Source organism: Neoarius graeffei, chromosome 8 (genome assembly GCF_027579695.1).
Source record: "Neoarius graeffei isolate fNeoGra1 chromosome 8, fNeoGra1.pri, whole genome shotgun sequence".
Lineage (NCBI taxonomy): Eukaryota > Metazoa > Chordata > Actinopteri > Siluriformes > Ariidae > Neoarius > Neoarius graeffei.
In genome coordinates this window covers 64,245,044-64,389,222 of record NC_083576.1, presented here as the reverse complement: position 1 = coordinate 64,389,222, position 144,179 = coordinate 64,245,044, and the positions used below count along the sequence as shown (strand labels likewise).

At 41.5% G+C, this 144,179-nt stretch overlaps 2 protein-coding genes across 2 annotated transcripts; both read left to right on the top strand.

Moving 5' to 3' along the window:
• The first annotated feature begins 25,512 nt into the window (after positions 1–25,512).
• Positions 25,513–35,165, top strand: gm2a (ganglioside GM2 activator). The gene is made up of 4 exons (XM_060928018.1): positions 25,513–25,796; positions 25,878–26,030; positions 28,033–28,215; positions 34,376–35,165. The coding sequence occupies exons 1-4, from the start codon at positions 25,695–25,697 to the stop codon at positions 34,529–34,531; spliced, it is 594 nt and encodes a 197-aa protein (XP_060784001.1). The 5' UTR covers positions 25,513–25,694; the 3' UTR covers positions 34,532–35,165.
• A 22,803-nt stretch (positions 35,166–57,968) lies between these two features.
• ccdc69 (coiled-coil domain containing 69) lies at positions 57,969–102,710 on the top strand. The gene is made up of 9 exons (XM_060928017.1): positions 57,969–58,269; positions 85,027–85,087; positions 86,872–87,050; positions 97,904–97,991; positions 98,075–98,148; positions 99,059–99,160; positions 99,292–99,411; positions 100,825–100,922; positions 101,337–102,710. The coding sequence occupies exons 1-9, from the start codon at positions 58,222–58,224 to the stop codon at positions 101,509–101,511; spliced, it is 945 nt and encodes a 314-aa protein (XP_060784000.1). The 5' UTR covers positions 57,969–58,221; the 3' UTR covers positions 101,512–102,710.
• Positions 102,711–144,179: the final 41,469 nt, after the last annotated feature.

Genomic DNA, 144,179 nt, shown 5'->3' with positions numbered 1-144,179 from the left:
CTTGTATCACCTTTCATTAAAGAGTATAAAAGTATGAAAATACTGCAAATACTGATGCAAATACTGCCCATTGTGTAGCTATGATTGTCTTTAGGCTTGCCATCCTTCCACTTGCAAGTGGTAAGTGATATGCACTGGGATCACACACACAGCGGCTCAGTCCCGAATCACTGCTTGTGCACTCCACTCGTGCGCTCTGTGAGCTGCGCAGGGCCGGAGTGCGCACCCTCCAGAGGGCACTCGCTGTTCAGGGTGGAGTGATTTGGAGCGCAGGATGCCTGCGGAGCCGAGCGTATCCCTGTATTGGTGTTGCTGTGTGCATGCGAATCGTGTATTGGTGTTGCTGTGTGCACACTAATCGTTTTAAAAACGTTAATCTGATGATCCGCTGATACGGTCTAATGTAAACCCCACCTATGTGCCAGCCCTGAGATGACCGGGTACCTTGTCCAGGGTGTACCCCAACTCACCTATAGTCAGCTGGGATAGGCTCCAGCTTGCCCACGACCCTGCACAGGATAAGCGGTTATGGATAATGGAAGGATGGATGGTTTAATGCTGTTATCGCCATGGAGTTGATTGCTTTCCAAAAACAGCATGTCCTGATGACTTTTATTCCTCTTATGCAGCAGCAAATTACCAAGAATTATTTTTGTTCAATTAATTTTATTAATAATTTTATAATTAGTGCAGTGCAGATTTTATTATTATTATTATTATTATTATTATTATTATTTAATGAACTGTATTAATTTTATTAAAGAATGATATGTCATACTTTTTCTTTGTTTAATAGATACATTTGATTTTGTAGAACAGCTGTAAGCCAGGGTAGCACAGTGGCGTAGTGGTTAGCACTGTTGCCTCACAACAAGAAGGTTCGGGTTCGAGCCCAGTGGCCAATGGGGGCCTTTCTGTGTGGAGTTTGCATGTTCTTCCTGTGTCTGTGTGGGTTTCCTCCGGGTGCTCCAGTTTCCCCCACAGTCTAAAGACATGCAGGTTAGGCTAACTGGTGGTTCTAACTTGACTGTAGGTGTGAGTGTGAATGGTTGTTTGTCTCTAATATGTGTCAGACCTGCGATGACTTGGCGACTTGTCCAGGGTGTACCCCGCCTCTCGCCCATAGTCAGCTGAGATAGGCTCCAGCTTGCCTGTGACCCTGCACAGGATAAGCCGTTATGGATAATGGATGGATGGCTATCAGACAAATACTTGTTGTCACTTATTTCATAACATGTATAAAACTGTTTTCTTCACCCTTTTCTCTTTTCCTCTCTTTAAGTTGTTAAGGTGTAAAATGTAGCTTGTCTTGTTAACGAGAAACTGCAAAGCCGTTCATTCATGAAGATTTCCATATCCCATGTTGGAATATTAAAGCCAAACAAAACCCTTGGTCCGTACTTCATTTGCTGATCACAGCAAGTGCCTTGATCTGCCCAGTGCACTTTTTAACTAAAAATTATATATATATATATATATATATATATATATATATATATATATATATATATATATATATATTTTATTTTTTATTTTTTATTTTTTTAATCAGCAGTTTATCCATTTTAAAAGTTGCAATATTGCTAAAAGTAGGCTTCCCTGGGCGGCCATGCCCAGGGAAGCCTACTTTTAGCAATATCACAACTGAAACCAGATATCCGCTTGTGACGTAGCTTACCCACAAGGACACTGTTTACCGTAACACAGAGCCATCAAATAAAGGCTTATGGGTGGTAAAAGAGAGTAAATGGACTTGCTTGAAGATTCTTGAAAACGTTTCACCTCTCATCCGAAAGGCATCTTCAGTTCTATCTGACTGAAAGGGAGTATCAGGTATTTATCCTCTCATGGATGAAAAGCTCATCTAAGGTGTCGTTGAGTCATCCTGTTGGTGTGGGTCACTGGGGGCTGAATGTGAATGGCCTCGAGAGTCGTTGGAGTGATCAATGGATTGCCCGTTAAGGTGATCAATGGAATGCTGATTCTCTCTGTCCTCCTGTGAGCCACTGAAAACAGCTGGGTTTTGGTGTGCATTCAGTTGTCTGGGAAGTGTGCCAAGGACTGCATTGTAGGTGGCTGATAAATTATGTCTTAGACCCCCACCTCTGTTCAGTGATGGCCGTTCCAGGTTGACAAAAATGGCTTCTTTAACTCCTCGCTCATACCAACGATCCTCTCTGGCTAAAATGCGTACGTTGGAATCCTGAAATGAGTGTCCTTTGTTGTTAAGATGAAGGTAGACAGCAGAGTCCTGGCCTGAGGAACTGGATCTCCTGTGTTGAGCCATACGCCTGTGAAGCGGTTGCTTGGTTTCACCAATATATGAGTCCGTGCATTGCTTACTGCACTGAATTGCATACACCACGTTGTCCTGTTTGTGTCTGGGTATTCTGTCCTTAGGGTGGACCAATTTCTGCTTCAGGGTGTTACTGGGTCTGAAACGTACCGGAATGTTGTGTGTCAACAACAAGGTGGTCTTTGTAAACCACCTGTGCCTGCCAAAACAAAATTTGTCCACAGTTTGACCAGTGCCAGTGAAATGCAGCCATTTTTCTGCTTGTAATATCCACTTATAAAAGTAGCCTAATAGCCTTTGTATTGTAGGATTGGGGATGGCAAAAAAAAAATTATCTTTGCAGTGATCGGCCTTGACACAAACACTTGACACACTGGCATCTTTAGGGTTGTTCACAATAATTTACAAGTGATGTATCCACTAGATCTCAGCCTCAGTAAGTCATGTGGTGAGTAAATTACATCACAATCTTGGATTATCTCGCATAATTTGTACTCAGAGTGCATTATTTGTACCTCAGAGAAGTAAGATGGCAGCGTCCAGGGAAGTTTTATTTTAAAAGAAAAACAATCTGTACACATTAGATTAGATTAGATTAGATTAGATTAGATTAGATTAGATTAGATTAGATTAGATTAGATTAGATTAGATTAGATTAGATTAGATTAGATTAGATTAGATTAGATTAGATTAGATTCAACTTTGTCATTGCACATGTCACAGGTACAAGGCAACGGAATGCAGATTGCATCTAACCAGAAGTGCATAGCAGTAAATAACATAAGTGTAATATACATAATAAATATAAAGATAAATGTACAGGAATTACAGGGTATGGAATGATATGATAGATATTTACAGTATGTTCAAAATGTGCAATATGAATGAAAATGTGCAATATGAATGAACTGTAGTGCAATGGTATGATACATAGATATTTGCAGTATATACAAAACAAGATATGAATAAACAGTAGTGCAAATAGTGACAGTGCAATGAAGTCAGTTCAAGTCAATTTAGTTTGTTGGGGGGGTTGTTGATGAGTGGGGGGGCGTGGAGGGGTGGAGTTCAGCAGTGAGACAGCTGAAGGAAAAAAAAACTGTTCTTGAACCTGGTGGTTTTGGTCTGAAGGCTCCTGTAGCACTTTCCAGAGGGCAGGAGAGTGAACAGTTTGTGTGCTGGATGGCAGGAGTCTTTGATGATGTTAATGGCTCTCCTGAGACATCACTTTCTGTAGACATCCTCAATAGGAGGAAGCGAGGCTCCCACGACATACTGGGCGATCTTCACCACCCTCTGTAGTGCCTTACGGTCCGAGACAGAGCAGTTCTCATACCACACTGTAATACAGTTGGTTAGGATGCTCTCGATGGTACAATGGTAGAAGTTCACCAGGATGTCTGAAGAGAGGTGTTTTTTCTTCAGAGTCCTCAAGAAAAAGAGACGCCGGTGAGCCTTCTTGACCAAGTTGGAGCAGTTGGTTGTCCAGGTGTGGTCCTGCGAGATATGGATCCCCAGGAATTTGAAGCTGGTCTCACGCTCCACTGCTGCACATTGATGTGGATGAGTGTGTGTGTGTCAGCATTCCTCCTGAAGTCCACGATGAGCTCCTTGGTTTTATTGGTATTGAGCAGCAGGTTGTTCTCTCTGCACCACACAGCTAGGCAGTCCACCTCCTCTCTGTAGGCTGACTCATCGTTGTCCTTGATGAGGCCTATCACTGTGGTGTCATCCGCAAACTTGATGATGGTGTTAGTGTAATGTACAGGTCTGCAGTCATGAGTAAAAAGGGAGTAGAGAAACGGGCTCATCACACAGCCTTGTGGTATGCCAGTGTTTAGTACAAGGGTGGAGGAGCAGTGATGGTCTAAACGAACATGTTGGGGCCTGTTGGTTAGAAAATCCAACAACCAGTTGCAGATGGGAGCATTGATGCCCAGATCTGTGAGTTTGGTGATGAGCTTAGAGGGGTTGACAGTGTTAAATGCTGAACTGAAGTCTATGAACAGCATTCTGGCGTATGTGTTTCCATTATCCAGGTGAGAGAGGACAGAGTGCAGTGCTAGGGAGACTGCATCCTCTGTGCTCCTGTTCTTGCGGTAGGCAAATTGGTGGGGGTCCAGGGTGGGGAGAAGACAGGATTTGAGATTTGTCAGGACCAGCTGCTCTAAACACTTTGTAATGATGGGGGTGAGTGCTACTGGACGGTAGTCATTCAGACATGTTGGAGTGGAGTGTTTTAGTACTCACGATGGAGGTGGTCTTGAAGCAGGTCAGAACGATAGCATGGGCCAAAGACATCTCATCTCATCTCATTATCTCTAGCCACTTTATCCTTCTACAGGGTCGCAGGCAAGCTGGAGCCTATCCCAGCTGACTACGGGCGAAAGGCGGGGTACACCCTGGACAAGTCGCCAGGTCATCACAGGGCTGACACATAGACACAGACAACCATTCACACTCATATTCACACCTACGGTCAATTTAGAGTCACCAGTTAACCTAGCCTGCATGTCTTTGGACTGTGGGGGAAACCGGAGCACCCGGAGAAAACCCACGCCGACACGGGGAGAACATGCAAACTCCGCACAGAAAGGCCTTCGTCGGCCACGGGGCTTGAACCTGGACCTTCTTGCTGTGAGGCGACAGCGCTAACCACTACACCACCGTGCCGCCCGGGCCAAAGACATGTTGAATTATACAACCCCGATTCCAAAAAAGTTGGGACAAAGTACAAATTGTAAATAAAAATGGAATGCAATGATGTGGAAGTTTCAAAATTTCATATTTTATTCAGAATAGAACATAGATGACATATCAAATGTTTAAACTAAGAAAATGTATCATTTAACGAGAAAAATTAGGTGATTTTAAATTTCATGACAACACCACATCTCAAAAAAGTTGGGACAAGGCCATGTTTCCCACTGTGAGACATCCCCTTTTCTCTTTACAACAGTCTGTAAATGTCTGGGGACTGAGGAGACAAGTTGCTCAAGTTTAGGGATAGGAATGTTAACCCATTCTTGTCTAATGTAGGATTCTAGTTGCTCAACTGTCTTAGGTCTTTTTTGTCGTATCTTCCGTTTTATGACGCGCCAAATGTTTTCTATGGGTGAAAGATCTGGACTGCAGGCTGGCCAGTTCAGTACCCGGACCCTTCTTCTACGCAGCCATGATGCTGTAATTGATGCAGTATGTGGTTTGGCATTGTCATGTTGGAAAATGCAAGGTCTTCCCTGAAAGAGACGTCGTCTGGATGGGAGCATATGTTGCTCTAGAACCTGGATATACCTTTCAGCATTGATGGTGTCTTTCCAGATGTGTAAGCTGCCCGTGCCACACACACTAATGCAACCCCATACCATCAGAGATGCAGGCTTCTGAACTGAGCGCTGATAACAACTTGGGTCGTCCTTCTCCTCTTTAGTCCGAATGACACGGCGTCCCTGATTTCCATAAAGAACTTCAAATGTTGATTCGTCTGACCACAGAACAGTTTTCCACTTTGCCACAGTCCATTTTAAATGAGCCTTGGCCCAGAGAAGACGTCTGCGCTTCTGGATCATGCTTAGATATGGCTTCTTCTTTGAACTATAGAGTTTTAGCTGGCGACGGCGGATGGCACGGTGAATTGTGTTCACAGATAATGTTCTCTGGAAATATTCCTGAGCCCATTTTGTGATTTCCAATACAGAAGCATGCCTGTATGTGATGCAGTGCCGTCTAAGGGCCCGAAGATCACAGGCACCCAGTATGGTTTTCCGGCCTTGACCCTTACGCACAGAGATTCTTCCAGATTCTCTGAATCTTTTGATGATATTATGCACTGTAGATGATGATATGTTCAAACTCTTTGCAATTTTACACTGTTGAACTCCTTTCTGATATTGCTCCACTATTTGTCGGCGCAGAATTAGGGGGATTGGTGATCCTCTTCCCATCTTTACTTCTGAGAGCCGCTGCCATTCCAAGATGCTCTTTTTATACCCAGTCATGTTAATGATCTATTGCCAATTGACCTAATGAGTTGCAATTTGGTCCTCCAGCTGTTCCTTTTTTGTACCTTTAACTTTTCCAGCCTCTTATTGCCCCGTCCCAACTTTTTTGAGATGTGTTGCTGTCATGAAATTTCAAATGAGCCAATAATTGGCATGAAATTTCTAAATGTCTCACTTTCAACATTTGATATGTTGTCTATGTTCTATTGTGACTACAATATCAGTTTTTGAGATTTGTAAATTATTGCATTCCGTTTTTATTTACAATTTGTACTTTGTCCCAACTTTTTTGGAATCGGGGTTGTATATATATATATATATATATATATATATATATATATATATATATATATATATATAGCAGATGCTCTTATCCAGAGTGACGTACAACCTACCCAGAGCAGCCTGGGGAGCAGTTGGGGGTAAGGTGGCCTTGCTCAAGGGCACTTCAGCCATTCCTGCTGGTCCAGGGAATTAAACCAGCAACCTTTTGGTCTCAAAGCTGCTTTTCTAACCATTAGACCATGGCTTCCCCCATGGTACAAATATGAACAAATTAATACTCAAACATGCCTTGTATGGATATTATCTGTCAGTATAAAGGAGTTTATTTTGGGGTCTTGTTTGACTTTAAGTGACAGTTGGACCTCTGACTGTTGCAAAACTCTGACACAGGAGACTTCTCCTCATAACAGCATGTTAATAATTAAACATTTTAAATCCATTTATGTGGAGACCTCCACCATACAAGTCCGAGTGTAAGTTGTTACTGTAGAAACAATAACGTTTTAGAATAACAGAGCTGCTGTAATAGAAAATGAATCATCACCTTCTGAACAATCTGAACCAGGAATGCAGCAGCACTGTGGTATATGTTAAGACATGGGGGGGAGAGCTCTCTAGAACATTTAGTTCCAAATAACTGGGAAAGTGTAGGGACTGTAAACTAACCTGGGGAAACAGAACACCTGAAGCCGTTCCCATTCAAGGAATGCTTCTAGACAACCTTTTCTGTCTAAGCTGAGAGCAATTTTCTGTGAACAGGACTGTTTTGTCTGTCACAGTGCCAGGAATTGCTTGAGCTCTTTATTGTTAAACACTGTGATGTGTGTTTTCTGACACACCAAATAGTAGACCAAAAATTTTATCAAAATAGAAATATATTTTTCAGCACTCCTCAAGGCATGTATTGTTGCCGTGATTGTGTTTGGCTGATTGAGCTGGACTGCAGAAGATGAAATATGAAACTTCACGGGGTTAAGCCTGTTGCTAAAACTTCAGAGAAATGGTGTCAGCCAAGCCTTCACAACACAATCACTTCTGCCCAATCACTTCTACAAGAACTGCTTTGTCATTTAACTTCACACAACTGATCATTTGAAAGTTCATGCTCCAAAAATCTTGCTGAATAATTGATATGACTGAAAATTAAACTAGTCCCATGAGAAAGATAAACCTGTGAATTAGAAGAATTTTGTTTTGAACACCATGCTGAATCAGTGAAACTGCTATTGCAAACTGAAATACACAATATTTACTCTAATATTTAATCAGATTAGTGTATGGGAAGGCAAAATCTCTTCCTCAACAAAATACAAAGACCTTTCCACACGCGTACTGTGCAGCAAACTGAATAGGATGTAATTATTGGATGTGAGTTTGAATCTCATTCACCAAAACCCCCATTAGGATAAAACCAAAGCGCATAGAGACTGAATTCCATAATCTGTATTTTATCCTCACTTGCTCTCCATGATCCTGTCTTACTATCCACCAACGAGCTCCTCGGGAGTGTTGTTCATTCTTGCAGGACTTAAGCCCGTAATTAAAGATGTGTTCCAACAAGGAGGAGGAGAAAGAGCATGTAAGCTTAAAGTTCAGGCTCAAGAAGGTGTACATTCTTTCTTTCTTTTTCTACAAATCATTTTGTGGGTGATTCCATTGTCAGGGTGCCATTTGGTCCCACTGATATTATATTTACAATGTTTTTTAAAGATAAGGTAAAAGACAGCTTATGTATGCGCATCCACCGATGTGCATGTTCAAAAATCTATTATGAAGTGTGAATTCTTTTAACATTTCACGCTTGAAACATTCATTTCCACAAGTCATCCATTATAAGTTATGCAAAATATGCATTTTAGTTTGTCTGACAACGTTCATTCAAACTTATTACCTGGGAACCCTAGGAACACATTCATCAATATAAATTATTCTATCCACATTCCTTGGATATGAGCAATCACACACTCTGATTGGCTACTCTACTACTAGGCTATCAGCTCATATACCATGAGTAGAGAAAAACAAAATGGCGGCGTGTGTTGCTGAACCAAACGAGGACAAAATAAAAACTCTACTCGAAAACAAAACCCCAAAAAATAAAAAAGCAACAAAATATGGAATAAAAGTATTTGATGGTAAGAATGTGTCTTTTTTTTTATTTTTCAAGGATTCTTATTATAGCATTTTTCACAAATTGTTGCTGTCATTTCGCTGGTTTGTTTACATTCTAAGCGATAATGATTTTGTTAGACGTTTTGTATAAAGTTTTTATTTATTGAATTTGCAAAAAATAAAAATAGAAATGCTCTGTTTCTTAAAATCCAGTGAATGTGGACAGAATAAAACAGTTGTTCCACTCAATCTCGTCATACATGGCTTATAGCCTACTTGGTGCTATGCACCTCATCGGCTATCAGCTCATGTACGGCTCAATTTCATGGAATAACTTTTAAATATCTGGAATATTCCACAAGTCACATTTGTTTGTTTTTTTGTATCATCTGAATTTTGTGGAAAACTATCCCTGTGTCCAAAATCACTCACTCGTTCACTACTCCCTATATAGGGAATTACTATAGGACTATATAGTGAGCTCATTGGTAAAATGAAAAATACGCTTTCGTACACTACTCCATCACGCTGGTATTTATGTCATTACTGTCGCAAAATTAAAATGTGCCAGATCAGTTGGCTGGTGGGTTTTCAAAATAATAAATACATGCATGTATTTTTGTGATAAATCCATATTATACTGAGCGTATTTCCCACATTAATCAGTACAAAGTACCTGCATCTTTCAGTTTTTTTAAAATCAAGGCTGAATACTTTCTTCTTTGACGCTGCCTTTTATTAAATCAAATTTGAGACCTTTAATTTGATTTCTTTCAGCACGACCGCAATGCTTGATGGGATATATTGCTTTGGTTAGTGACCATCGTTGTACACTACTTTTCATGATGCGTTGTGGGATACTTTGAGTGCACTATATAGGGTGTAAATAATCCTGACTAAGGTTTTGGACAGCACTACAAAATGGCGTCCCCACTATATAGTGCCCTAAATAGTGAGTAGGGAGCGATTTCAGACACAGGGCATGAGAAAAATAAATGTCAGTTCTCTCATTCTCTTTTTTCTTTATTTTCAGGAATATTGTGATATTGATTCATGAGGTTATTTTGAAAGTGCATCCCTGTTACTCACATTATAGATTGAATGTAAATGAATTTACAATAATTAAATTATTGGAATGCACTCAATGTCCTTATGCCATTATGCTATTTAACTACATTTCGTCCATTTGCTATCATTCGGTTCCTTTTAAACGCACCTGCCAGAACTCATATTGGCGCTCATGAATTGGAATCAGCTCGTATGTTGCTTGTCGAATTGCATGTTAACCGACTCAAATTAAATCCTGTTCATAATATTGTCGATGGTAAAGCTCCAAATTATTTCTCGGCTCACTTTCAACCTACACATACTCGCCATTCAATCGGAACAAGATCCAGTAGCACATCTCTCCAGATACCCTCAGTGAAGTGCCATGCTAAATCTTCTTTCTGTTACACCAGTATCTTGTTATGGAATAGCCTACCTGGTCATATACAGAGCCTCAGGTATAAACCCCAGTTTAAGTCTCATGTTAAAGAATTTTTATTTTATTGATCTCAGAAGTCTTCAGCTTTTATTCAGAATTAACCAGGCTTGTAGTACTCGAGTCCAGGACTCGGACTCAAGTCTGACTCCTGCCCTAATTTTAAGGACTCATGACTTGACTTGGACTTGAGCACTGATGACTCGGACTTGGACTCGGACCCGTGCATTAATTGCATTCGGACTCATAAATTGGAGATGAGGACTCAGATTTTTTCTTTATTTTTTGTAACATGCCATAATAATTTGGCATAAGATATTTATATCTACATTAATTTTTGTACTAATTTTGTGCAAGAGTGTCACACTTGTGCGCCTTGGCGTGCGCATCAGATAGACTCTCGGGCGCGCTCCGAGCAGCGCGTGCGCCAAGCAGACTCTCGCACATGAGCTGTAAATGACTCACACCTGCACAGGATTAAGGCACAATCAGCACACCTATATAAAAACTGTGAAAACGCACTTACTTTGTGAAGTATTGAGTTGTGTTGCTGACACGTTACTGAGCCTTATTTTCTTGTTTGGTTTCCTGATCCCTGATTTCCTGTTTCTCGTCTTTGATTCTGCCGAGTCTACGATAGCCTGTTTGTGCCTCGCTCGACCTATTGCCTGTTTCACTGTTTTATGATTTTGCTTGCCGTTCTGGATTGTTTACCATCTTCACTTCTATTAATAAACACACCTTCTGCACTTACATCTGTCTCCCAACCATCTCTGACAGAATACTTCGCACTCCCTGATAAAGAGAAGCACATTCACCTGTTCATACGTCATGTTCAGGAACAAACTAATGTTAATGGTGCTAAAACAGCTACTGTCAAATGGTGCGGTTGGAGTCTTGTTCTTGGATTCAACTCGACTCAATAGTGGACTCAACTTGGACTCGACTCGGATCAATAGTGGACTCGACTCGAAATTTTTGTTAATGACTTGGACTTGACTCGGACTTGAACACTGGGGACTTGAGACTGGACTCAAACTCAATGTTTAGTGACTTGACTACAACACTGGTATTAAACATTTATTTATTGTTACTGTATGCTCTAACTTTTATTCCCATGTTGATCATGTAATTCCTTTTGGACCACAATGGAAATAAGTGCTTGCACTTTATTGCGTTATCCATTTATTATTATGTTATTGTATCATTTTTATACAATGTCATATTAATAATGAATAAATCAATTCAATTCCAAATTGCTAATTAAAAAAAAAGACTTAACCTTGGGTGGCACGGTGGTGTAGTGGTTAGCGCTGTTGCCTCACAGCAAGAAGGTCCGGGTTCGAGCCCCGTGGCCGGCGAGGGCCTTTCTGTGTGGAGTTTGCATGTTGTCCACGTGGGTTTCCTCCGAGTGCTCCGGTTTCCCCCACAGTCCAAAGACATGCAGGTTAGGTTAACTGGTGACTCTAAATTGAGCGTAGGTGTGAATGTGAGTGTGAATGGTTGTCTGTGTCTATGTGTCAGCCCTGTGATGACCTGGCAACTTGTCCAGGGTGTACCCCGCCTTTCACCCGTAGTTAGCTGGGATAGGCTCCAGCTTGCCTGCGACCCTGTAGAACAGGATAAAGCGGCTAGAGATAATGAGATGAGATGAGACTCAACCCTGTTACTTTAAAACCCTTTTCGGAGAAAATGCAGCCACTGACAGAAAATAAACTTTTAATTAAATGTTTTAGATTCAGTGTTGAATAAACTTTCATTTCAAGACTTGCAAGGGCTCCATGGAACCTCAAACATGATCACTCTTGCCATCACAAACCTGGAAGCACTGTCTTTTTACTATATCCACGTCATTCAGTTGAGCAGTGTGCATGCTGTTTGTTTCATGTCCATCAGCTTGACATGTGAACCCCAACCATGTTTTCATTTTCCCGTAATTCAACACTCCATTAGTGAGAGAAACACACTGGGGAAGGGCAGGACAGAGCATTCAGCCTGACGTGACAACACTATCACCTGCTCCTGGCTTGGGCAAGCCAAAAGGAGTGGGAGGCTCCTCTGTACTGGGTGTAGGCCAGCATGAGGGCGAAAGAGGGAACAGGAGGAGGAGGGAGAGAAGGAAAGGCAGATGGAGGAAGGTAGGGGGAGAGGGGACGGGATTCGGCCCAACACAGCATGCACAGGAAACACAATCAAACTCCCAGCAGACCTGCTGGGCATAACACACACTACAGCCTGCTCTCTTACACACACACACACACACACACACACACACACACACACACACACACACACACACACACACACATTTTCTTCTCTTTCTTCCCTATATGTTTTGCTTACAGATCATCAGGATTGCATTTTTAGCTTATGGAAATATTGCCATCTGCTTCTCAATGAACATGTTGCTGATCCCCAGAGAAACTCTCAGGACTCCAAAGTCATGTAATCAATGAGTGGACCAACTGGATAAACAGTAAAATGATTTACTGAAAGACTTAATAGCTTTGCTACATTTGGAAGGAAGCTGACAAATTAAAGGAAAAAATAACACAAAGTGACTTAGTAAGGTGTCTGGCCACTATGAGCTGCCAGAAAAGCTTCGATTTGCATTGGCATTGATTTTACTCTGGAACAGTCTCTGGATCTATACTGAAGACATGAACACATTTCAGCACCTCAGCTGGTGTTCTGATGGAGTGTTGTCTCACACATCACTCCAAAATCTTCCATAGGTGTTCATTAGATTGAGCTCCGGTGACTGTGAAAGCCGTAACATATGATTTACAACATCTTCTTCCTTGTCAAACAACTCCATTATGTTATGTAGTACTGACTAATACTATATTACCATGAATTATATAAAGACAAAGCACATATACCAGAGCACAATGAGTACCTTTATCCAAAACAATTCCTCTTTAAAGCTGTGGATTAAAATAAAACTGTGAGCTGGTGCAAAGGTGTGTTTTATGGGTTCATGCTTCCTTTTTGTATAGCCCCCAATGTTTGTTGGCATTGTTGAAAACTGGTTTAGGCAGGAATTTCTACTTTCTAGATTTGCATAACATGTTGATAAGTCAACGTATTTCACTGTTGATAATTATTGATTCAAATTCTCAAGAAAGTTTTCCTGTCTCACCAAAGATTAAAATCTGTTTTTGCCTCTGTGTTGATGCCCTGTGCTAACAATGGGCTTCATTTTATCAGTCTTCTTCATCTACCAGAGTTGTGTGTAAATGTTTGCATCAGATAACCAAACTTGAATCTTCCGGATTGGCATAAGCCAAACTGAATTTGAACTTGATTTACGAATGTTTCAGAAAGATTGATTTTCTTCATATTCACTTGCATATGATGATCGCACGTGATGTGCAAAGGCAATTCCCAACATAACTCATTTGCATGAAGTGATGCCCATAAAAACTCCATAAAGTTTCAGGTGCACAGACAGCACGGAGTATGAAGTGAAAGATCAGAAAGATCATTCTGTCTAAAAGACAGAAGTGGAAATAATTCTGACTTACTACTCATCTCATCTCATTATCTCTAGCCGCTTTATCCTTCTGCGGGGTCGCAGGCAAGCTGGAGCCTATCCCAGCTGACTACGGGCGAAAGGCGGGGTACACCCTGGACAAGTCGCCAGGTCATCACAGGGCTGACACATAGACACAGACAACCATTCACACTCACATTCACACCTACGGTCAATTTAGAGTCACCAGTTAACCTAACCTGCATGTCTTTGGACTGTGGGGGAAACCGGAGCACCCGGAGGAAACCCACGCGGACACGGGGAGAACATGCAAACTCCACACAGAAAGGCCCTCGCCGGCCACGGGGCTCGAACCCGGACCTTCTTGCTGTGAGGCGACAGCGCTAACCACTACACCACCGTGCCGCCCCTGATTTACTATTATGCCAATAAAATATTTAATAAAATATAATAATAATCCCTCCTGTGCCAAGAAGATCTTCCGAGGCAGTCTCCTGTCCCAGTATGAACCAGGCACTAACCAGGGACGGGGGCCTTTCTATGTGGAGTTTGCATGTTCTCCCCATGTCTGCGTGGGTTTCCTCTGGGTACTCCAATTTCCCCCACAGTCCAAAGACATGTACATTAGGCTAATTGGTGACTCTAAATTGTCCATAGGTGTGAATGTGTGTGTGAATGGTTGAGAGGAGAAAACCTCTATAATAATCCAGTAGAAGGCAATGGGAAGCCACTACTGTAATGTTTCCTAGACTTTGATGGCTGAAGCCATCAGAGCAGCCACATTACTGTAGTCATATGCCAAAATGGATGGATATAGTGAGGTGGGGTTTACATTAGACCGTATCAGCGGATCATCAGATTAACATTTTAAAAAATGATTAGCGTGCACACAGCAACGCCAATACACGATTTGCGTGCACACAGCAACGCCAATACACGATTTGCGTGCACACAGCAACGCCAATACATGGATACGCTAATCACATGACTAATTCGGCACGTAAGTTGAAATGTGTCAGTGCGGCTCATCGCTTCCTCCTCAGCGGCTGCGCTCCAAATCACTCCGCCCTGAACAGCGAGTGCCCTCTGGAGGGTGCGCACTCCGGCCCTGCGCAGCTCACAGACCGCATGAGTGAAGTGCACGAGCAGTGATTCGGGACTGAGCCGCTGTGCGCAAGTCACTTACCACTTGCAAGTGGAAGGATGGCAAGCCTAAAGACAATCATAACTACACAATGGGCAGTATTTGCATCAGTATTTGCAGTATTTTCATACTTTTATACTCTTCAATGAAAGGTGATACAAGGCGGAAGTCCACGCCGTTTTTCAGCAGTCGCGTCACATGACCTACGCCAGCGAATCAGGAAGGTGGATGTCACAGTGACGTTGTCCAATGACGACGCCAGCTAGAGCTCAGCACAGCGTATCCGCGTATCTCAATGTTTACACAGCACCGGACCAGACACGATCTGGATTGAATATGTGGACCCTGGCGGATTCCCGTTTCCGGGCGTTTCCAGGTGTTTTAATGTAAACAGACAGTGCATCCGCGAAGAAAACAAGAGAGATATGGTCTAATGTAAACTTGGCCTGAGTTCGCCATTTTGTAGTGCTGTCCGAATGTATAGTGAGAATTATTACACCCTATATAGTGGACTCAAAGTATACCACAGTGCACCGTGAAAAGTAGTGTACAACCGGTAGTCACTAACCAAGCAATATATACCATCATGCATTGCAGTCGCACTGAAAGAAAAAAACAGTGTGTTGGAGTGAATGGACAGAGGAAGAAACAGATTATAAATGGACATTCAAGTACAATTAAAAATAGTAAGAGAATAGAAAAAAGCTAAAATAGAATACGACAGATAAAATACAAGAATAAAAGTTACAGTGCAAAGCGAGCAATTAATCAAAAACCTCAAATTTTATTTAATAAAAGGCAGCAGCAAAGAAGAAAGGATTCAGTCTTGATTTAAAAGAACTGAAAGATGCAGCAGACACAAAGTACTTTGTATTGATTAATGAGGGAAATACACTCAGTATAATACGTATTTAGCACAGAAATACATGCATGTATTTATTATTTTGAAAACCCACCAGAAGATTGATCTGGCACGTTTTAATTGTGCAACAGTAATGACGTAAATAACAGCGTGGCGGAGTAGTGTCCGAAAGTGTTTTTTCATTTTACTAATGAGTTCAATATATTGTCCTCTAGTCATTCCCTAGATAGTGAGTAAGGAGTAGTGAATGAGTGAGTGATTTTGGACACAGCCTGAATGATTAGTGTTATCTTTCCTAATTTATGGGTTTATGTTGGCTCACTTTTATATATATATATATATATATATATATATATATAAACTAATGCCATCCATCCATTATCTGTAGCCGCTTATCCTGTTCTACAGGGTCAGAACAGGATGACTATCTCAGCTGACTACGGGCGAAAGGCGGGGTACACCCTGAACAAGTCGCCAGGTTATCGCAGGACTGACACAGAGACAAACAACCATTCACACACACATTCACACCTACGGTCAATTTAGAGTCACCAGTTAACCTAACCTGCATGTCTTTGGACTGTGGGGGAAACCGGAGCACCCGGAGGAAACCCACGCAGACACAGGGAGAACATGCAAACTCCACACGGAAAGGCCCTCGCCGGCCACGGGGCTCGAACCCAGGACCTTCTTGCTGTGAGGCGACAGTGCTAACCACTACACCACCATGCCGACCCTAAACTAATGCCAAAACATATATAAAACTACTAGTTTTCACAAAATTTTCTTCATGGTATTCTTTGCCCCATCCCAGTGAACTAGCATTAGGATGTGTTTTTGATAGACTCAAAAGCACTTCTCTAAGTCTTTCTGTATAAGGGTGTTTGCTAAATACTGTAAATATAATAAAATAAGCAATTTAAACTGAACAGACTACTCCATATATAATTTATATATGGAATATACTGTTGAGTTTAACTTGCTTACTTTATATAATATAAAGTGCAATAATCCATGCAAACTATATGATTTGAAGTTGATCAAGTCAGGGTTTCCATTATTTGTGTGTGTGTGTGTGTGTGTGTGTGTGTGTGCACTCAGGAGTATGAGTACAACAAATTTTTCTGAATACCAGATTTCTTGTGTGAATGCTCATATGCACTTTTTTATAAATCTGTTGTATCCATTTTAAATGTTATATTTAACTGTTCATTCACATCATCACATTACTCAGTAAAATGAATCACATAACAAGACGGATGTCCGCTCTTAACTTTTGTTCATTTGCAGAATGATGCACGCACGTATCAATCATAGTGTTAGGAACAAGGAAAGGCTCAATTTGTGTTCAAAACAGTTGCTGTGGTTTTGTGCTAAAAACGTCTCATGGACAACCATAATCTTATCCAAACCTTACACAAGTCGCACTCTGACCACCTGTCCCTCTGCTACATAGTCATTGCCAGGCAAAACTGATATCTAGGACCAAGTGCTACTGTTAACATTTAAAATAATGAGGCTGTGTGTTGAAGCTATGTCTGTTTCCTGATAATGACAAAAAGAGACTGCTTGGTGCTCAACCAGCCAGATAAGGAGGAACGCACACAGCAGTGCAGATGTCTTTGGAGAAGTCTGTGGCCATGAAATACCTCAGCATAACCATTCATACATAATCTGCCTACACACACACATGCATCCAGGGTAAAAGGTCTGGCCGTAAATACTCAGTGCCCTCTAGGGAGGGAACAGAAGTATCCTCTGTGGAAAAGATAAAGCAGTGGCATGCTGACTGATATCAACACATTTCTACAGTTGGACAAAGTTATCCACAAAAACATGTAATCTCTTGCTCATACAAACTACAGTTTGCAATTTTATTCTTAAATAGCATTAGCTTTCGTATGAGAATAGAATTTTATCTAGCTGTCCTCTCTTCACGTATCGGTTTCCAAAGAAGCAGTTCCCTTTTATTGAACATACACATCAAAATGCAGAGATGTCAGTGGCACCACAGTTCAATACATTCATTCATTTTCTACATCCTAGTGTGCTAGTTACCAATACTAATACCATCATAATAGTGCAGATTCCTGTGAGGGAAAGTATACACAAGAGTTTGACATGAGCGGTGATATATGAGCACCCTGATTTATGGGACTAAGGAATGTAAGCATAGATCAGTGTCTTAAAATGAGGTCTTCCTTCACCCCCTACATTTCTCACATGAAGAGCATGAGCTATCAGATCAGATCGTCTGCTCCCTCTGAAGGCCCCAGTCATTTGCAGGATCCTTGTGTGCCATGGTTGCTAAAGAAGGCAACTGGACTTGCTTGAAATTCTTGAAGACGTTTCACCTTTCATCCAAAAGGCTTCTTCAGTTCTGTTTGACTAGTGGAGAGTTCCAGGTATTTATCCTCTAGCAACCCTTAGGAGAGTTGTTGAGGTCACATGGGTCATTGAGTCATCCTGTAGGTGTAGGTCACTGGGGGCTGGGTGTGAATGGTGTTAGCAGCCTAGAGGGTCGTTAGGGTTATCTGTGGGTTGTTGGCTCTCTCTGCCATCATGTGAGTCATTGAAGTCAGCTGAGTTTTGGTGTGGATGTGTAGTCAGTTTTCTGGGAAGTGTGCCAAGGACTGCATTGTAGGTGACTGATATGTGGTGTCTCAGACCACCTCCTCTGTTCAGTGATGGTTGTTCCAGGTTGACCAAGATGGCTCCTTTTACTCCTCTTTCAAACCACCAGTCTTCTCTGGCTAGAATGCATACATTGCAGTCCTGAAATGAGCCTCCTTTGCTATTGAGATTAAGATAGACTGCAGAGTCCTGGCCTGAGGAACTGGCTCTCCTGTGTTGAGCCATGCGCCTGTGAAGCAGTTGTTTCTTTTCCCCAATGTACAGGTCTGTGCATTCCTCACTGCCTTGAATTGCATACACTAAGTTGTCCTGTAGGGCGGCACGGTGGTGTAGTGGTTAGCGCTGTTGCCTCACAGTAAGAAGGTTCTTGGTTCGAGCCCTGTGGCCAGCGAGGGCCTTTCTGTGCGGAGTTTGCATGTTGTCCGCGTGGGTTTCCTCCGGGTTCTGGTTTCCCCCACAGTCCAAAGACATGCAGGTTAGGTTAACTGGTGACTCTAAATTGACCGTAGGTGTGAATGGTTGTCTGTGTCTATTGGCCCTTTTCCACTACCCTTTTTCAGCTCACTTCAGCCCGACACGGCTCGCGTTTCGACTACCTCAGAGCAGCACGACTCAGCTCGCTTCAGCCCTGCTTAGCACCCAAAACTCGCACGGTTTTGGAGTGGGGCTGAAGTGAGCCAAACCGAGCCGAGTGGGGCTAGGGGCGTGAGGAGACACTCCCCTGTGCACCGATTGGTGAGGAGGAGTGTCCTCACATGCCCACACACACCCCGCAAGCACGCTGGGATCTGTAAACCCGGAAGAAGAAGAATTACGAATTACTAGAATTTCTGAAGCCTTATGCGCCTCGTCTCATCTGTACGCTCTGGCCAGTATCTGTTGCCGTTGTCGGTGACAACAAGCCACAGCACCAAGACCAGCAACACTAACGACTCCATGTCCTCCATGTTTATTGTTTACTATCCGGGTCATGAGACTACTGCTTAAAAGGCCACTGATGTCACTGTTTGCGCCGCCTAACGACATCACGTGACGTCCACCCACTTTCGCTAACTCCACCCAATGTATCCACCCACTTCCAGCCAGCACGGTTCAGCACGGTTGTAGTCGAAATGCAACTCCAACAGCCCCACTCAGCTCGACTCAGCCCGACTCAGCACGGCACGGCTCAGCCCAACTCAGCCGCATTGGTAGTGGAAAAGCGGCATATGTGTCAGCCCTGTGATCACCTGGCGACTTGTCCAGGGTGTACCCCACCTTTCGCCCGTAGTCAGCTGGGATAGGCTCCAGCTTGCCTGCGACCCTGTAGAACAGGATAAAGCGGCTAGAGATAATGAGATGAGATGAGAAGTTGTCCTGTTTGTGTCTGGGTATTCTGTCCTTAGGGTGGACCAATTTCTGCCTCAGAGTGTTACTGGGTCTGAAATGTACAGGAATGTTGTGTTTGTAGAAGATCCTCCTGAGCTTCTCAGATAGTCCAGAAATGTAAGTAATGGCAACATTCTTGTGTTTGTTGCTGTTTTCTTCCCTGTCCATTATGTTTCTTTTTCTGGTCTTGATGAAAGCCCCGTTGGGGTACCTGCATTTCTGAAGTGCTTCCTTGATGTGTTTTTGCTCCTTCTCTTTTCCCTCTACTGTTGTAGGAATGTTCTGAACCCTGTGATGTAAGGTCCTAATGACCCCCAATTTGTGTTGCAATGGGTGGTGAGAGACAAACCATAGGTACTGGTCTGTGTGTCTGGGTTTTGTGTGGGCACCTTTTGTGGATCCTTCTGTGGGCACATACATTTTTTGCTATTGCTCAGTCACAATAGTGGATGGATTTATCATGGACAATTGTGAGCCTAGTCCATAGTATACTTTTCACTTTTTAACCCATAACCACGTGCACAACAATAGAATTAGACTGCAGGGAACTTATAATGGCAGGAGCCAAATTTGTGCTTATTTGTATGTATGGGGAAATCCATTGAGTAATCAACTGTAAGTGAAAATGACTTTATAAGAAAAGGTCTGTATTTGGTTGAATATGTAATGAATGAGTTCACATTATATATTCAGACATTTTGTAAATGAATTGCGCTTTGCAATTCAATGTCTGTGAAAAAAATGTCTTCCTTGTTGTTCCTGCTCTACCTGAAATTAGATGAATATTGAGCAATAAGGTTGGAAATGACATTCTTTGGTCGGATACATTAGAGAACAGCACTACAGGCTACGATGTGGGTTTTATTTCCATTCTAATTTCTTCCTCAGGTTCAACCCTGGACACTTGAATGTGACCTATCAAATGTAGATATTCAAATAAAGAACCCCTGTTATATTTTCCACTCTTACTTTCTTATAGTCCACATAAAGGAAGCTGCATTCTTCACTTATCCTAACCTGATGCCCCAGTTTTGTTAACGTTGCTCTAATTAAAATCTGTATACTGAAATTATCTGTCAATACCCTTTTGTAGTTTGTAAGCTGCTTCTCTTTAAAATAGACATGAGGAGATTATTGTGCCCATATGGGCTGGCATTTACCTGTGCGCTCTCACACGGTGAGATTAAAGGTGACTCATGCACACGTGCAGTGCCATCATATGGCCGTTATACCGCCTTAAGACAAAGCGAAACTTGCAGCACAGGATATGTAAATGAACGAGATCTTTTTCTGTGCTGTTAGCGTCATTTGGCGTCACTCATTTTTAAGACTTGGGAGCTTTAATAGAGATTTGAACTTAGAATATGGGTAAGCTTCAAAGGAAAAGTAAAATACTACAAGTAGAAATGACAATTTTAGTCATGCCAGTCATTTTTCAGATTTTTTCAAATGAATTAGGCTACATCCTCAACACTCCTTATAAAAGGCGGTGATAAAAATGAAATTGTCAAAACTGAACTGAAATATGTCTATGTCATGTCTTTGGTCCGCCGCATTATGTGAAAGTTTGCCATTTCTAAGAATGCCATATATCTCTCATATAACTTGTTTCTTGATATGTACAGTGCTGTGCAAAAGTCTTAGGCAGCCTTTTTTGTGGTTCTTTTTTTTATAGATTTTTAAATTTTTTTTATTTCTACATTATCCAGTCAATACAAAAACATTTTAGATTTCCAAACATTAGTTTTCCAGCACAAAATTATTATTATTTTCTTTTTTTTTTTTGGTGTTATAATAATAATAATAATTAGTAGTAGGTGGCATGGTGGTGTAGTGGTTAGCACTGTTGCCTCACAGTAAGAAGGTCCTGGGTTCGAGCCCAGCGGCTGGTAAAGGCCTTTCTGTGTGGAATTTGCATGTTCTCCCCGTGTCCGCGTGGGTTTCCTCTGGGTGCTCTGGTTTCCCCCACAGTCCAAAGGCATGTAGGTTAGGCTAATTGGTGGCTCTAAATTGACCGTAGGTGTGAATGTGAGTATGAATGGTTGTCTGTGTCTATGTGACAGCCCTGCGATGACCTGGCAACTTGTCCAGTGTGTACCCCGCCTTTCGCCCGTAGTCAGCTGGGATAGGCTCCAGCTTGCCTGTGACCCTGTAGGACAGGATAAGCAGCTACAGATAATGGATGGATTATTATGTCTGGAAAGTTGTCTTTTACATTAATAGGCTGCTTTATTTACTGACATGCAAACATTTTTCTGTAATATTTAATTTTTTGCTGAAAAACTAATGTTTGGAAATCTAGACTATTTTGTATTGATTTGATAATGTGGAAATCATAAAATAAAAAATAAAAAAACCCTCTATGACAAAGTTTGTCCTAAAAAAAATAGAGCACCTCAGACTTTTGCACAATACTGTGTGTCAATGAACGTGTCATTATGATCCACAAGACTGAGACCACATTGAAAACATGTTTTGTTTTGTTCTGAAATAAAAAAAAAAGTTTTACATTTTTGAAATGTTTAAAACAAAGAAAGTAAATGCTTACTAAACTGAATATTTAATATTCAAGATTCTGCACTATTTCTAATACCCTATTTAAATACAAGCATATGTGTGATACTGACCATGTTTAATACTTTGTACAAAAGGTTAGATTTGCTCAGGAATACTCTCTGCTACTGAAGCATGTACTCAGATGATACTCTGGTGGATCTGATCTAAAATGGAGCAGAAGCTTTTGCACAAACTTGTGGAGTCCATGCTAGCTTGAGTGCACACTATTGTTAAAGCAAAGCGCGACATACCAAATACAGTACTCAGAAACTCTGAAATTCATGTAAATAATTCAAAAATTCTACTTTTCACTTAAGTTGTTGTAAATAATAGCCAACAACTATAGGTACAACTTGTGAAAAATTGTTGTACTAAATTAGAAATGAATGCAAAATAGAAAATTTCCACGAATGCTCTCAGACTTTTGGACCTCACTGTACATGTTCATTTCTTTTATAAATCTTGTAAACATACTGGATGGGAAAACACACAAAATCACATGTTTTAACACTCATTTTCCTCACAATCTTTTTTTTTTTTAAATATTCAGCAACAAAGTTTCCATTAAACTTCTAATATGAAGGGAATTAAAGAAAGATGTCTTAAAATGGGGTGGCACGGTGATGTAGTGGTTAGCTCTGTCGCCTCACAGCAAGAAGGTCCGGGTTCGAGCCCCGTGGCCGACGAGGGCCTTTCTGTGTGGAGTTTGCATGTTCTCCCCGTGTCCACATGGGTTTCCTCTGGGTGCGCCGGTTTCCCCCACAGTCCAAAGACATGCAGGTTAGGTTAACTGGTGACTCTAAATTGACCGCAGGTGTGAATGTGAGTGTGAATGGTTGTCTGTGTCTATGTGTCAGCCCTGTGATGACCTGGCGACTTGTCCAGGGTGTACCCCGCCTTTCGCCCGTAGTCAGCTGGGATAGGCTCCAGCTTGCCTGCGACCCTGTAGAACAGGATAAAGCGGCTACAGATAATGAGATGAGATGAGATGTCTTAAAATGTTAATCGTTGGATTTATGGTAGATTTTACTGGGGGGCAATTTAAAGCATACCGTAATTTCAAAAAATACACAGTGTTCAGTGAAATACACTCACCGGCCACTTTATTAAGTACACCCATACACCTGCTGTTTTATGCAGTTCTCTAATCAGCCAATCCCACATTGCATAAAATCATACAGATACAAATCAAGAGCTTCAGTTAATGTTCACTACAAACATCAGAATGGGAAAAATTGTGAACTCAAAGTGTGACTTTCACTGTGGCATGGGTGTTGGTTTGAGCCAGATGGACTGGTTTGAGTATTTCAGAAACTGCTGATCTCCTGGGGTTTTCCACACACAACAGTCTCTAGAGTTTACACAGAATGGTGCAAAAAAACAAAAAGCATTGAGTGAGCGACAGTTCTGTGGGTGGAAATGTCTTGTTGATAAGACAGGTCAGAGGAAAATGGCCAGATTGGTTTGAGCTGCCAGGAAGGCTATAACAACTTATAGTAACCGTGTTGAGCAGAAAAGCATCTCAGCATGCAACAGCAGAACACCACTTTGGGTTCCACTCCTGCCAGCCAAGAACAGGAATCTTAGAATCAAGAACAAGTTCCTATAAAGTGGCTGATGAGTGTAAACAGTTTAATTCTAGCATCTGTTTCAATTTTAACAGAAGCCTACACTTTATTTCCACTTTGGAATCATTAGCTACATTAATATGTTTTGATTAACTCTGTATTGTTTTCATTTTGCTTGGTACACAAATATTGTGTGTGTGTGTGTGTGTGTGTGTGTGTGTGTGTTGTCTAGTTTGATTAATGTTGTTCTGTCACTGAGAGGAAGTTTTAATATTGACCTGACAGAGGACTGTAGATGAAAATTAGCCTTAGGCTAACACTGGTACACTGCATCAAACGGTAGCATTTATATATTGTACATGATCCTTTACAAATTAAACAGACAGACAGACAGACAGACAGATAGATAGATAGATAGATAGATAGATAGATAGATAGATAGATAGATAGATAGATAGATAGATGAGTTTAATTTCTTGAAATGGCTTCTTTTTCTGGCGGCACGGTGGTGTAGTGGTTACCACTGTCGCCTCGCAGCAAGAAGGTCCTGGGTTTGCGGCCAGCAAGGGCCTTTCTATGTGGAGTCTGCGCAGACTTCCTCCAGGTGCCCCGGTTTCCCCCGGAGTCCAAAGACACGCAGGTTAGGTTAAAGTGCATATCCTGGACCAATTTTGGGTTTTTTTATATGAAAGTATGTCCCTTTACACACTCATCCAGAAGGGTAATTTTGCACAAGGCCATCTGTCTGCAGCAAAAAAAATAAATAACAAAACGCATCTGGAAAAATCCCAAAGGAGTCTGGAGCCAGATTTGTGACATCACCTGCGGAAGCGCCAGCAGGCTGCAAGAGCTTGCACGGTTTCAGTGCACAGCCTGTGTAGACCAAGTTTAGCAGCTAGCGATTTTGCATTGAAATATGGAATTGTCACCTGAGCGCAATGTTACTTCACCTTTGGATGAAGAATATAATGAGATGTCAGAATTGGGGCTTCATCTGTTTGGATTTGATGACGATTCAAGTAGTGAAAACGACAGAGACAACACCGGGGATGTAAATAATACGGTCGTTTTCTCAAACAAACCAGCGCTGACGTAGGATTCAGAAGGAGGTGTCCCGCACGTGACGTCACGAAAATCAATGTTTGCCGGTAAATCCAAATGCCAAGTTTTTTCAGAGGCGGACGAATTTGCCTCAAATAGCTTGATTTCAACTGAATTTTTCTGGTATTGCGCAAGGTAAAAAAAATTGCGCAAAATGTGACAGCTATTTCACCAATATAAAGCAGGAGAATTACATTGATCTTGCTCCTGAATTTACCCGTGATATGCACTTTAATTGGTGGCTCTAAATTGACCGTGAGTGTGAATGGTTGTTTGTCTATGTGTCAGCCCTGCGATAACCTGGCGACTTGTCCAGGGTGTACCCCGCCTTTTGCCCATAGTCAGCTGGGATAGGCTCCAGCTCACCTGTGACCCTGTAGAACAGGATAAGTGGGCTACAGATAATGGATGGATGGATGGATGGCTTCTTTTTCCACATGGAGTGAAGAAAGCTAGTGTCAGTGCAACGCTGCCATCTTGTGGCGAAGCAGGGTAAACGCAACGGTTCACTTCAGCTATGTTGATTTGTGTGCTGTACAGCAATGGAATTTGTTGAGGTTTCCACCAGCCTACAGAGGGCTCTGCATTACACCAGACAGTATAATGCGGAAGAAGCTAAAGAAGGCTAACTGAGGGAGATATTTAGGCACTGTAGGATTTCCCTCAGTGTGAGTGCAGTGTGCTGGGTGTGGAGGAAGCGTGCAGCTGTGTTTCTAACTCCACCTTAGTGTTTTGCATGAGCGTTTAAACATTAAATAGGTGCAGACTACGTTCTAAGCTGTAAAACAATGATCTCGGTTTCTCTGTGTATTGCTTTATGGATGGCTGGTGGGTTTTTTAAGCAAGGAACAAGTGCTGTGCAGATCAGTAGACCGCTGAGGTTAGCCAAGGTGAGACTCGAGCACTGGTGTTAGTTGTAAACATGGATTTTGGAAGTATGACTGTAACATGTTGTCATGCCTGTCACCCAGATTGTAGGCTTCTCCTGGGAGAACTGCGGACAGTCTGATGATCCAGCTGTTATGAAGAATCTCGATTTGTCTCCAGATCCCATTAACATTCCAGGAGATTTGACAGCAAGTGCATCTGGGACCACCTCAGTGGCTCTGGTGGCCCCTCTCTCTGTAAGCAACATCTCATCTCATCTCTCTCATTATCTCTAGCCGCTTTATCCTGTTCTACAGGGTCGCAGGCAAGCTGGAGCCTATCCCAGCTGACTACGGGCGAAAGGCGGGGTACACCCCGGACAAGTCGCCAGGTCATCACAGGGCTGACACATAGACACAGACAACCATTCACACTCACATTCACACCTACGGTCAATTTAGAGTCACCAGTTAACCTAACCTGCATGTCTTTGGGCTGTGGGGGAAACCGGAGCACCCGGAGGAAACCCACACGGACACGGGGAGAACATGCAAACTTCACACAGAAAGGCCCTCGCCGGCCACGGGGCTCGAACCCGGACCTTCTTGCTGTGAGGCGACAGCGCTAACTACTACACCACCGTGCTGCCCTCTGTAAGGAATATGTTACATTCATATACACACACTATTTAAGCTGAAGTGTTTCTGCAGGGTGTGATCTAATTAGTCTTCACAGTGATAGTTTTTATTTGTTAGAGCTGCGTAGAGCCTACAATGGCATATTAGAGCCACTGGGTTTAAAAAATAAATAAATAAATTTTGGGTAATATTCCAAGAAAAGAGCTCAAAATTTCTGAGATTAAACATGTAAATTTATGAAGAAGAAGAAGAAAAAAACTCCGATATTCTCTGAGACAATAAAGTTATAAAATTGTGAGGGAAAAAAAATTACGATTTTAATCTCGGAAACTCTTGAGTTATGTTTCTTGGAATATGGACCCCTTCTGCAGCTCTGTAATTTTAAAAACACTATTTGTTTTTCCAAGTTCTTTCTCTTAAATTTACAACTTTTAATCTTGAGTAATTTTTCAGATTTTTCTCTCACATTTACGAGTTTATAATCTCAGAGAATATCTGAGGGTTGTTTTCCTTATGCGTTTATAACGTCTATTCTTGGAAATTCAGAGTTTTTCTTTTCTTGAAATATTACCCTCCTCCTCCAGCTGCGTTATTTTATTTTATTTTTTGGCCTATAATGGTCCTAATACACTCTCATAAGATCCAGTGCAAAATGTAGGCAAAATTTAGGCACAGATTAAAAAAGTGCAAATTTGCTTTACCATTCCTTTAATATCATTGAAATAAGTGGAGTTGTTTACTTCATATCTGCGTTGCATTACAGTACATGTTGTTGCAGCACCATCAGAGTCATGTGGGTTTCAAATCACAATTTATACAGGAAATAGGAAGAAAATAGAATGCGCATTTCTGCTTTTTGAGTCGTGACCCATACGACTGTTAGTGTAAATCTGAATTAGAATTTAGTTTAATGTTTTTGCTACAAGTCCTAACTCTGATGATATAGCCTTGGATCTATTTTACAGTAAATAGAAATGCCTGCATTTCAAATTGATATGTGATGTATTATATTTTTTTTAACCCCCCAGAACATATCAGTTGATAACACACTCAAGCTGGTGATGCACAACTTATTACTGTAGGGACTGAATAAAAAAATGTATGATTAGTCAAGGACTGATGTTTATAGTGCAACTAATTTCTGCCTTGAAAAGTCAGTGAACAAATAAAATTACAAAACTGGTTTATAATGTGGATTGCTAACCCTAACCCAGACACCCCCACCCCCTACCCTAATAAGCCAGAGAACAGAGAAAACAGTAAATCTAAATTATGAAGCAATGTGTTATTAAGCAAAATGATCTATCGTGACTCAAGCACCATTACAGAGGGGGTGTTTTTTTTTTTACTGACTGTGTTGTAAAATGATGTGTGACCTTATTTAACCCAAAGCCAATATGAGACAAGATTGTCCGTTCTTTCTTGTGCTTATTGCCCTGTGTTTACTTTTCTCACTTGTGACTATCACATGGGTTGGTGGAACTGATAGAACAGGCAGATTTTATGTCAATACTAGATATAAGGCTTTGTGAGGCCAAACTGCAGTTTCATCTGACTAAGTCCTGAGTGAGACTGTGTGATTTTTTTTTTTTCCTAACACATGATATGTCTGTGACCTCAGCTAAATGTTACTCTGGAGAAAGAGGTGGCTGGTTTCTGGGTCAAGATCCCATGTTTGGATGAGCTCGGGAGCTGCCACTATGAGGATATCTGTGATATACTGGACCAACTCATTCCTCCAGGTCAGGACTGTCCTGAGCCTCTGCGCACATACGGCCTTCCCTGTCACTGCCCCTTCAAAGCAGTAAGTGTCAACACACACTGTCCACACACTTTCAGTTCACTTTGAGGCAAGTGAAGGGGAATTTCACATGTCCGTCATCGGTTTAGAATGAAACCTATTACCGGATGGGGTAGTTTTCACATCGTCAGATTTTCTACTGTATATACAGTGGGGCAAAAAAGTATTTAGTCAGCCACCAATTGTGCAAGTTCTCCCACTTAAAAAGATGAGAGAGGCCTGTAATTTTCATCATAGGTACACTTCAACTATGAGAGACAGAATGGGGGGAAAGAATCCAGGAAATCACATTGTAGGATTTTTAATGAGTTAATTGGTAAATTCCTCGGTAAAATAAGTATTTGGTCACCTACAAACAAGCAAGATTTCTGGCTCTCACAGACCTGTAACTTCTTCTTTAAGAGGCTCCTCTGTCCTCCACTTGTTACCTGTATTAATGGCACCTGTTTGAACTCGTTATCAGTATAAAAGACACCTGTCCACAACCTCAAACAGTCACACTCCAAACTCCACTATGGCCAAGACCAAAGAGCTGTCAAAGGACACCAGAAACAAAATTGTAGACCTGCACCAGGCTGGGAAGACTGAATCTGCAATAGGTAAGCAGCTTGGTGTGAAGAAATCAACTGTGGGAGTAATTATTAGAAAATTAAAGACATACAAGGCCACTGATAATCTCCCTCGATCTGGGGCTTCACGCAAGATCTCACCCCGTGGGGTCAAAATGATCACAAGAACGGTGAGCAAAAATCCCAGAACCACATGGGGGGACCTAGTGAATGACCTGCAGAGAGCTGGGACCAAAGTAACAAAGGCTACCATCAGTAACACACTACACCGTCAGGGACTCAAATCCTGCAGTGCCAGACGTGTCCCCCTGCTTAAGCCAGTACATGTCCAGGCCCGTCTGAAGTTTGCTAGAGAGCATTTGGATGATCCAGAAGAGGATTGGGAGAATGTCATATGGTCAGATGAAACCAAAATAGAACTTTTTGGTAAAAACTCAACTTGTCGTGTTTGGAGGAGAAAGAATGCTGAGTTGCATCCAAAGAACACCATACCTACTGTGAAGCATGGGGGTGGAAACATCATGCTTTGGGGCTGCTTTTCTGCAAAGGGACCAGGACGACTGATCCGTGTAAAGGAAAGAATGAATGGGGCCATGTATCGTGAGATTTTGAGTGAAAACCTCCTTCCATCAGCAAGGACATTGAAGATGAAATGTGGCTGGGTCTTTCAGCATGACAATGATCCCAAACACACCACCCGGGCAACAAAGGAGTGGCTTCGTAAGAAGCATTTCAAGGTCCTGGAGTGGCCTAGCCAGTCTCCAGATCTCAACCCCATAGAAAATCTTTGGAGGGAGTTGAAAGTCCGTGTTGCCCAGCGACAGCCCCAAAACATCACTGCTCTAGAGGAGATCTGCATGGAGGAATGGGCCAAAATACCAGCAACAGTGTGTGAAAACCTTGTGAAGACTTACAGAAAACGTTTGACCTCTGTCATTGCCAACAAAGGGTATATAACAAAGTATTGAGATGAACTTTTGTTATTGACAAAATACTTATTTTCCACCATAATTTGCAAATAAATTCTTTAAAAATCAGACAATGTGATTTTCTGGATTTTTTTTCTCATTTTGTCTCTCATAGTTGAGGTATACCTATGATGAAAATTACAGGCCTCTCTCATCTTTTTAAGTGGGAGAACTTGCACAATTGGTGACTGACAATACTTTTTTGCCCCACTGTAGGTCTATAGGCTTTTCTCAACTGAATTATGTTCCTCTTTTCCATATAAAGTAGTGTGTGTGTGTGTGTGTGTGTGTGTGTGTGTGTGTAAATAAGTTAGTACTCTGCAAAAGTCTTAGGCCCATGTAAAGAAATGCTGTAGACAAAAATGTCTTAAAAATAATGAAATTAAAATTTTCAACGTTAAAAAAAAAAACTACTATAAACAGCAGTAAGCCATAATAAAGGAAACAAAGTCAATATTTGGTGTGAGATGACCCTTTGCTTAAAAAAAAATAGTAGTCTCAGATACGAGTGCAGTTTGATAAGGAAATGAGCTGTAGGTTTTACTGAGCACCTTACAGAACCAGCCACAGTTCTTCTGGACAGTTTGTCACACTTGCTTCTTAATTTTGCACCAAAACCAAGTAGCCTTCATTATGTTTTCTTTTTTTTAATCTGAAAAGTGGTCTCTTATATAAAAGCTGCAATCAGGTTTTAGGAAAAAGCACAGTACTGTCACTGCTGCCACAAAAGTGATTAATGACATATTTGTTGCCCTTGATAAAAAAAAACAAACAGTACTGTGCTGCGCTTTTCATCGACCTGTCAAAGGCGTTCGACACTGTGGACCACACAGTTTTAAAGAAAAGGCTCTCCAGTTTTGGTCTTTCAGATCATGTAGTTTCCTGGTTCACAAATTATTTAAGTGATAGGACCCAATGTATCAAATATGATGACTTGTGTTCAGAATTTGTGAGTGTCCACAAGGGGGTGCCACAGGGTTCTATATTAGGTCCCCTCCTATTCATTATGTATATAAATGACGTGGGTCAAAATGTGTCTGATGCAAATATGCATTTCTATGCTGAGGACACAACCATTTACTGCTGTGGGTCATCCCCTACTAATGCTGTTGAATTCCTGCAGAAGGCCTTTGATGTGATCCAGCACGCATTTCTGCAGCTAAAATTAGTACTTAACGCGGACAAGACTAAACAAATGTTGTTTTCAAAGCCAAGGAAAGGACTCTTAAACATCCCCACAGTATTCACTCTTGAGGGAAATGAAATAGAGGTGGTCCACTCGTATAAATATCTTGGTATCCTGCTTGATGACACCCTGACATTCAAAGCCCACATTGAAAATCTTAAGAAACTTAAACTGAAGCTGGGTTTTTTATTTAGAAATAAATTTTGTTTTTCTTTTGATGTTAAGAAGCTCCTTGTCGCTGCAACCTGTTTATCTATTTTAGACTATAGAGACTTGTTGTACATGAACGCTTCAGCTCAATGCCTGAGTAAGATTGACTCTGTGTATCATGCTGCCCTGAGGTTCATCACTAATCGTAGGGCCTTAACCAATCAATATTCCCAAGTCGGATGGCCATCACTGTCTACCAGGAGGCTGACTCACTGGTATACCTTTCATATACAAGGCAATACTTGGACTACTGCCACCCTACATCAGTAACCTAATCACACTGAGGAACCTTGACTCTTATGGCCTGCGCTCCAATGATCATTTGCTGCTCTCTGTCCCATCCGTCCTCACAGAGCAGGGAAAAAGAGCTTTTGTTTTCTCTGCCCCCACCACCTGGAACAAGCTGCAAAAGGACCTAAAAATAAAATAACTTATTTCATTGAGCGATTTTAACTCTAGACTGAGAGCACTTGAGACGGCGTCCCTGATTTGTAACACTTTTAAATGACTTTTTTTTCTTTTAATCAGACTCTTGTAAATCTCATCTCATCTCATTATCTCTAGCCGCTTTATCCTTCTACAGGGTCGCAGGCAAGCTGGAGCCTATCCCAGCTGACTACGGGCGAAAGGCGGGGTACACCCTGGACAAGTCGCCAGGTCATCACAGGGCTGACACATAGACACAGACAACCATTCACATTCACACCTACGGTCAATTTAGAGTCACCAGTTAACCTAACCTGCATGTCTTTGGACTGTGGGGGAAACCGGAGCACCCGGAGGAAACCCACGCGGACACGGGGAGAACATGCAAACTCCACACAGAAAAGCCCTCGCCGGCCCCGGGGCTCGAACCCAGGACCTTCTTGCTGTGAGGCGACAGTGCTAACCACTACACCACCGTGCCGCCCCACTCTTGTAAATTGTAATTTTAATTTTGTAACCTGTGCTGCCTCTTGGCCAGGACGCCCTTGTAAAAGAGATTATTAATCTCAATGGGTCTTCTCTCCTGGTAAAATAAAGGTTAAAAAAAAATATGCTGTTCAGATACAAACATTGTTTTTCCTGTGACATTTAATTTTGTTCTGAAAAACGAATGTTTGGGACTCTAAAATGTTTTTGTATTGACTCGATAATGTAGAAGTCATAAAATAGAAATCTATAACAAAGTTTAATTTAAAAAATATATAGGTGGCCTAAGACTTTTGCACAGTATTTTGTATGTGTGTGTGATTTTTATATATTGTGTGTGTGCTTATCTGCCAAAAGGTGAAAAGACAGAAAATTGCACAAGATTTCACTTTAACCGTGACGCAGGAACATTGCAGACATTTTGTCAGCCAGTATCTGAATACAAACTCAGTTGATTAGGCTTATGTCAATTTTTCGACAGCACGTAACTATCTGACAACTTTGATAAAGTGTGATATTCACTGTGTGTGGAAATCACAACTCGCTAGCAAGGTTGGACTGTTTTACCCCCAACATCTTTACAGGAAGGAAGATAGTCTAGAGCCGTTTTTACACAGATATTCTGTAATATGGGTGTAAAGAAGGCATGTCAGTATTCCAGCTTTAGCGATTTATACTAAACTAAATAAAGCCGACATGAAGCCATGCCAGTGTGTGGTTTTACATTGCGAGCCGGCGTTCCGCAACCAGAGGTGTGACGTGTCACATTGGAGCGTCAGCGTCTATAGTGACGTATCTACGCATCGGAAATATGAATACCCCGAGCATACCGACATTGCTTTAAAATGAATGGCCGGTGAACTGAGTGTTGATGTGCACATTTACACAATCTTCAAACACAAGCAAAGTTACTGAGCATCATATGCGAAATGTAATCACGTCTGTTAAATAATTCACATTTAAGGGAAGTAATAGCCTCAATATATAGGCTATAACATGTTTGTGTCCTTTAACCGAGTCGGCTTCTCAGGGGGAAGAAGTCTGTCACAGGAAATTGCACTCGCAAATGCACAGAGAGGGAGAGAGGGGTAGAGAGAGAAGGAGGGAGGACTGGAGAGACTCGTGAAAGCCACATGTTTGTCTCATCTCATCTCATTATCTCTAGCCGCTTTATCCTTCTACAGGGTCGCAGGCAAGCTGGAGCCTATCCCAACTGACTACGGGTGAAAGGCGGGGTACACCCTGGACAAGTCACCAGGTCATCACAGGGCTGACACATAGACACAGACAACCATTCACACTCACATTCACACCTACGGTCAATTTAGAGTCACCAGTTAACCTAACCTGCATGTCTTTGGACTGTGGGGGAAACCGGAGCACCCGGAGGAAACCCACGCGGACACGGGGAGAACATGCAAACTCCACACAGAAAGGCCCTCGCCGGCCCCGGGGCTCGAACCCAGGACCTTCTTGCTGTGAGGCGACAGCGCTAACCACTACACCACCGTGCCGCCCCCACATGTTTGTGTGATCAGAAATATGTTGAGGAGAAAGTGAAGAGAAGTAGAAAGTGATTTGAGGCAGAAAGACACACGGACCTTAATAGACGCCCTAGACAGAGATGTTTGAATTCGTGCTGGTCTCAGAAAGTAGAATGTCCGAGGTAAAAAACATCATACCCCTGTCCTGCTATGCTGGCTGTCCCTTTTACACAGACATCGGTTCCGGCTCTGTTACCACCAATCATTCTGGCTCAGAGGTGGAACAACACAACACAGACACACACACAGACACACACACACACACACACCCCCCCCCCGTTCAGCATTCGGAGATTTTATACAGAACGTGAGGTAGAATAAAGGCGTAAGATTCCTGCCTTGAACATGCTGTGGAAGAAGAAGAAGAAACCTTTATTTGTCACATGCACACTTCAAGCACAGTGAGATTCATCCTCTGCATTTAACCCATCTGAAGCAGTGAACGCACGCACACACCCAGAGCAGTGGGCAGCCACACTATAGCGCCTGGGGAGCAGTCAGGGGTTAGGTACCATAACAGGGGCTTAGAAAAGGTTCAATAGTAAAGAAATACATTTTCACATCTTTTTGAAATTCAGTTATGGTCGCTTAAAGTTGATGGTAGTAATTGAGGTTAGTAGTATAATTTATCCATTTTTATCATCCTTTTTCTCCACTGTTGATTTATATTTTAAATATTTTAACCATGTTTATAACTCCAAACATGGCTGTTTTGTTTGTTTGTTTGTTTGTTTGTTTGTTTGTTTGTTTGTTTGTTTGTTTGTTTGTTTCAAGGGTGACTACTCTCTACCTCAGACTGTTTTCTCCCTGCCAAAAGTGGACCTTCCTGTCTGGCTGACGAATGGTCAGTACCGTGTCCAGGGGGTGCTAGGAAACTCGGGCAAAGAGCTTGGATGCCTTAAAGTTGCCCTCACTCTCCACGCAGACTAGCTAGCAGAACACAGACGTGGTGTGGTTCCCTTTATCACACAATGCATTCATTCTGTTCATCAGCGGTGCAATTTAGAAACCTACTGAATGGGGAATTTGCTGATAGGAATATCCTGTTTTTCCTTTGAATTGTGATCAGTAGAAATATCAAATTTAACTTAGTTTTATCAATTCTGAGCCTCTTTTTGATCTAAAATGATTTTGTATTTATGACTTACTGGATAAATAATGGACCAGTGAAAAGGTACTGCATTCTAAATACTGTTTAGGAGTTAACGTGATTTTAAGATTGAATTTTAATGGAATCAAAGAAACAATCATTTTTATTATTTGTTAATGTCATTCAGTCATCTTGTATGTTTTTAAATTGATTTATTATTAATAATACTTGGTTATATTTAATATATTTACTGTTTAGTGTAATCATGGAGGGACCAAAAATGGTTGCCAGAAGGTTTCTACTTGCATGATGTCAGTCTTGTGATGAGGAACATTTTGATGCTATCGGAGTTGTTCAACTCTGGGCTTTTGCCAAAAATGCTTTGGATAAATCAACTTTTAAATGAAATGTTTTATCAGTGAAAAATTGTCAGGGATTTGTCACAGTGCTTCATTAAAATTGTTTAATGTAACATTTAAGTGTTTTCTGCTTTCCTTCCTTTAGGCCGGGGCCTTTCGAATATTTTGCATCCTGTAACCCCTTTTACTGTAAAAAGAATTCCACAGACCAAAGATTTATTTTATGAACATAATCCAGTTGTTTAGATATTGAGCACATTATTTAAACACGTTTAATAATATTTACACTCACTAGCCACTTTAATAGGAACTTGTTCTTAAGTCTAAGATTCCTGTTCTTGGCTGCAAGAGTGGAACCCAATGTGGTCTTCTGCTCTTGCATGCTGAGATGCTTTTCTGCTCATCACGGTTGTAAAGAGTTGCTATAAGTTATTATATCCTTCCTGGCAGCTTGAACCAATCTGTGGTGGGTTTCCCAAAAGCCTTTTAACACTAAGAGCATCTTAACTAGGAGAGAGAGAGTTCATTGTGCTGCTCACATGATCTTTGTGCTGCGATGCTTTTGAGAAACTCAGGCCTGGCCATTTTCCTCTGACCTCTCTTATCAACAAGGTGTTTGTTTCCACCCACAGAACTGTCACTCAGTCAATGTTTTTTGCATCATTCTGTGTAAACCCTAGAGACTGTTGTGTGTGGAAAACCCCAAGAGATCAGTACTTTGTGAAATACTCAAACCAGTCCATCTGGCACCAACACCCATCACTGTAAGCCCGGATGTCAAATTAAAAAATTAATTAAAATGCACTTAAAAATATAAGCTTGATGACATTTCTAGAAAAAAATAAGTATTGTCAACTCATTTGTAGATATAGTCGATTGTGTTAATACATTTAAGTTAAATGTACTTAAATTAATAAGTTTATGACCACACCTCTTTTTCTTTTGACCGTGAAAATTGTCAACTCATGCATGGTCTGCATGCCAGTAGGACTGTACGTTTCGGTGCTTGCCATACACGGTAACTCTTGTCGAAGAAGTAGTTTGAAGCGGCAGTCGGCTATCGTCGATTGTTTGTTTTAACCTTGAGAGGAGTGTTATTTTTTTATTGTCAGTGGGGGAGAGGAGAGGCTGTATTTTTTTTTTTTCAGCCGTGAGAGGAGTGTTTTATTGTCCAAAATGTTTTGTTTTATTGTCCACCAGTTTCATCGATCTGTTCCACGCACATATTCTCTTTGCTACTTTTGGCAGTGGGGGAGAGGAGAGGCTGTATTTTTTTCAGCCAGCGTTACCAGTTCCAAAAACTTTCATCTGCTAGCTAGCTAGGACATACAGTGGGGCAAAAAAGTATTTAGTCAGCCACCAATTGTGCAAGTTCTCCCACTTAAAAAGACGAGAGAGGCCTGTAATTTTCATCATAGGTACACTTCAACTATGAGAGACAGAATGGGGGGAAAGAATCCAGGAAATCACATTGTAGGATTTTTAATGAATTAATTGGTAAATTCCTCGGTAAAATAAGTATTTGGTCACCTACAAACAAGCAAGATTTCTGGCTCTCACAGACCTGTAACTTCTTCTTTAAGAGGCTCCTCTGTCCTCCACTCGTTACCTGTATTAATGGCACCTGTTTGAACTCATTATCAGTATAAAAGACACCTGTCCACAACCTCAAACAGTCACACTCCAAACTCCACTATGGCCAAGACCAAAGAGCTGTCAAAGGACACCAGAAACAAAATTGTAGACCTGCACCAGGCTGGGAAGACTGAATCTGCAATAGGTAAGCAGCTTGGTGTGAAGAAATCAACTGTGGGAGCAATTATTAGAAAATGGAAGACATACAAGACCACTGATAATCTCCCTCGATCTGGGGCTCCACGCAAGATCTCACCCCGTGGGGTCAAAATGATCACAAGAACGGTGAGCAAAAATCCCAGAACCACACGGGGGGACCTAGTGAATGACCTGCAGAGAGCTGGGACCAAAGTAACAAAGGCTACCATCAGTAACACACTACACTGCCAGGGACTCAAATCCTGCAGTGCCAGACGTGTCCCCCTGCTTAAGCCAGTACATGTCCAGGCCCGTCTGAAGTTTGCTAGAGAGCATTTGGATGATCCAGAAGAGGATTGGGAGAATGTCATATGGTCAGATGAAACCAAAATAGAACTTTTTGGTAAAACCTCAACTTGTCGTGTTTAGAGGAGAAAGAATGCTGAGTTGTATCCAAAGAACACCATACCTACTGTGAAGCATGGGGGTGGAAACATCATGTTTTGGGGCTGTTTTTCTGCAAAGGGACCAGGACGACTGATCCGTGTAAAGGAAAGAATGAATGGGGCCATGTATCGTGAGATTTTGAGTGAAAACCTCCTTCCATCAGCAAGGGCATTGAAGATGAAACGTGGCTTGGTCTTTCAGCATGACAATGATCCCAAACACACCGCCCGGGCAACGAAGGAGTGGCTTCGTAAGAAGCATTTCAAGGTCCTGGAGTGGCCTAGTCGGTCTCCAGATCTCAACCCCATAGAAAATCTTTGGAGGGAGTTGAAAGTCCGTGTTGCCCAGCGACAGCCCCAAAACATCACTGCTCTAGAGGAGATCTGCATGGAGGAATGGGCCAAAATACCAGCAACAGTGTGTGAAAACTTTGTGAAGACTTACAGAAAATGTTTGACCTCTGTCATTGCCAACAAAGTGTATATAACAAAGTATTAAGATAAACTTTTGTTATTGACTAAATACTTATTTTCCACCATAATTTGCAAATAAATTCTTTAAAAATCAGACAATGTGATTTTCTGGATTTTTTTTTTCCTCATTTTGTCTCTCATAGTTGAGGTATACATATGATGAAAATTACAGGCCTCTCTCATCTTTTTAAGTTGGAGAACTTGCACAATTGGTGACTGACTAAATACTTTTTTGCCCCACTGTAGCACCAACCATCTCTGATCGCACTAGCAGCTAGCTGTTCGCCATATTATTGTTCGCCAGCAAACTACTTTCCTCGAGGAGTGACTGAGGGGCTGTTTGTTGCTTTCCGGCTGCTACAAAATTTGGTAAGTGCTGTTAAGCGAACGCTGTTCTTTCGGAGATGAGTAGCAATTTAATTACATCTAAATCTTATATTTACTGATAAACTAGCCATTTAATCTACTGCTAAACTAATCAGCTAATCTGTTAAAGTTGTCCCAAACTGTCTGATCTGCTAAATCAAATGCAATGTTGTGGAAGTGTAAGTACTGTCCTTTTAGCTGTGAAAAGAGAGCACAACTATTGAAGCATTATAGACTGAAACATGGAAGTTATGCGAGAACACAACCAATTCCCTGTTAATATCAACAATGTCTTTGTACATTTAAAATATTAAACGCACTTCATGTGCACTTGTCCTGCATGCACAACACAACTTCGTGTTAAATAAAGCACAATAAAGCTTTTTTGTTGTGTACGTAATCATATAGATAAGAAAATATAACATTCTTGACCGTGGGCTTGTATGTTTGCTTTTTTTTCAGGTTTATTGTGAGTTTAGCAGAGTGGTGGGGAAAAATCTCAGAGAAAACTTCTTCTTTGATTCGCTAGACAGCTTCTCTACGAACCTAATTGAGCTCTTCAGGAAGAAGAGGCCTTACTGGTCAGCTTTTGACAGCGCTTTTATGTCAAACAAAGGTGTCTTTGTCAAGTGTACTCCCTGTCTTGAAGTTTTTCTCCTTTCCCTCTGTCTTTTCTTTCACTCAATTTCTTCTCATTGGTTTTCTCCTTCTTTTCTTGTTTTATCTCTTCCCTTCTGATGTCCTCTTTACTTCCACTTTGTCTATTCTTTTTCTTGTCATTTTCTTTATCATCTCATGCCTCATTTTCTCATCTTTTGTCCAGTCCTCCTTTCTTAAATGCAATTTTGTGTCTTCTATTGTACCTGTATATTTTCATTATTGTCATAAGAAATTGTTGGGAATTTCTTTGCTAAATGCATGCGAGTATCCTTAGAAAAATGTCTTGTATTGTGTGTACTATCTTCCAGAGCTCTGAGCCAACAGACATCAGGTGCCTTTGTTTTTGGGGACTGCCAATCATCCTGGGAGATGATCCTTCTGCCTTCTTCAAGACCTGCTCTGTAAGTCAATTAATGTGTTGTGAAGGCTGCGGCTGCGTGTTCTTTAATCCCTTCTTAATTTGTTTCATAGACTTGGACTTCTGATTGTTCAATGGCGTGAATAGAACTGAAAATACTTGACTATCAAAATCATATAGAACAGGTTTGAAATTATTTTAACAAAAACAAATAAAACACACAAAATAAAATTGCTGTACAGAAGAAAATCCTCAAGGCCAGGCCTCAAATCCTGTATGAGCAATGTGTCTGTCTTTTTTTCACATTTCTCAGTATACAGTTTATTTGTTAAGTGGGGCTTCATGTAAGCATCTAAAGGCATCTTTTGTGGACAGAATATTATCCAACTAGCATGATTCTGTCCTCTCCTTGTTAATATTTTTCTTTCCCTCTTAGGATACAGCTGACAAAGAGTCATACAGTCAGACTCCAGTGGGAATCCTCTGTATCAATGAGGAAAACTCACTACTGAACCCATCCAGAGTTGGGATCATCCTGGAAGGGAACATGGTGTTTGATGGGCTGGCCAACCTTCCTCAGGCCTTCTGTGTCCTTTTTGGACTGATTTACGCATTACATCTGGACTATCCCAAGTGCATGAGGTACACTTTCCTCTTTGTGCAACAGGTGATGCTCAACTTGGGGAAGAGTCAGCTCGCACCCAAAATTCAGACTCTGAAAAACCAGCTTGCAGAGTAAATCAGGGTTTCAACTAGTTACGCCACTGCTCTATGTATCAGGTGCTCTAGGTTTGTACGCCTGCACTTTAAGAAAAAATGTTTTAGGTAGTTTTTTGGGATTGGCACTGATTTGTTATTTTATTTAATTGAAATAAACAGTATCTCTAATTTGCTTGTTCAAAACATGTTCTTTTGCTCATTTTTCTAGCTCTTGTTCTCTCTCTCTCTCTCACACACACACACACACACACTGAGTCCTTTTCGTAATGCTGCACACTGCATTTTAACAAGTGCTCATTTTTCTAGATCTTGTTCACACACACAGTCACACATGCACAAAGAGTCACATATTTTAGATGTGATGTAATTTGTTGTGGTGTTACTGTTCACTTTTAAACATCCAAAGCAACAATGCAGAGAGGTTGAGTCTAAACCTTTTGTTTTATGCAAAATATGTTCTCAGGAGCTGAAATAAAAATGTAATTTTATTTTAACTTCCTGTTTTTTATTATTATTATTCTACTTCAACTCAAATTCTAACTAATCAGTCAATAGACATGGTACTTAAACATAGAAATAACAAAAATGGTTTGCCCTTAAGGACTGTAAGTATAAGTTGATTTTGCTTAAATAAGTTGTTGCCTTAAATTAAGTAATGATTAATGGCATTTTTAAGTACATTTAACTTAAATCTTTTGTAATATCAACTGCTTTGCATAGTTTTTAAAACTAAAATATTTTAGTTAAATCAACTCGGAATTAAGTGCATTGAACTTAATAATTTAAGTGTAATAACTATGCAAAGCAGTTGATATTACAAATGATTTTAAGTTAAATTTACTTTAGAAAGTTAATTAATCTTATTTATTTTAAGGCAACAACTTTCCTCAGTTTTTTTTTTTTTTTTAAGTAAACTCAACTTATCTGGGCTTACAGTGCACAATGAAGGTCACACTTTGAGATCACAATTTTTCCCATTCTGATGTTTGAAGTGAACATTAACTGAAGCTCTTAATTTGTATCTGTATGATTTTTATGCATTGTGCTGCTGTCCTGGGATTGGCTGATTAGATAACTGCATCAAACAGCAGGTGTATGGGTGTACCTAATAAAGTGTCTGGTGAGTGTAGACAAAAAAAAAAATCCTGAAATTTCCACTTACACAACACATTTTTATTGAAATTGTCAGTTACAAGTTGAATTTCTTTACACTTTCGGTCTAATTGGGTTTGAGTTACTGGGATTTAGATGGGACCCATTCAATTCAAATAACCAGTCAAACAGGTGATAAACAAACTGCAAGAACTCAATAATAAATAAAATTACTTTGATAACTGTAGATTGTAACTTCCATCACTTGCAATATTTTAAGTCACAGCTCCCTTGGCTATACTTCATGAACCTTGCTTTGAGAATGATGGCATTAAGTAACTGATTGTGTTTTACGATAATATAAGAATAAAATTTTATTGTTTACAACAAGTCTAGCAGGTTATACATTACAGTATTACAAAAATGAGGATATTGTTCCAAACTAAGATGCATTCATTATAAGCAGCTAAACCGAGGCGCTGCTATTCTATTCTTTGACCACTTGATGGAGACAAAAACATTGTTTTGTCATGTATGCATTAATTGTCTTTCAGCATGTAAGCATACAGTATAGTATACTACTTGGGTGTATCTATTGAGGCACCACTGTCAGCTCTCAGTTTCATTTGAATGAACTGGAAGTCCTTTCTTTTAGCTGAATATAGAATTCATAATATTCCTAAATCAAAAACCACAATAATGTATACAATGTATTATCTGTTATTCACTACCAAGACTTTAAATTCAGTTTCTACACTTTTACTTGGTGAGCTAAAACTACTTAAATGCTTTAAGATCAAAGAGAACAAAGGGTAGGAAAAGAAATAGTAGTATGAGCGCCTTAATAGAAATTAATTTTAAAAATCTAAATCCTATGTGTCATATAGCCTGATGTTTAGAGAAGCATCCTTGCATCCAAAGAGTTGCTGGTTTGATTCCCAGGACCAGCAGGAGAAATGTAAGGGGAGTTGAGTGAATGAACAGCACTTTCCCCTCCCTCTGTATCATGGCTGAAGTGCCCTTGAGCAAGGCATCTAATGCCCAACTGCTCCCTGGTTGCTGTCGCATAGCTGTCCACTCCTCTGGGTGTGTGTGTGTGTGTTCACTGTTTCAGATGGGTTAAATGCAGAGGAGGAATTTCACTGTGCTTGAGTGTACATGTGACAGTCGTCTTGTATACGACACAGATTTATTACTTATTTATTGTGATATAGAAAGTTATAGCTTCCAGCATTGTGCAAACTATTACTATTTGCAATTAATATACAAAAACTATATCATTTGAATCACTTCTAACTTACACTTCCACTGTCATAATTGTGGCGTCTTCTCCCTGAGTGTGAGTTTGCATGGAGTTATACCAAACTCTACACTGAAGAAAGTGATTCCAGCTTAAAGATCTGTAACGCCATAGTTTTTGATGATACTGTATAATGTACTTTTGTCTGTTTTCATACTGTAGTTAAGTGTCCAGAAAACAAGCCAGCAGCAGTACTAGGTCTGAGGGAAATGTGCAATGATTTGGGCATAGAATTTGCATCCTGCTAAACAGGCTAAATAAGCTTTCCTTAGTTGTTAGCAATATTGGCCTTGTAGCCAGAGTGCAAAAATAAAGGAAATTTAAGACACCAGACATATACTGGCTGATTGAGTACACAGGGTTAGTGCCCTGTCACACTACAACGTTCTCACCAGCGTTCGAGTAACGTGTTGCGAAACGCAGAGGAACGTCGAGAACGTTAGAAAAAAGTTACAAGAAAGTTAGACGAGCGTCGGCAAACGTTGGGGAACGTCGAGGGACGTCGGCGAACGCTGAGGGTGAAAAATAGTTTGGGGTGTGCACAAAAATTCAGGATGTTCTATCAAAATGCTACTTACACGTTAGAGGAACGTTACACGAAAGTTTGTGGGCGTTACTCGAACGCTACAGGAACGCTAGGCAGACGCTGTGGAAACGTCGAGAACGTCAGCTAGACGCTGGACAAACGTTGAGAACGTTACCTGGACGCAAGGCAGACGCTACCCAAACGCTATGAGAACGCTAGGTTTTGCTGCTATTTTCGACCACAAACGTCGCCTGACACTGAGGGAACATTGGCTGAGCGTTACCCAAGCGTTACAAGAACATTACAACATCGTTGACCTAGAAACTTAATTTGAAGAATGTTGACGTTCCCCGGCGTTTCTCAAATTTTTAAAAACGCAACCAAACGTCGAACAAAACGCTATAGTGTGACAGGGCCATTAAAGGGGAACTCTGTACATTTTTATATTTAACTTAACTATTCCTTTAAAGCAAAAAAAAAAACATTCCAAGTAATTCATCAGCAGCACTATTCCAGATGGCCAGGTGGATTTCTAACCATAGCAGTCCTCTACCATTAAAAAAAAAAAAAAAAAAATCATTTTCTTTTCTATCAGTACATATCATCCAGTTCCTGTATCCACTGAACTACATGGAAATATTAGCTGCTATTATCCATACAGGACACTTTTTTTTTTTTTTTGATGGAATAAAAACATGTTCTATTCCCTTCTAGTGGGTTTCATTCCTTTGTTTTGATAGCATGCAATATCGTTAGCATATCACTTATCCTACATGTATTATGTCACTCTGCCCAATGGAGAATGAGAGTTGAATATGGTTTATGATATCGCATGGCTGTCAAGACATGACGTCACACGCCAGAGACGTAAAACTTCCACCCTAGCGAGCGACTGTGACAATTTGTAAACAGACACGGCCGCCAGGTTTGTTAAATATGGAAGAATTTGAGAGAATTTTGAAAGAGAAAGGCACATTGAACATCTGAAAGGAATGTGTATTTATTATTATTATAATAATAATGGCGGGCGGCACGGTGGTGTAGTGGTTAGCGCTGTCGCCTCACAGCAAGAAGGTCCTGGGTTCGAGCCCCATGGCCAGCAAGGGCCTTTCTGTGTGGAGTTTGCATGTTCTCCCCGTGTCCGCGTGGGTTTCCTCCGGGTGCTCCGGTTTCCCCCACAGTCCAAAGACATGCAGGTTAGGTTAACTGGTGACTCTAAATTGACCGTAGGTGTGAATGTGAGTGTGAATGGTTGTCTGTGTCTGTGTGTCAGCCCTGTGATGACCTGGCGACTTGTCCAGGGTGTACCCTGCCTTTCACCCGTAGTCAGCTGGGATAGGCTCCAGCTTGCCTGCGACCCTGTAGAAGGATAAAGCGGCTTGAGATAATGAGATGAGATGAGCATGGTGGTGTAGTGGTTAGTGCTGTCGCCTCACAGCAAGAAGGTCCGGGTTCGAGCCCTGTGGCTGGCGAGGGCCTTTCTGTGCCGAGTTTGCATGTTGTCCGTGTGGGTTTCCTCTGGGTGCTCCGGTTTCCCCCACAGTCCAAAGACATGCAGGTTAGGTGGGGTCGCGACCCCTTTGGGGGTCGCGGAGGGACTCCAGGGGGGTCGCGGAGAGACGGGACTGTTTGCATAACACAGAAAAAAATGGGCATTGGAATGTTTTGAATGGCATCGGAATGTTGGTAATGCGTCAGCCGTATAGCTGCCACGGTCATTAGAATTCAATTGCTCCCTTTCACTCAGTAATCGCGCTCCGCCCTTGAATATTAATTCCATTCAATTTATGCTAAACTGCCAATCTGTTGGATTGCTCTGATGTTGTTGTTGTTGTTGTTGTTATTAGCAAACCCTCCTCCTGTGAATACAAACTGTATAAAACAGGTCCCTATTTTGAGATTCAGAACAAAACATCGGACGGCGACTTTATGACAACATGGACAAGTTTCTACGCGTGCTTTCTACAAAACGCAAGGCTGCTGCACAGGACAAGTTCCCATGCACTTCGGCAGCGAAAAAGATAAGGCGGTATGATGATGCATATATTGAAATGGGCTTTACGAGCACATTGGTGGGTGGTGAGGAACGACCGCAGTGTGTTCTCTGTCTGAAGGTGCTGGCGACAGAAAGTTTAAAGCCAAACAAGCTGAAGCGTCACCTGGACACGGCACACCCCGAGCACAAGGACAAGTGGGTTGAATTCTTTCGGCGGAAACTTTTGAACTTTCAGGCACAACGGGTGAACTTCACTAAAGTTGCGTCTGTCAATGCCCAGCTCGCCTCCTACAAAGTGGCCTACCTCCTTGCGCAGGGCAAGAAGCCACACACAGAAGCAGAGGAGGTGATCCTGCCCTGTGCCATTGAAATGGTGAGGACCATGGTCGACGAGGCAACAGCAAACAAGTTACGGGCGATCCCCCTCTCAAATAATACGATTGGAAGACGCATACATGACATCGCTGGCGACATTGAGGAGCAGCTCACCGACCGAGTACGTGCAAGCACCCGGTTTGCTCTGCAGGTCGACGAAGCCACTGACAGCAACCGAGACTGTTTGTTTATTAATCACATACATCCATTTCATTGATACAGAGGACATGAGAGGATCTGCTATTCTGCAAGGAGGTGAAAACACGAGCCACTGCTGATGAACTGTTACGAGTGATTGACACTTATTTGCAAGAGGCAAAATTGAAGTGGGAGTGCTGTGTTGGAGTGTGTACGGACGAGGCTCAGGCTATGGCTGGGAAGCGCAGTGGGCTACAAGCGCTCATAAAGCGTGTGTCCCCCAATGTGCAGTGGACCCACTGTATGATTCACCGAGAAGCGTTGGCATCGAAGCAGCTGAGTCCCAAACTGAACAAGGTGATGACGGACGTAATCGCCACTGTCAATTATATCAAAACGCGCCCTGTTAAAGCTCGACTCTTTGCTGCTCTTTGTGAAGAAATGGGGTCCAAACACACGGCAGTTCTGTTTCACAGCGAAGCGCGATGGCTGTCACGTGGGAAGTTATTGAACAGGGTGTTTGAGCTGCGAGAGGAGATACGGATTTTTCTCGAGGAGGAGAATCATGCACTGGCACTCTGTTACAACGACAAACGGTTCCTGATGACAGTTGCCTACCTCAGTGACATTTTCCAAAAACTGAACGAACTGAATCTGCAAATGCAAGGACCCAACACCCATCTCCCTCAGCTTGTCGCTAAAATGCAGTCATTTACAAGGAAATTGGAACTGTGGGGAAAGATGATTGAGGAGGGAACAACAGATTGCTTTCAGAACTTGCATTCATTTCTCCATAACACCAACAGTCACAACACAATCATGCCATGCATTCGTTCACACATTTTTGCCCTCCAACATTTTCAGAGGTACTTTCCTGTTATGGATTTGGCACACTATGAATGGATCACAGACCCCTTCAATACAAGGCCACCTGCTCATCTCAGTGTTGCTGAACAGGAACAGTTCATTGATGTGACCTCAGACATAGGATACAAACAGCAGTTTAGGGCCAAGTCACTGTCTGCCTTTTGGATTGGGGTGGAAAAAGACTACCCACTGTTGGGTGGAAAGGCTGTGGCCATACTCCTCCCTTTTGCCACATCCTACCTCTGTGAGGTGGGCTTTTCTGCAGTGGCCTCCATCAAGACCAAATACAGGGCAAAGTTCTCATCTCATTATCTCTAGCCGCTTTATCCTTCTACAGGGTCACAGGCAAGCTGGAGCCTATCCCAGCTGACTACGGGCGAAAGGCGGGGTACACCCTGGACAAGTCGCCAGGTCATCACAGGGCTGACACATAGACGCAGACAACCATTCACACTCACATTCACACCTACGGTCAATTTAGAGTCACCAGTTAACCTAACCTGCATGTCTTTGGACTGTGGGGGAAACCGGAGCACCCGGAGGAAACCCACGCGGACACGGGGAGAACATGCAAACTCCACACAGAAAGGCCCTCGCCGGCCCCGGGGCTCGAACCCAGGACCTTCTTGCTGTGAGGCGACAGCGCTAACCACTACACCACCGTGCCGCCCAGGGCAAAGTTGAACATTGAAAACGAACTAAGGGTGGCGATCTCACAGTTATCACCAAGATTTGAAAAACTCTGTACTGAAAAGCAAGCACACACACGTCACTGAAAAAATATTCTGATGATCTGTGTAATGTTCTGTTTTATTATGATGTGCAATGCTCTTTTGTGGATAATGCTCTTCTGTGAATAAAAAATAGCAACTTTAATATCCATCTGATTATTATTATTATTATTATTATTATTATTATTATTATTATTATCACTACACACTGCATAATGGGTGGGGGTGGTCGATGTCAGGGGGTCCCAAAAATATTCTGAAGTCCAAAAGGGGGTCCCCAGCCAAAAAGTTTGGGAACCACTGGGTTAACTGGTGACTCTAAATTGACCGTAGGTGTGAATGTGAGCGTGAATGGTTGTCTGTGTCTATGTGTCAGCCCTGTGATGACCTGGCGACTTGTCCAGGGTGTACCCCGCCTTTTGCCCGTAGTCAGCTGGGATAGGCTCCAGCTTGCCTGTGACCCTGTAGAAGGATAAAGCAGCTAGTGATAATGAGATGAGATAATAATGGCTAACTTTTTTTCATGGTATATCAGATATATTCTATTCAGCTAGCATGATATTGAACTCATCTTCGACTCGTTCAATATCATGCTACCTAAATGGAATATATCTGATATACCACTCAATGCCAGCCAATATTATTTAAATGTGGTATCTTGTACTAAATGACCAGTATCTACAATGATTGGTATTGGGCATGTGTGCTGACTAGATGACTAAAATATAATAATGCACTCCGTATATATTTAATGTTAGAATGCTGTCATATAATTTCAGTATTTTTTCTCATATTTTCTGCAGGAAGCAGAGGGCAAAATTAAAATGAATGTAGATTAAATAATGTGCATCATCATTAAGCTGAATCACACCAGTCAGTTTTAGCGAGAGTCTGTTTCAGATACCAGCCAGATTGCAGACATTTTCTTGTAGCAAAACAAAAGACATGGTGTGATTTTTGCTTGCGTCTATCATTCTGAATGCTCCCAAAATGATTCACTTGATTCAGTCCACGTAGAGGAGACTATGCTTGATCCAGAACCAAAAGACTGCTGGAAACAAAACTATCAGGGTGGCCATGGATTGCAATTTCCCATGGATATTTTTCAGCAGCAATACATCCTTCCATTATCAATACCACTTATCCTTCAAGGTCGCAGGGGAAGCTGGAGTCAATCCCAGCTGACTCAGAGGTGGGGTACACCCTAGGCAATTTAAAGTAGCCTAATCTGCCTGTCTTTGGACTGTGGGAGGAAACCGGAGCACACCCAGAGATAAGCCACGCAGGCACAAGGAGAACATGCAAACTCCACACAGATGGGCTCCAGTCAGCCAGGAGGTTCAAACCTAGAACCTGCTTGCTGTGAGGGAACAGCGCTAACCACTGCACCACTGTGCTGCCCAGCAGTAATAAAGTATATCACAATTTCTGTTTTGATGAACAGAATATGTATGTAAACTATTATTTAAATTATAAATTAATTTGTTATATTAATTTATTTGTAAATTAATCTATTTTATTATTCTGACACCTACCGTTATAAGTGGTAGACATTCCTGTATTTTATACCAGTTGCATAGAGTTCATGTTGTTGAAACTATTTGGAGATGATACGACTGTCTATGAGAGCGAGAGAGAGATCATGGCCTGGGAGGCAGTGGAAAGAATGTGTTATCTTGAGCAGGCAAAAGAGTTTTGATGGGTCTTGGCATAGACTTTTCTGGAACTGTACAGAGGGATGGACACCATTGTTCAAAAAAAAAATTCTCTCAATTGGTGTGTGATGGTGTTGGAGAGGTGGCACAGTGGTGTAGTGGTTAGCACTGTCGCCTTATAGCAAGAAGGTTCTGGGTTTGAGCCCAGTGGCCGACAGGGGTCTTTCTGTGCGGAGTTTGCATGTTCTCCCCGTGTCCGCGTGGGTTTCCTCCGGGTGCTCCGGTTTCCCCCACAGTCCAAAGACATGCAGGTTAGGCTAACTGGTGACTCTAAATTGACCGTAGGTATGAATGTGAGTGTGAATGGTTGTGCGTCTCTATGTGTCAGCCCTGTGATGACCTGGTGACTTGTCCAGGGTGTACCCCGCCTTTCGCCCGTAGTCAGCTGGGATAGGCTCCAGCTTGCCTGCCACCCTGTAGAACAGGATAAGCAGCTCCAGATAATGGATGGACAAAACACTGGATGCTGTCACAGCAAACTTGTAAACATTGGTGAGTTGGTGTGTGTGTGTGTGTGTGTGTGTGTGTGTGTGTGTGTGTGTATTTGGGGGGGGCATATTTATAAAAGTTGGGGGTGGGGGGCAAATTGCTTTTAGGATGTGGGAATGTGTGTATTGATGATTTTATCATTGCAATTTTGCACAACTTTGTAAATTCTGTTACTGATTTTAATGCTCCACCAACCTGCCCAGGTACTATGGGCGGAAAATAGTAACTTGCTAAAACCTGGTACAATGCATCTCTCCTTGTTTTATACAAGGTTAATGTTTTATTGTGCACTGTCCCTGTTTAAATAAAATTTAAAAAATACAAATTACTTGTTCTTCAATTTCATAGCAGTCTGTATCCACTGTATACTTAATTTACTATTTATAAATAAATAATATTGTGTTACCATTAACATTATATTGCACCATTAGCTGGTTATACAGTATATGATGAATGTTGTTTAATGATCTTCCCTCTGTGAAATCTGCAACTTGTCCTATTTAATCTCCTTGTGCATAATTTTTACACAGCATTGGTCCTAGCATGAATGATAAGTGCCTTAAGGGTAAAACAAGTTCAAGCTTCTCACCTTAACACTCACTGACCCCATATGTAATTAGCTTGTATCTCTGGTTTATCCCAGTGTGAAAACAAACTGCTTTATGTCATTGCAGTGCTGTCGTTTCTGCACACAGCAATGTAAACCGTGATTTATCTGATGGCTTGTCACATTGTTATTTCATCCAGTGGATAGAGGGTCTGCTGCTAACTGAGACTCTACAGCTGCTAGGCCTTGGAAAGTTCCTCCACTCACATACAGCAACAACTGCGTTTTTATGTCAGATTAGAGCCGTCAACTATAAATAGACTGCGTTTTGACAAAAATGAAAGTGTTTCAGATTCCCTAGATGGCCCCGAGCAGAGGTAGGCCATCACACTGATGCTTAATATAAACCAAATAAGCAGGCCAAGAGGCCAGAAATAGATCATGGGATGATCAGGCAGAAGTACTGTGACTTATCATACTGTAACCTATTCCAGCATGGTGTGATCGTTCTCAAATGGTGGAGCTAAACCTCATAAACAAGATGATCATTTATGCAGTTTAATATATGATCGGTTTTAATGTATTAATCCCATTTAATAAGGTTTATTCATTCATTAAATCTTTATTAAATGCAATATACTAATGTGCATTATATATACAGTACTGTGCAAAGGTATGCGACACCTTGTTTTTTAGTACAAACTTTGTTATAGAGTTTTCATTTTATGATTTCGCCAGGGCAGCACGGTGGTGTAGTGGTTAGCGCTGTCGCCTCACAGCAAGGAGGTCCTGGGTTCGAGCCCCGGGGCCGGCGAGGGCCTTTCTGTGTGGAGTTTGCATGTTCTCCCCGTGTCCGCGTGGGTTTCCTCCGGGTGCTCCGGTTTCCCCCACAGTCCAAAGACATGCAGGTTAGGTTAACTGGTGACTCTAAATTGACCGTAGGTGTGAATGTGAGTGTGAATGGTTGTCTGTGTCTATGTGTCAACCCTGTGATGACCTGGCGACTTGTCCAGGGTGTACCCCGCCTTTCGCCCGTAGTCAGCTGGGATAGGCTCCAGCTTGCCTGCGACCCTGTAGAAGGATAAAGCGGCTAGAGATAATGTGATGTGATGTGTGATTTCACCATTATTGAGTCTGTACAAAAACATTTTAGATTTCCAACCATTGGTTTTCCAATTGGTTCGTAAATCAGTAAAGAAAACAACATATTCTGTAAGAAATGACTTCTCAGACCAAAAAAAACATAAAGGGTTTTGCTGCAAAATTAAGAAGCAAGTGTGACAGTCAAAGTGTCCAGAAGAACTGTGTCTGGATGCTCAGTAAGCTGCTCAATAAAACCTACAGCTCATTTCCTTATAAAACTGCACTCATAGTACCTGAGACTACTAATTTTAAGCAAAGGTTGATCACATATTGACTGTTTTATTTATTACTGTTTAGTGCTCTTTGACCGGCGGCACGGTAGTATAAGTGGTCAGCACTGTCACCTCACAGCAAGAAGGTTCTGGGTTTGAGCCTAGTGGCCGACAGGGGCCTTTCTGTGTGGAGTTTGTATGTTCTTTCCAAGTGCTCTGGTTTCTCCCACAGTCCAGTGACCTACAGGTTAGGCTAATTGATGGCTCTAAATTGTCCATAGGTGTGAGTGTGAATGGTTGAGAGGAGAAAACCTCGATAATAATCCAGTAGAAGGCAATGGAAAACCATGACTCTAATGTTCCCTCGACACTTTAATGGCTGAAGCTGTCAGAGTGATCACTGTAGTGATATGGATGGACTGCTCTTTATAGTATTTTTTTTTTATGTAGAAGCACTTAATTTCATTATCTTTGAAGACGTATTTGCTTTATAGCATTTCTTTGTATGTACCTAAAGCTCATTCATCTCATCTCATTATCTCTAGCCGCTTTATCCTTCTACAGGGTCGCAGGCAAGCTGGAGCCTATCCCAGCTGACTACGGGCGAAAGGCGGGGTACACCCTGGACAAGTCGCCAGGTCATCACAGGGCTGACACATAGACACAGACAACCATTCACACTCACATTCACACCTACGCTCAATTTAGAGTCACCAGTTAACCTAACCTGCATGTCTTTGGACTGTGGGGGAAACCGGAGCACCCGGAGGAAACCCACGCGGACACGGGGAGAACATGCAAACTCCGCACAGAAAGGCCCTCGCCGGCCACGGGGCTCGAACCCGGACCTTCTTGCTGTGAGGCGACAGCGCTAACCACTACACCACCGTGCCGCCGTACCTAAAGTTTTTTTTTTTTTTTGCACAGTACTGTATATGTAGGCTACTGTCAGTGGATTTCAAAGGGCTTGTTTGTTTGTTTTTAAGTACAGTTTTAGGATCCTTTACTTTCCCAGTCTAAAGTAGCAACAGTTTACCATTCAGTTCACCTTGAACAAAACAGTAATTTTAATGAAATGATGGCGTTTATATGACAGGTACAGTGTTTTGACCCTGCACCCAGTTTGGCTTCTGGGTGGAAATAAAGCAGAATAAAATGGTGCATTTTATTCTGGTGTAGTGGTGTAGCAGTTAGCACTGTCGCCTCACAGCAAGAAGGTCCTGGGTTCAAGCCTAGCGGCCGGCGAGTGCCTTTCTGTGTGGAGTTTGCATGTTCTCGCCGTGTCTGCGTGGGTTTCCTCCGGGTGCTCCGGTTTCCCCCAAAGGCATGCAGGTTAGGTTAACTGGTGACTCTAAATTGACCATAGGTGTGAGTGTGAATGGTTGTTTGTCTCTGTGTCAGCCCCGCAATAACCTGGCGACTCGTCCAGGGTGTACCCCGCCACTCGCCTGCGACCCTGTAGGACAGGATAAGTGGCTATAGATAATGGATGGATGGAATCTCTTTTCCTATAAATAAAGATGATGATACATATTTATCTAACCTGACTAATAGAAGAAGAAACCTTTATTTGTCACATGCACACTTCAAGCACAGTGAGATTCATCCTCTGCATTTAACCCATCTGAAGCAGTGAACACACACACATACCCAGAGCAGTGGGCAGCCATACTACAGCACCCGGGGAGCAGTCAGGGGTTAGGTACCTTGCTCAAGGGCACTTCAGCCCAAGGCCGCCCCATGTTAACCTAAAGCCCACTGCACACCTTCCCGATTCGCTTACGATTTTGTCGGGCCAATTAAATCGCCTGCGAATCATAAATGTGTGTGGGGGTACCTTGTAGCCGATTTCATCGGTTCTCGATTGCTCGGTTCAGATCAAACTGGTCTTGATATTTTCGGATGCGAGCTATTCGTACGCAACACAATCGGTAGTGTGTGCATTGTTACTATGAGCTCATCAGTTATGATAATTTTAAACAGCCAATTAGAGTGCCAGGATTGATGACATGGTGTAAATAAGGCAAAATGGCGACTTGCGACAATCACACGTGGACTGCAGACCAGGAAGCGTCCACCTGTCTTTATGACATTAGTTCACCTGATTACAGCAAACGGGAAAAGAGGAACGAGGCTATGGTTGTAATCGTGTCAGCTTTGAAAATGCCTGGTAAAGTATTATAGCATTGTCAGTGGTACAGAAATCGCTTGTCCAGAATCCCGGAACAAGTTGAATTTTAAGAACGACTGAACAAATTAGAATCAATTCTTTATTATTGATTTGTCTAGTTGGGATTATTATCCCTTTTTGATTCTAATATTCAAAATTTAATACTTCTTTATGTATGTATATTTTGTACTATCACGTGATACCTTGAACATGTGACCATCTATTTGGGCTGAACGTGTACGACGTCTTGCAAATGTGTGCGGGGAATTTTGAACCGATCAAATCGGGCCCGTATACTCATAACCGATCGCCTGACACACGAAGCCTGACGAAATCGGGAAGGTGTGCGCTGAGCTTAACTGCATGTCTTTGAACTGTGGGAGGAACCGAAGCATCCGGAGGAAACCCATGCAGACAACATGCAAACTCCACACAGAAAGGCCACCGCCGGCGGCTGGGCTTGAACCCAGAACCTTCTTGCTCTGAGGCGACAGTGCTAACCACTACACCACTGCCACGGTGGTAATTAATATTTTAATTGATTTATATTGGCTTTATTTTAAGTTCCTGGTTTTAGCATTCAAAGATAATATCAGGTCAGTATGCTTGTGTGAAAACATTAGCAAAAAAAATAAAAAACAGTTAACGGATTTGGGGCAGCACGGTGGTGTAGTGGTTAGCACTGTCGCCTCAGAGCAAGAAGGTTCTGGGTTCAAGCCCACGGCCGGCGAGGGCCTTTCTGTGTGGAGTTTGCATCCTGTCCACGTCGGTTTCCTCTGGGTGCTCTGGTTTCCCCCAAAGGCATGCAGGTTAGGCTAATTGGTGGCTCTAAATTGACTGTGAATGGTTGTCTATGTGTCAGCCCTGCGATGACCTGGTGACTTGTCCAGGGTGTACCCTGCCTCTCGCCCATAGTCAAGTGAACTTTATTGTCAAATATGCTGTACATGCTCGACATACAGCACAGATGAAATTTCAGTCCTTTCTGACCCACAGTGCAAACAGGCAATGCAATAAATAAAAATAGAATAACTGAAATAAACAATATAAACACTCTAGATAAGAAATAGACATAGACTAAACACTCACAGGTATATACTAGTGCATCTCAAAAAATTAGAATATTGTGAAAAAGTTCAATATTTTCCATCAGTTATTTAAGAAAGTGAAAATGTTATATATTATAGACTCATTACACATAAACTAAGATGTTTCAAGCATTTTTCTCTTTTAATTTTAATCAGTATGGCATACAGTACAAAAACATAAAAAAACCCATCTCAAAATATTAGAATATTTAATTTTGAGTTTGAGTAAAACAGTATGAATACAGTGCATCTCTTGGTCTAGTTCAGTACACACAACCACAATCATGGGGAAGACTGTTGTCCAGAAGATGATCACTGATGCCCTCCACAATGAGGGTAAGCCACAAAAGGTCATTGCTGAAAAGGGTGGCTGGAAAAGGTGCACAAGCAACAGGGATAGCCGCAGTCTTGAGAGGATTGTCAAGAAAAGTTGATTCAAGAAATTGGGAGAGCTTCACAAGGAGTGGACTGAGGCTGGTGTCAGTGTATCAAGACCCATCACAAACAGACATCTTCAAGAAAGGGGCTACAACTTTCGCATTCCTAATATCAAGCTACTCCTGAGCCAGAGACAATGTCAGAAGTGTCTTATCTGGGCTAAGGAGAGAAAGAAATGGACTGTTGCTCAGTGGTCCAAAGTCCTCTTTTCAGATGAAAGTACATTTTGCATTTAATTTGGAAATCACGGTTCTAGAGTCTGGAGGATGAGTGGAGAGGCACAGAATCCAAGGTGTTTGAAGCCCAGTGTGAAGTTTCCACAGTCTGTGGTGATTTGGGATGCCATGTCATCTGCTGGTGTTGGTCCACTGTATTTTATCAAGTCCAAAGTCAACACAGCCATCTACCAGGAGATTTTAGAGCACTTCATGCTTCCATCTGCTGACGAGCTTTTTGGAGATGCTGATTTCCTTTTCCAGCAGGACTTAGCACCTACCCACAGTGCCAAAACTGCTACCAAATGGTTTGCTGACCATGATATTACTGTGTTTGATTGGCCAGCCAACTTGCCTGACCTGAACCCCATAGAGAATCTATGGGGTATTGTCAAGAGGAAGATGAGAAACACCTGACCCAAAAATACAGATACGCTGAAGGCCACTATCAAAGCAACCTGGGCTTCAATAACACCTCAGCAGTGCCACAGACTGATCACCTCCATGCCACACCGCATTGATACAGTAATTCATGGTAAAGGAGCCCCAACCAAGTATTGAGTGTATAAATGAATATACTTTTCAGAAGTTGGACATTTCTGTATTGTAAATCCTTTTTTTGATTGATCTTAGGGAATATCCTAATAATTTGAGATACTGGCTTTCTGATTTTCATGAGCTATAAGCCATAATCATCAAAATTAAAACAAAAAGGCTTTAAATATTTCACATTACATGTAATGAATATAGAATATATGAAAGTTTACCTTTTTGAATTAAATTACAACCCCAATTCCAAAAAAGTTGGGACAAGGTACAAATTGTCAATAAAAACGGAATGCAATAATTTACAAATCTCAAAAATTGATATTGTTTTCACAATAGAACATAGACAACATATCAAATGTCGAAAGTGAGACATTTTGAAATTTCATGCCAAATATTGGCTCATTTGAAATTTCATGACAGCAACACATCTCAAAAATGTTGGGACAGGGGCAATAAGAGGCTGGAAAAGTTAAAGGTATAAAAAAGGAACAGCTGGAGGACCAAATTGCAACTCATTAGGTCAATTGGCAATAGGTCATTAACATGACTGGGTATAAAAAGAGCATCTTGGAGTGGCAGCAGCTCTCAGAAGTAAAGCTGGGAAGAGGCTCACCAATCCCCCTAATTCTGCGCTGACAAATAGTGGAGCAATATCAGAAAGGAGTTCGACAGTGTAAAATTGCAAAGAGTTTGAACATATCATCTACAGTGCATAATATCATCAAAAGATTCAGAGAATCTGGAAGAATCTTTGTGCGTAAGGGTCAAGGCCGGAAAACCATACTGGGTGCCCGTGATCTTCGGGCCCTTAGATGGCACTACATCACATACAGGCATGCTTCTGTATTGGAAATCACAAAATGGGCTCAGGAATATTTCCAGAGAACATTATCTGTGAACACAATTCACCGTGCCATCCGCCGTTGCCAGCTAAAACTCTATAGTTCAAAGAAGAAGCCGTATCTAAACATGATCCAGAAGCGCAGACATCTTCTCTGGGCCAAGGCTCATTTAAAATGGACTGTGGCAAAGTGGAAAACTGTTCTGTGGTCAGACGAATCAAAATTTGAAGTTCTTTATGGAAATCAGGGACGCCATGTCATTCAGACTAAAGAGGAGAAGGACGACCCGAGTTGTTATCAGAGCTCAGTTCAGAAGCCTGCATCTCTGATGGTATGGGGTTGCATTAGTGCGTGTGGCATGGGCAGCTTACACATCTGGAAAGACACCATCAATGCTGAAAGGTATATCCAGGTTCTAGAGCAACATATGCTCCCATCCAGACGACGTCTCTTTCAGGGAAGACCTTGCATTTTCCAACATGACAATGCCAAACCACATACTGCATCAATTACAGCATCATGGCTGCGTAGAAGAAGGGTCCGGGTACTGAACTGGCCAGCCTGCAGTCCAGATCTTTCACCCATAGAAAACATTTGGCGCATCATAAAACGGAAGATACGACAAAAAAGACCCAAGACAGTTGAGCAACTAGAATCCTACATTAGACAAGAATGGGTTAACATTCCTATCCCTAAACTTGAGCAACTTGTCTCCTCAGTCCCCAGACGTTTACAGACTGTTGTAAAGAGAAAAGGGGATGTCTCACAGTGGGAAACATGGCCTTGTCCCAACTTTTTTGAGATGTGGTGTTGTCATGAAATTTAAAATCACCTCATTTTTCTCTTTAAATGATACATTTTCTCAGTTTAAACATTTGATATGTCATCTATGTTCTATTCTGAATAAAACGTGGAATTTTGAAACTTCCACATCATTGCATTCCGTTTTTATTTACAATTTGTACTTTGTCCCAGGCGGCACGGTGGTGTAGTGGTTAGCGCTGTCGCCTCACAGCAAGAAGGTCCTAGGTTCGAGCCCCGTGGCCGGCGAGGGCCTTTCTGTGTGGAGTTTGCATGTTCTCCCCGTGTCTGCGTGGGTTTCCTCCGGGTGCTCCGGTTTCCCCCACAGTCCAAAGACATGCAGGTTAGGTTAACTGGTGACTCTAAATTGACCGTAGGTGTGAATGTGAGTGTGAATGGTTGTCTGTGTCTATGTGTCAGCCCTGTGATGACCTGGCGACTTGTCCAGGGTGTACCCCGCCTTTCGCCCGTAGTCAGCTGGGATAGGCTCCAGCTTGCCTGCGACCCTGTAGAACAGGATAAAGCGGCTAGAGATAATGAGATGAGATGAGACTTTGTCCCAACTTTTTTGGAATCGGGGTTGTATGAAAAAAAGGAACTTTTTCATGGTATTCTAATTTTTTGAGATGCACTAGTATATAGTCAGCTGGGATAGGCTCCTGTAACCCTGTAGGACAGGATAAGTGGCTACAGAGAATGGATGGATGGTTAACGGATTTATTCTACAATATATTTTCAGCTTCATGTTAAAAATTTTGAGTGCCCAACTATGGCTGTAATTACGGTAAAATTCAAATCTCGCCAGCTCTTTCGGGACTTTGAAATAACTTTTTTTTTTTTTTTTAAGTTTCTGTATATTGCTAGGTTAGTTGTTTTGTTCGAGTAGCCATACGGTAGTTGATTAGGCTACTTCCGGTTGTCTTGATGTTTATTAGGCTAATGCTGGTTATTATGTAGCGCGCCGCCGCCCTGCGCGTGCACCGAGTAAGCAGGAGGTGAGCTCGTGCGGCTGCACTGTTGTGAATGTGAGATTGAGTCGGGCAGCTCTCTGTCTGTCTGTCTGTCTGTCTCTCTCTCTGTCTGTCTCTCTCTCTGTCTGTCTGTCTCCTCACTCAAAGCACAGAGGCGGCAGAGAAAAGCATGGGCTGTCACAATAGCAAAGTGTGTGTCCACGTCCGTCGTAAAAAGGTACGTTTAAGAACACTTTCACACATTTTCAGTTTGGTTTCAGAGTCGAGTTTGAATGAAAAGCCGAGCTGAGTGTGAGCGGCTTCTAGAGCAGCAGAACCTGGAAATGAGCGGTTACACTGTTTCTCAGCGAAGCTGACTTGCTGCACTTCCTTTCTGACAAGAAAAGATGTCAAGTTGAACAGTCTGTGTGGAAAGTTTTTTCTCTTTCAGTTTCTAAGTGACCTCGATTTGTGCTTTTTGTAATTAGAAACACGTGCTGTGTGAAAAGACCTGGAGTTAGACAAGGCAGTGTTTTTGTCTGGCATTTAATAATCGGCTTTGTGTTTAAGCACAGAAATGAGGTCCTGATACTGAGCTTAAGGGTTGTTTTACAATCAGAGTACAAAGTTTGTGTCACAGGGGTCCAAAATTCAAATGGATTCAAACTGGTTCTTGTACCAGTTTTTAAGTGAAGGACAAGTTAAAGAACAGATTTCAGGTAATTTTTTTGACTTTTGTGTAATCTGCTATAAGATGGGAGAAACAAATGAAGTGATTCTCGGAGAGGACTTTTTTTTTTTGACAATTCAGAATCCACTACTTCCATAGTGCTTTTAAATATAAGGCTGTAAGCTTTGTGTTAGTTGTCTCTAATATCTCATCTCGTCTCATTATCTCTAGCCGCTTTATCCTTCTACAGGGTCGCAGGCAAGCTGGAGCCTATCCCAGCTGACTACGGGCGAAAGGCGGGGTACACCCTGGACAAGTCGCCAGGTCATCACAGGGCTGACACATAGACACAGACAACCATTCACACTCACATTCACACCTACGGTCAATTTAGAGTCACCAGTTAACCTAACCTGCATGTCTTTGGACTGTGGGGGAAACCGGAGCACCCGGAGGAAACCCACGCAGACACGGGGAGAACATGCAAACTCCGCACAGAAAGGCCCTCGCCGGCCATGGGGCTCAAACCCGGACCTTCTTGCTGTGAGGCGACAGCGCTAACCACTACACCACTGTGCCACCCCATCATTTTAGATATGTTATTTTATATAGAAAAATTAGCTGTCTCGGAGAGGACATTTTTTTGACACAATTACGTACTAATTTGATCAAAATAGTCTGAAAACTTACTGGCATTCAACATTAAAACTTAACTGTTTCCAATGATACGGAACCAAATATTTGTTTTATGGTATAAAGAATGATTTAAGTGCATCCCTTTTGGAGCTACCTGTGGTCAAAAAAGCACTTTTTCTAAATGACATGAGTAATTTTGCTAAATATGACATATATTGCCATACATTCACCAAAAATAACGTTATCACCAAATTATTATTATTATTATTATTATTTTGCATGGCAAATAGAGCTATCACAGGGCTACAATAAACAACCAAGTTTATTTAGTCAAGCCTTTTGATATTGAAGATAAGTGTTAAATGTGATTTTTTTTTTTTTTTTTTTTTTTTTTTTTTAGCTTGCGTACCCTGATTGTAAAACAACCCTTAATCATTTCTGCTCAAGGCTAACACTTGCTTGTTTTTTACAGCTTACAAATCAAATTATAACACAGCTTTATTATATTTAAAAAGGGGCTTATTCATTTACCTGACCCAAATTGGACTAGTTTAAATCTGTATAGTCCTGATTTACATTAGGATTGCTCCTAATGTTTAAGGGATGATTTTATTAAATACTTGCCCATGAAGCACCAAAAGTGCTTTTGTCATCGACAAGGATTAACCTGTCCAGAAACCTAGGCTTAAAGCTTAGTTAACCATGAAGACAAACTCTCCAAACAGGCCATACTTTGAAATATTTACAAGCTCTATGTGTGGTTGACATGGCCAACTGGAGAAGTGTGAAAGTTTCCGTAACCAAAGCAAGGGAGCATTTGAGAAGCTCTCTGGCAACTTCATTCAGAACCTGACAAAAAGTAACTTTACCTCGCTCATTTGCGCTATTCCGCACTACCTCACCTTAACAGCTATTAGTTTGTTTATACTGCTTATTTCATGTTTACCTGCTATACCTCAAGTGCCCTTGACTGTTTATTTGCTCCAACTTGTGTGTGTGTGTGTGTGTGTATTGCATTGCCTGTTTGCACTGTGGGTCAGAGAGGACTGATATTTCATCTGTGCTGTATGTCAAGCTTGTATAGCATATCTGACAAGAAAGTTGACTTGACTTGACAAAGCCGAGGGTTCATCAAACTTTTTACGGCCCACTGCAGCCAGTCAACAAATGTGGCGTGATGGTCTGCTGTTTTGAACTGGTTCAAAACAGGAAAAAAAAAACTCATGCATGATGTCATTTTAGTACAGTACATTCTGTGAATGATGTTTAATGTAGTAAGTATGCCAGAGTTTTCTGGGTGTAATGATATAATCTGGGTCGTGGTTTTAGATTTTATACGCTTCAGTTGTTTCTGACTGGCTTCATGGAACACTTGATTCTGCTGACAGCCTTGTCAAGGGTTCAGGCTTGGAGTTTCCTCGTTAGGTGATTACTTAATGCATGCTCCAGATCGGAGTGTAAATTGAATTGCATGTGAACTTGTCTGTAAGCTGCAAAGCAGGAATTCTGATGTAGGGGGAAAAAAAAAACATGAATCTATGCATGCATGTTTAAAAGCTGTAAGGTGTTAAAACAGAAATAGGAACTCAACTTTTCCTCATTGAACTGTGCAAAGTTGTCTGTATGTGAGACATCTTGCATGGTGCGAGAACATTTCAGACCTCATCCATGCATACCTTTTGCCAAAGAGGCTTACAAACCTTAAATCACCTACAGACTGGCCTTGAGACGTCTTAAATGTTCACAATTGGACCACACATTCTTGCAGATGACTGTGGGAGTGTTCCCTTTGGATTTATAAATGAGCAGCTGTATTTCAGTGTGTAAAGAATTTTTTTTTTTTTTTAATATAAAGTATTGCATGGAAGTAAAATGAATACACTTTTTGGGCCAGACTTGTACAGTACTTCAAAATATTATGGTTATCATATTTAAAGAATTCTGCAGTGTTATAAGTGTATTATTTTTTAATTACCATTTTGTCCCATCTGTTCATACTCATAATTTTGAGTAGCTCTTGAAAATGTAAGACTGAATGACCCAGAAGTCTTTTCCAGTTTTATGTCCTCACTTTTTGAATATTTGAAACAGTTCCCCTCAAAGTCATGTTCTTCATACACACATTATTGCATTAACAATAATGTTAACAATCGAACTGTTTACAGACTTGTTACTGAGATCTGTCGGCTCAAACAGGCTCAGGAACAGGCTTGTTCAAAAGTTCAAGAATGAATTGTGCGTTTAGAAAAAGAAGATAGATCATGACAAATGAGTCCTCGTATTAAGAATTTACATATGGGGTGTGTCGCCACAAAAGGAGTCGAGAGTCGCAAAAGTTCATTCTGAGATCTAGCAAATTGAAACGAGAGTATGTCAAAAAATGACCCATGTACCATGGTTTTTTTTTTTTCTTCAGATTTTTCCATAAAATACATTACTTAGTATATAATGTGTCCATCACCAAAATATTATACTGTAGAGCATATACAGCGGTGCTTGAAAGTTTGTAAACCCTTTAGAATTTTCTATATTTCTGCATAAATAAAATTTGACCTAAAACATCATCAGATTTTCACACAAGTCCTAAAAGTAGATAAAGAGAACCCAGTTAAACAAATGAGACAAAAATATTATACTTGGTCATTTATTTATTGAGGAAAATGATCCAATATTACATATGTGAGCGGCAAAAGTATGTGAACTTCTAGGATTAGCAGTTAATTTGAAGGTGAAATTAGAGTCAGGTGTTTTCAATCAATGGGATGACAATCAGGTGTGAGTGGGCACCCTGTTTTATTTAAAGAACAGGGATCTATCAAAGTCTGATCTTCACAGCACATGTTTGTGGAAGTGTATCATGGCACAAACAGAGATTTCTGAGGACCTCAGAAAAAGCATTGTTGATGCTCATCAGGCTGGAAAAGGTTACAAAACCATCTCTAAAGAGTTTGGACTCCACCAATCCACAGTCAGATTGTGTACAAATGGAGGAAATTCAAGACCATTGTTACCCTCCCCAGGAGTGGTTGACCAACAAAGATCATTCCAAGAGCAAGGCATGTAATAGTTGGCGAGGTCACAAAAGACCCCAGGGTAACTTCTAAGGCCCTGTCCACACGGCAACGGATTCAGGTGAATCCGATAAAATTGTTTATCGTTTCGGCCTGGCGTCCACACGGCACCGGCGTTTTGGGTGTCCCAAAACGAAATCTTTTGAGAACGGGTTCCAGAGTGGAAAGATCTGGCAACGGCGCCGTTGCGAAGTCGTCTGGATGAGTAGAACAGATTTGTTTACGATGATGTCACAACCACATGTGCTTCACGCTGGGTAGAAGTGTAACGAACTCGATGCGAGTTGTCAACAAATCCTATAACTTGGTTCATGAAACACGCTTACAAAATATTTTCACTGTGAATATTTATTGTGTAATGGTGCTGAGTGAGAGAGAGAGAGAATAGCCCTTAGGGCAGAGTCAATCCCGCCAGCAAAAATGGGGGGAAAAAAGGAGCGATCTCACCTCTTCAGATGTTGGTTTAAGTCCTACAATACATTCCTCAAAAAGGGCGTAGAAGAACAAATTAATCCATCAACGTGTAGCATTCAATTTATTCCAGACCATTAAAGGCGCCGCCTTCCGCGTAGAATCATACGTCATCCTCGCCGCCATATTGGATGGGTCAAAGCGGAGAATAAAGATGCCTCATTCATGTGCTGCGTTTAACTGTACCAACAGGTTTGCCGTCCAAACGAGATCACATGGGATTACCTTTCACAGGTGAGACTGGAAAAATACTTTTCATTCATTTCATTTGGTCATTATAATGTAATTTTACGAACAGATTTTTCTGACTTTGTGGCTAATTTGAAGTCTCGCGCATAATAGTTTATGCGCATGCGTCCTTACTTCTATTGTTCTGGTGTCTCCAAAAGGACCGTCTTACAGCGCCCCTAGAGGTGTGGCATGTGTATTGCATCGTTTTCAGCAAGCGTTGCGTTGCCATATGTACCTGATATTTTACTGATCCGTTGCCCATGTGGACGCGATATTTTTTTTTAATAACATCTCGTTGCCGTTGTCGTGTGGATGTAGCCTAATGGCCCTTTTCCACTACCCTTTTTCAGCTCGCTTCAGCCCGACACGGCTCGCGTTTCGACTACCAAACAACAGCACGACTCGGCTCGCTTCAGCCCTGCTTAGCCCCTAAAACTCGCACGGTTTTGGAGTGGGGCTGAAGCGAGCCAAAGCGAGCCGACTGAGGCTGGGGGCGTGAGCAGACACTCCCCTGTGCACTGATTGGTGAGGAGGAGTGTCCTCACATGCCCACACACGCCCCGCGAGCACGCTGGGATCTGTAAACACCGTAAACCCGGAAGAAGAAGAATTATGAATTACGAGAATTTCTGAAGCCTTATGCGCCTCGCCTCATCTATACGCTCTTGCCAGTATCTGTTGGCGTTGTCGGTGACAACAAGCCACAGCACCAAGACCAGCAACACTAACGACTCCATGTCCTCCATGTTTGTTTACTATCCGGGTCGTGAGACTACCGCTTAAAAGATCACTGATGTCACTGTTTGCGCCGCCTAACGACATCACGTGACGTCCACCCACTTTCGCTAACTCCACCCAATGTGTCCACCCACTTCCAGCCAGCACGGTTCAGCGCGGTTGTAGTCGAAATGCAACTCCAACAGCCCAACTCAGCACGGCACGGCTCAGCCCAACTCAGCCGCGTTGGTAGTGGAAAAGCGGCATTATTAACTAATTGCTAACTGAATGATTATCGTTTCAGGACTTGATGTACAGTACCAGTCAAAAGTTTGGACACGCCTACTCATTCATAGTTTTTCTGTATTTTGACTATTTTCTACATTGAACGATATTGAAGACATCAAAAGTATAGAATAACATGTATGGAATTATGTGTTTAAAAAAAAAAAAAAGCATTAACCAATAGATGACTTCCAACCACGTGATCAAAATGCGCTGCATCGTGAGCGTCAGCCATGATGGTGGATTTACAAAGCAACTAGGATGACAGCCGCTGAAAGTGTGTCTGTAAACAATACTGAATTTTCTCAGTATTACCACGATTTGAATGGTCGAGTGAAGATTTGATACAAAGATAAGGTAGATATGTGTGGGTTTGATCCCTATTATTTAAAAAAAGTCAGATTTTTCTGAAGATAAGACACTTCTACCGACCATCGAGTACCCGGACATCACGTTCTATCTGGTTTGGCTGCTGAAGAATCAAGTCTGAACTTGAATGAAACATAGCCCATTTTCTGAGTGGGTGCCCAGTCTGGATTGTTTGTCGTATAATTTTGCTGGCGCTCCTAGAAGCGAAATGGTAGTACACATGTTAAAATTATAACAACAACCGAGTGAACCACGACAAGAGGATGCCAACTACAGAGCAAAATTGTAGCAACACGAAATAAAATTCTTCCATGATATTATTGAGAGAGCTTTTGAATCTCACCTGAGATACACTGCCGTTCAAAAGTTTGGGGTCACCCAGACAATTTTGTGTTTTCCATGAAAAGTCACACTTTTATTTACCAACATAAGTTGTAAAATGAATAGAAAATATAGTCAAGACATTTTTCTGGCCATTTTGAGCATTTAATCGACCCCACAAATGTGATGCTCCAGAAACTCAATCTGCTCAAAGGAAGGTCAGTTTTATAGCTTCTCTAAAGAGCTCAACTGTTTTCAGCTGTGCTAACATGATTGTACAAGGGTTTTCTAATCATCCATTAGCCTTCTGAGGCAATGAGCAAACACATTGTACCATTAGAACACTGGAGTGAGAGTTGCTGGAAATGGGCCTCTATACACCTATGGAGATATTGCACCAAAAACCAGACATTTGCAGCTAGAATAGTCATTTACCACATTAGCAATGTATAGAGTGGATTTCTGATTAGTTTAAAGTGATCTTCATTGAAAAGAACAGTGCTTTTCTTTCAAAAATAAGGACATTTCAAAGTGACCCCAAACTTTTGAATGGTAGCGTAAAATGATTACTGCAAACATGAACTGTTCTAGGTTTTAGCCTCTGTTAGATCAGTCCTGCGTTGTTCAGCCGTGCTCGTCTCCTCTCCGTACTAAGGCCAAGTTTACATTAGACCGTATCTGTCTCGTTTTCTTCGCGGATGCACTGTCCGTTTACATTAAAACGCCGGGAAACGGGAATCCGCCAGGGTCCACGTATTCAATCCAGATCGTGTCTGGTCTGGTGCTGTGTAAACATTGAGAATACGCGGATACGCTGTGCTGAGCTCTAGCTGACGTCGTCATTGGACAACATCACTGTGACATCCACCTTCCTGATTCGCTGGCGTTGGTCATGTGACGCGACTGCTGAAAAACGGCGCGGACTTCCTCCTTGTATCACCTTTCATTAAAGAGTATAAAAGTATGAAAATACTGCAAATACTGATGCAAATACTGCCCATTGTGTAGTTATGATTGTCTTTAGGCTTGCCATCCTTCCACTTGCAAGTGGTAAGTGATATGCGCTGGGATCTCACACACAGCGGCTCAGTCCCGAGTCACTGCTTGTGCACTTCACTTGCGCACTCTGTGAGCTGCGCAGGGCCGGAGTGCGCACCCTCCAGAGGGCACTCGCTGTTCAGGGCGGAGTGATTTGGAACGCAGGATGCCTGCGGAGCTGAGCGTATCCGTGTATTGGTGTTGCTGTGTGCACGCTAATCGTTTTAAAAACGTTAATCTGATGATCCGCTGATATGGTCTAATGTAAACCCCACCTAAGCCTCAGAGTTTCCTCGCCCTCTTTCCGAATCACGGCTGGGATACTAAAAAAAAACGGAATGTGCCATGGTTACAAGTACTGTTGTGACCACAGCCATGTACAGCACAAAGATGTGGCATAGCTAAAAGAGCGCTTAAATCAATGGAAAAAACAGAGTTGCGCATGCACGACTACGTTTTGTATAGAACGTCGCTCGACTCCGCTTTTGTATATCCACCAACATGGCTGACATCCGGGTTTCTATTTTGCTTTTGACGTCACTTGCAAGTCAAGGGTATATTTAATATTTTAGATTTTTCAAAGTAGCCACCGTTTACCTTGACGACGCTTTGCACACTATTGGCATTATCTTAACCAGCTTCATGAGGTAGTCACCTGGAACGCTTTTCAGTTAACAGGTACCTCGTCAAAAGTTAATTAGTGCAATTTATTGCCTTCTTAATGCATTTGGGATCAAACAGTAAATAATACAGTAAATAACCCTATTCCACAACTGTAGTGATCCATATTATGTCAAGAATCGCTCAGCTAAGTAAAGGGAAACAACATCCATCATTAAGATATGAAGTGTCTCTTCTAATTAATAAAAATGTAAAAGAGAATTTAATTAGGTGTATCCAGACTTTTGACTGGTACTGTATTTTTCCTTTCAGTGATGTTCGCTGTTGCTTCAGACAGGGTCAGTAGAAGCTCAGTGGTTTCTGACTTTGACCATAAAGTTGTCAGTTCATGCCCTGATACTAGTGGGTGTCCTGTCTAAATGCCTGAAATATTTATAATTAAGTTATTCCACAAAATCGAGTCATACGTGAGCTGGTAGCCAACGAGGCACGTCGCACCGAGTCGGCTATAAGCCATGTATGATGAGATTGAGTAGAATAACTGTTTTATTCTATCCACATTCACTGGATTTTGAGAAATGGAGCATTTTTATTTTTTGCAAATTCGATAAATAAAAACTTTTATACAAAACGTCCGACAAAATCATTTTTGCTTAGAATGTAAACAAACGGGCGAAATATCGGTAGCAATTTGTGAAAAATGCTATAATAAGTCTTGAAAAATAAAAGGGCACATTCTTACCATCAAATACTTTTACGCCTTTTTTTTTTGTGGTTTTGTTTTCCAGTTTTTTTCATCCTCGGTTGGTTCAGCAACACACTCTGCCATTTTCTTCTTCTCCTCCTTAAGGTTTTTTTTTGGGGGGGGGGTCAGTTGGCAAACCAACTTAAAGGTGCATTACCACCACTGACTGGGCTGGAGTGTGGACCTGGAGATACTGGGGGGGAGAAGACACGACTATATTCTTTTATATTCTCTGCCATTTTGTTTTTCTCGACTCGCGGTATATGAGCTGATAGCCTAGTAGTAGAGTAGCCAATCAGAGTGTGCGATTGCTCATATCCAGTGAATGTGGATAGAATAAAAGTATTTACAGTCGATAGATATGACTATTAGAAATTATTCTCAGACCTCTCAGCTCTTTCTGTTCTCAGACCGATCAGCTTTTACTGAAATGATCATCCCGGAGTCAGGTGGATTCCTGTAACTGAATTATTATTCGCATTATTGAGTGTAATTTAAAAAAAAAAAAATTTAGCTTTATAATTACTTGAGTTGTTCTTTTTATGTTTGCTTCTTTATCAAGTCGTTTGTTTATTTTTGGTCATATCTTTGTGTTTAATCATGATGTTTTTAGCTTTACTAAAGCTTCAGCATTTGAGTGTATGACCAATCCAGAATACTGTGTTCAAAGATCAGCTTCAAATAAATATTCTCTCATAGTATTTTTAGAAAGCTTTTTGAGTTAGCCTATTGACTGCAAATATAGAACCGCGCATCTAGATTATGGGTGCAAACAGAAAATATACCGGCCCCCCCAACTGTGCTACAGCCAAGATGAAATGCTCAATATTGAGACGTGTTAGTGTAAGAAATCATGGCTTTCAAGCAACAGTGAAAAACCTGCTGATATATGTAGAAGTGTGTGTGTGTGTGTGTGTGTACAGTCTTGTTTCTATGTTCCCATGAAGAGGAGAATGATTTGCATGTGTGAAGCACATGTTTGAGGAAAAAGACATTGAGCTTAAAACTGTTTGGCCTGACTACATTAAAGGGGAACTGAAGTCCTTTTTAAACTTGCTTTATTTCTTAATTAACGTGTTATTCAATTACGTTTTCGGTTTTATTAACCTTATGTTGTGACTCGTGTTGGCATATTGTATTACACTTATCGTCCTTTTTGGTTTTTAGCCATGCTGAATGTAGTTCGTTTGGTCCACGGCAGGCATCGCTTATCCGCGCGATCTTCACAAGACTTGTGCGAGACTTCAAATGTGAAGTGTCAGCGCCGCCATTTTGAAAACCATTTACACCGTGGCCAGATCATTCCAATTGAGATTCATTTTGAGATTTGCCAGCTTCATCAGTGATGGAGATTATTCCATACAACTTCAAACCAACGTGAAGTAGAGGAGTTGGAAAGACAACAGGATAAGGACTAGTCCATCACACTGGTGTTTACGTCATTACTGTCGCACAATTAAAATGTGCCAGATCAGGTGGCTGGTGGGTTTTCAAAATAATAAATACATGCATGTATTTTTGTGATAAATGCATATTCTACTGAGCGCATTTCCCACATAACCCTCACTAAGGTTTCGGACAGCACTACAAAATGGCGTCCACACTATATAGTGCCCTATATAGTGAGTAGGGAGCGATTTCGGACACGGGGAAAATTTCCGGTTTGATTACGTCAGCATTCGAAGGAGGGCGCGTGCGTCTTTTGACAACGTTGGCAGATGTTGGTCACTTTGATTTCCGCTGTACGTTTTACTTCCGTCCTACTATGTCTCACACAGGTCTCCATAAATCTCATTTACGGCCATTGCTTTGACATATGGACTGATGTGTTACATGGCGTATTTCAAACGCTCAGAACTTGCTACAGCAGTGACAAAATGGCTGTCAGAAATGCATTCCTATATTTAATAAAATGAGAAATAGAATTTTGATAGGGGCAGCATGGTGGTGTAGTGGTTAGCGCTGTCGCCTCACAGCAAGAAGGTCCGGGTTCGAGCCCCGTAGCCGGCAAGGGCCTTTCTGTGCGGAGTTTGCATGTTCTCCCCGTGTCTGCAGGGGTTTCCTCCGGGTGCTCCGGTTTCCCCCACAGTCCAAAGACATGCAGGTTAGGTTAACTGGTGACTCTAAATTGACTGTAGGTGTGAATGTGAGTGCGAATGGTTGTCTGTGTCTAATGCCACTTTTCCACTACCAACGTGGCTGAGTTGGGCTGAGCCGTGCCGTGCGGAGTTGGGCTGAGTCGAGCTGAGTGGGGCTGTTGGGGTTGCATTTCGACTACAACCGCGCTGAACCGTGCTGGCTGGAAGTGGGTGGACACATTGGGTGGAGTTAGTGAAAGTGGGTGGACGTCACGTGATGTCGTTAGGCAGCGCAAACAGTGACATCAGTCACCTTTTAAGCGGTAGTCTCACGACCCGGAGAGTAAACAATAAACATGGAGGACATGGAGTCGTTAGTGTTGCTGGTCTTGGTGCTGTGGCTTGTTGTCACTGACAACGCCAATAGATACTGGCAAGAGCGTATAGATGAGGCGAGGCGCATAAGGCTTCAGAAATTCTCGTAATTCGTAATTCTTCTTCTTCTTCCGGGTTTACGGTGTTTACAGATCCCAGCGTGCTCGTGGGGTGTGTGTGGGCATGTGAGGACACTCCTCCTCACCAATCAGTGCACAGGGGAGTGTCTCCCCATGCCCCTAGCCTCACTCTGCTCGGTTTGGCTCGCTTCAGCCCCACTCCAAAACCGTGCGAGTTTTGGGTGCTGAGTAAGGCTGAAGCGAGCCGAGTCGTGCTGTTCTGAGGTAGTCGAAACGCGAGCCGTGTCGGGCTGAAGTGAGCTGAAAAAGGGTAGTGGAAAAGGGCCATATGTGTCAGCCCTGTGATGACCTGGCGACTTGTCCAGGGTGTACCCCGCCTTTCACCTGTAGTCAGCTGGGATAGGCTCCAGCTTGCCTGCGACCCTGTAGAAGGATAAAGCGGCTAGAGATAATGAGATGAGAATTTTGATAAAATTTGCCTTCAGTTCCCCTTTAAAATTGATGATTCCAGTTGATGGAATGAAGGATCCTTGTCTATTTCTCTCTCAATAAATGCAAACTAATTCATGGAAAATACAACCCCGATTCCAAAAAAGTTGGGACAAAGTACAAATTGTAAATAAAAACAGAATGCAGTAACTTAGAAATCTCAAACTGATATTGTATTCACAATAGAACATAGACAACATATCAGATGTCGAAAGCGAGACATTTTGAAATTTCATGCCAAATATTGGCTCGTTTGAAATTTCATGACCGCAACACATCTCAAAGTTGGGACAGGGGCAATAAGAGGCTGGAAAAGTTAAAGGTATAAAAACGGAACAGCTGGAGGACCAAATTGCAACTCATTAGGTCAATTGGCAATAGGTCATTAACATGACTGGGTATAAAAAGAGCATCTTGGAGTGGCAGCGGCTCTCAGAAGTAAAGATGGGAAGAGGATCACCAATCCCCCTAATTCTGCACCGACAAATAGTGGAGCAATATCAGAAAGGAGTTTGACAGTGTAAAATTGCAAAGAGTTTGAACATATCATCATCTACAGTGCATAATATCATCAAAAGATTCAGAGAATCTGGAAGAATCTCTGTGCGCAAGGGTCAAGGCCGGAAAACCATACTGGGTGCCCATGATCTTCGGGCCCTTAGACGGCACTGCATCACATACAGGCATGCTTCTGTATTGGAAATCACAAAATGGGCTCAGGAATATTTCCAGAGAACATTATCTGTGAACACAATTCACTGTGCCATCCGCCGTTGCCAGCTAAAAAACTATAGTTCAAAGAAGAAGCCATATCTAAACATGATCCAGAAGTGCAAACGTCTTCTCTGGGCCAAGGCTCATTTAAAATGGACTGTGGCAAAGTGGAAAACTGTTCTGTGGTCAGACGAATCAAAATGTGAAGTTCTTTATGGAAATCAGGGACACCGTGTCATTCGGACTAAAGAGGAGAAATTGTCACCCAAGTTGTTATCAGCGCTCAGTTCAGAAGCCTGCATCTCTGATGGTATGGGGTTGCATTAGTGCGTGTGGCATGGGCAGCTTACACATCTGGAAAGACATCAATGCTGAAAGGTATATCCAGGCTCTAGAGCAACATATGCTCCCATCCAGACAACGTCTCTTTCAGGGAAGACCTTGCATTTTCCAACATGACTATGCCAAACCATATACTGCATCAATTACAGCATCATGGCTGCGTAGAAGAAGGGTCCGGGTACTGAACTGGCCAGCCTGCAGTCCAGATCTTTCACCCATAGAAAACATTTGGCGCATCATAAAACGGAAGATACGACAAAAAAGACCTAAGACAGTTGAGCAACTAGAATCCTACGTTAGACAAGAATGGGTTAACATTCCTATCCCTAAACTTGAGCAACTTGTCTCCTCAGTCCCCAGACGTTTACAGACTGTTGTAAAGAGAAAAGGGGATGTCTCACAGTGGGAAACATGGCCTTGTCCCAACTTTGTTGTTGTCATGAAATTTAAAGTCACCTCATTTTTTCTCTTTAAATGATACATTTTCTCAGTTTAAACATTTGATATGTCATCTGTTTTATTCTGAATAAAATATGGAATTTTGAAACTTCCACATCATTGCATTCCGTTTTTATTTACAATTTGTACTTTGTCCCAACTTGTTTTGGAATCGGGGTTGTAGTCAGCAACTATTTTGCGTCACACATCTGTTCAGTAGATCAGTTCATGTTCCTGTTTTATAAGCAGCATAACGTTGTTCCAGCAGACTTTCCTCTTTGTGGCAGTAGGGGAGCACATGATAAAACCAAACCATCACTTCCAGAGTGTGCAGATAGTGAGAACGCGCTAATATTAGGAGTTCCTCAGACAGTACGTACCTATAACATAACATGAAATTACTGAGCTGACTTTTTGTTTACTTTTGTAAGTTAATAGGCAGGCAGTCTTACTTGTAGACTAATTAATATGCAAGCATTAATTGGAAAAGAAAATGTTTGCTTTATTAGCTCCAGCTGGTTTTCTCTCTGCCTGTTACTGCTTTTCCTTCTGTCTCGGTCTGTTCACCTTGACCCTGGGTTGCAAAAGTAAAAGCAGGACGTGTTAATTTTTCAGTATTGGATTAATACAACCTGTCTAAACATGCGTGGACATCTGATCAGCTCACCCATATATAGTTCTTCCCCAAACTGCTGCCACAAAGTTGGAAGCACACAATTCTATAGCATAGGCGGTTTTAAACGGGGGCCAGAGGGGGCCAGTGCCCCTGTAAAATTGCTCCTGGCCCCTGTTGTGGCCCCTGTGCTGAACAGATAAGATTTATTAATTTCGACGTGCGCTGGCTCGAAGATCGGAACTGACATGACGGAGTGTTCTACACGGACTCCTTAAAGCGCTACACGCACACTGTTACCTGCAGCAGAAAGACCAGCAGCAGCGCAAATTGTAAACTTCAGACGCGAGTGATGATAGCTGTCACGTCCGAAGTTTTTTGATTGAAAAGCCATCAGATACAGTAGCGTTGACACGTTTCACTGAGCCATATAAAGAAGTATTTTTTGAGCTCTTTAGACTATGCAAAATAGCTGTGGCACTCCCAGTGAGATCTGCCTCTTGTGAGCGGAGTTTCTCCACTTTGAAACTGGTGAAGACCTACCTCCGGTCCACCATTAGTGAGGAGCGTCTAAAGGCCTCTGCATGCTCTTGCGACAAGGCTTTCGCAGATAGCTTTTCGCAGACAGTTGTAATTTATTGTTGAGCGGGGAGTAATAGGCGTGTGCGATGTTATTCACCGGCACAACGCAAGGGGGCGCGAAGTCGTGAAATCGCTAGGAGTAGTTGGTGGGTGTGGTTAGTGGAGTGTTTATCCTCCGGTTACTTATAATGACTAGAACTTTTTTTTTTTTTTTTTTTTTTAATAATGACTAGAACTGGAGTCGTATAGATGTACGTACTTCCTCAATCAACCGCTCTTCGTGTTGCTCCATCTTCGCTCGTGTTTTTAAAAATGCCGGTCGTGAAAACAAACCAAACCGGGAAAGTAGGGAAGCGGAAGTGCGTGTACAGCGGATGTAGAGTGGACCAATCAGAGCCCTCTTGTCTGCAGCGTTGTCTGCAAGGCTTCTGCAGTGGTCACAATTTTTGGGAGGTGCGCGCAGAGCGTCTGCGAAGGTGGGGGGGGCTACGCAGACACTGTCTGCGACGCTATCTGCGAGGACTGGGTTGTCAGCATAAATTGGCCTTAAGCAATCTTGGTGTGCTCAGCATTGAATCCAGAAGGTCCAAGGCTTTGAACCTTGATGCATTTGTAGACCGTTTCTCAAGGAGTCACAATCGCAGAATTTTGTTGTTGTAGTGTTTCAGCCTGCTGTGAATGCTATAGGGTGATTCTGAGACCACTGTATGTGAATTTATTTTTTCTTTCTATTTTTCCCCCCTGCTGTACATAAAGAGTGAGATGATGACAGTGTGATTTAGATAAAGATAGTGATTGTACATTCAAGTCTCATGCTGTGAAAAAGAAAATTCATTCATGCTGTGAATTTAAAAAGTGTCATTGGACAGATAAAAGGTTCATTGTATGCAAAAATAGAAGTCTTATTTTACAAAAAAGAGAAACATGGTTTTAAGATTTATTGAGCACAATTTATTTTATGTTTAGGCTATTGAGACAGAATGTTTATCTCATTGTATTTATGCTCAATGTATTTTGTTTTGGTTTTAACTAAACTAAACAAAACATTTTGAACGCTTAAATATTGGCATGTTTTTCCTTATATGTGCCCCCCTGAAAAAACACTGGCCCCACCTCGGCCCCCCTAGTAATTTTGGTCTAGAACCGCCACTGTTCTATATGCTGCCTCTGTATGCTTTAGCATTTACAATTTCCCTTCACTGGAAGTAAGGGGCCCAAACACGTACCAGCAAAGTGATGGTGAGCTCCATTAAAGGTAGACTGGTTTTCAGATTTTGCATGTTTAGGTCATAAAAAGAATTTTCCCTGACACCCAATTATTTTTTTTATTTTTTTTAATATTATAATTATTATTTGTCACCGGTTCTGTTCATAATTTTTATGGACAGAATTTCTAGGCGCAGCCAGGGGCCGGAAGGAATCCTGTTTGGGAACCACAGGATTTCATCTCTGCTTTTTGCGGATGATGTCCTGTTGGCTTCTTCAAACCAGGACCTTCAGCATGCACTGGGGCAGTTTGCAGTCGAGTGTGAAGCGGCTGGGATGAGAATCAGCACCTCCAAGTCCGAGGCCATGGTTCTCGACCGGAAAAGGGTGGCTTGCCCTCTCCAGGTTGGTGGAGAAGTCCTGCCTCAAGTGGAGGAGTTTAAGTATCTCGGGATCTTGTTCACGAGTGAGGGAAGGATGGAGCGTGAGATCGACAGGCGGATCAGTGCAGCCTCCGCAGTGATGCGGTCGCTTTACCGGTCCGTCGTGGTGAAGAAGGAGCTGAGCCAAAAGGCGAAGCTCTCAATTTACCGGTCGATCTACGTTCCGACTCTCATCTATGGTCATGAGCTTTGGGTAATGACCGGAAGAACAAGATCGTGGATACAAGCGGCCAAAATGAGTTTCCTTCGCAGAGTGGCTGGGTGCTCCCTTAGAGATAGGGTGAGAAGCACAGTCACTCGGGAGGAGCTCGGAGTAGAGCCGCTGCTCCTCCACATCGAGAGGAATCAGCTGAGGTGGCTCGGGCATCTTTTCCGGATGCCTCCTGGACGCCTCCCTGGGGAGGTGTTCCAGGCATGTCCCCCCGGGAAGAGGCCCCGGGGAAGACCCAGGACATGCTGGAGGGACTGTCTCTCGGCTGGCCTGGGAACGCCTCGGTGTTCTTCCCGAGGAGCTGGCCAAGGTGTCTGGGGAAAGGGAAGTTTGGGCTTCCATGCTTAGACTGCTGCCTCCACGACCCGGTCCCGGATAAGTGGAAGAAGACGAGACGAGACCCAATTATTTTTGTTTTAGTGGACCGAAAGCTACTGAATTTGAGTCACAGGCTCCCCCACGTGGCTCTAAATTCTCCACTATTTTTTTTCTGCTTCACCATGACCCAATTCAAGACACTACATCATGCATCATGTGGTGGGCTTTCCCCGTTCGCACAAGGCATTGTGGGCTAGAAATTTGAAACGGGAGAGGAAAATGGAGGACGTGAGTGTGCGAATGAAACGTGAAAGACCGACTACAGTAACGGAAAGCGAGAAGAAAAGACGTTGCGAAGGAAAGGAAACACAGGACCAAACTAATAAATATCAGCAGTCAGCGAGCGCCTCGGTGTGATCAACTGTTCATTTAGTGACAGAATGATGTAACTGTCAGTGCACGGTCAAGGTAAACTTATAGATGGCAGTAATGCAACAATGGATTCCAGCTGCCGTAAAACCCAAAAGAAGATGGTAGACCTACGCATGCGCGCGCGCACAGACTTCCTCTGTCTGCATGACGGTGTGAAGCGAGTGACATTATTTGCTAGGGAATCCCCTCAAATTAAATAACTTCCCAACCACAGAATGGCCTTTTTTATATAACAGAAAAAAACATATCACAATGACCAAATTTCAGAGGAAACTAAATTTCACCGATTTTATGAAATCGAAAGGCCATCTCGCTTTAAGACATGGTTTGCCAAGGTTGCTATGGAAGAACGCACGTGGCCTGCACAGAGCCTTGACCTCAACCTCAATTGTGTTGGATGAACTGAAACACTGACTACATCCAAGGCCTCCTTCCCCAACGTTGGTGCATGACCTCACTAATGCTCTTGTGACCGAATGGACAAATCCCCACAACCACGCTCCAAAATCTAGTGAAAAGCCTTTCCAGAAGAATGGATGTTATTCTAAGAGCAACGGGGCACTACATCTGGAATGGGATATTCAACAAGCACCTATAGGTGTGATGGTCAGGTGTCCAAAACATTTGGCAATAGGGTCATTCCATGTCAATTCACATACCCTCCCCAGTGACACCTTCAGTTTGCCTGATATTTATTTTATTAGTAACTTATGATGTCAAAAGAAAGAATCCAAAATTTTAGCTTCCTAGCTGGAATGGTTTTTGAATTTTGGCCCTTCAAAGTTTGGGTGCCACGCCCACTTTTGGGGTCCGGGAATTGTACACTTAATTTGCAAGCGTTTTTGGAGGCCCATATCTTTTGTTCTAAGGGGGATATAGACCTGTAAATTGCTATATCTATGTATTCTGGCTCTGTCTATCGGATTCTGCGCCTAAAAATAGCACAAGTTTACTAACTTTAGAGATATTAACCCCTTAAAAGTGGATTTTTTTAATGACAATTTTTTTTGACATTTTAGGGGTCCATATCTTGGAAAGTTTTTGTTGTTGATAGGGTTTCAACTGATTTATCATCATATTTGGGAACTCTACTGTGTACTTGGAGAGTTTCAGGGGACTCAGAGGTTTGGTGGGGGTACAGGAGGGCCCCAAATATGGCTTCGGGACAAAATTACCGTTTGGTACGTCCTACTTCAGGCCATTAGTTGGTCATGTGGGCACATGATGACTGGAATGAACCTTTAACCCTATCAACATCAAACTTTTAAGCCAGTAAAAACTTTGATTATCCAACTCCTTCAATATAAACTAAGCATTTGTATATGGTACTATTTTTGCATATTTTCTGAAAAATCCTAAGTCCGGAAAGTAGGTCAACTGTTGTTTTGACTGCCTGTTCATGTTTAAGGTAGTAAAAGCACACCCATATAGTGATTTTAATCTATGGGAAGTTTATTTATACTCAATACCCCATTGGTTATATTGACAATTACAAGGGATAAACCCTTTCCCGGCTGTTTCACGATGATGCCGGTGTCTTTTGTTTTTTTACATTTGACACCTTTCCCTGTATCCAACCAAACTCTGACCACTATACACTTAATAGTTAAATGCATCTTTCAAACAGGAAAGGGAAAGATGCAAACAAGGGGATGATCCCAAGAAAAACATCCTGGTTGCTTTACTACATTTGTTCTGGCATCTGGAAGTTAAACCTAGACTCATCAGGTTTTTTTTTTTTTTTTTTCAAGAAAATGGGAAGGGGCCCCTAGCCACTCATGTGGGGAAAATTAGCATATCAATTAGTAAAAAGGGGAAATTTTTATATATATAAAAACCTGATGAGTCTAGGTTTAACTTCCAGATCGGATGCCAGAATAAATGTAGTAAAGCAACCAGGATGTTTTTCTTGGGATCATCCCCTTGTTTGCATCTTTCCCTTTCCTGTTTGAAAGATGCATTTAACTATTAAGTGTATAGTGGTCAGAGTTTGGTTGGATACAGGGAAAGGTGTCAAATGTAAAAAAAAAAAAAAAAACCAGCATCGTGAAACAGCCAGGAAAGGGTTTATCCCTTGTAATTGTCAATATAACTCAGGGGTCGGCAACCCTAGGCACACGTGCCACAACTGGCACGCCGAGGAATTTCCAGTGGCACGCTGACGATGATACACAAACCTAATTATTCAACACATTAAAAATGTTCAAATGTCATCTTGAACTGTTATTGGCTGTTGCATGGCGAGCCTGCTCTTTTAGCATGACTACACAACAATATAGTGCCCCCTTCCCAGTGTTGCCAGATACTGCTGACGTTTTCCAGCCCAAAATATGTTCAAAACTCGCCAAAATGCACTTAAACCCGCCCAATCTGGCAACACTTCCCCCTCCCCATATTTCTCACGAGACGGGCCCACTTGATGCAGCAGTCGTGCTAAGATGGCAAAGAAGCCGACAGTTCGGGCTTTCCTCTCCTCGTGGACCAAAGAATATGGGTTCGTTTCTCAGAGGGACCGTGCTGTGAGCACATTGTGTTTTGAAACTGTTGTGTGTCGAACATCCAGTGTTAAACGTCATTTCGAGGCAAAGCACGAAAAGACTTTCAAAGATCAGGCAGATAGAGATGAATCACTCTCACGCGCAGTGTGCAGGTATGGGAAGCAAGCCCACACTTTAACAGTCTTTACCTCAGCTAAAAACAATGCCACTGAAGCTAGCTATATAATTTCTCACTGCATAGCTAAACATGGAAAGCCATTCACAGACGGTGAGTGCGTTAAGGAGGCCTTTCTCTCCGGCTCGGGTAGTCTTTTTGAGGGGCTGCCAAATAGAGACAGTAAAATCAAGAATAAAAGAAATGCCCGTATCAGCCAGAACTGTTGAGCGACGAATTGGTGAAATGGCAGAAAATGTAAGGGTGCAGCAAACAACTGGCATAAAAGATGCAGCGGTATTTAGCATTGCGCTTGACGAAAGCGTAGATGTGAATGATGTGGCACGTTTGGCAGTGATGGCAAGATATTGTGGTGTGACTGTGAGAGAGGAGCTCTGCTGTTTAAAGCCAATGAATCTTGCTGGGCAGCTTTACCCGAAAAGTTCAACTGTCTTCGCAATATCGCACTGGCTTTATTGTCAGTGTTCGGATCGACATATCCGTGTGAACAGATATTTTCGCACATGAAGAATGTACTTTGCCCCTCCTGAAGTCGTCTGACAACGGGCCATTCGGAAGCATGCGTCCAACTCAAAGTGACCAATCACCATCCCCACATCTCGGAGCTAAGTAAGGGGAAGCAGGGCCAGGGATCACATTGACTGATGGGCAAAACATTTATTTTGTAACAAGGCTACTTCAAATTTGCAATTTATTGTTAAACTACTTTATGTAGGCTACTTGTCAATGTTCTCTGACACTCATTATTTCATTTTTTTTCTGTAGTTTTATTATTCATCAGTTCCATTTCCATTAGGCTGCTACGTCTTTATTGTGAATAACTTGGGCCTGTTACCTACTGAACGATTTTGGATGTTATTTTGTGAATTTGTATAAGCTGCTTGCAATGTTGTTATCCAATGGGGGGGTGTTCTTAAACCTTGTGTGTGAGGTTAAAGGCATAAAACAAGTGCAATGGTGTTTTACATTTGCTCAATGCATTAAATATCCATATCCGTCTAAAATGTGTGGCGTCTAATTACACATAGTTAACAACACCTATTTGAATGGCACACTAACAAGAAAATTTCTAATTGGCACTACATGGCAAAAAGGTTGCCGACCCCTGATATAACTAATGGGGTATTGGGTATAAATAATCTTCCCATAGATTAAAATCACTATATGGGTGTGCTTTTACTACCTTAAACATGAACAGGCAGTCAAAACAACAGTTGACCTACTTTCCGGACTTAGGATTTTTCAGAAAATATGCAAAAATAGTACCATATACAAATGCTTAGTTTGTATTGAAGGAGTTGGATAATCAAAGTTTTTATTGGCTTAAAAGTTTGATAAAAGGTATCTGTTGATAGGGTTAAAGGTTCATTCCAGTTGTCATCATGTGCCCACATGGCCAACTAATGGCCTGAAGTAGGACGTACCAAATGGTAATTTTGTCCCAAAGCCATATTTGGGGCCCTCCTGTACCCCCACCAAACCTCTGAGTCCCCTGAAACTCTCTAAGTACACAGTAGAGTTCCCAAATATGATAAATCAGTTGAAACCCTATCAACATAAAAACTTTCCAAGATATGGACCCCCAAAATGTCAAAAAAATTGTCATTAAAAAATCCACTTTTAAGGGGTTAATATCTCTAAAGTTAGTAAACCTGTGCTATTTTTAGGCGCAGAATCTGATAGACAGGGCCAGAATACATAGATATAGCAGTTTACAGGTCTATATCCCCCTTAGAACAAAAAATATGGGCCTCCAAAAATGCTTGCAAATTAAGTGCGCAATTCCCGGACCCCAAAAGTGGGCGTGGCACCCAAACTTTGAAGGGCCATAACTCAAAACGTTTGAGCTAGGAAGCTAAAATTTTGGATTCTTTCATTTGGCATCATAAGGCACCTAAGAAAATAAAAATAAGGCAAATTGAAGAGGTGTCACTGGGGAGGTTTTGGGCATTTGTGTGAATTGACATGGAATGATCCAATACAGTGTATGGAGATTTTTTTTTTTTAAGTGGGCAGGTGTCAGTATACCTGGGTGCCACACCAAATCATCACTTATGTGTGGGAAATTCTGCATCTGACGTCAGTTTCCTAACAAGCTTGGATATGCAAAGAAATGAATTTAAATGTACTGTACTTGAATATGTGAAGATCCGCCTCTTACCCTTATACTCAGGCAGCACAATTGCATGTGATGGGGCTTGGTTCTGGAGGGAGAACTGAAAGGAGAAGCTGTATTTGTTTGAAATTTGAGTTTCAAAATTGCTGGCTTCTTGGGTTAGGCTCCGGGGTGGAGTTAACAATTGCAGGGTAGACAAATTAACAGCTGAGGCTGCCTGGGACAGTTGTTTGTCAGGGCTATTAAGTTTTTATTCATAGCTGACTTGCTGATGTTACGGGTGGTTTGTTTGTTTTTATTTATTTATTTTTAAATCAGGTGAATCTGGATTCACCTAGGTAAGTTAGGGTTGGGTAATCTATTGGAATGTTCAATTTCTTTGCTGCAACTGAATCCTCCGTGATAGTGGTAGACTTCAAAGCAGACAGTCTTGAGTTCGATTCCCAGCAATGACAGTAAAAAGGGGGGGGGGATTACATTAGACAGACAGAAAGATGGGTATACAAGTGTAATTCTGGGTAGAGCAGTACAAAAGGATAGATATAAAAGGGGTGGGGTGAGTGAGAAATGAGGGGGAAGGTGAATAGAGAGTGGTTGTCGAAGTGTTCTCATTCTTTCATGAACCTCTGAAAAATCCAAGCCCCCTTTTTTAATGATAATCACCTCAGTGAGTCCAGATTCACCTGATTTTTAAAAATCACCTGTAACACAGACAAATGGCTTCAGTAGGCTGTTGAGAAAATGAGCAAATCACCAGCATTTTTCTTCTCTTCTCCAACAACCAGAGAAAGAGAGAACCTCAAGCCGTGCTACTGCAAGAGAAAACCAGCAGCTGCATCTCTTACTGTACATGTAACGTGCTCGCAGTGTTGATATACCTTGACTAGTGTGCACAGCTAATTTTGAATCCAGCGGCTTGCTGCACTACGTTCGTTGTCGCGGTCTGGTTGGTGGTAGGAACTGTTTCTACTAGACGGATTTTTCAGTTTGCATGATGGCAAACGGGACAAACGAGGAAAACAAGGGGACGTGGAAGCACTGACCAGACCATGTAAAATAAAGTGCAGTGTAAAATTAGAACACTCCCCCACTAGAACAAAAAACAATCACCACCGATTTAAAATATATCGAAAGAAAATGAAGCAGCCATGACTGCAGGTAATAGCCAAAGCGTTGACTGATGACTTGCTGACAGGCCCAGTAGGCTGGTTCATGATTTCTCACCACCTGGATTGCAATTTGTTACGACTTCATTTATTGGAAATCTAGAGAAATTAATGTCACTTATTAGTATTTCTATGCATTTGTGAAAACAGTGGTTTTTAAGCCCAGTGATTGTCCTTTGTCACAGCACATTTGATGTTCTTTATAACAGTCAGTCTAAGATCTCTAGCATTAGAATCATGTGTATGATTGCTGATGTTTCAAGCTTGGTGTCTTCAATAAATTATGTAACACAGAAATTGCATGCATTATACCTGTGTGCCTGATGAAGTTTTGATGCACAAGGCAGTCATATTTGCAGTTCGGCATGTAGTGATGTATTGTGTGATGATAAATTGTGATACAAATTTATGACTCTTCAAATCGATGAAATAAAAAAATGAATCCTTATTAATGCCCTTGGTTTGTTTTAGGTTTTTTTTGTGTAGACAGCAGAGGGGACACAAACGCACAATAGCAGGAATGCATGTGACTTCACCATAGGCGGAAGTAACACCGTTCTAATGCTGCACAAACATGGATTGGAAAAAAAAGATTTTAAAATGGGGAAAGAGCAGCTGTGTGATTGTACAAATATTTAACAAGCAGTTGGAGCTCTCTTTTTTTACAGACTGCCAAACGCTAAAGAAAAGAGTCAACTGAAGGTAGTATAAAAGTTTATTATATAAAGGTCTTACTAACTTTAATAAAAGGTATAGTTTAGTTAATAGGCTGTTCTGTTTTACTCCAACCTTTACAAATGTGGGTAATTATTGTCGGTTGTTAAGAAAATGGAACTTTTTTTTTTTTTAATTTAACAAAAGGAATATTATTTGTTGATGAATAGAAAAATAAATGTTGGAGGGTTTTGTTTGTTTTTGTTTGTTTGTTTGTTTGTTTAAATAAAATTGTTCATTTATTATTATTATCCCCCCCCCCATGTTATCATAGGAAAATTTGAATCATGAACCAAATCATGACCTACTTGGAACATGCCTACTTGCAAGCATTCTATATGTTTATATGGATGGACTCATCTTTTGCCTTCCCATAACTACTGTAGTCTATATGGCAATGTAATTCGGTTGGATTTCATTTTCAATAACATGTTAATGTTTTGTTTCTAACAAAAATAAAAGCCTAGAGCTGGTCTAAAACATTGTAGTCATGGTGATTTTCTATAGAAGAAATTGCTTCACAGACAAGTCTTGTAATTTTTGGATATTTATGCCCATAGTCTATAAAGCTTCAAAATGAACACATTGGGGTTCGGTTTCAGCAGGTTTATGTGGAACAAACGATTAGCAACAGTCATATACCCTGTCCACACTAGGGATTTTGTACCGATACGATACTACTTTCGTACCGCAACACCTGTCCACACTAGCAACTATACCGGTATTGTATCGGTACTGTAGCGCTTCGCTGTAGTGTGGACAGATGAAGCGGTTCTGTATCGATACAAATATAATGCGCATGCGCAAAGTCACACACCTCAATCGATGTCTTCGCTGAATAAAATGGTGAAGAATGGAGATTCGTTTGTTTCTTTCTCAACTGCCTCGTGCGTTTTATACGATTCGACTGAATAAATGACCACCAGAAATACAGACTGTACATTGACAACAAAAAGCACACACGCGTTGTTTCATCCGTACGGAAGCAGAGAGAGGCCCTTCATATAATCCTTTTTTTATTCACCTTGTTATCCCGAGATGATAACAAAATTAATTCAGGATCTCGAGAAAACAACGCAACTATTTCGAGATCTCGAGAAAACAAAATTATTTCATGATCTCAGGAAAACAAAATTATTTCATGATCTCGAGTAAACAGCTGAGAAATGGTTCATTCAGGTGCGCCAAGAGACTTGTGCTATGCTGACTTTGGGGCCATTTCTCATTCTGTATAGACGCAACTTTGGTCATTAGAATGTCTGGAATAATCGATCACCTAATAAGGTAATATTTTGATGAGGGGTTGACACAGGGAGAGATTGCATTAAATCTTTTAATAAGGGATAATTTCAAAATTAGTCCGCGGCACCTCCGCAGAAGACTGGCCCGGCTTCGTCTCTACCGACGGAGATGCAGTGATCCAGCTGAGATCATGAAATAATTTTGTTTTCTCGAGATCACGGAATAATTGTTTTGTTTTCTCGAGATCTCGAAATAACGGATGCCATATATTCTCGGAAGGAAGTTACTCGGTAACCACGGAAACATTTCACGCACGCGCATTTCAACTACCGTGAAAGAAAACCGCAAACATTTCTCGCTAGTGTGGACAGATGCACTAAACTGTACCGGTATACTTTGTATCAATACAGTTATACCACTTTCGTACCGGTATAAGTGTGAACACAGCAATAGTATTTTTCATGTACATCCAGGCAAAAGTTTATTCAGAATTAACTCATTCATAATCCAAAGTAATATATAGTTGTAATGAGCAGAAAATGGTACCGTAAAACAGACAGACGTACGCGAAGAGACTGCAAGCCTAAACTTATTTGCAGGTAGACAGTCGTAGTGTTTATACTGCAGTGAGCTGGGTGTGTGGTTGGGTAACCACGTGGTGTTTTCAGTTCTACAGTGACGTGGTGGATGAAGGTGCTCATGTGCTGTCTTAAATATATGCAAATGAAACTAATCAGCCCAGGTTTGCAGCATTTTGGATATAACTATGGCTTCAACTACTGTTTTCATTTTCAGATATTTGCTTAATTGTTCAGTCGAGCACATTTACAGTTGTGGTCCGATGTTTACATACACTCATCATTGACATGAATGCCATGGCAATGTTGGACTTTCAGGGATTTCTTAGAATTGTACAACATGGATGCATGCATGCATCGAAAATCAAGAATTTGTTGTACGTTTTAATTTATTTTGGGTTTTCTGAATTCAACACAAGGTCAAAAACGTACACATAGCACACCTAATATTTGGTTAAACACCCCTTAGCAAGTTTCACCTTGATTTACTTTTGGTAGCTGTGAACATGTTTCTGGCAGAATTCATATTAGATATTTGACTCCTCTTCTTGGCAGAATTTGTAGAGTTTGGTTAAATTAGTTAGTCTCCTGGAACAGACCCAACTTTTAAGCACAGTCCACATGTTTTTGATAGGTTTGAGGTCAAGACTTTGGGACAGCCATTCAGAAAAATTAATGTTAATCTGCTTTATCCATTCCACAACCAGCATTGATGTGTGTTTGGCACTGCTGAAACACCCATTAAAAGGTCATGTGTTTTGATGAACGGGTTAAGACCAATATTGATGCCTCAAACAAGCATTCTGAAACAAACGCTTAGAATTTAACATTTATGGTGGTGAATTTGTCACCATTAAAAGTGGTCTCTTTATTTCCATAGCGCTCGGATATATATTAGTGTGTGGGGGGGGTTGAATTTATGAAATGTTCATTGCACCCCTGTATTAAATACCACTATAAGCAAGCTTCCTTGTTGTAAATTCAGTCTTTTCTTTGTTTCCTCACTCAAGAAAAAACAAGCAAAGAATGAAACCCATCTAAAGGAGATCAGCAGTACTCATGATGGAAGTGGTGAGTGGTTTCCTGTTTTACCATATAAACATGCTGATGAAAAACAAACGTTTTCACCCTTTTAAGCATGTAGATGCCATAATTGTGTTAGCACTGACATAAATTTCAATCATGTCGGGATACTACTGGAAAAATAACTATACCCTAGTGCCAAATGAGCACAAACACTCCTTACCAAAGGGTATAAAATAATATGTTTTTGGTGTGAAGGCGGGTAGACTACACTACCAGTAACTTGGTGCTCAACTAGCATTAACCCTCATCCTACCATGCTATTTTACACCTTAATCTTACCATGTGGGGTCCGTTTGGACCCCAATACTTTTCTTTAAAATTAAAGCTTATAAAGACAAAATCACCAGATAAGTTTTGTTCAGAACATCTTGTATTAATAACAGCAATACACTAAAGGGCCCAAGGCATAAAGAACACACTTAACCTTCATCCTACCAGCCAATTTTACATACACAAACTACCAGGCGGGGTCCGTATGGACCCCAGGAGGGAATACCTTGAAATCAATGCAGTAAGAACCAATTCAATGCAGCAAACAGACATAACTTTATTGAAGAAGAAAATCCACTATGGCTGAATATCAATGATGTATTATAAATGCAATAACATTGCAATAATATTGCAATAACTAGCATACATGTAGCAAATTATAGCGCCACAAAAAAAATTGGCATTATATACATGATTTTTGCAGCTCATGCAGCTGTAAAACATTCTGGATTACAACTTAGGTCTTTTCTTACAGAATTTAAAACAAAAAAGTAATTGTAAAATAATTTAGGGCTTTTGTTTTGCAGCCTGTGCTTATTGCAGCAGTGGGGTTCACACGGACCCCAAGAAGGAATGCCTTGGTAGTTTCATTATGGAACATAAAAGAAATAAAAGAAGTTAACTTTCAGTGTGCTATTCAATTATAAAATGAAAGACAGATAAACTTTACTCTGGGGTCCGGTTGGACCCCAGTAACAAATTAATTATACCTTCACAATGCAAAAAGCTGATCTTCTGGTGCTTTAGTGTTTTAATTAAGACATAAATTCCGACAAATTCATAAAACGGTGAGGCAGTATGTCACATTTTTAAAATGGCAAACAAACATATAGGTGCGGGGTCCAGATGGACCCCACTTGGTAGGATGAAGGTTAAAAACCTATAAGCACATTTGTGGAATTAGCAGTCATCGTGGCAAAGGGATCCAACAAACCAAAAGCTGTGATGCAGTGAGTTTCAAGGTTTTAACTTGTGCATGAGAGCCTGAGACCGGGATAAGTGTAAGGACTGTAGCAAAGATTTATTATGCAGCACAGTAAACTAGACCATGGTTTCACAACTCCTAGGGAATCGCTGCCCTACAGGGGTTCAAACTCCTAACACACCTGATCCATCTTTGAGAGACACACTGATCCATAAATCGTCATGTGATTATTGATCACATCTGGAACTTTGTACTGAAACAAGACTGTTTTTTCTTTACAGTTCTTTATGCTTTTCTTTCCAGTTCCATTTTGGCCTGTTGTATCTGTGTGTGGTGTGTTTCAGTTTGCCACATCACCTTTGTGTTCCGGAGCAACTCCTATTCCTTAATACCATAAAGTAACACTCATTTTGTATATTATTGTGTAATTCTTCATGGGACTAATGAAACATGCAAAACTCTGCACTGCAATGTGATAACACAGAATTTGGTAATGCAGAGAGACCTTTTTATCCTTTAGGGGTGCAAAATTTTAAGACTTGCTGTGACTCAGTACACTTTTGTTGTTTACCAGGAACATGCACATCTGAGGAGAAGGACTCTGGTCCAGAGTCACAGCTGGAAAAGTATGAGTGGCAGCTGAAAATCTTGGATGAGGTCCTAGCAACTTCAGGAAGTGAAGAGCGAGACCAACTTCTGAAGGATCATCAGCACGGAGACATCTGCATGCTCGTGCACACGATCACTGAGATGGTAAAGCTGTTTGAAAAGTCACGTCTCCTAGTTTACGAGGGCAAGTCAAAAAGTTCCAAGACCGACGTTATTTCAAAAGGAATTTTAAAGGAATTCTCCGATGGAAGCATCGCTTGCAGAAGTGTTTAGACTTAAATGGAGGATATGTAGAGAAATGGCTTTATTTTCATAAATAGATTTTTTTTTTTTTTTTTTCAATTTGTCTTAGAACTTTTTGACTTACCCTCGTATATACATGTGCCTATGTTGGACTTACTGGTTAGGGGGAGCTCTTCTGAATCCCTAGTGCTGCCTCTGGTTGTGGTCTGCAGAGATCCCTGAATGTCATCTTAATATATGGAGCGAACTCATGTGAATGAGTCATAAGTCTAATGCTGAATTGTTTTCTTTTTTTCTATACATACTGTGTATGCAAACAGTTTCAACATGTCCCATATGACCACTGTCAAGAAAAAGTAAAGAAAATTATAGTTTAAAAAAATTTTTTTTAATATAAACATTGATATTTATTCAGATTTTTTTTGCACTGCAGAAATGTTGTATCGATCTGCAAAAGCAAGGTTTCAGAACGTGTGCGTGTGAAATGTCTCATGATAAATTGATTGTTAGTATAGACTAGGGCTGAACAAAAAAAAAAATGGGAGAAACGACATCAAAGCTAAACTGTAAGAGAATGTTTAAAAGACCCAAGTGCCCACTTGTAGTGAGGAATAATACTTTTATCCGAAATGAATGTTACGTATTCCACGAAATCAAGTTGTACACGAGCTGATGAGGTGCGTGACGCCGAGTTGGAATAACTGTTTTATTCTATCCACATTCACTGGGTTTTGAGAAACTGAGCGTTTTGTTTTTTTTTTGGCGCAAATTCGATGATAACTTTCTAAAAAAAAAATCCAACAAAATCATTTCCGCTTAATGGACATGTGACCGATTACAGTGGTGCTTGAAAGTTTGTGAACCCTTTAGAATTTTCTATATTTCTGCATAAATATGACCTAAAACTTCATCAGATTTTCACACAAGTCCTAAAAGTAGATAAAGAGAACCCAGTTAAACAAATGAGACAAAAATATTATCCTTGGTCATTTTATTTATTGAGGAAAATGATCCAATATTACATATCTGTGAGCGGCAAAAGTATATGAACCTCTAGGATTAGCAGTTAATTTGAAGGTGAAATTAGAGTCATGTGTTTTCAATCAATGGGATGACAAGCAGGTGTGAGTGGTCACCCTGTTTTATTTAAAGAACAGGGATCTATCAAAGTCTGATCTTCACAACACATGTTTGTGGAAGTGTATCATGGCATGAACAAAGGAGATTTCTGAGGACCTCAGAAAAAGTGTTGATGCTCATCAGGCTGGAAAAGGTTACAAAACCATCTCTAAAGAGTTTGGACTCCACCAATCCACAGTCAGGCAGATTGTGTACAAATGGAGGAAATTCAAGACCGTTGTTACCCTCCGCAGGAGTGGTCGACCAACAAAGATCACTCCAAGAGCAAGGTGTGTAATAGCCGGCGAGATCACAAAGGACCCCAGGGTAACTTCTAAACAACTGAAAGCCTTTCTCACATTGGCTAATGTTCATGAGTCCACCATCAGGAGAACACTGAACAACAATGGTGTGCATGGCAGGGTTGCAAGGAGAAAGCCACTGCTCTCTGAAAAGAACATTGCTGCTCGTCTACAGTTTGCTAAAGATCATGTGGACAAGCCAGAAGGCTATTGCTAAAATGTTTTGTGGACGGATGAGACCAAAATACAACTTTTTGGTTTAAATGAGAAGCGTTATGTTTGGAGAAAGGAAAACCCAGGATGGCTTGCCATCATTGATGGAGCAATGGATTCTGAATTATACCAGTGAATTCTAAAGGAAAATGTCAGGACATCTGTCCATGAACTGAATCTCAAGAGAAGGTGGGTCATGCAGCAAGATAACGACCCTAAGCACACAAGTTGTTCTACCAAAGAATGGTTAAAGAAGAATAAAGTGAATGTTTTGGAATGGCCAAGTCAAAGGCTACATCCACACGACAACGGCAACGAGATTTTTTTTTTTTTTTTTTAAATATCGCGTCCACATGGGCAACAGATCAGTAAAATATCAGGTACATATGGCAACGCACCGCTTGCTGAAAACGATGCAATACACATGCCACACCTCTACGTGCGCTGTAAGACGGTCCCATCGGAGACACCAGAACAATAGAAGAAGTAGACGCATGCGCATAAACCCCTTCTTCTGTAGCATCAGCCACATAAAGTTTTGATTATTAATCAGTAGCGTAAAACGAAAGACGCGGAAAGAGGAATGAATGGGGGTAGATGGAAGCCGGTACGCCAACATTCTGATATCCTCCAGAGTTCTTTAATGGTCCGGAATAAATTGAATGCTACACGTTGATGGATTACTTTGTTGTTCTACACCCTTTTTGAGGAACGTATTGTCGGACTTAAACCAACATCTGAAGAGGTGAAATCGCTCCTTTTTTTTTTTTTTCCTATTTTTGCTGGCGGGATTGTTTTTGTTTTTGGAAAGCACATGGGCGGTGTGCGGTTTGGTACTGCTTCTGCAGTGTTTGGACTAAAGACTCTGCCCTAAGGGCTATTCTCTCACACTCTCTCTCTCTCTCTCTCTCTCACTTTGCACCATTACACAATAAATATTCACAGTGAAAATATTTTGTAAGCGCGTTTCATGAACCAAGTTATAGGATTTGTTGACAACTCGCGTTGAGTTCGTTACACTTCTACCCGGCGTGAAGCACTCAGTCATGTGGTTGTGACATCATCGTAAACAAATCCGTTCTACTCATCCAGACGACTTCGCATCGGTGCCGTTGCCAGATTTTTCCACTCTGGAACCCGTTCTCAAAAGATTTCATTTTGGGGCACCCAAAACGCCAGTGCCGTGTGGACGCTAGGCCGAAACGATAAACAATTTTATCAGATTCACCTGAATCCGTTGCTGTGTGGACAGGGCCAAAGTCCTGACCTTAATCCAATGGAAATGTTGTGGAAGGACCTGAAGCGAGCAGTTCATATGAGGAAACCCACCAACATCCCAGAGTTGAAGCTGTTCTGTACGGAGGAACGGGCTAAAATTCCTCCAAGCCGGTGTGCAGGACTGATCAACAGTTACCGGAAACGTTTAGTTGCAGTTATTGCTGCACAAGGGGGTCACACCAGATACTGAAAGCAAAGGTTCACATACTTTTGCCACTCACAGATGTGTAATATTGGATCATTTTCCTCAATAAATAAATGACCAAGTCTAATAGTTTTCTCATTTGTTTAACTGGGTTCTCTTTATCTACTTGTGTGAAAATCTGATGATGTTTTAGGTCATATTTATGCAGCAATATAGAAAATTCTAAAGGGTTCACAAACTTTCAAGCACCACTGTACATGCATGTGTCGTAAAATATTCAAATTTTTATTTTTCTTTGAGCTTTTGAACCAGTCTAAAAAAAAAAAATTCAACAAATTTTAATGCTTAAAGATGAAGAAATGTAAACAAACCGGTGAAATGACAGTAGCAATTTGTGAAAAATGCTATAATTATTCTTGACAAATAAAAAGATACATTCTTACCATCAAATACCTTCATTCCTTTGTATTTTTTGGGATTTTGTTTTTGAGTAGAGTTTTAATTTTGTCCTCGGTTGGTTCAGCAAAACGCTCCGCCATTATTATTTTTTTTCTCTACTCACTGTATATGAGCTGATAGCCTTGTAGTAGAGTAGCTAATAAGATCATATCCAGTGAATGTGGATAGAATAATATTATACACTGAATTCCCACTTACCAAGTAAGTGATGACTAAATGTATGACATGAATGAATGTGGCAAGTGAGTCATGGCTGCACATGCCATTTCGCTCAAAAGTTGCCAATAACACAAACGTGTTAATCAAAGCTGATTTTGGTCCATGTGTGGCTTGAGTTGCTGTCAGCAGAAAACATTGCCATGACAAATCAGTTAACAAGCCATTATTATTGTTCATTTCCAACATATTGTTTTGAAAGGTAACGCTTTGCACTTGACAATCTAATATGATTAAAGGTTTTGTACAAAATGGTGGTTATTTATGCTCAGGGTTTAGACTATTGCAATGCAAAGTTAATACTTGCCTCTGAATGTAAGCCAGATCTTTCATGGACAAGTTGCTTCAAGTTGAAAGTCATTCAGACACAGAAAAGAACAAGCAAGCCAGAAGATGTCTGTTAGTTGTATTTTGTAAAGCTGTCACTGATGAGCAAGACATGCCCTTTCCATTACATAGCGAGGGGAAAAAAGTAATCGGGAATGTTGCCCGTTTTTCTGTGCACTTTGTTACGTATACTTCCTGTTTGGGGCAGGACGCGTTACCACATCTGTCTTCTGACCAACAAAGCCAGACCTGTTCATTGTGGCTGCTGTGGTTTTGTAAAGCTGGCTTTCTGCTTACTCATACCCTGGAGAAAAATGCTTCCATTTACAAAGGATTAATGATCAATGCATCCGTTTCCTGTGTTCTTTGCGCACTTCTCTGCCAGTTATCTTCAGTCACTACATGCACATCCAAATCGAGCTGCTGTCGGTAATCGAGCTGAAGGTCCCAGCAGGGTGCCAGAGAAATCCAATCCTACATGCACACAATGAAATCGGGCTATTGTGTGAGGTGCATTGTGCACCCGAGCCACAGGTGGCGCAACATGCCCCATCGTGTTGGTACACTTCCGGTTGTCGTCATGAAGAAGAGCTATTCAAGAGTGTAAACAAAGTTATCAGTTCCGTGTTCTCCATTGCGCGTTTTTCTCCCGTCCATGAATTTTAATATATTCAACTCCTTAAGCTGAATGAGCATGAACTCTGTCTCCTCATTGCTCCAGAAGTGCACGTTTCTGCTTGCCTGTGGCAGTGGGGGCGTGGTCAAGCGCCGGTCTGTGACAGGAGGGCGGAGCCAGGGAAGGTGAGTGGCAGAATCACTTCACCTGACGGTAATTAACCTGTGTTTGTGTGTCTTCCCAGTAACCGCGCCCTATTTAAGGAGGCAGAGGGAGAGCAGAGGGGAGAGCTCATCCCGGGACTAGAACACAGCGCGCGTGTGTGTGTTTTTCTCTCAAGAATAAAAGTAGGCTGTTAAACTGAAAAGTCTGACAATAAAAAGCCTATTAGTACCAGAAGCTTTGTCCTGCCGTCCTCTGTGCTCCACCCACACTTCGGAGAGCTCTACATCGCCATTTTCTCTTCTTCGTTTGTTCCTCCTGACCTCTTCTGCTGCTCGCTACTACTGTTGTCATGCCGACCGAGGCTGTTGTGTTTCCCGCTTGTGGTCTCGTCACTCGTCACTTCCGGAAGGGGCAGTAAGTAGCTCGACAACTAGCTCGATAGGGTATACATGCACAAAGTAGCTCGGCAGAAATCGCATAAACTAGGTCGTGTAGCTCGATTCCGAGAAATCAAGTTCGGTTCAATTTCAGCCGAATTAAGGTGTATACATGGCATTTTGAACTTCGATTTCAGTCGAGCAACGGCAGAAATTCGATTTTCTCTATGTGCATGTAAACGTAGTGACTGACGCTTCATCACCTCGCACGCTTAATACTGGAGACCCTCAGTTGTCAGTTCATGATCCAGTCTTCTCCCTTTATGCGAAATCATTGTGCTGAATAAACATGTTTCGGCATTTTTCCGATCACTGCTGCACAACAACTTCTTCTCTTTTTTCCTTTGCCCACCTCCCAAGTCGCTCAGAGGATTACTGCCTTTCTGACATCCTCCTCTTGGATAAAGACACCTTATCTGAAACCTTGATAGAACTGAACTGATATAATTCCTGGCAAAGATCAAACACCTCCCCTCTTCTGGATATGTGACCGCTCGCCACCGATTTGTACTTAACTGTTCTGATCATATTTAACACAAGCATCCACAAATCCTCCAGGTTTCTTCTTCTAACTAAAGAATCTACTCAACTTCTTGGCAAAAGCCTTCTGGACTTGACTCCTGCAACTCTTCTCATTGCTGTCGCTTCATATCCCATATCTCAGCAAAATTTAAGTAAAAAGGTGTTTTTGTGGCCTTTTTTTTTTTTTTAAATCTAAGGGCTCTGCATCTCCTTGTCTTCACACTCTGGTTCAGAACTATGCATCTGGACACCAGGCTTGAAATGTCTGTTTCTATGATGTACACATGCTTATAGTAGTAGATCTCGCTGTTTCAGTGCCGTGGTGAAATGTGCTTCGTCCTCCAGTTAGAACAGCCTTGTGTTTTTATGACTTCTGCAAAGGTCTTTCTCTTTTAAAACAGCATGTACAACCCCGATTCCAAAAAAGTTGGGACAAAGTACAAATTGTAAATAAAAACGGAATGCAATGATATGGAATTTTGAAAATTCCATATTTTATTCAGAATAGAACATAGATGACATATCAAATGTTTAAACTGAGAAAATGTATCATTTAAAGAGAAAAATTAGGTGATTTTTAAATTTCATGACAACAACACATCTCAAAAAGGTTGGGACAAGGCCATGTTTACCACTGTGAGACATCCCCTTTTCTCTTTACAACAGTCTGTAAACGTCTGGGGACTGAGGAGACAAGTTGCTCAAGTTTAGGGATAGGAATGTTAACCCATTCTTGTCTAATGTAGGATTCTAGTTGCTCAACTGTCTTGGGTCTTTTTTGTCGTATCTTCCGTTTTATGATGTGCCAAATGTTTTCTATGGGTGAAAGATCTGGACTGCAAGCCTGCCAGTTCAGTACCCGGACCCTTCTTCTACACAGCCATGATGCTGTAATTGATGCAGGTTTGGCATTGTCATGTTGGAAAATGCAAGGTCTTCCCTGAAAGAGACGTCGTCTGGATGGGAGCATATGTTGCTCTAGAACCTGGATATACCTTTCAGCATTGATGGTGTCTTTCCAGATGTGTAAGCTGCCCATGCCACACGCACTAATGCAACCCCATACCATCAGAGATGCAGGCTTCTGAACTGAGCGCTGATAACAACTTGGGTCGTCCTTCTCCTCTTTAGTCCGAATGACACAGCATCCCTGATTTCCATAAAGAACTTCAAATTTTGATTCGTCTGACCACAGAACAGTTTTCCACTTTGCCACAGTCCATTTTAAATGAGCCTTGGCCCAGAGAAGACGTCTGCGCTTCTGGATCATGTTTAGATACGGCTTCTTCTTTGAACTATAGAGTTTTAGCTGGCAACGGCAGATGGCACGGTGAATTGTGTTCACAGATAATGTTCTCTGGAAATATTCCTGAGCCCATTTTGTGATTTCCAATACAGAAGCATGCCTGTATGTGATGCAGTGGCGTCTAAGGGCCCGAAGATCACGGGCACCCAGTATTGTTTTCCGGCCTTGACCCTTACGCACAGAGATTCTTCCAGATTCTCTGAATCTTTTGATGATATTATGCACTGTAGATGATGATATGTTCAAACTCTTTGCAATTTTACACTGTCGAACTCCTTTCTGATATTGCTCCACTATTTGTCGGCGCAGAATTAGGGGCATTGGTGATCCTCTTCCCATCTTTACTTCTGAGAGCCGCTGCCACTCCAAGATGCTCTTTTTATACCCAGTCATGTTAATGATCTATTGCCAATTGACCTAATGAGTTGCAATTTGGTCCTCCAGCTGTTCCTTTTTTGTACCTTTAACTTTTCCAGCCTCTTATTGCCCCTGTCCCAACTTTTTTGAGATGTGTTGCTGTCATGAAATTTCAAATGAGCCAAGATTTGACATGAGATTTCAAAATGTCTCACTTTCGACATTTGATATGTTGTCTATGTTCTATTGTGAATACAATATCAGTTTTTGAGATTTGTAAATTATTGCATTCCGTTTTTATTTACAATTTGTACTTTGTCCCAACTTTTTTGGAATTGGGGTTGTAGAACACCTAATATTTTTTTTTTCTGCAATTACATTGCGTAAATGTCTTTTTATATTACTTGTTGGTTTTTTATTTATTCTTGGGCTTGTCATGTGACTTTTCTTAGAGATTTCCCTTCCAGTAAAACAGCTGGTGCTCAAGCAAACCAAAACTGCTGCTGTAGTGCAAACAACTAGTGATAACTTATCAGAGTACGCTCATAATCTAGAAGCCACTGCTCGCTTTAGATATATTCAGAAGATTGCTATGTGCAATGGAATTGACCCCTACAGTCTGGGAAAGAAGGATTTGTCATACGATCTCGAACTATCCGGTGTTGCAGACGTCCTTCTACACCGCAAATCAGATGAAAGCGTGGAAGAGTATGGAGGCTTACAACTTTTTTTATATGTGGCTGGGTAAACGACTTCGGTATCAAGTTGCTGCCGAATGAATTCTGTATTGTTTTTGCCCGTGTAATTATGGTGGGGTTTTTTTGTTTGTTTGTTTGTTTTTGTTTTTTAAAAGCTTTTCGTTCGCATCTTTACAACAAAGCGCTGCAAGTTGAAGTGTAAACAAACAACAGTTTGCTTGATTCTTACTTGTGTTGGCTCTTATCTCAGGTAAACCATTCACAAAGATCATCAGAAACCCCTTTTAAAGACCTGGATCTTAGTTAAACAGGACAGAGAAGTGATCACGGCGCATTGTAACTGTATGGCTGGGTAAGAATTTTGTTGCGACCTTCATGCATATGGACTTCTTTATTATTTCTGGTTGTTTTGATCACGTGCACTTGCTGAAAGACTTGTTGAAAAGACCGCTAGGACACCCTGTTAAAGAAAGCGAGACGCGTGTTTTCAGTATGGCGGCCATCGAGTGAGGAGTAAACAAAGAAACAGCTGGGAACTTTAGCACTTCGTGACTTAAAAAAAAGGTACCATAAAATAATGACACGTAGCAAGAAAAGTACTTGGAAAACACTAAGGACATGGCTGAGAGGGATATACAAACCTTTCACCAAATGATCACTGCAAACTCGAGCATGCTTCGACTCGGCTCCCTTCGATTTCAGTGAGAGGTTCAAAAGCCAGCTTTCTTTACGTCTTTTCGTGAAATCCTGCGTTCTTTCACCCTTTATTAGTTCACGGGGAACCCTGAAGAAACTTATCAGTTTCATGGTTTGATCGATTCGAACAACCTAAAACACAAGCGTAAGGCATTTTTCATGTGAGCAATACACCTCCGTATAAACACTTTGTCAACTGAGCTTTGGTAGACCACCAGCTAAAGTTTTGAATAACTGATGTGACGTTACATGAAATCCAAGAATTGTCCTTTTCGTGACTCTTTGTAATGTCTATGCTCTTAGGTTTGAAATTCTTTCGTTGCCACCTCGACCACTCTAGCACTTGTTCAAATTGGATAAGAGTGTCTGCTAAGTGTAAATGTCTGTTATATAACCTTGACACTTCCTGTAGGTTTTGTCAGCGGAGCTGTGTTCTATAGAGATCTTGCAGTCACGTGACCAGAAAGTTCACAGCCGCCATCTTGTCGGTAAAAAACACAGCTGAATATTGCTGCACTCGTGTACAGAATGGATCAATTTCAACCGACGGACTACACGGCTCATTTTTCTAATGAACAGATAACAACTAGATATATGTCTAAAATAAACGATCTACAGATTAGTGATCCTTATGGCTTACCGGACGTAGTTTTCACGACCGTGTCAGTGGATATTGAACTGCCAGTGGAATACCCAGACGTGTATAATTACCTCATTAACTTTCCATCGCTGTTCAGTGGTGAAGCACCGCGTGCTTATAAATCTCTGGACAGTTATCTTTACAGAAATTCAGGATTTGTCAGCGACTCAGCCCCCCCTCAGATGTGGCATCTTGTAAACAAGAAAATAACAATCCTCATTGGACGGGTAAGTCACTTAAGTATTATCTAGTATATCACTGACCAGCCGATTTATAGAATAAGGTAATTCCAGCTGTAATTCCAAATCGTCCGTCTTGTTTACCATGGATCTGGCGTTGGAGAGGTAGAGGCTTGGCAGTGGAGATTTGAGTGGCTGTTTTCTGAGCTTAGTCAACAGGCCGGCTCTGCAGCCTCGCTTTTGCTTCCGCTCCCGACGCCGCCTCCTTTGCCTGCCAGACCCGATAACAATCCACGGAGACCCCGCTGGTCTCGCTATCTCGTCCGGAATGTTGTGCATGCGATGGAAACCGCTACAAACCGTCATTTTCTGCTGGAAACCAATGTCCAGTAAGTCCATACAGTTGTAGTGGATATTGAAGTCCGATACAGACGAACAACACGCAAAAATACACACACAAAACGTGCACAGGTAGGGAGAGCTTGTAGCCGCAGCCGTTGTAGTAGAATTGTGGGTTTTCCAGAAGAAAAGGTAAAAGTAGAAGTAGAACTACAAGTAGAAGGCGGAAATTTAACCGACAAGATGGCGTCTGTTACAATCTGGATCGGCTGTGACGTCACATGCAAGATCTCTATACCTATACCGTTTACTCTTGGCGGAAGGTCTGTTGTATGTTTTTTGTAAGATAGTCGTGATTCAGTGTCGCGTAATAAATATACAGGAAAACTTCTGGTGTTCTGCTTGAAGTGTTGAGTTATGGCTGAGATGTGTTCAGTTATTCATTATAATAAGAGAGCCAAGGAACACTGTTTTTGTTTTTTAAGATGTGTAATTTATGTATCTTTTCTATAATGTATAGTATGCCGGTGGTTTGAAGGCCTTTTCTTTCAGTGCAGCAGAGTACATTCATGCCACATCTTCCCCAAGAGCAGTGAGACACCAGCTAAAAACCATATGCCTTTTTCTAGCTTCTAAACAATTGAAGTAAATGACTCTGCTTGACAAATGTTTGGCTTGAAAGCATTGTTTTCTTTATTTCTTTTTTTTAATCATATGCTTTTATAAATTCTTTCTAACAGGTGAAGTCAGAGACAGCTGCTGAGCTCAGTGCTGTTCATGAGAACCAGATAAAGAGTTCTGCAGAACAGCACCAGAGAGAAGTGGAAGGTATGTGCCCGTAACTAATCAGCAAGCATGCACTTTGCTATTTATGTCCTCGTATAAATTAAGGTACATGTTTTCCCTCACAGATATGAAAAGCCTTCACAATGAAGAGAAGAATGCATTGCAGGAAACGCACACAGCAGTTGAAAGTGCTCTAAAGGTACCGTGGTTAATAATACAGAAAATAAAACGCCGTAGTCCTGGCTGTTATATTTTCCTCTTTATGAATTGCATATGGAAAGTATTTAATAAACCGTGTCTTAAAGGAACAGTCCACCGTACTTCCATAATGAAATATGCTCTTATCTGAATTGAGACGAGCTGCTCCGTACCTCTCCGAGCTTTGCGCAACCTCCCAGTCAGTCAGACGCAGTCAGACGTGCTGTCACTCCTGTTAGCAATGTAGCTAGGCTCAGTATGGCCAATGGTATTTTTTGGGGCTGTAGTTAGATGCGACCAAACTCTTCCACGTTTTTCCTGTTTACATAGGTTTATATGACCAGTGATATGAAACAAGTTCAGTTACACAAATTGAAACGTAGCGATTTTCTATGCTATGGAAAGTCCGCACTATAATGACGGGCGTACTAACACCTTCTGTGCGCTTCGACAGCGCATTGATATCTGAGCTCCGTATCAATGCGCTGCCGAAGCACGCAGAAGGTGTTAGTACGCCTGTCATTATAGTGCAGACTTTCCATAGCATAGAAAATCGCTACGTTTCAATTTGTGTAACTGAACTTGTTTCATATCACTGGTCATATAAACCTATGTAAACAGGAAAAACGTGGAAGAGTTTGGTCGCATCTAACTACAGCCCCAAAAAATACCATTGGCCATGCTGAGCCTAGCTACATTGCTAACAGGAGTGACAGCACGTCTGACTGCGTCTGACTGACTGGGAGGTTGCGCAAAGCTCGGAGAGGTACGGAGCAGCTCGTCTCAATTCAGATAAGAGCATATTTCATTATGGAAGTACGGTGGACTGTTCCTTTAATATGTTGTGTTGCACATACCATTGTGACATTTGAATGATATTTTGGTCTGAACTCCGTGTGAACTCTGAACAGGAGCAGATTGAGCAACTGACAGCAGACCTGAAGCTGTTCACAGAGTTAAAGCAGCGAGTAAAGGAGTCCACGCTGAAAAGAGACCTTCAAAGAAACATACAAGTAAATTTCCTGATAATAAATAGGATGGAAATGTCTCTTCCTCCCCCAATAAATTGCATACGATTGTACAACGTATTCAGTGTTCAGCGAGAATGTAACATTTGCTTTGTATCTTGCCCTTTCTGTGTTAGACTCATGGCAGCCCGGGTGAATTCTGGGAGCAGGAACAAGAGAGTCTGCTAATTGTCATAGAGATGAAGCACGAGCGTTTACAGGAGCAGGGAAACAAGCTGCGGCAGATGGAGGCCCTGGTATAAACTCCCACTCACCATTTTTGGTCAGAATGGAAATAGATGACCTCTTCCTCTTACATACTCAGGCTGAAATTTAAAGTTCCAGTTCGCCAAAATGCAGTGTTTCAAAACCACAGCACGTAACGTTGCTGAAGCTGTGTTTAGGCTAACTGAAGCTTCTTTTATATTTAACTCTTCAAATTCTAGACTTACAAATGCAAAGCAACAAGAGATCGCTATTTTAAGGAGTGGGGGGCGTATTCCAAATATTGCAACTGTAGGAACATTGAGGTCTGTGACTTGCTGTATATGGACTCCGTGGCTAATTTATTAGGCATGCCTACCTTGTCTCTGCACTCTGGCTATTTTATTATATACACAAACCATATAGATGCCCTTTTTAGATATTTTGAATTACTGACTCTAGCTGTTCTGTTGTCCTGTTATCTAATAGGTCTGTGAAAAGGGACCTCCATAGGACCACTAACAACCAGGGATTGTTTAGGTGGTCTGTCTTCAGTGGACAATTTCTTCAAGATGAAATATGATGCTACTGTCATGTCAGTGTTACTGCTGTGCTGAGATTAGTCTTCTACGTAAAAGATACGATTCGGTGGCCCTGTAGGTTGTCCCGTTCCGCCAGTCGATGGCGGGGAAGGTGACTGACCAAGTGTGCAAAGTTCTAACTAGACTGGCTAGTAATTATGCATCTTCAACCTTCACCAGTGATATTGTATCAGATAAAAATGCCACTTGGTGTATTTCAGCTGTTCTGTTTAGTACGCTGGTCTCATGATGGACTGGTGTCCCATTCAGAATGCATTCCCTCCTTAGGTCCAGTATGCTCAGTAAAACCTTAAAGAAGTGAACAAATGAATAAAACATGTAGTATGTCAGTAAGTTTTTTCAGCATCTATAAATGACTGACTTGATGTAGAATTCACCAAATCTGTATTATGGTTGTTTTTTGACAGGTTGAAAAAGGAATGCTCTTGAACTAATACTACTTAATAACAGACTTGCAGACCCACAGCCATGTACCGTTTCACGGTATTCCAGATGTGACATTGGGCATTCCTACTCTCAAATGATCAGTCAGTCATTTTATTAACTATCTTGGTCAGGGTTGCAGTGGAACTTGTACTGGGAAATTTGGGTGCAAGACGGAAATAAATCCTGAATGGGACTCCAGTTCATCGCAGGGCACCACACACACACACACACACACACACACACACACACACACACATGCACCTAGGTGCAATTTAGAGTGACAGCCACCTGTTAGGGAGGTCAAAGGAAACTTGAGTCATCGAAATTCCTCGATGATAAGATAATCATCTAGTTTTCTAGTCATCATCTACTTCTCCATCCCTGTCAAGTTGTCTGTTCAACAAATACTCCTTGATCATATCTGTGCTGTTTTCTCAGGTTGAAAAGAACCTGGCGCTGGAAGACCAGGTCCGACAGGTTCTACAGCAGAATGAGGACCTCAGAGTTCGAATAGACAATTATCAAACACTAATACAGTAAGCAGTTTTAAGCCTCTCAAACCCCCATCAGTCTTCTGTATAAAATAATGATGAAATTCATGCCTCCGTGTACCCTTTAACCTCATTTTCAACTGCCCACTATTTAGATATCAACAAATGCCATAAGATGCATAACTCTAAATATAGCCAAACATTCCTGATTAATGCATAATGTCATGACGTAAATTGAGTTGGTTTTTTTTTTTTTATGACGACTACTGCTAGAGAAAGTGAAAGAGAAATGAATATATAGTAACTTTTTTTTTTTTTTAATGTCATACATTTTTTTTATTTTCATAGAAACTAGGACTTTTTTTTTTAATGTGATGGGACACTCCTGTATTAACATGGAGAAAAACTTCTCCTCCATAAGCTTTGCGCCTTTCTTATTCGTCGTTTTTCCCCTTTCAGCCAACTGTCCAAGGAGCAGAATGAGCTGCAGGAGGCGCTGGAGAAGCAAACATTGCAGTGCCAGAAACTCAGTCAGGAGAAAGAGGAGTTGCTCTTTAAACTCCTGCACAAACGAGACTCCTGCTCATCTTTTCACATACCTGCCGTAGTGCCTGCTGAAGTTTCTCCAAGCTGACCTGGTCTCAGCTCCACCACCTCACACACTGGACTCCACTCACCACAGCCTTGTGTATTTAGATTCCAGAGTTAAGCAGCCTGTGCCTCTCAGTTTTAGCCTGCTGCTGGTTTCTTTCCAAATAACTGTTTTAAGGAAACTGTGGTTTTATGTCCTGTTAAGTGACTTGTTACGTGAGTTTTTGGATGTACTCAACCACTGTGTCACAGTTAGGAAATATATATTTTAGTTTGGTTTTATTTTTTTTTATTTTAATCTCAGTACCAGTAATACATTTCATTTTGGAATAACAGTGGATCAATCTACATTATACTGTATGTGTGTTTTTATGTTATTGTACAGTCCAGGGTTTGCTGAGGAATTTAAAATATGTTTTCCCAGCATGCCTGATCCAACCCATGAAGGATTTGATAATGATTAGTTGGATGAGGTGTGCTGGTAGTTAAATCTCCACTGTGCAAGGCAGAGGTTTCTGAGGCACTGGAGTGATAACCAATGCTTTGTGATATGTTACTGGGAAATGTATACCACGTCGTTATGGTTATATTTATCATAATGTACTGATTGTTCCAGGAAACTGACATCAGATGATGCATTCTGGTGTTTTGGGGGTTTTTTTGTTCGTTTGGTTGTTTTCTTTCCTCTCTGCCCCAATGGTCTCTTCTCCCCCCCCCCCCCCCCTTTTTTTTTTTTAATAACCGTACAAAAGCCAAAGCACTTGTAAGTGTACTTTAAAGCAGTGGAATTTTTTTTTCCTGCTTTTCAGATGCACTAGCACTTTTTTACAACAGTATTCATGTATATGTATGTATTTGTATGAGGAAGACTGTGGGCTTTTGTAAGTTGTTAGCACATGTAAGACCGGTTTGTTTGCATGCTTGCGTTTGGACAAGATCATTAGTGTAAATTCTGAGCGCATTGAAACAATTGAGTCACTGTTTTGGGTCTTTTAGCAAGTGTAACACTGTCAGCTAAGAGAAAATCAAACTTTACAAGATGTGGAGAGCAGTGTTTGTGCAGATGCTAAAGGACCACTGCTGTAGATTTGTGTTCAGATGTTGCTCAGGGTGAAGATGTGTTGGCTATATTGTCCACTCTTTGTGGCCTATTTTCATGTTCTGTTTTACCTCTGAAACAAGTGCCTTTTTTTTTGCTAGAGCTTCACCAAGAAAGGCGCAATAAAAGCTACATCTGAGGGATTTGTGATATGTGGTTTGAGTTATTAGTGTACAGTGGTGCACAGAGCCAGGTGCCTTGGAGAGCCATTTTGTGTGTGTGTGTGCTTTTGAGTTGATGGAAAGACGGACAGAATTGTTGTAGGTCGAACAATGCAGTGCCACTGTAATGATGTGGCCAGCAGGGGGAAGAGCAGTGACAATGAAGTGGGCACAAAACAATACAAACAGAAAATTAATTTTCACTTTGACTGTCAGAAATACCGAGCATTTTACCATTATACAAATTGTACTGATTATAAGGTTGGCTCATCAGATTAGCTTGTCAGTGATCACATGTTCTGTGTTTATGCCATGTTTTAATAAGAATTAGACACCAAGTGTATATGTACTTAGTAATAATTCATAAGATTTCCTGTGTGTGTGTGTGTGTAAGAGAGACAGACCGACAGTCAGTCAGTCAGTCAGTGGGTAAGAGTGTAAGGATGGGCTACTATACTGAATCCCAGGGGTAGGAAAGTCTTTATTTTGGCTATATGGTCTCTCACCCTCAAGGTGCCATGAGTTCATGTTGATGGTTAACAAGTGACCCTTTTAGTGGTGAGTCAAGTTACCCAGACGCGCACTTTCACTGTGGCCCAGGAACAGAGAATGATTAGTGGGGCTCTGTTCTGTTCTTGCCAAATAAGAGCAGCAGAGATACGTGATTGACATCCTGATTGGTGATGTGTGCCCTGTTGTGGCCCCTTTTCCTTCTCAGCCTCTCTGCTCACTTTGTGGGGTTGAGATCTCTCTCTCTCTTCCTCCCCCCTTCAATCTGCGCTCTTGTGGAACGGCTGAACGGATGTAAGAGGATCACTTGCTCTATGGCTGTTTGACATGTTGGGACAATACCTGGCCAGGCAGTGGGATAAGTGCAGGTCAGTCCCCTGCAGTGATGTCACGCGGTTCCCAGAGCATTTAGCAGCCACCTGGGAGGATCTTCATGGCCCAAGAGGAAGCACATGAAAGGGATTCGAAAGCAGCACAACACAGTGCTCGCAGACCCGGAGTCAACAGAGTCCTGTTACAGCCCCTTTCCTGCAAATAGAGGTGCTGACCCACCTGCACTTAACATTTCATGCCAATAGTCTTCCAACAAGAAAAGGTGGATGAATTAAGCACCCCAGCTTCTTTGAAATCTTTCCAGGAGGTCTTCTTCAAATATTTAAATGGCTGGGTTTTGTTTTTTATGTACAGGCTAATCTTTACCATACATAGCAGGATTGTGTTTTATAATAGTCGTAAACTGATATTTCTTTATTTCTGTTTTATAAGAATTGAGAGAAATTACTAAGAGCCTCCACGTAGAGTTCCTAGACAGCCATGTCATAAGAGAGAGCACTGTTACTAGCAAATCAATGTGACAATTATTCATGACAATAATACCAGTTTACATTCATGTTCTGGGAGACTTTTTTTTTTTTAAAGAACCTACAGTACCAGTCAAAAGTTTGGACATGTCAGTCTGTATTGTTGACCATTTTCTACACTGTAGAACAATACTGAAGACATAGAAACTATGAAATAACATATATGGAATTATGCAGTAAACAAAAAAATGTTTCATATTTTAGATTCTTCAAAGTAGTCACCGTTTACCTTGACGCTTTGTACACTATTGGCATTATCTTAACCAGCTTCATGAGGTAGTCACCTGGAATGCTTTTCAATTAACAGGTGCCTCGTCAAAAGTTAATTAGTGCAGTTTCTTGCCTTCTTAATGTGTTTGAGATCAAACAGTAGATAATAAATAATAAAAATGCAGTAAATAGCCCTATTCCACAACTGTAGTAATCCATATTATGTCAAGAACTGCTCAACTAAGTAAAGAGAAACAACATCCATCATTACTTTAAGATATGAAGTGTATCTTAATAAAAATAAAGAAAAAACATTGTTAGAAGGTGTGTAAAACTTTTGATTGGCACTGTATACACGTGTGTGTGTGTGTGTGAGAGAGAGAGAGAGAGAGAGAGAGCATATCATTCATAACAATGCAGTTAATAGTTAAATGAAAACAACATAGAATTATGCTCTCTGTGTAACTGAGTAGAAAGTCACTACTGTGTCATTATTTGCTCTCCAGTTTTGGAGTTATGCAGTGCAACGTTGCTGGTCAGCAGTGTTTTTGATGTATATGCCATTTCTGCACAAGCTGCAAATAATCAGTTTTAACTACATATTAAATAATGAGCTAACTATGAATTAAGTAACTAAATATTTAGCCTATGTAATTGTAAATGGAATTAATATGGTCTCTATCCATGCGAAAAAGAAAAAACCTGTTGAATGTTATGTTTCATTTATTTTTTTAAACAGCCTTCCCCATCCAACATCTAACAAGTAAGAGGATAAAATATAGAAAAAGGGATACAACAAGAGTATCATATAACAGTATTATCATCATAATTATAATAGCATAAGAAGAAGAAGATTGAACCCAGTCTAGTCCCCCTTTCCAGCCCGACGGCAACTATCAACCAGACAGGCAAATTATAGAGCAGAAATCTATAATGTAGAATTATTAGTCTTGTGTCATAACGTTTTTAGTTTGAGGGCCATACATGTGTGCAGGAATGTGTTGAATGTTATCATAATAAATCAAATTTCCTTGAATGCAAATGTATTGTAAGCTACCTGAACTTACCTTTGCACACAGCTAATTGCTTTGTTAAATGTTTTTGTTCAATTTTTTTCATGATGATGTATTCATCCTGTTTGAATGATCATTCGTCAATTAATTTGTATATTATTTTGTACACATGGATATCTCTTTATCCAACCAGGATCACCCCATTCAGCAATTTTTATAGAAAGGTCTTACAGTTGGACTACCAACTGAATGAAACACTTGTTTTCTTTCTTTCTTTTATACAGCTTAACAAAATCTGAAACTTGTGCTTTGTGATTCACTTTAGGACAGTTTTTTTGTCAACTGACTGTGTCCTAGTCCTGTGTATATTTCCAAAACAATCTGATTTTAGATTATGAGCTATAGCCACCTTAGGGAACATGTGGAAATGCACAATAACAATGGATCAATAAAAAGCCTTGTGACTTTATAATAAATAAATAATCAAGCTTGTGAATTAGGATCCTCCTAATGGGCAATAAATGTTTCTCATAACATCTGCTAATGGGTATACAGTGTTGGTTTGGAGGGAAATGGGGCGGCTCTTTCAGATGGCAGGAATGAGCCGAGTTTTCTGTACACACCTGAAGTTCTCTCAGTCCCTCAGTGCATCATTATCCATGTGAATGCTCCAGTCTTCTATCTGTTCACTGCTCTTTAATGGAAGGCATGTTCATTAAAGGCGTTGGAAATAACGTATTGCCATCATTACATCTGCTCCCATCCATCCCGCCTGGGTTATGTGTGAACTTCGCTTCTTATTTATTTCAAATTCCATTTCATTGTCAAAGCCATTTTCATGGATTCTTTTTAAATGAATCTATTCAGAAACCCAACCTATTGCCATGTGCTATTTGGGAATTGTGAGGTGTTCTGCCACTTAGGCTTAGAACAAAAAAGGTGAAAATTGCACCCTAGGGAAAACAGCTTTGATTAAAAGGTGTGGTTAACTACCCACTCCCCACCCCACTCCCTTATTTACCCATTATGTTGAGCTCACTGTTTGTCTGATCATGATTTCATTTAAACAGCATGCATGGCCCTCCCTTTTTATCGCTAAGACTTTTTTTTTTTTTAACGTACTCAACCAAGGACCCATTCACAGATGGAGCAGAGTAAGATCAGCTTTAAACTGTTGATTTTCTTGGCTACAGTCCAACTTAGCCTGTTCTAAATGGTTAACTTGATTCACATATGGTACTAAAACTAGCCAAAGGTTTACTTCTCATTTATTGTTTGCTTTTTTTTTTCTATGTAGAGTACCTGGGCATATAAGCTGTAACCAAATGTAGTAGTCTGATAACAGCAACACTCTGAGCAGGCCTACAGATGGCCTGCCTCACACATACACTAACTCCAGCCCATATATAAGCCAGCTGGATGCTTCTTCACTGATTGCTAATATCGTGTGAATAGTGAAAAACTATATGCTTGAAAAGTGTAACAGCTATATCATATCTTTCCACTGTAGTCACATATCCCAGGATCATATGCCATTTTCAGGAACTGCCATAAGAAACCACAAGAGGTCTCTGTGTTACAGTTGAACATATGTTACCAGTTGGACTGGTTCCTGTGGTTGCTTTTAAACAGATAATACTCTAAACGTCTATGGAAGAGCCACACTATCAAATTTGTCAGGAGTAATAGCAGTGCTCAACCCCCTAAGCAATAAATCAAGAGCCTGAAACATGCTGTGACTCTGCTGTTGTAAATGTGGTAAATAAAATTATGAATTTCTATCAGTCTAGGCTGAGGAAACCTGCTGCAAACTATTGTCCTATTAGTCCAGGCATCCAACGGAATACAAGGAAGCTGGGATGGGGAACTTTTTCCTGTCAGTGTGTCAACATGTCTGTCATTTGCGATGAAATTGTCAATTGATGCCATAAATATGGCTATGATGGAATGGCATGGTACATTTGGTAGTGAATGAGTCATTTCACTCCATTTGATGGAGGTGCTGTAAGCTGTCCTCACACTCCTCCATATGCTTGATATGCCTCCGTTTGCCTGGGGGATAGGGTGAGCTGTGACATTTTTTGCATAGTTTCCGTACAGGTGAAAACATGTGGAGGAAAGACATTAGTTAATGGTATAATGCCTGTGGCAATTTGTTCTACAACAACATGCATTTTTATTAGAAAGGTTTACCAGAAAGTCCTTTGGCAAGCTCTCACAAAAGCTGAATTTTATTGTTCTTGTTTGGTTTAAAAGCATCTGAGGTTATAACCATGTTTAGGCTCGCTAAACAACTTGTATTCGGGTAATATTAAAAGCTTCAGCCTGCTGTATTATCCTTCAGGGTACGAGGGCACTGAGGTGCTTTAAAATCCTTTCCCCAGTGAGTGTGAGTCTATGTATACTGTGCTGAAACCCTCCACAGGCAAACTAATTACATGGATCAGGAATTCTGTGTGACTTATAAAACTGCCACCTGGGATCATCATCCGAAGCTCTATACAGAGTCTCACACTGAACACACCAGGTTGCAGCATTTGAGGTGAACAGGAATGACAGAAATGAACAGGCTTACAGTAGATAAGTGAAGATTTCCAAAATTCACACAGGAATTAACTGGACCGAGAAGGTCTAGTAGCTGCACATTGTCATTCATATGTACAGTATGTGTATACAAGTCTGTTTTCTAATCCTGAACGTTACTATGAATTTGGCACACATGCACCAAGCATGGAGTGGCTCATGATGCTGCGGCCTTGTGAGAAAAGACAGTTAATGAGTTGAGACGCAACTCGACCATTGTGCCAAACCTTAGCAAGTTCCACTCACAGCCCAGCTCTCTCTCTCCTTTCCACTCGCCAGTTTCTCTCAGCCTCTCAGCTTATGTCATGTCCCTGAAATAAAACAAATTAGAAGTCAGCCATCGATAAAGATCGTGCATGCTTCCAACCCCCCCCCCAAAAAAAAAATGAGCCTTAGCAAAAGCTTCCTGCCAAGATCCATCAAACTGTTAACACTTTCTATTACTCATCTTCCAGCCGAGCTCAGGGATTTATTTCAGCAGTTGAAGTCTCCAAATGTGTATTTGTATGTTTGGACGATATGTTAATTAAAGTCTGATTAACATATGATTCAGATATGATTTGGACTTGATCACACATTTGCTTAAAATTGGAGAATACTTTGTTGCACATTTCCTTAATGTTGTTAAAACCTGTGTTTGTAATTTATAGTTAATTTGCTGTCATTTTGGGGGGAAAAACTTTTTTTATTAATTTTGTTAATTCTATTGACACAAAGCATGAACATCAAACTGGATGCATTACCAAAAACAAACAACGCGTCAATATCAAAAGACGAAAACAAACACAGAGGTGCACAAAGGTGTTTAAGACACTTAATTGTGCACACCAGGGAGTCGTTTGGGCCAAGTTAAAGCGTCTATTTAAGGGCTCCTCACCTTGAGGGACTGCACTGGAAACATACGCCACCACAGGAAGACCCCCAGGGGCTGGGCAGCTCCCCCCCCCCCCTTCCAACTCCTGTGCTCAAGACAAAAGGAGAGGCACCCTGCCTTGACACCTGTCAACACATTAGGTGTCAAATAAGCTGGTTTTCAACGTGGACCATCAGGTAACTGAAATCCCATATTCGACAACACAGCTTCATGTTCCTGCCTCACAATGACAACTGGCAACTTGTTTCATCCATTTCCTCCAATCTACCGTATGTGAGTGAATATAACTGTTGGGTTCACTAGGGGATTGAACAAAGTCCACAGGGTATTTTCAACTGTTGATCTGTTTTACTGTAATTTACTACCTGCTGTACATGTTTTGTTGTAGAAAAGAGTTAAGGAGTGATGCTTGTTAATTTGTAACTTGAATTTTATTAGTGCAAGGATCCAGCGATGACGTTTCCAGCTGTCAGGATTGCCATGGTATGGTACTAAATCTTCTTTTATTGGCTCTTATGTGGTAATTTATCATTCTGAATTCCACAGGTGTGTTCCTAAGTTGGTCTAGATCAGATAAGGGTTGTCTGATGTTTGCCCACCTTGGCTTTTGGCTTAAGACCTGATATGTTAGTGTATGAATATAACATTAATAAGTGCTAATGCTGGTGCTTTTGCACCCCTGCTCATTCATGCAGCCAAACAAGTGGCCGCATTGCAAAGCATTACAGTAAGCAGATACATTATAAGAGCTTCAGTTAACATCTATAATATCAAACATTAAAATGGAGAAAAATGTGATCAAAGTGACCTGTATCACGGTTCTTGACACAAGACATTTGAGTATTTCAGAATCTGTTGATTATCTGCGATTTTCACACACAACACTCCCTAGAGTTTATACAGTGTGGTGCAAAAAAAAAAAAAATCATCCAGCAACAAAAACATGCATTGCTGCTGTGAGAGCTCAAAGGAGAATGGCCAGACTGGGTTGACCTAACAAGAAGGCTATGCTCATGCAAATAACCAATCACTACATCTGTGCTGAGCAGAAAAGCTTCTCAGCATGCATATCTGTGAAGGTTCTGTCATCCAGGTCATAGTAAACTGTTGGTGCTAAAGAAGGCAACTGGACTTGCTTGAAATTCTTGAAGATGTTTCACCTCTCATCCGAAAGGCTTGTTCAGTTCTGTCTGACTAGTGGGGAGTTCCAGGTATTTATCCTCTAGTGGATCAAAAGCAACCCTAAGGAGAGTCGTTGAGGTCACTTGGGTCATTGAGTCATCCTGTAGGTGTAGGTCACTAGGGGTCAGGTGTGAATGGTGTTAGCAGCCTAGAGAGTCATTAGGGTGATCTGTGGGTCGTTGGCTTTCTCTACCATGTGAGTCATTGAAGTCAGCTGAGTTTTGATGTGGATGTGTATTCAGTTTTCTGGGAAGTGTGCCAAGGACTGCAATGTAGGTGACTGATAAGTGGTGTCTCAGGCCACATCCACACGACAACGGCAACAAGATTTTATTTAAAAAAATATCGCGTCCACATGGGCAACGGATCAGTAAAATATCAGGTACATATGGCAACGCAACGTTTGCTGAAAATGATGCAATACACATGCCACACCTCTAGGGGCGCTATAAGACGGTCCCATCGGAGACACCAGAACAATAGAAGAAGTAAACGCATGCGCATAAACCCCTTCTACCCGGTGTGAAGCACTGTCAGGAACAAACACACAACAAGAAGATGGCTGCGACCATAGACATCCTATTATTACGTAGACGGAGCATCCAACGTAAATTCTAAAAGTGCTGACGAGACACGGGCCCGCTATCTTGGAGTGGTGATACACTGCACTCAGTGTAATGCACTGGCTCGCATTTTTTTTGTCATACATGTAGCTATGATAAAGGATAGCGGCGGGGTTATTATTCATAGTTGGCTTCACATTAATAGAATATCCTGATATTAAGTGAACAGACGTCGGAGATTGTTGAAGTTGAGGAAACGGTGATTAATATCCTACAAAAAATGTGTAAATACTAAATACATTAGATATAAACAGCTTAACGTTTTTCTATCGGCTACAACCACCAATCTGTTGCAATGGATAGGGTAAATTCAGGTAAAGTGGGACACTTTTTTTAAATAAAATGCGGTTTTAACAATCTAAATCCATTATAATGATTCAAATGTGTGTATGTTTTCTTTAAATAGATTGTTAAGAGGGCGGCACGGTGGTGTAGTGGTTAGCGCTGTCGCCTCACAGCAAGAAGGTCCTGGGTTCGAGCCCCGGGGCCGGCGAGGGCCTTTCTGTGTGGAGTTTGCATGTTCTCCCTGTGTCCACGTGGGTTTCCTCCGGGTGCTCCGGTTTCCCCCACAGTCCAAAGACATGCAGGTTAGGTTAACTGGTGACTCTAAATTGACCGTAGGTGTGAATGTGAGTGTGAATGATTGTCTGTGTCTATGTGTCAGCCCTGTGATGACCTGGCGACTTGTCCAGGGTGTACCCCGCCTTTCGCCCGTAGTCAGCTGGGATAGGCTCCAAATTGCCTGTGACCCTGTAGAAGGATAAAGTGGCTAGAGATAATGAGATGAGATGAGAAAAATTTGACAGGTTAACGCAGGTTAACAGCCCTACCCCTAACACAATCTAGACTGTACATTTATACCTGTTGGTGTTCACAATCATCATAATTTCTTCATCATTTATTTTGACTTTATCATATTTAATTTCATTCATGTCTATTATTGTCATACTCTTATGTATTAGACTAGTGCTACCTGATGACGATTTAAGTCTCTTAGCTCCTTCTCAGCTCTGGTAATATACTATTTAAAAAAAAAAAACAAATAGTACGGTAATGTTAAATCTTACTTGTGAAAAGTAATCCCCCTGCTTCTGTTTGAAATGGTTCGCTTGTTTAAGCAGGAGTACGCTGAGCACCAGCCTGGCATCTTGTCTCTTGTCTTCTTCTTCAGTCATGTAGTATGGTGCAGTAATAGACATTACCTTGATATAAATATGAGTATCTCGCGCTTATCTCACCACTCCAAGATGGCGACCGTATTTCTCGCGTCAGAACAGCCAACGCTCCGTCTACGTAATAATAGGATGCCTATGGCTGCGACTACGCGAGGAAATCGTGCCTTCTGTGTGTACAAATTAGTTTTATTAGTGTGCATAGTTTTATATAACTTAATTTTCTTATTGTGTGTGAATATTTTGAAAAGCATTTTTATATAATTTATATAACTTTTTACATTGTGAACATTTTGAAAAGCAGTCTTATCCAATTAAAAAAAAGAAATTCAAGAAATGGTTCAGTTACTTGTTTATTTAAAAGAAAAGCTGTATACAAAAGTGAATGCAATGCAGTGGTTCATACAAAACAGCGAGAGTGCTGCTTGTTCTAGTCATGTGGTTGTGACGTCATCGTAAACAAATCCGTTCTACTCATCCAGACGACTTCGCAACGGCGCCGTTGCCAGATTTTTCCACTCTGGAACTCGTTCTCAAAAAATATCGTTGTGGGGCACCCAAAACGCCGGTGCCGTGTGGACGCCAGGCCGAAATGATAAACAATTTTATCAGATTCACCTGAATCCGTTGCCGTGTGGACAGGGCCTCAGACTACCTCCTCTGTTCAGTGATGGTCATTCCAGGTTGACAAAGATGGCTTCTTTTACTCCTCTTTCAAACTACCAGTCATCTCTGGGTAAATGTGTACATTGCAGTCCTGAAACAAGTGTCCTTTGCTATGGACCACTTGCATGTGCTGTCACAGCCGATCCAGATTGTAAACAGATGCCATCTTGTCGGTCAAACGCCATATTTCCGCCTTCTACTTCTGGTTCCACTTCTTCTTCTGGTTCCACTTCTACTTCTACCTTTTCTTCTGGAAAACCCTACTATACAATTCTACTACAACGTCAACTCCACTGAAAATCAATAAAACATAAGACAAGTGGAATCCTGTGTCCGAGTCCTTCCCTTTCAAGTGTGGGAAACCCATGATGCTCACATACACTTGACAGTAGGCTGCCACGGGACCCTGACAGGCATGCAAAATGGATTGCTGCTATCAGGTGTACCATATATATACAGTAATAGTGATAGACTACTGATACTTGATCTAACTGATAATATAAAATATTCAACCATAATAGTGGATATGGCGGCGCATGATGGGGATGCTGCGGCTACAAGTTCTCCCTACCTGTGCACGTTTTTTATGTTTTTTGTGTGTATTTTTGCGTGTTCGTCTGTACCGGACTTCAATATCCACTACAACCGTATGGACTTACTGGACATTGGTTTCCAGCAGAAAATGACGGTTTGTAGCGATTTCCATCGCATGCACAACATTCCGGACGAGATAGCGAGACCAGCGGGGTCTCCGTGAATTGTTATCGGGTCTGGCAGGCGAAGAAGGCGGCGTCGGGAGAGGAAGCAAAAGCGAGGCTGCAGAGCCGGCCTGTTGACTAAGCTCAGAAAACAGCCATTCAAACCTCCACTGCCAAGCCTCTACCTCTCCAACGTCAGATCCATGGTAAACAAGACGGATGATTTGGAATTACAGCTGGAATTACCTTATTCTATTCTATAATCGGCTAGTCAGTGCTATACTAGATACTACTGATATATCTAGTATCAGTACTAGTACTCAATACTTAAGTGACTTACCCATCCAATGAGGATTATTTTCTTGTTTACAAGATGCCACATCTGAGGGGGGCTGACAAATCCTGAATTTCTGTAAAGATAACTGTCCAGAGATTTATAAGCGCGCAGTGCTTCACCACTGAACAGCGAGGGAAAGTTTAATGAGGTAATTATACACATCTGGGTATTCCACCCTGGCAGTTCAATATCCACTGACACGGTTGTGAAAACTACGTCCGGTAATTGATAAGGGTCACTAATCTGTAGGTCGTTTATTTTAGACATATACAGTATCTAGTTATCTGTTCATTAGAAAAATGAGCCGTGTAGTCCGTCGGTTGAAATTGATCCATTTTGTACACGAGTGCAGCAGTATTCAGCTGTGTTGTTGACCGACAAGATGGCGACTGTTTACATTCCGGTCACATGACTGCAAGAGGTCTATTGAGATGAAGAGAGACTGAAGAATCCTGGCCTGAGGAACTGGCTCTCCTGTGTTGAGCTATGTGCCTGTGAAGCAGTTGTTTTGTTTCTCCCAGTGTACAGGTCTGCGCATTCCTCACTGCACTGAATTGTGTACACTACATTGTCCTGTTTGTGTCTAGGTATTCTGTCCAGTTCAAAGTCCTTCGCACGCCATGTGGCGCATAGGGAGGCACCGATCTCCGTTTTCATAACCCTCGGCCTCTCACCTATTACATAGCTAGGGTTACAGTGGGGAGGCTAGTCCTCTGGTAACCGTGGGAGTTTGACTCCCCACTCGCATCTGTATTGCAGCATGCCTTGACAGACGGCAGTAGGTACCATTTTTATGATGGTCTTTGCTATGACCCGACCATGAGAAGAACTCGCAATCTGCTGATCAAGAGATGAACACACTAACCACTAGGCCAACTCACAGTGACTCCCCTGCTTACGGTAGGATGGACCAATTTCTGCCTCAGAGTGTTGCTGGGTCTGAAATGTACAGGAATGTTGTGTTTGTAGAAGATCCTCTTAAGTTTCTCAGATAGTCTAGAAATGTAGGGAATGACAATGTTCTTGCATTTGTTGCTGTTTTCTTCTCTGTCCATTATGTTTCTTTTTCTGGTCTTGACGAAAGCCCAGTTGGGATACCTGCACTTCTGAAGCACCTCCCTCTACCACTGTAAGAATGTTCTGAGCCCTATGATGTAAGCTCCTAATGACCCCCAATTTGTGTTCCAATGGGTGGTGAGTCAAACAGTAGGTACTGGTCTGTGTGTGGGTTTCCGGTAGACCTCAATGCTAAGGCTTCTGTCTTGTTTGATGTGCACGCTGCAGTCCAAAAAGCCTAGGCTGTTTCCACTGACATCCTCCTGAGTGAACTTGATGTTGATATCGACTGCATTGACGTGCTCTGTGAAGGCTTCTACCACGTGGGTTTTGATTTTAACCCAGGTGTTATCCACATACAGTACCTGAACCAGTGGCTGGGAGCAACTCCTGAAAAAGTGGTCAAAGCTTTGTTTTTCACTTCCTCCATGTATAGATTGGCTACTATAGACCCTTTTCAGTCACGTGACCTTCGTAAACGCGACCGCCATTTTGGACATGTAGTGGACTTTGGCTCGAATCAGTTTGAATGCGAGGAAGGTGACAAACAAAAAACATAAAAGAAAAAGGAGCGAGATGCAGAAAACACCTTCACTATCCAGCGACGTAGGGCATTTACAGGGCGAGCAGAGGGAGAGGTATTTGCAAAAATTGAGGTTAGCAGGCTTAGAGAACGACGTTTACCTGCTTCCACCAGGATTGTTCACTGACGTACGGAAGTACACGAAGCCCTCGTCTTTACCTGACTTCGGCCCACATGATCTGTATACCTATGTCATTAAAAACCCATCGCCATACACATACACGCCAACGTCCGAGGTTCCGGAGCGCGCTCCGGCTTGCTCCAGGAGTGCTCCGGCCAAGGTTCCGGAGCGCGCTCCGGCTTGCTCGCCCTCAAATTAAGCAGCGTGCTCTGGCTTGCTCGCCCTCAAATTAAGCAGCACGCTCTGGCTTGCTCGCCCTCAAATTAAGCAGCGCGCTCTGGCTTGCTCGCCCTCAAATTAAGCAGCGCGCTCTGGCTTGCTCGCCCTCAAATTAAGCAGCGCGCTCTGGCTTGCTCGCCCTCAAATTAAGCAGCGCGCTCTGGCTTGCTCGCCCTCAAATTAAGCAGCGCGCTCTGGCTTGCTCGCCCTCAAATTAAGCAGCGCGCTCTGGCTTGCTCGCCCTCAAATTAAGCAGCGCGCTCTGGCTTGCTCGCCCTCAAATTAAGCAGCGCGCTCTGGCTTGCTCGCCCTCAAATTAAGCAGCGCGCTCTGGCTTGCTCGCCCTCAAATTAAGCAGCGCGCTCCGGCTTGCTCTGGAGCAAGCCGGCGCGCGCTGCTTAATTTGAGGGGGAGCAAGCCGGAGCGCGCTCCGGAACCTCGGCCGGAACACTCTGGGAGCAAGCCGGAGCGCGCTGCTTAATTTGAGGGCGAGCAAGCCAGAGCGCGCTGCTTAATTCTCGGACGTTGGCTCCGGCAACTATTTACACTGGATCCAGTGTAAATAGCTGCTGGATCATAATTACAGTAAACTAGTAAATACAGTAAAGGAAAAACTTGAGACTGAAAGGTTTTAACAGTCATCCAAATGACTGAACGTAAACATTGCTACAGTAACATACCAGCTATGATGATGTTGACATTAGCTAGTCAACAATAGCTACTACAGAAGAACAAAGAGGTTACAATAGGTTATTTTAACCTATTTGGTTACACACTCGCCGCCACAGAATGTTAACAGCAATGTAATGCCTTTTCTGGCTAATTTTATTCGTCTTACCTCCAACAAAGTGGTCACTGCACAAGCGTTGGTATGCCGAGGGCTGCCAATCTGTTAATGGCCGCTATCCATCTTCTCCGTCGGGATCCGATAAAATGATAACCCTTGCCTTGTTTGTTGATGGTTACTACATCCAGGTGCACAACAGTATAGTGGCATGATGGAAGTCTTGCTGAAAATAAACACTTTCTTTGCTGCCGTTCCTCAATGTTGGCTGTGGTAAACTACTGGTAGTACATGTCCAAAATGGCGGCCGCATTTGTCGTGATGTCACGTGAAAAGGGTCCATAGGAGACACCAGTGAGCCCATGGCATATCCATGCTTCTGTCTGTAGAAACATTCGTTGAACTGGAAACGGGTGGTGGTCAGGCAGAGGTCAAGCAGGGTGCAAATGTGGTCCACGGTGAGGTTTGTTCTGTCTGGTAAGGTGCTGTCTTGAAGAAGCTGTTTCCTAACAGATTCAACTGCTTCTGTGGTGAGAATGCAGGTGAAAAGAGAAGTGACATCGTAGGAAACCATGGTTTCATCTGAGTCTAGCTTAAGGTCTGCAACTTTAGTGGCAGAATCTTGGGAGTTACTGACCTGATGTGGCATGTTTCCAACAAGAGGAGCCAGGATGGTGGCTAGTTGTTTGGCAATGTTATAGGTGACTGAGTTTATACTGCTGATGATGGGTCTGAGTGGAGCTCCTTCCTTGTGAATCTTGGGGAGTCCATAAATGAGAGGATCGGCTTCCCCAGGGTACAGTCTGTAGTACAGAGATCGGTTGATGGCATGGTCCTTTTCTAGTTGTTGTAGGAAGCTCACAACTTTCTTTTTGTAACTGCTGGTGGGGTCCTGCCTCAGGGTTTCGCAGGTGGTTGTGTTGCTGAGGAGACTGGTCATCTTTGAGCAGTAGTCCACTGCGTTCATCACCACTGTGCATCTCCCTTTGTCAGCAGGAAGGATGGTGATGTTCCGGTCTCTTTGAAGTGATGTAAGAGCCCTCCTTTCTTGGATGGTGAGGTTGGAGGGGGGTGCTTTTGCACTGGCAAGGGCAGCTGATACTTTCAATCTAAGTTGTTCTGCATCTCTGTTGGTCAAATTGTTGTTTCTGATGGCTGACTCTGTGGCTGTGATGAGATCTATCACTGGTATCTGCTCTGGTGAAACTGCAAAGTTTACTCCTTTGGATAAAACATTCTCCTCTGGTTGGATGAGTTCCCTGTCAGGTAAGTTCTTCACCCACTTCTCTTGGATGTCGGGTTGTGTTGCCTGGTCAGATTTCTTCCTCTAAGTCAGCACTTCTGTCTTGTGGGAAGAGGTGGTTTTAGATAGCAGTGTTTGAAATTTGCATATCTGTCATTCCTTGCCTTTGTTGTGCTGTGAGATCCATGCCTTCTCAATGAACTCAGACTCGTTCCAACACTTCACTGGGAAGAAGTGCTGTCAATTCTTCAAACATCAGTTCAGTCTTGGTTTGGAGGGCATCGATGGTGAAATGTACTTGTCTCACTCTTTCATTGAGAAGCTGGTTCTGGACCTTCTGGAAGATTCTTTCTGCTCTGTGTCTTTTGATGGTGGAACCCAGGCATAGGCTTGTGGGGATAATCATGGATTGTTGGCATCTTAGGTTGAAACACAGGTGGTTTCTGTAATCTGCAAGTTTTTCTGCAAGTCCTCTCATACTCCCACACCAGTTGAAGGGTTCTCATCCCAAAGTGTGTGGAAATATGTCTGTGAAGGTTCTCAGTCATCCAGGTCATTGTAAACCATTGGTGCTAAAGAAGGCAAACTACAATGCAGCCACCTACAGTGCAGTCCCTGGCACACTTCCCAGAAAACTGAAGACACATCCACACCAAACTCAGCTGACTTCAATGACTACGTTTACATGCACATCCAAATCGAGCTGCTGTCGGTAATCGAGCTGAAGGTCCCAGCAGGGTGCCAGAGAAATCCAATCCTACATGCACACAACTGAAATCGGGCTATTGTGTGAGGTGCATTGTGCACCCGAGCCACAGGTGGCGCAACACGCCCCATCATGTTGGTACACTTCCAGTTGTCGTCATGAAGAGCTATTCAAGAGTGTAAACAAAGTTATCAGTTCCGTGTTCTCCATTGCGCGTTTTTCTCCCATCCATGAATTTTAATATATTCAACTCCTTAAGCTGAATGAGCATGAACTCTGTCTCCTCATTGCTCCAGAAGTGCACGTTTCTGCTTGCCTGTGGTAGTGGGGGGGGTGGTCAAGCGCCGGTCTGTGACAGGAGGGCGGAGCCAGGGAAGGTGAGTGGCAGAAAAACACGCGCGCGCTGGTGTGTGTGTGTGTTTTTCTCTCAAGAATAAAAGTAGGCTGTTAAACTGAAAAGTCTGACAATAAAAAGCCTATTAGTACCAGAAGCTTTGTCCTGCCGTCCTCTGTGCTCTACCCACACTTCAGAGAGCTCTACATCGCCATTTTCTCTTCTTCGTTTGTTCCTCCTGACCTCTTCTGCTGCTCGCTACTACTGTTGTCATGCCGACCGAGGCTGTTGTGTTTCCCACTTGTGGTCTCGTCACTCGTCACTTCCGGAAGTAGCTCGACAACTAGCTCGATAGGGTATACATGCACAAAGTAGCTCGGCAGAAATCGCATAAACTAGGTCGTGTAGCTCGATTCCGAGAAATCAAGTTCGGTTCAATTTCAGCCGAATTAAGGTGTATACATGGCATTTTGAACTTCGATTTCAGTCGAGCAACGGCAGAAATTCGATTCTCTCTATGTGCATGTAAACGTAGTGAATGACTCTCATGATGGTAGAGCAAGCCAATGACCACAGATTACCCTAATGAGACTCTAGGCTGCTAACGCTGTTCACACCTGACCCCCAGTGACCTACACCTACAGGATGACTCAACGACCCAGGTTACCTCAACAACTCTTCTTAGGGTTGCTTTGGATCCACTAGAGGATAAATACCTGGAACTCCCCACTAGTCAGACAGAACTGAAGAAACCTTTTGGATGAGAGGTGAAACGTCTTCAAGAATTTCAAGCAAGTTCAGTTGCCTTCTTTAGCACCAACGGCTCTCAGCATGCACAGCACTTCAAACCTTGATGGCAATTGGGTTACAGCAACAAAGGACCACATCAGGTTGCATGCCTGTCAACCAAGAACAGGAATTTGAGGCTACAATGGGCACAGTTTTGCCAAAAATTGGACAGTTGAATATATAAATTTGATATTGCACCTTTTGTCTTTTTATATGTGTACAGTGCAGCTCAAAGTGCTTTATAGTGTGAAATAAAACAGAAGTAAAGAAACAATATGTAGTAGTGGTAGCAGCAATAATAATAATGCCCTGTGATGACCTGGCGACTTGTCCAGGGTGTACCCTGCCTTTCGCCCGTAGTCAGCTGGGATAGGATCCAGCTTGCCAGCGACCCTGTAGTACAGGATAAAGCGGCTAGAGATAATGAGATGAGATGATAATAATAATAATGCTGAAGGAGTATTTGAAGTCATTGCACAGAAACTTGTGAGCCAAGCAAGGGCAATTAAAGCTAATCAACAGCTTTCACATATAGAGATTGAGGAATTAAAGAGAAACATCTTGGCTAACAACAAGGATGAAGATCTGGGGAATGAGAGTGAAGTTGAGGAAGAGGAGAATGAAGGCCACAATGAGGCAGCACAAAATATAAATAATACTAGTAATCATTGGAGCCTTGGGGACGGTGCCAAAGGACCTTATTAGAGAACTGGAGTCCCTGGAAATGTTATCTTTGCTAGATCCCTTGCAAAAGGCCTGCCTGCTTGGGATGGCAAGAATCTTACAAAGGTCTTGAATCACGGGCGCAGATAGAGGGGGGGACGGGGGGGATTCGTCCCACCCAGATTTAAATTCACCTCGTTCGGTCCCCCCCACTTATAGGGAGGAAAAAATGTCTATGCTGTCTTTCTTTGCATAAGGCAAACCTCATGGAAAAATCAAAAGACTAATTACCATTCGGTTTATTGAGGTGCACAGCAGTACATACCACCCACGTGCAATGAACCGGTGCTACAGGTGCTCTAGCCCCTGCCCCTTTTCTGTTTGCTGTCCAAAGTGCCCTTTTCATAGGGACTGTTTTGTTGTTTTGGGGGTTTTTTATATTGTAAAAGAAGTTAGCTCCAACATCAATATTCTCTACAATTTGACAATAACATATGAAATTATAGATTTATAAAATAACGTTTTTCTATGTAAATGCGGGCATCAATCCGTGACGTCATGCATTCAGTGAGCCTCCGTGCAGAAAGCGCATGCAGGCGGTTGACAGTGGGAGACAGTGCGAGGAGCGGCATGGTAAGGTCACTGACGGCTCGTTAATAGGGGCGATTTGGGCGACGCACTCCCAAACAGGGAGGGAGATTTTTTTTTTTTTAATCTACTCCTACTACCACGGCAACAGTAATGTCATTGTCCAATCAGGCTAAGGTCGCGCCTGGTGTAGCCACGCCCTTTTGGGGCGATTTCTGTCAGGTTCAGATTTGCCCCAAAATCTCCCATTGACACTAATGGTACGTACGTTTTTTTTTGAAAATCCTGCTCCCAATGCATTTTCTATTAGGTTTTATGTGCTCGCACAAGCAGCATGCTTACATCATACGCCTGTTGCGCCGCGCAAGTGTTGCCAGATTGTGCATTTTGGCGGGTTTTGAACATAATTTTGGGCTGGAAAACGCAACTTGCGCGGGAAATGTGTGAACATTCTATGAAGATGGCGGCGAGTGTTGAGTGCAACAATACGATAGCGTCTCTGAAAGAAGTTCCCTTTAGTCGTCGTACCAATGAGGAGAAAACGGCAATCAAACAGCTAGGACCTCCTAGACCGAATTTAAACATCAAGCAAGTGTCCACGAAGGGGGAGAAGACCTACTCAAGAGGTTTTAACAAGAACTGGTACCACCGGAAAACTTGGCTAGCTGGCTGTGATGTAGTCAATGCTCTTTTTTGCTACCCTTGCGTTCTCTTCCACCCTGGAAGTAGCACAGCAGACGGTACAGTGATATCTGATATTTGAATTTACTAGGCAAAAGGGGTGTGTGTGTGTGTGTGTGTGTGTGTGTGTGTGTGTGTGTTACCAATGGCAGTTTAACATTGCCATGTTTTTGTTTTACCAATGGCAGTTTAACATTGCCATGCTTGGAATATTTCAGTAGCCTCAAGTTCTCTCTGACTTGGTGTAAATTAAGCATATTTTCAGTTTTTATATATTGTACAGTATGTGTTCATTGGAGCCAGCAGCACCTTACCTTTTTTCCAACTTGTTAAGCCAAGTTGCACTGACTACAAAACCTTGTGTAACCTTGTGTGTGTATATAGCTAAATAACTAAAGCCTTTTGTGTTCATTGACATGCTTGTAATACTTTAAATTTCCTTTTAAGGCATGGCTTTCTGGAGGAATTCTTGGGGGAAAAAAACTGCAGAATTTATTTGGAATTATTTGTTGTTAAAATGGTGCAATTCCATATTAAAAAAAACCCACATAATTAAGCTGCACATGTTTGTTTGATGGTTCTGCTTTTCTTCATCTTTTTCAAAACTTAAACACTTGTTTTGGATTTATATCCTGCCACTTTAATTGCATTCTTTAGAATTGAAGAAATTAGAATGTTTATAATTAAGAATGTGTCTACTTATAGAATACTGGAATAATATGAGAAAATAAATGAGTAATGTAATATTAATTGATTGTGATGCCAGATGTTTTGCTTTGAAGGCTTCACAATGAATCTTCCTTAGTTTTAGCCTGGCAAGCCAGACTAAATGTGAATATTTGCCACTCGTAGTCAAAAATATTTTTGGCCGCTAGGCGGGTGGGTCTAGTTTACTAGGCTACCTTAGTTTGCCACCTTTAACTTGTTCAGTGTTGCCACCTAGTGGAGAGAAGAGATATTGTCTATATTGATATCTGAATTTACCAGGCAAAAACAAGTTCGGCCAATTGATTTGCTATCTAGGTCAATTTACTTCAGTCCTGTGGACATTTATGGTCCGTGTAGACATAACGGGGGAAAATTGCCCCCCCTGAAAAAAAATTCAGGAGCCGCCACTGAGTAAGGTCACACTGAAAGTCTCCTTTCATTTCTATCTGAACATGCAATATTGTGCAGCTTAGAACACAACAGTAAATGCGTAGAGTTGTTTCATTTAATGAAGCCGCCTAGGCTATGTTTAAACCGTTTGCTCCATCCATTTCATTAACGTGGCAGATTCGGAAACTTTAGTTTGAACTACATGGGAAGTGTTGAGTGCTTTGCAACACCTCACTGAACAAAACAACTGGCAAACACGGAAAAGTCCAGAAGAAGCACTAGCATCTGTCAGGAAGCTTTGTGAGTTTTATGAGATTGAGGAAGAGGAGAAATTACTGACGGAACTTAAAGTCTTTTACTCCTCCTACTCTTGCCTCCCCAGTGTGGCATCCATGCTTTCTGTGCTCAAGGAGAACAATGCCGACTTGGTTTTTTCCAGAGCTGGCTGGGCTGCTGAAAATATATGGAACACTACCTGTGTCAACTGCAACGGTAGAGCGTTCCTTTTCAAAGTTAAAGCTAGTGAAGACAAAACTCTGCAGCCTTTGTCATGAAGAAAGGCTGTCAGACCTTCTGCTGGCAATTGAGAAAGATATCCATCTTGAATACAGTGTTGTCATAGACATTTTCAAGAACATGGCAAACCGAAGACTGCTGCTTTGAAGAATACTGCAGCATTTAGATGGATCACACACACACACACACACACACACACACACACACACACACAGAATGTTCAGTTGCAATTGAAATTTAGTTTTGAATAAAGTTAACTTGTGTGAAAAATTTGTTCCAAGTGCCCTTTTTTGAATGTTGAGCCCCTGCCCCTCCAAAGGTCTTTGCACAGCCCTGGTACATACATAGTTGCAACTGCACAGACTGCACAGGTTGCGAGCTCGAGCTTGGTTGCTATGGTTACCCACAACAAGTTTGACAGGCATATCGGGGACAGCTCCTCCTAGTTCAGGACCCCAACACCAAAAGGCAGAAAATTATTGCATCGTTTTTAAAAAAAAATAAAACGACTGTAAGTAAACTGTGCCTTACTTTATCATATCACCTTGCAATTTTTTGATAGTCTGTTCAAAGTAATGTCGTAGTGAAAGTAAAATCATACGGAGTAGAGATGCCTTTCTGGTAGCCTCCTTCTTTCGGTGGTAGCCTGTAGATACAGTGCTCAGAAGGCAGTTTTAATGTTTAATCTGGCGTTCCCTGCCATAATTTCAGCGAGCATATTGTTTCATAAGGAAACTTTGCGAAGAGTTGTTGACTGACTGCTGCTCACGCAACACACAGGCATAGTTAGAAAGTCAGGATGCACTGGTTTACACTTTACACACACACACGTAGCCCAGCCTCTCGCTATGTTTAACAGTTGGAACTTAGCGGTTTTAAAACTAGTTTTGCAATTTCTGTGCTTGATGATAATGTGTAAACTTTGGATTTCCATAGGCTATGTTAAAATGTTATCATTGTCCTGGCCTGCAGGTAGTTCATGGCAGTGAGGGAGGTGAAATAACATGTATACACACTACCGTTCAAAAGTTTGGGGACACCCAGACAATTTTGTGTTTTCCATGAAAAGTCACACTTTTATTTCCCACCATAAGTTGTAAAATGAATAGAAAATATAGTCAAGACATTTTTCTGGCCATTTTGAGCATTTAATCGACCCCACAAATGTGATGCTCCAGAAACTCAATCTGCTCAAAGGAAGGTCAGTTTTATAGCTTCTCTAAAGAGCTCAACTGTTTTCAGCTGTGCTAACATGATTGTACAAGGGTTTTCTAATCATCCATTAGCCTTCTGAGGCAATGAGCAAACACATTGTACCATTAGAACACTGGAGTGAGAGTTGCTGGAAATGGGCCTCTATACACCAAAAACCAGACATTTGCAGCTAGAATAGTCATTTACCACATTAGCAATGTATAGAGTGGATTTCTGATTAGTTTAAAGTGATCTTCATAGAAGAGAACAGTGCTTTTCTTTCAAAAATAAGGACATTTCAAAGTGACGCCAAACTTTTGAACGGTTGTGTGTGTGTATGTGTGTGTGTGTGTGTATATATATATATATATATATATATATATATATATATATATATATATATATATATATATATATATAAATAAATATTTTACACAAAATGGAATCATTTGCTGACAGCTCAGTCCCCCCCAGTTCAAAAATCCTATCTGTGCCCCTGTCTTGAATACATATTGGGGGGGAAGTGGGACAAAGAATTTGTTCATGCATTGTCTAAGTGTAGAGATCTTGGGTCACAGGAAGTGAGCCGATGTTCATAGACTTCCAGTGCAAGTTGCGCAGTGCTCTCTTCATAATAGTAGTAGTAACAAAAGGAAGAAAATAACAATATAGGAATTATCATTTGATGGTATATAAAAAAGAGTAAAAGTACAATAGCTAAAATTGCATTAAAATAATGGAAAAGTAATGTTCCAGTAAATGTAAGTGAAAATCAAGTCAAATGCTAAAATAGAAAAATAATTTATAGGGGTCCTTAAAGCTTCCTCAATGTGATGGCAGGACACTTGAAGTTAAATAGCTGGTAGGAAGATAAACACAACAAAAGTATACAACAGTCACTAACTAACCATGTCTGGTTTCGACATGACCCTAATTGCCTCTATTAGTGACACATAAAATACAGGTTGAAATTGCCTCATCATGATCACTGATATTTAGCCAAGATAATGACTTCAAACACAGTGATTGAGCAAACGCTGAGTGAGCGTTTAGTCTGGTGAGAAACAGGTGTTTGGCTACTGGTGTTGCAACATTTATGAAATGTATAGTCACAGCTTTTGTGTCTAGGATGACAGGTTGTTTAATACCAGAACCAGTTTATATATCTGTACTGGGAGGCATGTGACCTCTCTGCTTTGAAAAACAAGTACAGTTGATGTAACACCATGTATGCACTGTCAGAAATGGGGGTACATTAGGAGTCCATTTTTGTTCCACAAGGTATAATCTACACTAATGTACACTAGGGCTCATTATTGGACCTCAAGGTACCTATGTGTGCCTTTTAGGGTCAAAAAGGTACATACCGTATGTTCCATAGCAGTATTTAAAGGGTACAAATAAGTCCCTTAGAGGGTACTGCCCTATAGTGACAAGCCATTGTACCCCTAAAGGTACCACAATGTATTTTATTTTCTGAGAGTGTGGCAATGAGTTATCTGCATGTTAAAAAAAGTCCATGTAATATCTGATCAGACAGTTTTGGTGTTTGCTTTATTCCAGTGAAGTCCTTATTGAATCAATCCATCTGACATGGAATTATGGTGCTTTTAAGCTCTCCTCACAAATATCTTACTTTCTTACATGCGGAAATTTAAAACCTTGACATAATGCATGGTCAAATGAAGTTAATGTAAAATAAACTCTACACATAGCAAAGGTTGATGTTGTCTAAGGTTACCAAAGTAACAAACTATTTCTAATACAAGTGTATCAAGCTTGCATTGAAGTACATGTTAATCTGACATTCGCATGTCTCAAAGCGGAACAGCTCATTGTTTAATGTAACACATTTTTCTGTTGACTCAAATTAACTGTTTGTATTTCTGAGAAGTCACAACCCAGGAATTGTTTAATGATCTGAGTTTGTCATGTGGTATGTAAGATTCACTGTTAGACTGTTCCAGTGTTGTGTGTAATTACAATAGCACCTTAAAGCAAACTTTGTACCAGTGTACAAACAATCCTCTACTGATATGTTGGTCATATTAATTTTCAAATTGACTCAGTGGCCCTGTCAAGGTCTGAAGTCAATTTACTTTAGATATTTAGTCATTTTGAATAAATAAATAAATAAATAAATAAAACCTGTTATCTGGCAGGCAGGGCTTGTCACCATGTCAAATATTTGAAGAAAAGACATAATTTATTTTTGTCAGGCAAGGAAAAGACTAGATCAAAATGTCAGTTAAGCTCTTTAAATTGTAGACACAGATGACTGATAACGAAATGCTGCAATGGATTTCTGGGAAACATGAGGCATCCATGTGCCAGGGGGAGCTGACTCACTGAAAGAACAGTGTAAATACAGTTGTACTGCAAATGCCTGAGGTTACAAGGCAAATATTAAAACCACGTTCAGACTTGTATTATTACTTTCACATCAGCAGTCCATACACTATTTACTGGGATGTGTTGAAATAAATGAAATGGCTCTTCAATGATAAAAGGTTTAGCATCTGTGAGATTAGTGTCACCTGAAACATCTCTGTCTCCATTTGTCTTGCCGATAGCCAAATTGCTATTTCCTTGCACTGCTCTGCTTGTTTAATTGAAGTTCACATAATAATGTGGCATGGAGGATTTGGGCTCAGTGAGGTTCCATTTCAGAGTATGAAATGTATTCCAATAAATAAATAATATCCATCCATCTATTATCCTTAACCGCTTATCCTGTGCAGGGTTGTGGGCAAGCTGGAGCCTATCCCAACTGACTATGGGCGAAAGGCGGGGTACACCCTGGACAAGTCACCAGATCATCACAGGGCTGACACATACAAGAGACAAGCAACCATTCACACCTACGGTCAATTTAGAGCAACCAATTAGCCTAACCTGCATGTCTTTGGATTGTGGGGGAAACCGGAGCACCCAGAGGAAACCCACACAGACATGGGGAGAACATGCAAACGCCACACAGAAAGGCCCTCGCCGGCCACGGGGCTCGAACCCAGAACCTTCTTGCTGTGAAACAACAGTGCTAACCAATACACCACCATTATTATTATTTAAGATTTGGCTCCTTATTGTGCTACTTTTGAGATTGTACACTACTGTTCAAAAGTTTGGGGTCACTTTGAAATTTCCTTATTTTTGAAAGAAAAGCACTGTTCTTTTCAATGAAGTTCACTTTAAACTAATCAGAAATACACACTATACATTGCTAATGTGGTAAATGACTATTCTAGCTGGAAATGTCTGGTTTTTGGTGCAATATCTCCATAGGTGTATAGAGGCCCATTTCCAGCAACTCTCACTCCAGTGTTCTAATGGTACAATGTGTTTGCTCATTGCCTCAGAAGGCTAATGGATGATTAGAAAACCCTTGTACAATCATGTTAGTACAGCTGAAAACAGTTGAGCTCTTTAGAGAAGCTATAAAACTGACCTTCCTTTGAGCAGATTGAGTTTCTGGAGCATCACATTTGTGGGGTCGATTAAATGCTCAAAATGGCCAGAAAAATGTCTTGACTATATTTTCTATTCATTTTACAACTTATGTTGGTAAATAAAAGTGTGACTTTTCATGGAAAACACAAAATTGTCTGGGTGACCCCAAACTTTTGAATGGTAGTGTATGTGTTTTTGTGTAAGTTCGAGTAAAAAAAAGTAAGAAGAAAGGTCAATTCCTTTGCTAAGTTATTATACACATTAATCAGGTTGTAGCTGTGTTCAAAATCATACCCTATTTAATATTATCTGTTGATACGCACTACAGTGCTGTAATAGAAGTGAAGTTACATGATTTGTAATTTCTTACAAAGTTTTGTCGTCATTTATTTGCAACAGTATGCTCATATTCCAGCACATCAGCATGAAAATAAGCTATACACTACAGACTAAATATTTGCCAGAAACACTACCTCTATACATGTACATGTACTTTTGAACATCATTATCAGGATGTAATAGGAGTCAGAGTACAGTTTATAGAGATCTGATCTCCCAAGTAAGAATTTATCCCTGCTGAAGGAAAAGCCAAAAGGTTGTGTGGGTTATTTACTTTATGTACTAAATAAAGTCGTAAATATTCTCTAGCCATGTCAGAAAGTCATATCAATCACAGTAAGATACCCTTATTACATACATTGTGCATTCAGAAAAATACACAAAGCCTAGTTATGTATCCTAATTAACAGTATTATACAATCACCATAAAGTAAAAACACTGTTCCTGAATGAGTATATATTATAACTTTGTAGACAAAAAAGATTCGTTATTGTATAACAAAACGATTTAACTAGTAATGTGCAAAAACACTGAAGTGACTGCATCTTAATTCAGAAACTGAACATAGTATTACAGCTTTATTTATATACGTTGGATTTGCATATTCAAATGTGCTTAAAGGTTCAATGAAATTAAATGTGTTAAATTAGAAGTTTGTGAATAATTTAAAAATTGCCAATGTACATGATTGGTATCAACAAAGACTACAAAGGCTGCACACATGTAATATTATACATTTATTATACAACCCCGATTCCAAAAAAGTTGGAACAAAGTACAAATTGTAAATAAAAATGGAATGCAATAATTTACAAATCTCAAAAACTGATATTGTATTCACAATAGAACATAGACAACATATCAAATGTCGAAAGTGAGACATTTTGAAATTTCATGCCATATATTGGCTCATTTGGAATTTCATGACAGCAACACATCTCAAAAAAGTTGGGACAGGGGCAATAAGAGGCTGGAAAAGTTAAAGGTACAAAAAAGGAACAGCTGGAGCACCAAATTGCAACTCATTAGGTCAATTGGCAATAGGTCATTAACATGACTGGGTATAAAAAGAGCATCTTGGAGTGGCAGCGGCTCTCAGAAGTAAAGATGGGAAGAGGATCACCAATCCCCCTAATTCTGCGCCGACAAATAGTGGAGCAATATCAGAAAGGAGTTCGACAGTGTAAAATTGCAAAGAGTTTGAACATATCTACAGTGCATAATATCATCAAAAGATTCAGAGAATCTGGAAGAATCTCTGTGCGTAAGGGTCAAGGCCGGAAAACCATACTGGGTGCCCGTGATCTTCGGGCCCTTAGAGGGCACTGCATCACATACAGGCATGCTTCTGTATTGGAAATCACAAAATGGGCTCAGGAATATTTCCAGAGAACATTATCTGTGAACACAATTCACCGTGCCATCCGCCGTTGCCAGCTAAAACTCGATAGTTCAAAGAAGAAGACGTATCTAAACATGATCCAGAAGTGCAGACGTCTTCTCTGGGCCAAGGCTCATTTAAAATGGACTGTGGCAAAGTGGAAAACTGTTCTGTGGTCAGACTAATCAAAATTTGAAGTTCTTTATGGAAATCAGGGACACCGTGTCATTCGGACTAAAGAGGAGAAGGACGACCCAAGTTGTTATCAGCGCTCAGTTCAGAAGCCTGCATCTCTGATGGTACGGGGTTGCATTAGTGCATGTGGCATGGGCAGCTTACACATCTGGAAAGACACCATCAATGCTGATAGGTATATCCAGGTTCTAGAGCAACATATGCTCCCGTCCAGATGACATCTCTTTCAGGGAAGACCTTGCATTTTCCAACATGACAATGCCAAACCACATACTGCATCAATTACAGCATCATGGCTGCGTAGAAGAAGGGTCCGGGTACTGAACTGGCCAGCCTGCAGTCCAGATCTTTCACCCACAGAAAACATTTGGCGCATCATAAAATGGAAGATATGACAAAAAAGACCTAAGACAGTTGAGTAACTAGAATCCTACATTAGACAAGAATGGGTTAACATTCCTATCCCTAAACTTGAGCAACTTGTCTCCTCAGTCCCCAGACGTTTACAGACTTTTGTAAGGCAAGGCAAGGCAAGTTTATTTATATAGCACATTTCATACACAATGGCAGTTCAATGTGCTTTACAGAAGCAAAAACAAAAACAGTAAACAATAGAGAAATAAAATTACATAAAATAATTTTATTTTTAATCTAAAACAATTAATTAAAAGAATTAAAAGAATTAAAAGAAAATAATAAGAATTAAACAATAGTAGAAATAAAATAATAAAATGCCAAAAAGAAAAAAGGAGAAAAAGAGAGAAACCAGTGGAATAAAATAGAATAAAATTAAAGTAAATTTAAAACATGCAGAGAAAGTAAAGATTATAAAAAATGTAAAAATATTAATTATTTAACAGAAAGCATCTGAGAACAGCTTGGTCTTTAACCTAGATTTGAAGCTGCCAACAGCAGGAGCATTTTTAATGTCCTCTGGCAGTTGGTTCCATAGATGTACTGCATAGTAGCTAAAAGCTGCTTCACCACACTTTGTTTTAACAACTGGTTTTAATAGTAAATTTTTCTGTTGCGATCTGGTAGATCTGATTGGGTTAGGCCGCTGCAACATATCAGAGAGGTAATTGGGCCCTGTACCATTTAGAGATTTATACACCAGCAGCAATACTTTAAAGTCAATTCTGTAGCTTACTGGAAGCCAGTTGTAAAGAGAAAAGGGGATGTCTCACAGTGGTAAGCATGGCCTTGTCCCAACTTTTTTGAGATGTGTTGTCATGAAATTTAAAATCACCTGATTTTTCTCTTTAAATGATACTGTACATTTTCTCAGTTTAAACATTTGATATGTGATCTATGTTCTATTCTGAATAAAATATGGAATTTTGAAACTTCCACATCATTGCATTCTGTTTTTATTTACAATTTGTACTTTGTCCCAACTTTTTTGGAATCGGGGTTGTATATACAGGACACTTTTTTGATAGAATACAAACATGTATTCTATTCCTTTTGAGTGGGTTTCATTCATTTGGTTTGATAGCATGCAATATTGTTCACATATCACTTATCCTATGTCTATTACAATCACTCTACCCAATGGAGAATGAGCGTTGAATATGGTTTACGATATTGCATGGCTGTCAAGACAACATGATGTCACACATTGGAGCTGATGCGAATATTCAATGAGAGAGTTTTCTCTTTACCAATGAGCATTGGCTATTGGTAAGTAACCCCCCTCCCCGTTCTTAACTTTTTGTAAAATCTAAAATTGTTCCATTGAATGTGTATGTAGTACAACCCCGATTCCAAAAAAGTTGGGACAAAGTACAAATTGTAAATAAAAACGGAATGCAATGATGTGGAAGTTTCAAAATTCCATATTTGATTCAGAATAGAACATAGATGACATATCAAATGTTTAAACTGAGAAAATGTATCATTTAAAGAGAAAAATTAGGTGATTTTTAAATTTCATGACAACACCACATCTCAAAGTTGGGACAAGGCCATGCTTACCACTGTGAGACATCCCCTTTTCTCTTTACAACAGTCTGTAAACGTCTGGGGACTGAGGAGACAAGTTGCTCAAGTTTAGGGATAGGAATGTTAACCCATTCTTGTCTAATGTAGGATTCTAGTTGCTCAACTGTCTTAGGTCTTTTTTGTTGTATCTTCCATTTTATGATGCGCCAAATGTCTTCTATGGATGAAAGATCTGGACTGCAGGCTGGCCAGTTCAGTACCTGGACCCTTCTCCTACGCAGCCATGATGCTGTAATTGATGCAGTATGTGGTTTGGCATTGTCATGTTGGAAAATGCAAGGTCTTCCCTGAAAGAGACGTCATCTGGATGGGAGCATACGGTATGTTGCTCTAGAACCTGGATATACCTTTCAGCATTGATGATGTCCTTCCAGATGTGTAACCCTAAGCTGACACTTGCACGACTTTTGGCCACGATTTTGTCGTGGCAAGTCGTGCCATTTTGGGGCACGAACTGGGAGGCTCCCGCACTGTTCACGACTAGTTCACGCATAGTTCACGACGAGTTCACGAATGCGTGCCCGTCCACATTCACAAACTGGCACGACGAGTTCACGCATAGTTTGCGCATAGTTTACGCACTTCCCGCATTGGCACGACGAGTTTGCGCAATTCGGACGGTGTTGTGCCGACTTGGGCACGCCTGTGTCATGCACAACCTCATCCTCATCAGATACCCACACGCAATTTCAGAAGTGGACCGCGAAGATCCGGACACACGTGATCTGATCCCTGGTGGATGGAGGACTGACCGACACCTGCAGGGGCTGCTGCCTCTAACCGGCCATCATACCCAGAAGGATGCAAAGGATCAGCAAGACTACCTGTCACATTACTACATGTCCCCTGCTGGTGCTGTCCCTTGGCAAGAAAGAATGGTAGTAGCTTCATGAGCTGCATCCACAGTTGTTCCATTTTTGAAATAAAAGAAACGAAACCCCCCCCAAAAAAAAAGTCATGAAGGAATAGAAAATAAAAGACATTAAAGAAAAAAGCAAGAAAAAAAATTGTGAATGGCGAGAAGTGTCCGGGAAGCCCTATATATACCGACGCGAGCGCCACTGTCGCGCAGTAGTCGTGAACTGCTCGTGAACTGCTCGTGAACTTGTTGTGAACTGCTCGTGCCATGCGCAAACTGTTCGTGAAGTGCGTAAACTAGTCGTGAACTGCTTGTGTCATCAATGCGTGACCGTGTCAGTGGGAAGGCACGGCCACGCTGCGACACGCACCAATTCGTGAACATGTCGTGAACTACTCGTGAACTCGACGTGAGCTGTTCGTGAACTATTCGTGGCAGTTCGTGACAGTCGTGGCATGGCGCGTACTTCCACGCACTGGCACGAATCCTCCTGCATCGTCCCGACGAGATCACGAACAGTTTGCGCATAGTTCACGACCCGGTTGCGAAATTTTGTCGTGACCAAAATTTTGAACATTTCAAAATTCTCGTCCCGACATGGCACGCAGTCACGACGGGTTTACGCACATTTCACGCCAGTTTACGACTAGTTTGCGCACTGGCACGACTCGAGTCGTGCCAATGCGTGCCATGGAATCGTGCAAGTGTCAGCCTAGCCTAAGCTGCCCATGCCACACGCACTAATGCAACCCCATACCATCAGAGATGCAGGCTTCTGAACTGAGCGCTGATAACAACTTGGATCGTCCTTCTCCTCTTTAGTCCGAATGACACGGCATCCCTGATTTCCATAAAGAACTTCACATTTTGATTCGTCTGACCACAGAACAGTTTTCCACTTTGCCACAGTCCATTTTAAATGAGCCTTGGCCCAGAGAAGACGTCTGCACTTCTGGATCATGTTTAGATACGGCTTCTTCTTTGAACTATCGAGTTTTAGCTGGCAACGGCAGATGGCACGGTGAATTGTGTTCACAGATAATGTTCTCTGGAAATATTCCTGAGGCCATTTTGTGATTTCCAATACAGAAGCATGCCTTTATGTGTTGCAGTTCCGTCTAAGGGCCCGAAGATCATGGGCACCCAGTATGGTTTTCCGGCCTTGACCCTTACACACAGAGATTCTTCCAGATTCTCTGAATCTTTTGATGATATTATGCACTGTAGATGATGATATGTTCAAACTCTTTGCAATTTTACACTGTCAAACTCCTTTCTGATATTGCTCCACTATTTATTGGCGCAGAATTAGGGGGATTGGTGACCCTCTTCCCATCTTTACTTCTGAGAGCCGCTGCCACTCCAAGATGCCCTTTTTATACCCAGTCATATTAATGACCGATTGCCAATTGACCTAATGAGTTGCAATTTGGTCCTCCAGCTGTTCCTTTTTTGTACCTTTTAACTTTTCCAGCCTCTTATTGCCCCGTCCCAACTTTTTTGAGATGTGTTGCTGTCATGAAATTCCAAATGAGCCAATATATGGCATGAAATTTCAAAATGTCTCACTTTTGACATTTGATATGCTGTCTATGTTCTATTGTGAATACAATATCAGTTTTTGAGATTTGTAAATTATTGCATTCCATTTTTATTTACAATTTGTACTTTGTTCCAACTTTTTTGGAATCGGGGTTGTATAATAATAATAATAATAATAATGGCTTTTTTTTGTGGTCTATCAGATATATTCCATTCAGCTAGCATGATCTTGAACTCCTCTTCGACTCATTCAGTATCATGCAAGCTGAATGGAATATAGCTGATAGACTACTCAATGCCAGCCAATATTATTTAAGTAAAATACACCACTCCAAACCAGTGCTTAGACCAGATGCTAATAAAGACATAATGACTTAATTGTAAAAATGGATAGTTTTGATTGTTTCTGAATGTGTAGTGCAGGCTATGTGTCATTTCCAGTGGCACCGGTGCATTATGGGTGTTCCATATCAGTTTGACACTACACACTGCAGGCCAATATTTTCTTTCAGACTTCACTATGAACTGCACTTTACAGTATAATGAAAGTGCCATGTCTTTGAACACAGCATGTGTATTTATTCCCATGAGTTCAAGATGGCATTAATGGAAACAAGCTGAGGGAGTGTTGCCGTTTAGGGCCTCTCCACTGTTGGCAAGCAACTTGAAGTCATTACTTGTCACTGTGATGTGTTATATAATAACAGACGTGGACAATAACGAAGTACATTTACTTGAGTACTGTACTTAAGTACACTTTGAGTATCTGTTCTTTACTTGAGGTTTTTTTTGGAAACTTATGACTTTAACTTCACTACATTTGAAAGGCAAATATCGTACTTTTCACTCCACTACATTTCTATCAAGGTCCTCGTTACTCGTTACTATGAAGCAGCTTTGAAAACGGATGTGTTTTTCTTTTCTAAAACGTGATTGGGTGTTTTTTTGCAGGTGACACTGAGACAGTCTATCAGTAATCACTAGGGTCACGTCCATAGACTGTATAAAATCAAGTTCAGTGATTTCTCAGCAGTGTTATTTGAACATGATCAGTTGATGGCAGACTGGAAGGAGGCGGTTCTTCTGGGGAATGCACACACCCATGGCCATACCTAGAACCCATGTTTCAGTTTTCTGAAAGGATTAAAGATTAATTTCATTTTAAATGAAACGAACCACATCGCAGCCTACAAAAACCCGCTGTCCGACCTGCAGAAGCATATTGAGGTATATAAACATTTTATTCCAAGAGAAAGCTTGCAACAAAGTTGTCTGTGCTTTTAGAGCTTGCGATAACGTTGCAATCGCTATGCAGTCTGGTTAGTCAAATGACTTTCTATGGATTTGCCCACCAAGTTGCCCTAGCCTTGTCCATGGCTAACGCTAACGCATACCGTAGCTAGTTAACTTGGACACAGTTAGCATGTAAAAACGGAGTTACGCTAACATGAATAACATTAACTTATCTGAAGTCCTTTCAGAAATGCTTTAGCATAATCTTGCCAAATAAACAGAATATAGAAATCTTTATTTTCTAGTAGCATTAGCTACCCAATATGATTTTGAGTTTGAAAAGAGTTTAGCATGTCAGGTGGAGTTTCACTGACTAGCTAGCTTAACTTTAAACCACCATGATGCACAGTATGCATTCATTTTGTGAATTCACATTTCTGTCTTTGGTAACGGCATTAGGTTTTGTAAGCGTTGTGGCAATAATACAACAATGCGTTGACAGAAAATGTACTTTTAATACTTCAGTATTTTTTAAAAGCAAGTACTTCAGTACTTAAGTAAAAATTTGACTGGACAACTTTCACTTGTATCAGAGTAACATTTGACCAGTCGGATCTGTACTTTGACTTAAGTAATGAAGTTGGGTACTTTATCCACCTCTGTATAATAAATATCTCTAACTAGTGTCTAAAACAAAAAGTAAACGTACATTACTATTCAGGGTTTGGAACAAGTGAGAAAGCACTTTGGTAATCTACAAAGACTAGATTTCTTCATATCGAGCCCATTGCTCACAGCACGCTCTAGTTATCTGTCAGAGCTACTAAGAGCCTTGTCTGACCTTTGTAACAGACAGCTAACTGTGATGAGCAGGGAAGCTTCATAAAGCATTAATTTGTGGTTACAGAGCTGGACATGCTACAGACAGCAGGCCCATTCAGTGCACGCTGAGGAAATCATCCCAAGCAGTCATGAGCAAACACAGAAGGGATTAAGGCATCAAGCATGTGAAAACTGACACTGACATAAATGAAAGCCACTCTGTCATCCCCCTCTACACACACAGTAAAACCATGATAGTTACACACTGGAGTGTAATGGTGGGGAATGTGGACAGCCAGCCCTGAACTGCAGGACTGGTGGAAGAGCTGTGTTTCTCTCTCTTTCTTAGAGAACAAAAAATAGATGAGAGAGAGAGAGAGAGAATGTGGCATATGAATAATGTCAAGTTCCCCACGGGGGAGCAGCGGTGAGCTAAGGCAAAGCCTTCAGCTTTTGGAGGTGAGAAATGTTAATCCGGAATTAAATGATCTGGCACTTTACAAAATACGAGACAATTACACGGATAATTATACCAAGCCTTCACACAGTGCCCATGGGTCACAATTAGCATAATACCGGTTTCACACAAGGAACGCTCAAGCATCTCCAGGTGTGCCTGTTACAGTGTACAACAGACCCACTGGAGACGTGGCGTGTGTGTGTGTGTGTGTGTGTGTGTGTGTCTGTCTGTCTGTCTGTCAAGGGTCACTTGTGTACAATCAACCACTGGCTCCTGAAATACAGCAACCCTCTTCCTCTGGGTTTTCCAAGAAACTCAACGTGCCTTCTGAAGGGGTCTAAATGACTAAACATGTTTAATGATGCAAAAATATTTACCGTTTTATAAAACAGTCAGTTATTTCTCCAGTTTCTTCTCACCCCATCAGATTCCTAGATAATACTGATCATGTTATTACACGCATGAACTCATCTGTTGATGTACAAATACCACAGGGCTTCTCCATAACGGTTTGCTGGTGCTTAATTGTGTGATTATACTAATAGAGAGCATAAAGGCAGATGTCATCTGTCCAACTGTATGTTACAGCTGCCTCATGACTACCATCTGCACAGCCAGCTTGATTTTCCTCATTAGGCTGCTATTATCTATGACAGATGAGAATGTCCAGAGCCAAAACATCTGTCTTTATGTTGCATCTTAATGCACTCTACATCAAGAGGGGTTATAACAGTTTGTCTTTCTTTAAGCAAATGGATAAATATCTTAATCAGTTTCACCAAGGGATTTCAACAGCAACAGGTTGAATGGAAATAGTGCTGAATGTTTTGTTTTTTTTCAGCCAAGATGTCCCTTCTTAGCTATTTATATAGTTATTTATAGTCTTGCATGGAATGAAAATGCATCCTTTTATTCCATCAACATACAGGGGGAAAAAAAACTCCTAACGTCCCAACTAGAAACTACCGAATACGTGTTTGGTAGTGCAACAAACCCAGGCTTTCCAACAACAGCATTCCTGCATGACTGCACCTATATTAAGTAACCACAGTGTATGTGGGCTGTTGCACTTTGTTGTTTGTCCATCCCATTGTTTCACTTGCTTCTGTCCAGCTCCTGAGGACTGCTGTCACAAACATCAGCAGGACTTCCTTTGCTCGAGGGCCCAAGCAGCAGGACCCCCTGCCATCCCCCCTGGAGCCTCAACAAGAGGGTAAGACCAACCAGTGACTCTCCTGACAAGTCAGATTTGAGTTATAGATTTAAAACTTTCTGCCTGAAGATATGCAAGCAATAAAAATAAATAAATAAATAAACCTCTATAGAAATGTTCCTACTTATTACCTAGTACACAAATTGGCAAAATAAAACAAAGTATGATTCATAGCCATAGACTGGCACTCAGATGCATCATATACTTTCTGCTTCATCCGTCATATTTGCAGCTCAGTAAGCAGGTGCTAGTTCACACTGCTTACTGCAAAAGGAATACAAAATGGCAGCAACAGAAACCAGAAACCAAGCTCCCTATTTTAACAAGTATTTCGTCTGGAATAACAAACAATATCAGCTAGCATTTGTCTTACCAAACTGCTGGACACATGGCGAGTCTTCATGCTGCAAATTATGCAAGACTGATAACTGATCCAGCGAGGCTCAGGCCTTATGCTTCCTGGTACCGTCATGATGCCCAGTCCTGCACTCTTGTTCTCCCGAACAACTGTGACTGTTTTAATTCCACTCGCTGATTAGCCCGAATCAATTAAAACCACCACGCTGGGCTCGACAACAGCACAGCATGGGGCATTTAGAAACACATTCATCAGGCCCTGCCTCTTAATCATGCTTTAATTACACCACGGATCTAGAGGGATGGAAGGCTGCATTAGTGCTGGGGCTCATGGTCCCTGCTATACAGAGAACAGCAGAAGTTAAATGAGGGAGGGAACTGGCGAGCAAGAGCTGAGACAAAAATAGGCCTTTTTAAGGTCTTAATTTAAGGAGCTTAATGTTCACTGGCAATATACTTGTAATTATGCACAATTAGGCACTAGGGCCTATTTTTTTTTTTTAAATAATGCTTTAAAATTGCAAAATGATGTTGGTCTGGTTATTGAAGCATGCTTGTTGCTGAGCAAACTTTGTAATTTGAGCGATTTGGTATTGATTTAAACAGTGAAACTATAACAAATTGGAAGACCTACAAGTTTTGCTTTGCTTCTTTTGCGTTCCTTACTTTTATTAAGCTAGATCCCATACAACAATATGAGGTATCACTAATCTGGAGCAATCCAATTTCAAAGCAAGGGAAGACATTATTTTTAAGAGAGAAATCAAAGATGATGTAGTCCCATCAATTAAAGCTGCTTTTTACCCCTAATCCTGTGCTCACTGTGGAACATCTCCAGAAGAATGGGAGAAAAGTGAATCGCTTTAATGCCATCTAATGACGTTACCCTCAGAATAGCCCCATACTGCTGGGAACATGCTAATCCAGGCCCGGTCCTTTTCGAGCAGTCGTTTTCAAACTAGCCGCCACTCCTCCCACTCTTAAATCCCTCATGTGGAGTGAGAACAATAGACACCTGCAGGCATCTCTGTCTGACCAGGTTCCCGAAACAACTGCCTCATTATGAACGGTAGTGCTGGGCCTCACTGTATTAGTAGCAGTAATTAGTCCAGCGCATGCTGATGACTTCCTCTTCACTCTGTCAATGCATTCCAGCATCAATGCTGTTTTTCTTTCACTTGGCCATCGCGGTTAAGCAATACAGTAGCGTGAAAGACATCTGTAATAATGTAGGGTTGGAATACAGTTACATTTAGCCTAATAGAGCAGGCCAGCGACAACATCTCATATACAGTACACTTCCTGTCAAATTTATGATTACACAAAGCTCCTTATAAACGATATAAACATTGTAATGTAAATACTGTGTTTATGTATTTGTTGCAATTACCTTAATTTTCATATTACATTGAATTACCTTTGGTTATTTGATTACAGTTACCCTGAAAGTGAATTGTGTTACATTTGAAGCGCAACATACAGATAGTTTCATAACAGGTTGGGGAAGAAGGAGGTGTAAATGTTTTTTTGTTTTTTTTAAAAGGTTGCTTTAGAACTTTTGCTTCAAAGTTAAAACAGATTGGAAGTTAATTGGTCTCAGGAATTATGGCGAAGAAAATATTTACTTTATGTCATATGTTGGCAGTTCACTTTGTGTGACATTTAGTGTGAGATCCACTCTTCTCTTCTTAGCACTTGTAACAGATTCACACACATACGAACCTCTGATGATTACACAGCCCATCTCTCTCTCTCTCTCTCTCTCTCTCTCTCTCTCTCTCTTCTTTTGGGAGTTGGATGAATGCTCGCCACTGACTTATCTAGGGAGACACACTTCTTTCAGAGTGTCGGCGGAAGAGGTAAGGCATCTCAGCATGCCAAGAAAAGCCCTCGCAAGGGAAGAGTGGAAGACAGATGGCCCTTCCTTTTAAAAACAGTGTTTGGTGTGCTTCGAAAGACTCTAGAGATAGTTGTCAGTAAGCTAAGAGTCAGGAGAAGCAGATGCCTGTGCATATGGTTTTCTTCAAATGATCCTCTTCATCAGTGGGTTGAAAGCCTTTAAAAGTTTTTTTCCCTCTCTCTCTCTCTCTCTCTCTCTTTCTCATTGCTTGCCTTCATCCCAGCCTCCTACGAGGCTCCCAGCCTGTGATACAGGGCTACAGGGTCAGGTATCTTTGATTTGGAGAGCCAGAAAGTGTGGAGGACAACTAGTGCTTAAGCGGATGGCGATATCAAAAACAGGCAGGCCATTAATAAAGCAATTAGTGAGCGGGAAGTGGGTGTCTCTCATCACTGCCGAACACTCATTAGGGGCCAGTCTGTGACAGATTTCACAAAGCAACCTTTTGTAGTCTTGGCTTAGTGAGACCCGGTCTCCTGCTATTCAAGCTCTCAAGTTCTGCCGCTCTTGAGAAGGACCAAGAAACACTATGGAGCTCGTTTTCCTGAACTGTATAATGACTTCTAAAATTCAAAATCTAGAAATAAAATTGTGTCCTTTAAAATGTCCTTAATGTTTTGCATCCAAAAAAAAGTTTTGTTTTATTCACAGAGGAAAGGAATTAAAGAGCAGGTGAAAGTTAACCTGCTTGTTGTTTGATCCATCTCATTAACTGTTTACAATTTAAAGTGGAGAGGAAGACGAAAAAAAACCACAACCACAAAAACATGCCAAATAGAGTCAGTCGTCAGGCAAAATATTATCACTTGCACTCAACATGGTGGATCTTGACAGCAGCATTGATGGATGCGTGTAGGGTAAAAATACCTTCCTCTTCATGGCAGAGGTGCCAAGCCCTAAGGCAGAAAGGGGCGTGGAGTTGCGCGGAGCTCACCACCACCACCTCGGAAGGCCCAGAGCAAACAATCTGTCGTGAAAACAAGATGGGTACCTTCATTATCGGCTCTCTCGTCCCACACCTTGGCGTCATCAACAGCATGAGCTGACAGCTGAGGTGCCAAAGCCAAGCGGGTGCTGCCACACAGCACTCTGGAAGCTGGTACTCGCCCCATGGTCCCTGTTGTCCCAGGTGCTACTGAACATGCATGTACACAGAGAGTCACACTTTCACATAAAGCATCTCATCCACACAAAGACATGCTTGTGGTAATAGTACATTGTGTAGTTTCTTGTTAATGTCAACTTTGAGGTGTGTTTGTGGGATGGGCTGCTTAAGCCTCAATATTGTTTATGCAGAAGCATAATGTGTGAACCAAAAAACTTTATGGCAAAGAGTCAAAACCATGTTCCCTTCTTTTTATAATTGAGTGTAGGCTGCACGGGAAAATCTCTTTGCACAAATCCTTCCTGGAGAGAGGCGGATACACCTTCTCCTGGTGACAGGGTTTTGTTTTGGTTGGCTAATAACTCAACACTTTGTGACTTTCAGCTAAGCTGTTCAAGTCGAAGTGTTCCTCATTTCCTCTGTGTCTGGAGAAGTAGAAAGTGGGGGTGCAAGGTCTGGGCCATGGTCTTCCCCCTCGGGCACTGCAGGTGTGTGTGTGTGTGTGAGAGGTAGACAGAGCAGAGGCAGCACCAGCATAAAGAAAGAAAAAATAAACAAAATGCTAGGCAGGAATGTGACATTAAAACACCACAAAAGCCAAGGCTGTCCAACCTGCTTTGAGAAACAAGGACCCTTTAAGCACCCATTGTGCTGATCCAGGCAGTTTAGCCAGAGTGAGAAATAAAGGAGGTGTGTTGTGAAGCTATGTAAAAATCAGGAAGAATCCCCCAAAGCTCAAAATCCAGTGCATGGCTGGGCCTTGCTTTTTAATGCAACTCATTTTGCTGAGCCCATGCAACACCTTTTCATTCCAGATTCGAGCAGAGAGAGAGAGAGAGAGAGAGAGAGAGTCTCCATCAGGACCAGGTGTGCAGCTGTGAGGAGAGCTGTGATGTTGGATGTCAGTTAAAAGATCTGGGTCTTTCAAACATGACACCAACTGAAATCTCTCAGCAATTGCATTTTCACATCTTTGGATATTTGTAGGTGAGTGTATTGCACTTGCATGTAATTAAGTTGTGTGTGCATGCATGTTCCTAATCCCTAAACACACACACATGTACAGGGCACATCACTTTAGTGTTTGTCATATGAGGCTCATTTACATGCTGCGACTGAGCCTGAAACCGACGCGAGATGTTGATGGGGCTGTCATCGAGTTCCCATAATTTTTGTCGCGACTCTGTACAGCCTAATTAGAGACTCAAATGTGCCATCGACAAATGCAGAACACATTGCAATATTTGACTACATGAACAATAAATTACCATAAACAATACACTAATAAAACACATTACATTATGACATAGTCCCAAGCTAATTATGTACAGTCAAAACTTAACTATCACATTTTGTGTGAATACAGAGGCATGAATTATTTTTCATAATCAGAAGCCTCTTGCCAATCTCTTCAGCTGAGAACTATAAATTAGGAAGATTAGCTCTGTTTGGAAACATCTCAGTGGCTATTTTTTTTTTTTTTAAGTGAAGGAACTATATTCAGATTGCTGGTTACTCCAACCCCAAACCTCCCCTTAACCAAGATTTTACAGGAATCCATTCAAATCAAAGAGCACAGTTTTAATTTAAATGCACTATTGAAGTGAGTGTGTGCAGTTGGCCTCCCTCAGCCTGAGATCAGAAACAATTTAATGATACATTAGTCACTCCTTAATATCAAACCAATTTTATTTAAGGCAGTACTTCAAACCCACTTAGCCTCACAAAGTAAACTGTTTTGTAATTAGTGTATGAAAAGTATGATGAGCTGGAATAAAAGCTGTATGTCTTGACATCCCTTGAAGGAGTGGGACAATAAGTCTGAAGGAAAAAGACTTGTCTTTGCATGCCATCTGTCCTCCTCTCTGACGCTTGGTCTAATTACTGCTTCTCCCTTGGCTAATGCTCCCTCATTAGGCACCGGGAGCATGTGCAATCTACACAAGCGCTGAGAAATTTGCACTAAAAACGCTAGCTGGAGCCATAATGGGATCAGAAAATCTGTCTGGTGCGAAAGGCAATTCACACTCACAGCTAAACGCTCATTTTGCTTTTCTTTCTGTCTGAAATTTGTACATCATCCACAACAACAACGTTGTTCTCATGTCAGGACTTTTCTCCAAGAAGGAAGGGCCGCAAAGGCGTCCAGCAGGCCGATATTGCTCACGGTGAGGGAGAGAACCTGCAGCATTACCACTGTGGCATGTCTAAATACAATTAAATACATTCAAGGAAATGTTTACCTGATTTTGTAACCATTTTAATCTACTCTTCTGCAAATCATTATTATCATCTAATCTATTTCTGTGGGGCGGCACGGTGGTGTAGTGGTTAGTGCTGTCGCCTCACAGCAAGAAGGTTCGGGTTCGAGCCCCGTGGCCGGCGAGGGCCTTTCTGTGTGGAGTTTGCATGTTCTCCCCGTGTCTACGTGGGTTTCCTCCGGGTGCTCCGGTTTCCCCCACAGTCCAAAGACATGCAGGTTAGGTTAACTGGTGACTCTAAATTGACCGTAGGTGTGAATGTGAGTGTGAATGGTTGTCTGTGTCTATGTGTCAGCCCTGTGATGACCTGGCGACTTGTCCAGGGTGTACCCCGCCTTTCGCCCGTAGTCAGCTGGGATAGGCTCCAGCTTGCCTGCGACCCTGTAGAACAGGATAAAGCGGCTAGAGATAATGAGATGAGATGAGATGATGAAGTATAGTGTATGGACATTATCTGTATGCACAAATATTTGCTTTTAATCTGTGGGTGGTAGAAAAGGGCAACTGGACTTGCTTGAAGATTCTTGAAAATGTTTCACCTCTCATCCGAAAGGCTTCCTCAGTTCTGTCTGACTAATAAGGAGTAGATATTTATCCTCTCATGGATCAGAATCAGAATTCTGATGACAAGCTCATCTAAGGTGTCGTTGAGGCATCATGTTGGTGTGGGTCACTGGAGGCTGGGTGTGATCCTTTGATCACCCTAATCACTCGCCGTTCACACCCAGCCTCCAGTGACCCACACCAACATGATGCCTCAACGACACCTTAGATGAGCTTGTCATCAGAATTCTGATTCTGATTCTGATCCATGAGAGGATAAATATCTGATACTCTTTATTAGTCAGACAGAACTGAGGAAGCCTTTCGGATGAGAGGTGAAACGTTTTCAAGAATCTTCAAGCAAGTCCAGTTGCCCTTTTCTACCACCCACAGTTTACTATGACCTGGATGATTGAGAATCTTCACAGACATATTTGCTTTTAATGTGCTAATATTACTCCCTTATCATATAATAATGCTTAA

Bases quoted from the DNA above. Each gene is read 5' to 3' on its own strand.
- ccdc69 (XM_060928017.1), top strand. From the start codon at position 58,222: ATGGGCTGTCACAATAGCAAAGTGTGTGTCCACGTCCGTCGTAAAAAG. The intron at 99,161-99,291 runs GTAAATTTCCTG...TTTCTGTGTTAG, and splicing joins ACCTTCAAAGAAACATACAA to ACTCATGGCAGCCCGGGTGA. The intron at 100,923-101,336 runs GTAAGCAGTTTT...TTCCCCTTTCAG, and splicing joins AATTATCAAACACTAATACA to CCAACTGTCCAAGGAGCAGA.
- gm2a (XM_060928018.1), top strand. From the start codon at position 25,695: ATGATCTCGGTTTCTCTGTGTATTGCTTTATGGATGGCTGGTGGGTTT. The intron at 25,797-25,877 runs GTGAGACTCGAG...CCTGTCACCCAG, and splicing joins GACCGCTGAGGTTAGCCAAG to ATTGTAGGCTTCTCCTGGGA. The intron at 28,216-34,375 runs GTAAGTGTCAAC...GTTTGTTTCAAG, and splicing joins GTCACTGCCCCTTCAAAGCA to GGTGACTACTCTCTACCTCA.